At 38.9% G+C, this 141,762-nt stretch overlaps 2 protein-coding genes across 5 annotated transcripts; one reads left to right on the top strand and one right to left on the bottom strand.

Annotated features, from left to right (window-relative positions):
• Positions 1-1,648: 1,648 nt before the first annotated feature.
• On the bottom strand, positions 1,649-37,355 carry YTHDC1 (YTH N6-methyladenosine RNA binding protein C1). Of its 4 annotated transcripts, none has more exons than XM_055138185.1 (17): positions 37,181-37,355; positions 24,093-24,194; positions 23,510-23,838; positions 22,956-23,388; positions 19,438-19,527; positions 18,904-18,957; positions 18,247-18,341; positions 16,419-16,527; positions 16,215-16,332; positions 12,857-12,941; positions 11,348-11,514; positions 8,854-8,936; positions 7,675-7,711; positions 7,539-7,602; positions 7,368-7,430; positions 4,708-4,842; positions 1,649-2,654 (listed from the first exon to the last, which is right to left on the bottom strand). In XM_055138185.1, the coding sequence occupies exons 1-17, from the start codon at positions 37,206-37,208 to the stop codon at positions 2,430-2,432; spliced, it is 2,217 nt and encodes a 738-aa protein (XP_054994160.1). In that variant the 5' UTR covers positions 37,209-37,355; the 3' UTR covers positions 1,649-2,429. The 4 variants fall into 4 exon arrangements, with proteins under 4 accessions (XP_054994160.1, XP_054994161.1, XP_054994162.1 ...); XM_055138186.1 differs by having other exon boundaries at positions 7,539-7,578; XM_055138187.1 differs by lacking the exon at positions 18,904-18,957.
• A 35,188-nt stretch (positions 37,356-72,543) lies between these two features.
• Positions 72,544-127,182, top strand: LOC101548882 (transmembrane protease serine 11E). Its single transcript, XM_004620306.2, has 10 exons — positions 72,544-72,548; positions 104,270-104,394; positions 108,214-108,335; positions 111,429-111,496; positions 115,855-116,018; positions 119,986-120,024; positions 121,865-122,042; positions 123,342-123,601; positions 124,391-124,533; positions 127,021-127,182. Exons 1-10 carry the CDS (start codon positions 72,544-72,546, stop codon positions 127,180-127,182), a joined length of 1,266 nt encoding a protein of 421 aa, XP_004620363.2.
• The last annotated feature ends 14,580 nt before the right edge of the window (positions 127,183-141,762 follow it).

Genomic DNA, 141,762 nt, shown 5'->3' with positions numbered 1-141,762 from the left:
AAAGACTCAGTTCCGTGCTCAGGAGTAACCCCTGGCAGTGTATGGGAGATGAATGCCAGGGATTCAAAAAGAGGCTCAGCAAGGCAAACACCTAACTCTTGTACTTTCTGGCTCCTTTTTTTTCTATAAGAGATTAAAATAGCACTTTAGGAGCACCAAACTGCGTAACAACAAACTAAATCTAGGCTCTATCTGTATTACTTTTATAATCCTGAGTCAGTTACAAGCCTCTCTGAAATCTCCACAGATATAGAATACGTTTTAAGATAAAATAGAAAAGCACATACATATGACTTAATAAATTCTCAATAAAACTCATAATTTGATTCTAGAATTATTTCAGAAAAATGACCTCTCGGAGAGCCCAGCAAGCTAACAAGAGTATCTTGTCCGCACGGCAAAGCCAGCAAGCCACCCATGGCTTATTCGACATGCCAAAAACAGTAACAATAATGTAATGGACCTCGTTCCTCTGACCCTGAACGAGACAGGGACAAATGGAGACATTACTGGTGCCCGCTCAAGCAAATCAATGAGCAACGAACGGGATGAGTGACAGTGAGGATGATCTTAACATTACCTACTACTCATCTCTCATAATAACAGTTTTGTTGAATCTTTTGTATCATAAAGGTTCTTTAGAAACTTAAAAATACCTTGAGAACTTAATTTATAAAAATACTGATAAACAAAATATCAGTGAAATGTTTTATTACTAGTTCATTTAAATACAATGAACAAACTAGAACCCAGGATTTTTAACTTTTTCTCCCCCTCTATATCACAATGTACAGGTAGAATATAAATTCTGACGATTTAACTTTTAAAATAAATAGAAACTACTGGGGAGAAGTATAGATCACATGAGCTGGATATAGGAGGCTCAGGTCCTCTCGGCACCAAATGATGATCGAGCACGACCACGGAACAGCCCCCACAGCACCCCGGGCTCCGCTTGGGCACGACTCCAGAACAAACAAAAACCCAAGTGAGTATGTGAGAAAACATTCTAAATGCCAGTTTATGAAGGCAGTAAAGAAATAGTTTTACATAAACTTCAAGAGTTAAATTCCCTTTTCGGCCAATATGCATTAAGTACAATTGTAACCTAGTATAGTTTAATTATATATATGAAACTGTCAAACAGGAAAAATAGCAAAAAATGTAAACATTTATTTAACAAGATTAGAATTTCAAGTATAAGAAAATAAAGTGTAAAAAATATTTCATAAGCTTTTCTTGTGTGATTCATTACTGCATAACTCATTACCATTGGAAGAACTGACAATTAAATTATAGCATGTACTACTTATTATAGGATTCAAATTTAAAAGTAATTAGAACACAACTATCTATTTAGTTCATCAAAGATGAAGAGCCTGAAAGAATAATCCTATAGTACGGAAAGATCCGAAACACTATCAAGATAAAAAAATTTCAGTGCTTCAAGTAAAAAAAATTAACCCTGTAATAGATCCTCAAATATTATCGTATTCTATAATATAAAACTTTAATTAGGTCAATTAACTTCTGCTAAAATACACAGGTAAGAAAGAGGGATAAGGTTCCCATAGTCCTACATAAAAAGCATTGTTTTATGTCCACTGATAAAACAAATTTGAGGCCAGACAAGAAAAAAGTACAACAGTTAAGTGTCAATCTTTACCAATTTTATTTTATACAAAACAGTAGCAATGTAGAATATGGGAATTATCTTCGCTGCCATACACGCAAATTGTAAATATTCCAAGCCAATGTATACAGTTTGGAGGGGAAGGCTAAACAATAGTGTCAACCATGCTACTGAACATAAGAATTTTTTATTTAAAAGATTAAAAATTAGATAGCAATGTCTTCTTAATATTGCTCTCATCATTGAAGACTAAAGAGAAAGAAAATAAAAAGTGACTTTTTGAGATTAAAAAATAAGAAGGGGAGAAACAAAGAGGCTGCTAAAACACTGCCATACAAACCATCATACTTCAATATTTGCATACTTGATAGCAGCATTATTTTTACTGAACCGTGTGCAACTACATTTAGAAACACATCAAAGCAAAAATGCCATGGCAGTCATCAAGATCCAAAAAAGAAAGGAAACAAAAACTCTAGAGTGAACACACTATAAGTGGATGAACATTTATGAAGAATGAATCAATATCTACATTCTTGGACTGTTCCATTCTGCCCCAATGAAATTATCAACTCAAAATTGTCAACTGTGCAATTCTGGAGGATTTGCATTTTTCCAGTTCTTATTGTACTGCATGCTTGGAACAAAGAGGGTTATAATAAATCCTCCTAAACAATGAATTTTAAGTAGACAGCTGAAAATAAATTTACTACTTGTAAACACACACAAAAAAAAAACAACAGAAAAAAAACCCCAAGATTTTTTTTTCTTAAACAATCAGTGCTTCCAAAGCGCATTATCTTCTATATCGACCTCTCTCCCCTCGGTCTCTGTCCCGATCACATAACCGCTCTCTTTCTCTTTCTCTATCACGTCCTCTATCTCGCTCTCTGTCTCTTCTGTTATCTCTGGGGCGGTCTCGCTCTCGCTCCCGGTCTCTTTCACGGGGTCTACTTCTCCGACCACTGACAACAGCTTGTGTGCGACGAAGAAAATCATCCACCCTCATATCATAATCATGCTAGAAAAGGTGAGAAATGGGTTAGGAATGTAGAAATCTAATGAAATTTATGAGGCCCTATATTGTAATTAATGTTTCATAGATAATTTAGACAGAAATGTATAGTATCTATTAACAGGATATAACTTTTATATTCTTAAAAAAAAAGGGGAAAGATTTAACATCTTATTAATTAGACACCTACAAGAAAGACCTGAGCAAGTCTTAAAATCATTTCATGCTCTTTCATCCAATCCTTTTATCATTCAGGCCAAAGTAATCACCTAACGATAAACATTAACCATTACCTTCGGATGCTAACAATTATGCTTAACGTCATCATTCTTTCTGTAACATGTGAAAAGGACTTTTTCTGAGTCTACAAACTAAACCGAACGAATCATGCCCTCTTGGGGCAAAACCTGGAATTGCTTTATTCCAGAATTTAAGTCTTTCAAATTAAACTGTAGACCCTGTCAAAGAGTTTAGAGAAATTTTGATATATTTTTAAAATTAATTAATTCAGAGACTGGAGATACAGTTCAGCAGTTAAGGCACCTGCCCTGCACAAGGCCAACCCGGGTTTGTTCCCTGGCACCCCTAGCATCGCTAGGATTAATTCCTAAATGCAGAGCCAGGAGTAAAACCACAGCACCACCAGGTGTGGCTACCAACCCCTACCAAATTCCACCTATTTCCATGTACAAAATGCTTAGCGTAGGAAGGCTAAGAGAAAGACTGTCCAAGACAGAGGTTCTAGTTGAAGTATCGTGGGAACTTCCAAGAGTGATCCATGCCATAGCTTTATTAGTTCTCACTTGACATTGTCAAGTTTAAATATTAAAACTAATCTTGTTTAGGTTGGAGAGTAATACAGCGGGTAGAACACTTGCCTTGCGTGCGGCCAACCCAGGTTTGTTCCCTGAGCAGAGTCACCAGATGTGACCCCAGAAAACCCAAACCACAAAAACAAATCAAAAATCCCTTTAATCTTCTCTGAAAAGCCAGCTTAAACAGAATACAAGATTCAAGACTGCTGAGAATGGGCCAGAGCACAGTACAGTGGGTAGGGTATCTCCCTGCAGACAGGGGTTCAACCCTGACATCCCATGAGGTCCCTCAAGCCTCGCTAGGAATAACTGCCTAGTGCAGAGCCAAGAGGAACCCCTGAGAACCCTGGTGTGGTGATAAAACAAAACACACATAGACCCCCTCCAACCTCCCCAAAAAAGGGAAGGGGGTTAGATAGTAAGTAGAGCAGGCAAGGCACTTGCCTTACACTGTGGTCAACCTGGGTTTGATCCCTGGTATCACATACAGTTCCCTAGACCCAGCAGGAATGATTTGAGTGCAGTCAAGTGTAAGCCCTAATCACTGTCAGGAGTGGTATCCCCTTTCCCCAGGGGAAAAAAAAAAATCAGAAACACAACTGCAGAGTACCATGTCATATAATGCAGTAATAGTCACCTGCAATTATAATATAAACAGACTATATATAAACCTAAAATACTATCATGTAAAGGTGAATAAATAGGATTTGTCAAACAGACCACACTAGCCAGGAAAAGAATCTTAGAAAGACTTCCTATTTTAAAAAGATGTATCATTTACAGAGACATTCAAGGAAAGTTACTTTTCAGTATCACATCAAATTATGAGAATAATTACTGAGTAAAAATTACTCTCCTGTTGCATTTCTGGCATTTGCCAGTACTCTCCTAAAGGCAGGAGGTACAGGAATTCATACAAGTTTTAACAAAATTTGGCAGCAATACTTAAATGACTATATAAGATTGGATATGTTTTGTTAGCTGACTTTGTAAATAGAAACATCTATTTACAATAATAATTTATATTTATAAGTGAAGGCTCTGGTACCAAAAGAAAGAAACTAGCCATCCTTAGCCCTAGGATATTGCCTATTAAGAAATATACAGGAAATTACCTAAACTTAAGCAGTCTGTGTTCCATCAGTAAGAACAGAATGTAAACAATCTAAAAGATTAACACTTTCTAATAAACCTGATACAAATAAGAAGTAGCTCTCTCACACTTCTGCCTCTAATGCACTTACTACTCTTTTATCTCTGTATCTTGCTTCATGTGGCACAGGATGATGTCCTGAGTAAGGGGGATGAGCTTGAGGAGGTGGAGCATGGTGCTGATAATAAGGATGGTGTGGAGGTTGTTCCATTCCGGGATAAGGAGTCTAAGAGAAGAAAACCACTTTCGTGAGCATTTCCACACATACATGCAAAGAAACCATTCTTACAATTCCACTAGCCCAACTACCTATGCAAGCAAGTAACTTAATCTGTATAAATGACAAAATACTTTAACTCGTCTGATGGCATTAGAACTCTTCAAAATATCCTTTCCAGGGGCCAGAGAGATAGGACAGTGGACAAGGTGCTTGCCTTGAATGTGACTAACCCATGTTCAATCCCTGAAACCCTATACAATCAGGTGGCCCCACTGACACCCACGCAGTGATCTCTGAGCACAGAGCCTGAAATGACCCGGAGCACTGCCAGATAAGCCTGCTCACCACCCCCGCCCCTCAAATACCCTTCCCAGTTATTTTGGAAATACAATACTAAGTCTTTAAACATTTAAGGTTTTATAAGCTTATGCTTACATAATCGCTCAAATAGCAAAAGAAGTATCAATAGTTTCAACTATATTTACTCTGAAGAGGCACTGTCCTAAACAAATATAAATCATCTAAGTCTCATAGCAACTTTATGAGATAGGTACTATGGTTCAAAGTTACAGAAAGGAAACTGAGGCACCAACTGGTAGGCAACTTTTTTTAAGATCACACTGTTACTGTGGGGGGTTCCCTCTAATAAAACAAACATCTTTGCTCTTGAATCTGTCTCTTGAACCAGTGTGCATAACATATTTATTCTGTGAAGAAAATAACAAAGACCAAAATGTCTCCAGGAGCTGACGAACCTTAAGTGCCATTATAAAATGAGGGTAAAAATAAATAAATAAATAAATAAATAAATAGATAAATAAATAAATAAATAAAATGAGGGTAATTTTTTTGGTTGTGCTTTGGGAAAGAGCTTGGGGCTTGGGATGGAAACATCCCACATATGGTGGTGGGAAGGTTTAATAGTGGTGGGACTGGTGTTTGAATATTAAATGTAATCAAATATTGTGAACTACTTTACAAAATAAAAATATAATAAGAAAATAAAAAATAAAGAAATACAGGGCTGGAGCGATAGCCTAGCGGCTTGGGCATTTGCCTTGCATGTGGCCGGCCTGGGTTCAGTTCCTCCGTCCCTCTTGGAGAGCCCAGCAAGCTACTGAGAGCATCTAGCCTGCACGGTAGAGCCTGGCAAGCTACCCGTGGCATCTTCGATATGCCAATAAGCCCTGGGCATCGCCGGGTGTGGCCCAAAAAGCTAAATAAGGTAACATTAAAGATTCTGACTTTTAAAAGCATCAGAGTTTGGTGAAAATCTTTTAACTCTAGTACCCTAAGTGAAACAAAACAAAACAAACTCGAGTTGAAGGAGCAGGCCACATTACAGGTAACACTATATTTTGTTTGCTTTTTTTTTCTAGAAGAAAAAAAAATACCTTAAATTTATAAGATTTTTATCTCTTGCGAATTAATAGTACACCTATCTTATCTTAAAATACATTCTTAAGAAGAGCCGTTTTCTTAACGGGGAAAAGACTTCTTAGGAGGATGTGTCATAGCCGGCAGTGCTCTGGGCTTACTCCTGGCTCTGCACTCAGGATAGCTCCTGGCAGTGCTCAGGTGACCATATGGGATTCCAGAGATTGAACCCAGGCTGGCTGTGTCAAAGTAAGCACCCTATCACACCACTGTACAATCACTCTAGGCCCGGAAAGGAAATTGCTTAAAATAAGTAGGATTTGAGGAGAATTTAACTTGCCTTTATTTTATATGGAGAATTTTAGTGAGTATTATAATCTGGCACTACACTAAATAGGTTTAGTTTAAATGGACTTAAATGGATTACTTGAATCTAGCTTCTTTACAAAATTCAAAAAAGATCACACCGTTTCATTTCATTTGTTTACGGATGCAGAGTAGTACAGCTGGTAGCACACTTGCCTTGCATGCAGCCAACCCAGGTTTGTTCCCTGCACAGTCACCAGATATGACCCCAAAAAACCCAAACCACAAAAACAAACCAATATCCCTTTACTCTTTTCTAAAAAGCCAGCTTAAACAGAATACACATAAGGAACCCACATAAGAAAGTGCACAATATCCATCCTATTTTACCCACGTTTCACAAAGTACCTATTATCTCTTCAATGAGTACAGAAAGAGCAAAATACCCACTGAGTTTTATACAATAAGGAAAACAAACAAAAATGTTTCATGAGGGACAGGATGTAGTCTAACAGCAAAGTGCATACCCTGCATGCCTCAGAGCTAGGCAAGATCTCTGGCAACGCAAGGAAAAAAAAAATTAAGAAACTTGACCAAAACCACTGAGCTAAGGGGAGATAACTGAACCCAGGCAGGGCTTCTTACTAAGTACTATAACTCATAACAATTACATTAAAGTATTACTACTTTTACAACCCATGTTAATACAAATCAAATTCTTTAAGAACTCTAACTGAAAGTATGTATTTACATTTTTTCCTGGGTAGCTATAACCACATTTTAGAGAAGCAGTAAAAATATATGAACTGCAAATGAAATTAAGTAACTTACAAAAACAGAATACAAACCATTCCTTGCCAAGGTGGTGGTGGTCCCATGTTATGAAATTCCCTCACATAATCATTGTAGGACTAAAACAAAAGATGATACCGTCAATTGTAAATAAAAACCAAACCCAGCACTATAAAAATAAATCATATCCTGATTTTGCGGTACATTGTATAAGATAAAATGCTTACCCCATTTAAAAACACATCTCGGCGTACTCCTGAAAATCGTCTGTTGGGAATAAGATTTGTGAAACTAAATTCAGGTAATTCATAAACTAGTCCCAAGAATGTAAATCAAAACTAAGCAAGAGTGAACCCAACTTACCTGTCCACTTCCTGGTATCGTGGATCCTTTAAATACCCTGTTTCAAACATTAAGCATTTCAGTAAATCAAACTTATATTTTTGACAATGGCATTATAATTCAACCTTCCTTACCACTGACTTCTTCCCAAGAAATAAAGTGATGCTACTATTACTCCATTTTCAGATTTTCTTCTCAGATTACATGAGAATCTACAAAGTAACTAAAAAATTTACTGATAGCACAGAATTAGAATGCTAGAAGCTTTGAGTATGTTATCTTCTAAATCCATACCCCAATTTTCTGGCTAAGAAATTTCTTCAATCTGCACCATAAGGAAAGTATAGCCAGAGGAATTAATCTGGAGAGCACACCAATCAGATTTCCATGTAACAAGTGTTTACCTTCCATCTTAGCAAGACTTGCTAAGTTAACGACCAATCATTTTTGAATGTCAATGTAAAAGAAAAAGTTGCAAAAAGTTGTACACATAATCATGTTCAAGTTGCCTAATTTTTCAATTGTACCGCTAATTTAAATATCTATCTCAAATACTATGTTGCTTTCTATAATTCTGATAATGAATTGAAAAGCTCCTGTTAAAAGCAAACCAAAATTTCCTATTCTCTAAAAACATAAATCCAAAGTATTTTTTTAAAAAAATATGTTAGTAGTATTTCAGCTTCCAATAAATCCATAGTAGCTTTCTCAACTACTGTCTCATTACTAGTGCTAGGGACTGCAAAAAAAATCTTTTAAAATAAATTTTTGATTTATTAAGTATTTGATCTGTATGCCTATTATATATTCCTGGGGGTTATATAAAAATTTCTCAAGTGAAAAATGAGAGCGAGTAAAAGTTTAAGACATCTTCATGTCTTTGAGAAAAAGTATGATACATGCTTAATACAGTGTTTTCCCTAAAACTATTTTTAATCCTATTTGCAATTTCTGTATAATTATAAATTAGTGATTTTAAGTTATTAACAGTTTATGATAATGATTCAACCACAATAACCATCAAGGAAGGACTGTTAAGTCAAACCTATTCCTTATTTCCTAAGGCTTAATAAATAGTCACACTAAAGTTTTCTCACTCTTTAAAGGATTACAACAGAAGGAAGGGGGTCTGTGTGTGCGTGCCTGAGTACACCTTGTCTTAATTTAAGTCAAATATCTGCAGGATTATAAAATATTAACCTGGTCTCTGGTGAAACTCAGGGGCATAGTCAATCCTTGGTTTCTTTCTGCTGTTATGAATATCATAATCTTCTGGTCGACGCCTACACAAATTAGACACATTAGATATTAAACCAAAAACCACTGGGAGAGCAAATAGCAAAGCAAGAGTTTCTGACAGAAGTACACAGAATATAGCCCACTGTTTCCTTCAGCAGTATGCCCTAATTTTCAGTGAGCAGATCACCTCTACATCTTTAAATTCTAATTCAAGTTATTATAAACTTACGCTTAATGTATGCTTCTCAGAAGCAAATATTCTTAATCACTATGCTAAAATAAAACTTACACAGTAGATAGATTAAAGTAATTACATTTTAGAATTCTAAACAAAAAAATAAGTAAGCTGCGCTCAAAATAATATAAATATCCAGCCTCCGGATTAAGATACTTTCTTGTCTCCATTCAGTGTAAAAAAAAATTAATGTACAAAAGTTACCTCTAAAATCTATGTATTTAAACTTATTGGTTATCATTTTCGGATGTCTAAACAAAATTAAAAATTTCTTAAAAGATTTTTCTGCTTTGTACAATATAACATTTTGCACATAATCACAAAATCAATACTTATTAAATGACTTCACAAGGTTTTGAAAATCTCATACGTTGAAAAACTGATCTCGATAAAGTCATAACATTTAAAAATTAGGTTTTTTCCAGACATTGCCTTAAAATTGGCAGTAGGGCAGACTTTAACAGAGTTCATAAAAAAGGTAAAATTTTACTGTGCAGAGGACTGTTCTTTACTCTCTTCCAGAAATGATACTAATCAATGGTTCTTATTGCACATCACTAAATACACTTCATTTTACTTGATATTTAATGAGAAACTACACAAAATAAAAACAAAATAAAATCATGCTTTTAGATAATATACATAACCTTTTACCCTTCAAATAAAAGCTCTCATAACTTGGCATCACTATTTTTCCAGGTATTATTCCAAGTATCCACTATTTTCATTAAGCTTTGTAACACAAGTTCACTTAAGCTGCAAAGTGCAATAACCCCAAACCCCCCAACAGAATAAAAACAGTTCCATCTACAACAAGACTAAGAAAATTAAAAGCTGGTTTAAAAAATAAACATACCGCTTTCTTGTAGTTTGGGGAAGTGCATTTACGACCGGTATAAAACATGATAGTAACAGTTCATATAGTAGTCCAACTACTGACTTTAAGCTGTAAGCCACATACATACATGGAGGCCCTGGCAGGCTTGAGAGAAGGTGTAGTGGAGTAATAAGTATAGTTTGCAGTCCATTGCAAAACTGAGGTAAAAACTTCACTTGTATATACTGTATTGCACTGGAAACCTCTTAGCTTAAACTTGCAAAGACATCTTGGTGCTCAGTCCTTTTAGGCCAAAATAAAGGGGCTCTGCCAGGTTTCCTCCTACCTACTCGACAGTGTCCTTTTTAAGCTCAAAGAAATGGGGACTCTTGTTGGATTATCTGTACCTACCACAGGATGTTCCACCAAAAGGAAATTTAACCAAAGGTTTCATCCCATCAACCATACATCCAAAAGTCTTTAGCAGAATATTTTAGATTTAGCTGTATGCAAATCTATACAGGGGAAGGTGTTGGGTAGAAGGGCTTAAATCAGTCCTTTGCAAAGACTTCTCCAATTCTGTAACAAGTTAAACCCCCTTTTTTTTCTGGAAAATGCTGCTTAGTTCATAAAGTAGTGATCAATAACCATGGCGATCCTCTAAACACACTTTAAGTCCACAGGAACTGCCAGCATCTGGAAAAGCTGTAAACAGACACAGCAACAGCCATTCGTTTTTGGTTTGTTGCCGGGTCTCCCAGGGCCACTTGATCACCTCTGGAAAGAACCTATTGTTTTCAGAAGCTCAGCATGATGTGTGAATTCACTGGGTACATGTTAGAGAATATCTGGCAATGGGGTTAAAACATCACGGTGATAAAATCTGCAATAGTCCCAATAATGCTCCTCTTGAAAATGAAAATAACTTAAAATATTTTATCCTCTATATGAGGCGTCATCTTCTGAAAAAATATTAGTGATCCTTTATAAAAGTCCCATATCTGATAAGGCTTATCCAGAGACACACCTGAAAGAAAAGGCTTTTTACAAAACATTAACAATTTTTGCAAATAAAGACTTCCTCCTCTTCCTTTCTAGCCTGTTCTTAGCAACAAATGCCTACCTCATTTCAATAGTACACAATGCATTATCAGATCTAAACTGGTCATGGCTCTTTAACAAATAATTTTTTCTGCATAAGATCCCCATTTTCCTCTTGAAAAATGACTGAGACCAAGATGACCATGTGAAATCCTCAATGAAGCCACAAACTAGTCCATGCAGCTTGATTTGAGGATTTTCTCTTTCTTCTTTACCGCAGGACAAACTTTTGACGAATCACATTCCTCCATCATGTTATTCTGATACATGTGCCTATTATCAGTCCAAAGAACGTTTCTAACCTTCCCACATCCCGGACTGGTTCTCGACGGGATGGACGTCCTCTTGATCGGGGCTGAGAATGCATTCTTCTCTTGTGACGCATTTTATGAATGACCTGATACAAGTCAATACTTTCATCGGGGGGAAACAGAAGACAAAGCTGGGTTCCACATTCAAGTTCAATTTCCTAGAATAGGAAAGTAGTAATTTACGAGAGGCAAACGGGAGAAATTTTCAATAGAACTGCATTTTCCTGACGTGCCAGAACAAAAACAGACTGACTTAGAGGCTTTCTTCCCAAAGTTGATGATCACACAAGATTTCAGTAAACCTTCTTGAAAGGTTTTAGGAAAACCTTTCGAAAGTGTTTCATAATTTTAAGGGTAAAACCTAAACTGGAAAATCTCCGAAGTTAAATACACAAATGCATTTCTTTAAACTGTAACAATTGCCTTCTGCAAACAAAAGAATATTTCTTTGTGCAAAATATTAAATTGTAAAGACAAAGTCATCAAATTTTTACAATGAAGGGAAACACTGTTAATGTAAGCTAACAACCTGAAAATAATCAACTGTCAAATGTACTGAATGCACAGGTGGGATGGAGAAGAGACCACTAAGTAAGTGATGGTTGGAGGGATCACTCGGGATGGTAGATGCATCCTGAAAATAGACTATGGACTAAACATAATAGCTGCTTAGTTCCTATAGTGCAAACCATAACACCCAAAAGGAGAAAGTGGGAATGTGTCTGCCACAGAGGTAGGCGTCAGGAAGGGGTGGGGGTGGCAGGAGGGATACTGGGAACATTGATGGTGAAGAACGGGCACTGGTTGAGGGATGGGTAATCGAACATAGTTTGCTTGAAACATAATCAAAAATCTGTAAGTCTGCAACAGTATCTCAAGTTGATTCATTAAAATTAAAAAAACTTTAAAAATGAAATAAAAAGGCAAGCTAAAATAAAATAAAAAGGCAAGCTAACAAATGGCCCTTACATTTTATTTCCATTTATTTACATTTTGACCTAGAATAGTGAAAACATGAATTGCCCCTGGTTCAAAAGAACTTGTAGAAACTAAGGTGTTCAAAGATTGGAGCTTATTTTAAAGCAATGCACACTACTAATTTCACACACACTTTCCAAGAACTTGACCACCATACTTACCTTCTTTTCTTTAAGTTTCTTTTATTCAGAAAACTGCAGCAAATACATTAAATGACATTTCTAAATTTATTATAGAAAGTGTATAACCAGTTAAAAGATAGTAATACAATATGTAATAAAATGAAAATTTTGTTTTAAAGTTCACTTTCAACTGTAATAAAGTACCAAATAAAGCTTACCTATCTCTCAACACCAGTGGAGAACTCATTAATCAAAAGTACATAATCATAAACTCAACCCATAATCCCTTAACCTTTCATACGAATACTTTCAAAAGCATTGTATAAAAATTCACTCCAATAAAGGTCTCCAAAGGGATCACTTAAATATACACATTTAAAAAATAATTAAAACAGCAAACCTGTCCATCGCGGCCAATCTTTACTGGTTTGTGTTCATTCCAGGGATTGGTGAGATGAGCTGACTTGGTGAAGGGCAATTCACGCCTAATTACAAAGTAGTTTGTTACTTTCTTCCATAAAAACTATTCAATATTACAGTACCAAAAAAAAAAAAGTGTTTAGAAACCGAAAGTTAATCAGCTTAGATTTCAGCTACTTCCTTTTCAGCAACTCTGAACCCTCATCTCACGTCACTCCCTCCTACTCTGTAGCTGCTGTTCTAATAATTTGCAAGTGAAGTACATGTAAATGGTTAGTGTGGCTCTTGCTTCTGTGAACCAACAGTGCACTTTTTATTATCAATAAATAATGACTTTAATCAGGCCATTAATATCAAATGAAAAGTGCCCCCCTTTATCCACTGCTCAGGGAAGCTTTCCACACTCAAGTATCCTATTCCTTTGAATAAGAACACATTCATTCTTTACTATCCATGGAATGACTCAAGGTGACAATACATTTATAAAATCAAATTAATCTGTGCATCAATATACTCCGCACTTGGAATATCACTAACTTTAAAACCTCAACAATGAGCTGAGTCACTGAGCAAACTGGTCTCACCAAGCTTTAAAATAAAGTGCTCTATTTTGAAGGGTCTACCCGGTGGTGCTGCGGACCCAAAGGGCTCCTAGAAATACTCAGTCCAGTAATGAGGGGGTCTGACAGTTTGGTTCTGCTGCTGAATGATGCCATGCTCCTCAAGCCCAATGATGAGAGCCACACTCAGCAACAGTTTGGGAGGAGAGAATAAAAAGTGTGTGGGGGGGAGGGGAAGCCTGGGGCCTGCTCCACCCCACTAAGCTGTAAACCCAGTCCCTAGAAGCAGTAGTGCAGTTACAGACTAACACAATGCTGAATACAGTATGTTATGTAAAAAAATTGTTATCAAAAAACACTCAGAAATATCAATGAGATTTACTTTTTGTGCATAAAATGAGCAATGTCAAATTAGATGATATAAAGAACAATTTTATCTTTATGACACAAATAAAACAGCTCATGCAAAAAACAAAGATGGATAAGATTTAAAAAAATAGTAATCAGGGGCTAGAGCAGTAGCACATAGGGTAGGGCGTTTGCCTTGCACTCGGCCAACCCGGGTTCGATTCCCAGCATCCCATATGGTCCCCTGAGCACCGCCAGGAGTTAATTCCTGAGTGCATGAGCCAGGAGTAACCCCTGTGCATCGCCAGGTGTGACCCAAAAAGCAAAAAAAGAAAAGAAAAAGTAATCAGATAAAAACACCTTAATACAAATATTTGTAAAAGGATAGGTATATAAATATATAAATAGAATACAGAAATTTTGTTGTTACCCATGGGGATGGTCAAGTCACTTGGAATACAGATTCTTTGGCAGCATTGGTTCTTACTCGATTTTTTTTTTTAATTTTAAGTACTGTAGTTTAAGAAACTACAGTGAAAAACGTTAGAACCACACGCAGTAATTATTGGTTTCATACATAAAAATTCCAGCAATGGGGAGTTGGAGGGGGGCGGAGGGAAACTGGGAACACTAGTGGTGGGAAACATATACTGGTGGAGAGATGAGTATTAAGAACATTGTATGACTGATACCAGTTCATGAACAGCTTTGTAACTATGTATCTCACAGTGATTCGATTAAAAATAACACTTTTTTTTTTTTGCCTTTTGGGTCACACCTGGCGATGCAGAGGTTACTCCTGGCTCTGCACTCAGGAATTACCCCTGGCAGTGCTCAGGGGAACATATGGGATGCTAGGAATCGAACCCAGGTCGGCTGCGTGTAAGACAAATGGTTTACCCGCTAAAATTCCAGCACAACATCCTTTACCAACCAATGTCCACTTCCATCCACCTTCATCATAGTATCCTGACCCCTCCCCATGGCCCTTCTCCCTGGTAGCAAGCTTCCACTGAAAAAATGCAAACAACAGTTGTAAGTTTGTTTCCTTTTTTTTTTTTCAGTTTGTTTTCTTTGTGCATCTGTGATTGCCCTACCATTTAAATAATTTATCCAAACCAGAATTTAAAACTGCGTATGAGGAAAGAATCAAAATAGGGCTCAGAATCAGAAAAACACTGCAGCTCTAAGGTCGTCATACTATCAAACACGCATCCCAACAGTCACCTTTTAGGCAGCTGTCATCAGGTGTGATGCAAAAGCCTGCCTGCAGATGATCATCCTGACTCCAAGGACTTCAGCCCTTCTCAAGCAGAGCCATAGGCCCCAGCAGCTCACAGGACACTCCCTGGGGTCACAGGCAAAAAGCACCGAAATAGGAGTTCACAGCATGCGACCACAAGACCAGCAAGCATGACAGTGGGGTCACAGAAAGAAAACAAGGTCAAAAGGGGACCACCAGGGACAGAAAACGGTCATGCAGCACTGTGCGAGAGAGCAGGAAGTAGCTCTCTGACTCGGTGGCTTGGTAAAAGAACGGGAAATTTGCTCCCCACTGTATAACGACCAATCATGCAGTCCCTTCAGTGCAGAGCCCACGGAAGAAAAGCTGCCGGTTCCTGCAGTGCTTGGGGACTACCCTGGACATGCTGGGGGGTCTCAAGGACCACCCACAGTAGTGCTCAGAGGTCTCCAAGGCCGTACCCAGCAATGTCTGGGGGACTGTGTGATGCCAGGAGTCGAACCATCTAGCACATACCCAACTGCGGCACTAGCTGCTGGCCTCTGCTACCTAATCATGTACCCAATTTTCCTGGCCTCATCAAAGTCTAACACCCAAACCAAAGTGTAACCAAGTCCAGGGTGGCCAGAGCACAACACAGCTTGCTCTGCACACAGCTGACCTGGATTCAATAACCAGCACCACACAAGGTACCCTGAGCATAGCAGGACTGAATCAAGCACAGAGCCAGGAGTAAGCCTTGAGCACTGCCAGGTGTGGCCTCAAAACACAAAATCCACAGGTCTATCTTGTTGGCTATTCAAACTGAAATTAATTTTACAGAAATAAGAAAAGTGTGTATTAAGAAAGTTCACTTAATACTGAGTTTATAATGGGAATACGTGCTTAAAATTAATTCCATTCTTTTATAATAAAGTTCTAAATCTTAATTACTAGTTTCAAAAAGTCACAATGCCAACTAAACATAGTTTGCCAACTTCCTTAAAGCACTAATTCTTTGTAACTGGTCATTTTTAAAATGTGCGGTCGATCAAAGACTGACAATTTCCTATTTCAGTCAATAAGCATTAAAAATCACTACAAGTACATAAAACCAGATAACACTTATTCAGCTCATGGCAATAAACAAGTAAACAAGACCAAATAATGAAATAAAATAAAACCATATTCTTAAGTATAAAATTTACCTGCAAATCCAGTCAATTTTAAAGACCCCTCCTAGCATTTTAGCACTCATTCCTGCTGGAAGCACCCAGTGTATAGGGGATCCTCCATGATGTGATTCTGAAGAGAGCCTTGCAAATCCTAAATGAATCGAGTACAAAATGACATGTAGATGCTAACATAATTCAAGGTTTTATAGAGTCAAATTGTTTTATTCTTATACTCACCTTGAAATTTTCCACTCTCTCTGACAGAAAATATTAAGATAACACTCCTTGCAGATCTAAATGCAAGATTTAATTTCTTCTCATTTACAGGCAAAGTGGACCACACACCCTAGACGAACAAAAATCCCAAATCAATAGTTTTCTTTTGTTTCCAATAATATTTGAAAAACGTCAAGGCTACTGACGCTGTATCTTGTTATTTGGGGACTACATGCAGTAGTGCTCAGAGCTTATTCCTGGTGGGGCTCCGGGGGACCACATGTGGTACCAGGTCTGTGCTAGAGGTTGAACTCAGGTCAGTCATTTATATGGCAATCACCTTAGCCACCATATTACATCTCCACACCCCATACTGCATTTTAATTTTTTTTTCCTTTTTTGGGTTACACCCAGCGTTGCTCAGGGGTTACTCCTGGCTCTGCACTCAGAAATTACTCCTGGCAGTGCTCGAGGGGCCATATGGGATACTGGGAATCGAATCTGGGTCGGCCCCGTGCAAGGCAAACGCCCTACCCACTGTGCTATCATGCCAGCCCCTGCATTTTAAATTTAAAGGGAAGTGGTGGCTTTAAATCTTGTGAGCCAGAATTATATATAAAATAATTACCTATCATTATTTTAATATCACAACCATCTACTGGGAAAATGTTATTTGAGAGTGAATCAGAGTGCCACTTTTCTTCTTTCCATACCTCATCAAATAATTTAAAAATTAGTGCCTTAATCTGTACATGAATAATTTGTCAAGAGTCCAGTGTTTCTCATTTTTTTCTTAATCTGTTTCTGGACCACACCTAGCAATGCTCAGGACTCACTCCTGGCTCTCTGCTCAGGGAACACATCCGGTGGGGCTCGGGGGAAATACGGGATTCCAGGACTGAACACAGGATGGCTGTATGCAAGGCAAATGCTTTATCCACTGTACTATCGTTCCAGCCCTCATCACTAAAAAAAATGTTCATATATCAATGATTTGTCTTAAGAGGTAGAGCCTACATTTTATATAAAGCTAAAAATAATTACTGGTGTTTATAAAAGACAAAGAAATGGAACAGTGAGTTAGAAGCAGACTGGAATTAATTTCAATCTGCCCATACAAATAAGGTCCGAGGCACAGTCAGTGCTTCAGTAACTTATCTAATCCGTTTCATCTAAAGAGCAAAATAAATTTCAACTTCGTCATTTAATTTTTTCCCCCCTTCCATCTACAAGGCTTGACTGGGAATTCTTGTTTTAAGTTAGAAACATAAAATGTAAGTAAGAAATAAATCAACAAGGACAGAGGTATGGTTACTCATTTTAAGACCAGAAAGGTATTCAAAAGTCCGTATAACATTTATTTTTATATCCCCACCTTCTCAAATTAGCATTTTATGAACACATACTACATCAATGGAACATATCCTTTATATAAACTCAGGGGCAAGTCTTTAAGCTTTAACACTTCACCCTATCCTTCTAAATCTAAGTGATCTTACTTATAAAAATATAAAAATTCTACATAAGAGAATTTGAAGGTATAAAGCAGGTGTGTGTATATACATATTTATGTATTTTTAAGTGTTTAATGAAGTTTTTAAAGTGCCAGTACAGTAATCAGTTAACAAAGTATATAAAGCCCCAGAAATACCTTTTTCTAGTATAACATTATTTTCAATACTGAATTATTTTGATTTTTAAAATAATCTTACAAAAGTTGAAAGGAAAATGCATTTGCGGTAATGAGGGTTAAAGCTTTAACATTTAAAAACCAAAATTATGCTATGACACACTCAAATATACCTTCCAATTTAAGATTAGGGCAACTGTAAAAAGCTAATGCTAATACCTTAGCTTTGGCAAGAGATACATTCTCATGGTTGTTACTCTTTATGAGAAAAAATCTTGCATCCTGTAGGACGTATTTGAGTTTACTGGTTTGATCTGCAAAAGAAAAAAAAAAAAAGAAATCCAAAATGATTAAGGGCCATTATCACACAGAGGTAAAAATTGTACTAACGCAATTAATTAGCCCTCCACACCCCAGCTAAACTTTAAAATTGACAAGCACCCGTCCAACCTGAAAAACTAAGCCACAACACATAATAATAAAGCAAAGAAAAGACACAAGCATTCTGTCAGACACTAAACTTAATCTAGTGATGTTCTGATATATCAAATCTATGTAAGGGTGCAATTTAGAGTTTTTCTGAAATTACTTATTTAAAGACTGGTAACAAATCATTATGCTAATTAAAAATATACTCCTTTCAATATGTCCAAAAATGTGAAATAGTCAATGATTTGCTGTTGTTCTAAATGCTGTCTGAAGTAAACACTAAGATCGGTCTCTGTATAAAACTAGATTTGTAGCATTTTTTTCTATGTTATTTACAAAGTACATCAGAACATTACTATATTAAAAAACAATTACCAGTGGAAAGCTAATAAGGCAAAATGACTTAATGCAGCATGCAATGAAAGCAATTTCAAATTTAAATGATACCTTTTCGGACAGCACGAACGGAAGATGATAATTTCTCATGCTTCTTTTCTGAACCTGTATTTAGCCAAAGTACATTTGTTCAGATTGAGCTTTAATAGATATAAGACAAAATTTCTACAGTCTTGTCACATAAAGTTCTCATTCAAGACATATTATTCTGCTGACAAATTATTCTTCTTGCGCACCCACACACACACAAAAAAATACTTCTCAATGTGTACGAGTGTTTTGTTTTGGGTTATTTTATCATTTTTTTTAAGTAAAATGAACTGTTTGTTCTAAGTTTCCCACTTAGACAACTAGTCACTGAATCATCATCTTCCAAAAAATGAAAATCCACTTAAGCAGTAACAAAAAAGGATTAAAATAAGAAAAAGCTTAGTTTATTCTAGAATAATTACACTGAACATGCCAAAATAATCAAAACTAATAGACATCAACAAACTCACACTAAACTACAACCTCCACACACTTTCCATGTGGCATGTACATTAGAATAACTCAGATAGGAGCACAAATAAAAGATGAGACTACCTGCATAGGACTCTGATGCAGAGCTTCCACTTCTATCAAAAACAATGGGAGATATACCTCTAGCTCTCTTTCTCTCCTTCTTTTTCTCATCTGAAAAGAATTCACAAAAGACTTTTTAAAAACATCACAACATGGACACAGGTAATCAAACAATAATCAGTATGTAGTTTCACATCACTGTATCACTGTCATCCCATGCTCATCGATTTGCTCGAGCGGGCAGCAGTAACATCTCCATTGTGAGACTTGTTGCTATTGTTTTTGGCATATTAAATATGCCACGGGTAGCTTTCGAGGCTCTGCCATGCGGGCGAGATACTCTTGGAAACTTGCCAGGCTCTCCGAGAGGGGCAGAGGAATGGAACCAAGGTCAGCCACGTGCAAGGCAAACGCCCTACCCACTGTGCTATTGCTCCAGCCCACTCAACGCTATTCTGACGAGTCCCGAATTTCCTTATATAAGTTTTCCAACTCAAAAACACTACTCAAAAACTGACAATTTATTATTCCTGCCAATTTTTGTGTTTTTGGGTCATACCCAGGGATGTTCAAGGATTACTCCTGGCTCTGCACTCAGAAATTAGTTCTGGTGGTGCTTGGGGGACCATAAGGGATGATGGGGATCAAACTTGGGTCAGCTATGTGAAAGGCAAACACACCCTACCTACCCATTGTACTATCGATCTGGCCCCTTTTCCTGACAATTTAAATCAAATAAAAACTCAAGTCTGTAAGAGAAATAAATACTTGTCCTAATATGGGTGGTATGGGATAAACTTTCCAGATATGAGAAAAGGTGACAAATGCAACTATTCCTGAAATAAATTCACTAAAGTTCCTTCTTTTATGCACCAGATACCCCTGGCCTAGGTTCTTTTTCAAAACTAAGCACTCATTCTTAGAACTTTACTGTCATTTTCATCAATTCCCATTCTGATTTTTAACATTTGATGAAACCCTAAACCCAAAGTTTTTCAACCAGAAACAAATATGCTAAATTGATGAGTGCACCCCCCTTTTGGTTGGCAATACTTGGTTTTAAAGGTTCTAGAGTTTTTCCTTCAAGACCTTTCACACCTGAATTACTGCTTTCGTTTTCAAATTCAACTTAATTCCTAAAATATAAAAGACAGCCTATGTTTTTTCTAGGAAAAAAGTCTACCATAATGGTAATCTATACTGGACACAAAGGATGTCACATTACTTGTCAGATGAGTACCATTTCAAGTTTATCACATGAAAAACATTTCAAGTTTTAGTTTAGGTGGCTGCATATAAAAAACACCCCGAAAATTGAATTAGGCTTTCCTATCTATTTGTTAGGATCTTTCTTCTTTCAGTTTTTGGGTACACCTAGAGAGCTGATTCCTGGCTCTGTACTCTGAGAGATCACCCAACAGGCATAGGGTACCGTATGTGGGGCCAGGTTCAAACTGGGATGGCCACATAGAAGGCAAATACCCTACTCACTTGACTCTCTTGATGGCCCATGATAATTTTACCATAAGCTTCTCTATAGCTAGGAGTTAAGAGGAATACAGAAATAAAATGGAACACCTGTGCTTTTATAAGTATACCAGAAAGCTGAAAATTGGTACTGTATATAGTATCTCATAAAATGACTCTTGCTGGAGTTAAATTTAAAAGCTGTAAGTAAGCTTCATTAATTTTCATACAAATTGATACAATATATGCCTCTATTTTCATTTAGAGAAAAGGAATATCCGCAAAGAGGTGTCTGTACAACTTGTACAGGATTAAGAAAAAAAATATTTTTTTCTGGTTTTGGTTTTAGGGCAACACACAACAATACTCAGAGTTACTCCTGGCTCTGCACTCAAGAATCACTCCTGTCAGTGCTCAGGAATTGAACTCAAAAAGACTATACAAAGCAAAGCAAAAAGTGACTAGAATTTTTTAGTTAAGTGAGAAACATTAAATGTAAGTTAGAAAGTTATGTTAGAATCTGGCCCCAGGAAAATAATTTAAAAAAAAAGTTTCACCTTGCTGGAGTGAAATGATTGATACCTGCCTAAAGGTTATAAAATCCTTCCTCTGAAGGCAAAGGTGGTTTCAAATGAGAATAAAATCTTTTAATAAAATGACTGAGGGGGCCAGAGCATTAGTAATGTGGGGAGGGCGTTTTGCCTTGCATGTGGCCCACCCGGGTTGGACCCCAGCATGGCCCCTGAGCACCGCCAGGAGTAATTCCTGAGTATCGAGCCAGGAGTAACCCGACCAACGCAGGTGTGACCCAAAAAGGAAACTCAAAAGAAAAGATTGAGAACCTCGCCTAAATAAATATAAGCTTTTTCTCAAACATGTCTCTTCTGTTCACTTAGTGTCCCTGCCTATATAATGCCTAGCACAGGCAAGAGCTGGACCCACTGAATCAGCACTAACACTCACATGAAAGAGATTAGACAACGTCAACTTGTTCAAATTTATTTCTTTCAAAAATCCTAAAATGTCTTATCTCTTGCTCTTTAGGAGTCTACATAGCACAGATTAGAAGTCTAAGGATAATACATCTCTTGTTACTATTTAAAAATGATATTTTATATGGCAATAATTAAAAAAACTAAAGCGCTTGCATTGCATATACTACGCTCTAAATTCCATCTCTGGCACCATGAACAAGAACACCACGAGGCAGATTCCTAGTGGTTTCTTAGCATACTGCTCCATTAATGAACCATCAGGCTCACAGGCTTAAAACTGCAGCCAGGCCCCATGGCAGGAAGAAAAATAAAGAGAGGGGCCAGAGAGATTACCTAGAGGGTATGGTCCTTGCATTACATGCAACCCGGGACCAAAATAAGAAAATAAAATCCTGCCCTGACATTAAATCTAGCATAAGCATGAGAATCCCTAAGGATTTCTCAGCTTTTTCTAAAATGTGATTCTCATTGTCCTGAAATTTATAATCCCCTTTTCAAATATTACTCTGAAAAGAACTAAATTCATCAAATAAAAAATTATTAGATATTATTAGATTATTAGATGTTTAATCTCTTATTAGATAAAACATAGTCAAGCACTAAAGAATGTCACTTTTTTAAGGTGTCACTATAAGAAATTACTGAAAATACTACAGAAAAATGAAATAAAATACACTAAAACCTTGAAAATTCATGACAAAGAAACAGAATATACTGCTGTGGGGTGGTTTTTTTGTTTGTTTCTTTAATTTGACCTCTTCAGGGCCAGGGAATTCAGAGGCAGGGAGACCTGTCTTGCATGTGGCAAGACTAAAGTTGGATCCCCAACACTGAATCTCCTTCCTAGTTTATAGTCCAATCCACAGTAAAGACTTTGGGAAGTCTTTACTATAACTGTAAATCTTACTTAAATGTGTTAATATCTAAAAGCATTTAATTACTAAAAATCTTGTGAGGGTAAAATATCCCATATGAAGTTTCATTATTTCATTTAGATATATTTGAGTAAAAACAACTGGGTTAATTTGGGGATGGAGAAAAAAAAAAAAGCCAATTTTTACATATCTAAAGTGGTACCTGAGCCATCGGTGCCTGAACCTGATCTGACAGACCCATCCGTGAAGGAAACAGATTCAGAATCAGAATCACTGGCTTCACTTCGAGTATCATAATCATTTCCCTCTTCCTTCTGGTCTCTCTCATCCTGTTCATATTCTTCTTCCTCCTCCTCCTCCTCTTCTTCCTCTTCCTCCTCCTCCTCCTCTTCTTCCTCCTCCTCCTCCTCTCCATCTTCATCCACCTCTTCATCTTCCTCTGCATCTTCTTCTACCTCTTCCTCTTCCTCCACATCTTCCACTCCTTCCTCTTCATTTTCTGTGTTGTTTCCTTGCTCGTCGGAAGACCCACTGCTGCCAGTCTCATGGTCGGAACCATATTCTTCAGAGTTCACTTCTTCTTTAGAAGACTGGCTGGATCTGCTTGCACGTCTATCCACTTCCAGCCCAATTCTCTGATGTTTAAAGAAAAAGGCAATCAGCAGTCATATAACAGACAAAGTCAGAGTGAATAAATAGTTCTAAAGGCTCAAAAAGAATTGCTTTCTGCTTTTTATCTGCAATAATATCTACTACCTCAGAACCATCTGGAGTGGGGGATTTGGCCCTCCTTTCCGGATCCCTTTTCCGGAGACAAGTTTTTTCAGGTTGACTCTTGTAAGGTTCTCTGGAGGTACTGCCTGACAAACGAATCTTCCGGTCAGCTTCCAAACGCTTGTTTCTTTCAGACCGTTGATATTCCTCATTTTTATACTCTGTGGCTGACTTTCCTTTTGTACTAACCATTCTTTTGTTATTGCTAACTGATGAGCTCAGGGGCTTGGAAATCATTTGTCTTGAGTGAGCAGACGGTTTCTGTCTTTTGGTGTCAGCAGACTCCATTCGATCACTTTTTCTTTTTGATCCTTAAAAACACAATTTTAAAAAGTGAAAGTTTTCATAGTATTCCATTTATTTCATCTAAGATGAAAAACCTTCCTATATTGACTACATATAGGTGCAGCGGTTGAACATTTGATAATAGTTTTCTTTTACTGGGAACTGTAAGCTGTTAATTGGGCTGTTGCTGTTAAGTACTTTAGGAAACAAAAACTAAACACTTTTCTTAAGAAACGAAGCTTTCATTTATTTTAGCAAAAGTAATAGAAACCTTACATACCCTTTTTCTCATTCTTATCTTGTTCACTCTCTGGATTATACAGTTCATCATCCTGTTCTGGGACTTCAGTCAAAATATCATCTAGAACATTAAGTTCACCATCTGAAATCAAAACAATTTTATGAAAAAGGGAAAAACATTATTCTTGTGCATTTATTTCTGAGTACTTATTATATTCAGTTCTTATAGAACTGTAAGAATGTGACCCTTAAACTTTTACTTTGAGACCAAAAACTAATACAAAATAAAATATATGATAAAAATCATAGTTAGGAGGTGGTATGCACCCTATAACGTACTAAGGTACAATAACTGTCAGTTTTCCTGTACTTACAGAACATCCTTTGATGTCAAATTTGTGTGACTGCTTTAAAATGTGTACAATAAATTTATAAATATGCATTTACCAAGAACTGTAGTGCCAGGATAACTATAATCAGAGATAATTCTACAGTGAAAAAAACTAACAAACTCCCCCTCAACAAATCACATTAAATCAGCATGGGTTAAATCAGAATCATGAACCTCTTGGTATAATGCATGAAAAATAATTTCAAGATATTTCTATACAAAATGAGAACCTACACATTAGGAAACAGCAAACTAACCCAAATCAAGGGGCATTCAATAAAATGTCAGTATATTGTAATGCAAACAATAAAGAATTAATCTGTATGGAAAAAAACATGGTCATCAAATAGAGCATATTACCTGAGACATCGTAAAGTCTGAATAAGATCATAGAATATAAAGAGTACGATCAAATAGAGCACAATATCTGCGGCACCGTGAAGTATAAACAAGATTGCTGAATATAGTATCAATGTTAATTTCCTTGTTTTGATAGCACTACAGAATAGTCCGTGCTTATTTTTAAAAAATACTTATAGCGAACTGTACATTTAAGTACATATATGCAAGAATTAGAATGAGTTAGAAAGCTAAATGTTAATATTTGTGAAATGTAATTGACAAGCAAAAGTAAATTCTTTAACCTATTCTCAAAATTTCTTGTCTTAAACAATGTTAAAAAAAAAATCTACTGCTGTGTAACCACAATCAAAAATTTGTAGACACTAAAGGTCTAACTCATTTAGAAAATCTACTCAACGGTCGTGGGGCTGGAGTGATAGCACAGCCTTTCATGCAGCCAACCCGAGTTAGATTCCTCTGCCCCTCTCGGAGAGCCCGGCAAACTAACGAGAGTATCAAGCCCTCGCAGCAGAGCCTGGCAAGCTACCCGTGCGTATTGGATATGCCAAAAACAGTAACAATAAGTCTCTCGATGAGAGACGTTACTGGTGCCCGCTCAAACAAATCGATGAGCAACGGGGTGACAGTGACTCAACGGTCGTGAAATCTCAAAATTCAGAATAGATTTTTGTCACCCATTTCCATCCCACCTGTCCTAAAGGACAAAAAAATCTTTTTTTTAAATTTTTTTTAATTAGATAAAGTTACAGACTTACAAGTTTTCATGCTTATGTTTCAGTCGTACAATAATCGAGTGCCCATCCCTCCACCAGTGTCCATTTTCCACCACCAATGGTCCCAGCATGCCTCCCACCACCCCCACCCTGAACCCTTCACCCCACCCAGCCTCTGTGGCAGGGCATTCCCATTTGCTTGCTCTCTCTTTTTGGGTGCTGTGGTTTGCTACAGAGGTATTAAGTAGGCATCATGTTAGTCTATAGTCTATTTTCAGCTCATATCTCCCATCCCTCGTGGGTCCGCCTAACACCCTTTGCTTGGTGATCCCTTCTCTATCAGAGCTGCTTCTTCACCTAGCATGTGAGGTCAGCTTCCAAGCTGTGGAGTAATCCTCCTGGTACTTATCAAGGACAAAACAAACAAACAAAAAAATCTTAGAAAACAGATGCAAACACTAGTTTAAATTGATTTGTTTTATAATACACCAGAGCGAGTGGTAAAGTCTTTGAATACTTAAGTATGCCACAACCAAAAACATTTTTCCAGGCCCCTGTTCCACTGTACGGGTTGAGGCTTGCCTCCAGGTTACTACTGGGCCTAGCAGGTGGGCCCAGCGGCCTCCTCACTGCCATGCGCCACATTAAGCAAGGGCCCTCATCCCAGCTCCTGCCTGACCTTGTGCTTGCCGCCCTGCCACCCAGGATGGACAGAGAACACAGAGAGCACTCTCCAGTCTACTCCTGCAGAATCCTCCAGGGTGGGTGACTGCGAAGACCCACTCCCAGCTCAACAAGAACACTAGAAAACCGGTGGAGAAAACATTGTAGAAAGAAGCCCACCAAGTTCAACAAGCAAACGCAGTGTCATCAAAGACATAAACAGCACCAGTAATTTCCAGTGTCATTAGTCATACTGCGATGAGAAGGTCAATGAGTTCAAAGAACAGTAGCACAAGCAGTCAGCAAGGCACAAGGAAGCAGGAAAGTCAAAGTGAAAAAACTCTTCCAAATTTGAAGTGTGGTAAAGAGCTGGTCAAAGTCATATACAAACTGTCAAGATAAAACAATTAGATTTATGTCCCCAGTCAAAAGCAAAGTCCACTCAAAATACAAGGATTTTCATTAGAAAAAAATAAAATTAGTGTCTTGAAGATTTTTAATGCTCCCCGGATCAAAAATCTCTAGTCAGTTAAAAAAGAGATCTAACAGATGTCAACACCATCAAATACATCTGTACATTCTGAAAGGGAAAATAAGACTAACTCAAAACAAAATAAGGCAATTAAAATAGTGCTATAGAGTCTCGGGCTGAGGCCGACACTGGCTCGCGCTCCACCGAGATTTGACCCAGGTGGCCCGGCTTTTGTGCGGCCACTTTGCTGCTGATCGACCAAGATCCGGAGGCCAGCTAGACTACTTTTGGTCCCAGGACGGGCTTGCAGCCATGTCTCTAGACTGTGAACTAAGTCATAGCCCCACGCCGGCCGAGAAGGGGAAATATCCTTCTTTCTAATTTTTTTGTTTTTTCCCTTTTCGGGGAGAAGCGGCGTGGCGTCTGCCATATTATGAGGACTACTAAGCAGGTATGAACTTGGTGGCGCAGGAAGGAGGGAAAAAATAAAAACAAAAAATGTGTTATGAACTTGAAACAGCAGGACGCTTGGGCAGTCTCTGGCCAGGGCTGATTCCGGCTCGCGCTCCGCCGAGATTCAACCCGGGTGGCCACGCTTTTGTGTGGCCACTGCTTCCTTTCCAGCAGGTCCGACTCTGAGGGGGAAACCTTAAACAATAATAGTGAGTTTTTTGTGTGAATGTAATCAAAGTAAAGAGAAAGTAAAGTGAAATTTATCAGCTACACAGGCGGGGTGGGGGTCTGGGGGACTGGGGGGGAGGTTTACTGTGGTTCTTGGTAGTAGAATATGTGCACTGGTGAAGGGATAAGTGTTCGAGCATTGTGTAACTGAGACTTAAGCCTGAAAGCTTTGTAACTTTCCACATGGTGATTTAATAAAAAAATAAAATTAAAAAAAAAGATTGTTGACAACTCGTAAAAGAGCCATATTAGCCCTGCCCAAAATAAAAATAGTGCTATACATTTCCATTAAATTACAAGTTCTTAATTACAAACAAAACAGTCTATACATGCATATAAAATTGTATGCATCAAATCTAATATAGAACGAAGGCATTGTGTGAATTAATTTAAAATAATTTCAATTTCAGAGATTAGCCTTATTACGGTCTTCATATTTAAAAATGGGTATTACTGGAGCTGGAGAGTTCGTACAGAGTTTAAGAAGCCCGCCTCACAAGCAGACACCCCAGCCCAGTTCAATCCTTGGCACTCTACGGCCCCCGGAATATTACCTGGGGGAGCCAGGCATCACTGCTGGATGTGGAGGTGCCCAGAAGGCACTAGAATGGCTCAGGTAATCCCTGGCATTGCCAGCCTTTGCAGCACCTTAGGGCCTTACAAAAAACTACCACAGACCAAACTGGCTTAAAAAAAAAAAAAAAAGGGAAAAAAATCACCAGAAGAAGCTTTCTGGACCTCCAGACAACCACTTAGAAGATACCCACCCTAACCAGCAAGAAGAGAATCATTTTTAAAGCTTAAATAACATTAATTGAATTCAGATACTAGTTTTAGAAAGCAACTACGAAGCTGGAGTGACAGTACAGTGTGGGTAGGGTGTTTGCCTTGCTCGCAGCTGACCTAGATTCAATCTCCAGCATCCTATACAGCCCTAACAGGAGTACTCTGTAAATGCAGAGCCAGAAGTAAGCCCTGAGCACTGCCAGGTATGGCCCAACATCCCCACCCCTCCAAAAGGGGGCAGATATCAATTTTAAAGCATTGATAAACAATACTTTAAAAAATTACTATTGTAAATATACGCACATTAAACTGAACAATCATGTTGCAGAAGTAAATAGAAGTTCAAATGCCTAAGCTTACCAAACTCACTTGCCTGTAAACAAGACTGTAAGTCCAGAATCTAAACAAACTGTCTAAATCAAAGGCTGAATTAGATGGGGAAAGCAAAATAACAAAACTTTAAACAAAGGCATTAGGAAACAGCACAAATGCAAAACAGCATCAAAAGACAAATATTCTAGATTAGTTGCAAACTATGAAAGAAGGCTTTGTATTACCAGCATTATGACTCCTTCAATTTACTTTAGGGTTAACTATAGTAATTTAGCTTGATGATCAATGTTATATCCATACGGCAATTCATGACATTAATAAGCTAATTTATGGCTTTAATACGAAAGAAACTAGAACTACAGGGCATAAAATGTTAAGATTCCTACATGTTTTAAAAATAATAAAGAACATGACTCACAAAACAACAAAGCATGCTGACCTATGATTAACTACATTTTAAGTTACTTTACACAATCAAAACACCACTTTAATAGAAATAAGATATACAGGATCTAAGAAATTGTTGGAGTATTTGGAGGTAAGAAATCTAAGTCATCTCTTCACATCCAAGTATCCTTGAGAAAGCTCCCGTCACTCTGGGCTCCATTTTTTTTTTTTAAATCTCTGAAAAAGCACTTAAAAAGATCAATGTTGGGGCTGGAGCAATAGCACAGCGGGTAGGTCGTTTGCCTTGAACGCGGCCAACCCAGGTTCAATTCCCAGCATCCCATATGGTCTCCCGAGCACTGCCAAGAGTGATTCCTGAGTGCATGAGCCAGGAGTAACACCTGTGCATCACCAGGTGTGAACCAACCCCCCCCCCAAAAAAAAATCAATGTTCGAAGGAGGGAACAGTGAGTAGGGCCACACAATTCAAATCTCCTAACAAGTTTTTCAGCCATATGGTTTTACCCTATCACTATGGGAGTCTAACAATGTCTGCCACAAGTCTTTTAAAGACTATGTACAAATGTAATATATACACATATATGTGCAAAGTATACAAAACCTGGTCCAGAACACAAAACAAATTCCTTTCAAAAATAAAACAAATATACACAGGTTCTGATTATCTACTGTGACCTACATGTCACCCCTGAACTTTTGGCTTAAAATGAAGTGATTTATTACTTTTTCTCATATTCCTGGGACTGAATTAGAGATGTTGCTGTAGAGATGACTGCAAAGGCTGTGAAGGCAGTACAGCTGGGGCTCCTAGTGCCTTCTCTTCCTGGAATCACTTGTCACCCTGTTATCTTCAAGTTATATAAGCCTATGTGGTGGTATAAGATGCTGGAGACGTACATTCCAAGAAAGTGCAAAGCAGAAACCCAATTACCAGCGTGTTTTCTGCAGACATTCTCCAGTTTAAACAGAGCAGACGGGCTGGAGCAATAATACAGCGGGTAGGGCATTTGCCTTGCACGCAGCCAACCCAAGTTCGGTCCACAGCATCCCCAAATGGCCCCCTGCGCACTGCCAGAAGTAATTCCTGTGTGCAGAGCCAGGAGTAACCCCTGAGCACTGCCAGGTGTATCCAAAAAGCACAAAATAAAACTAAAAAAAAAAAAAAACAGCAGACAGATGCCACCTAATTCAGAACCAGTGTCTCATACTTGGTAAACTTTCAAGACTACCACTCTGATTCTGTTTAAACTTAAGGACTTTCATTATGGCTCTAAGATGTAACTGGCCCTGTCACAAGGAACGGACGGGAACACTCCCACTGGCTGTCTTCTCCTCATGTGCCATGGCAGTCGGTCTGCCAACCCTGGATGGCCCACAACTGGTATTACATCAAAATGATCCGTGACATGAAAAGGTGCCCAACCCTGGCTAAGACTGTTGTGCTAATTACATGTTTTTTATTTACGTCAAGTAAATTAGTTATATAAGCAGTTTCTTTTCATTGATCTTTGCCATTTCACAACAAAATTTTACTTCTTAATCTCCAGCAAATGACTTTCAAGTCTAAATTTCCTACCTGAGATCAATGATGTCAGAACAAACTCAGATTATCATCAAAATTAACCTTGTTCACCCCTCTGGAACTTTTTCCTCCATCAAAAGAAAAAGTTTCCAGAAGAAAGAAGCCATCAGTCTGGCCTTCTCTTTAACCCCTTCACCTAAACTACTACCACCCAACTTTTCCTCAGGTACCCTTAGATTTTTAATCAGTGTTCATTAGTTCAAAACTTTTTGTTTTATTTTTTCATCAGTTTTACATACTTATTTTGCACAAAACGGTGAAATCAGTATTTGTCTTTCAAGGAAATATTTTACTATTAGCTACCACCTAGTATGTAGTGCTAAAGACCACTTGTATTCCTTTTTGGAAAAGAAAAAAACTTTAAGAAACAAAGTGATATCCACTAATTTTCTAGGGAAAATTCTCAAATTTTCCTTTTATCATCTGGACGTTGAGCTTTTAAAATTCCTGATGCCCCTCTCATCTCTCTAATTGCATGGCTAAAGGCCAGGCCATAACCATGACAATGAACCCTATTTTTATCCATCCAGGTAATTCCACTGTGCAATCAACTGAGAAAACTTAGGATAACTTTCTTTAACCTTTCAAAATGTTTTAAAATCAAGGCTGGAGACTGTACAATGGGTAGGGTGTTTGCTTTGCACAAGACCAACCCAGGTTTGCTCTCCGCATGGTCCCCCAAACCCTGCTGGAAGTGATCCCTGGAGAGCCAGGAGTAAACCCTGAACACTATCAAGTATGAACCTAACTAAAAAAAATAATAAAGTTTTAAAAATCACTATATGCTGGAACTATTTTAATTCTAAAGATATGTACATAACCAATCACTTGACTGCAGCACCCCAACCTTAAAACCAACAGTAAAATTAACATGTTAACAAATGCAGGGTAAGCTGAATTCTATAAATATACACACACAATTCACCAGTACACACATTTAGGTTTTTGTTTGTTTGTTTCTGCTTTTTGGGTCACACCTGTCGATGTTCAAGGGTTACTCCTGGCACTGCACTCAGGAATTACTCCTGGCAGTGCTCAGGGGACCATCTGGGATGCTGGGGATCCAGCCCAGATGGACTGTGTGCAAGGCAAACACCCTCCCCGATGTGCAATCACTCTGGCCCCTCATTTAGTATTTTTAGAGGCTGAAGCACTTCACATTGTTAGTCTCTCCCTCCGCCTCTCCCCTGCCCCACACACAGGCATAGCAAGAACTACAATAAGCATTAAAACAATCATTTTAAAGCCTCAAAAACTGTTTCAAAATTAAAATGCCACAACTAAATTTTTCCACAATTTGTCTATGTAACAAATGAGCTCAAATGAAATTCAGAAGGCTTAATAAAACAGTATTCCTATATTCCTATACTGTCAAAAAACAAATTCATACTCATACAAAAATTACGAATTTAACAGCCTACAGAATGAATCAAGCTCTTATACAGTGAATTTTTTAAAGCTCTAAGATTTGGTATAAATATTTAGACCCTAGGTTTTTAAAAGAACTTTTTGATTATTTAAGAGCCCAATTCTCACCTGAAAACAACCAGCTGGAGAAGTCCTTATAGTCTTCTGTTAAGACACAGAGAAGGTAACATATATCAAGGTTTAATATGAGACAACCCCTGGGTTTATGCCTGGTAAATCAGAGTATTTATAAATATAGACCATGCTTACCCTTTAAAAAAGCAATAGTGCTTGCCAACACCTACTGCATTAAACAAAACTTTTTAATCTGCCTGACCCGAGCATACATTTAAGTTTGCAACTCCTGAGTAATATTTATGCTAAATAACAAATAGATAAAAGATTCAGTTAAGTACATAAAGATGAAAGGATACCAAACTTCAATTTTAGGAGACAGTCTTGCACAATACCAATAGTTATTAATAGTTGCTTTTGCGGCAAGCACCATTTCAGATCTTCTAAGTTTTCAAGAAATTTCCAAATTACTATTTTTAACCATCAGACTGCCTTTAAATACTGGCTCAAAAGCAAAGCAGTATCTATCCTGATTGCTCTGAGAAGTGCAATCATCTATGACTGCATGTAAGGTTAGTCTTTTTGTTGTTTTTCACTCATAACAGGTTACATGGAGTTAATTATCACCGGTGCAAGCTAGCACAATCTTCGTTATTATCACAAAATATTAGCAAACTAAGTTTTGAGCTAAAGATTTTTGAGTAAATTAAAAAGACACTACAGCTTCCAAATGTTGAAAGTTACCATTCTAGTTTGCTGTTCATGAGAAACTAACTGGGCTTCCAAAGTAGTTTAAAATTTTAGGTTAAGTACACAGCAGTACTTCTAAAATTAAGCCCAATAATTAAAGTGACTAGAATAAAATTTCACAAATCTCAATCAACTATAAATCCAAATCCTTGATCTGACTCAGGGAAGCCACAAGGAACTCCAGAACGGTCTATTTCATATTTGATCCCACAAACTATAGATAGAAAGGACTATTTCAGAATCCAGCATAAGGTTAAAACCTAGAGTATTTAAAGAAACGTAACCAGTTAAAAATACTGCACATTTGCTTTCCAATGAAATACAATAAAATTTTCTTTTAATTCACCTACTATAATTTTAGTGGGACTTAGCAATGGAACAAGATCTCCTGGAGCCACTGTTAAATTTTAAATTCATTACATATTTTTTTGTCACACAAAAATGACTCTTCTTAATGAAATGTAGTATTATCTTCCACAAACACACCACTGAATTTAAGTAGAACTTTTCTTTTTAATTTTTTGGGTCATACCCAGCGATGCACAGGGGTTACTCCTGGCTTTGCACTCAGGAATTACTCCTGGTGGTGCTCAGGGCATCATATGGGATGCTGGGAATCGAACCCAGGTCAGCACGTGCACAGCAAAGGCCCTAGCATACCCTACCCGCGGTGCTATCGCTCCAGCCCCCAAAGTGGAACATTTTTATTTTGTATCCTTCAATTATAGGTAAAACAAATCAACACTGAAAGGTCAAATGCAAACTGTGCTTTATAGTGACCCAAGAAACTCAGTATTATTCTAAAGACTTACTACACTAAGGGCTACATTACTACACTAAAGGCTACAATGTGTTTAGATCATCCAATTACAAAAGGGTTACATCCACAGAGGCTGTCAACATCCACAGAGGCTGTCAACATCTTCAAAAATACTCTTAATACACTATGTCTACTGAACATTACCCTACATTACACATCCTCAGGACACTTAAATTCCTGCACACCATCAAGTACCACTTCTTTCAGCTGAGGAAGCGCTGCTGACAGGGTGCTGCAGCTGCTGGGTACTGTCCAGGATTCCCAAGACTGACCTCAGAGGACAAAACCAGGAAATACACAAAATATAAAGTAGTTTCTCTCCCATATCCCCTTTCACACCACCACAAAGTCAAAAAAATTACTCCCAAAAGAACTATTGATGACACCTTCATAACATCATAAAACTCTCTCCCCATGGAACAACTGAAATTCCAGGCATAACTTGGAACTTCTCCAACACTTAATGGCCTGCTCTTACTGACCAGCAACGCTGACTACCAATCACAGCCACAACATGGGCTTTAAGGTTTGTCACACATTTCAATAATGTAAGCTTCTAGCTTACACAAAATGTTCGGAAGACATACTTACAATACTGTTGATCAGTATTTTAAAGATGGTCAGTATTTACACAACAGTACTGTCTACAGTTTGTATCAAGACATTTTAAGCGAGGCCGAGCTATAGCACAGCAAGTAGGACGTCTGCCTTGCATGTGGCACACCCAGGTTCAATTCCCAGCACCACATATGGTCCCCCAGGCACTGCCAGGAGTAACCCCTGTGCATCACTGGGTGTGACCCAGAAAGAATAAAGAACAACAAAAAAAGACATTTTAAGCAAATGATCTTGCTCTCAGCTGAACAGCAACAAGTTGTGAGGAAATTATCACAGTACCACCATGAATTTCACACTAGTTACTATTTAAAAACCACACTCTTTCCCTTACATTTTTCTGAACTACAAAGGTCACACTGTTAATGTTTGTGTGTGTGTCTAAGTTTTAATGAATTTTTAACTTTCTGTAATAGATTTAAGTGTATTTTACAGAATAAGTGATAAAATACTATCTACATTAAGCATTTATGTCATAACCTTTAAATATTTCTAGGCTATGCCATTCATCTGCATGCCTTTTCAAACTGTCACCCATCTCCAATCTTTTTATCAGGAAAAAAACTACTTAAAGCCTACTCGTAATAGTTCAAAGCCCTGTTGCCCAAGGATGGTTATCTATAGATGCACTTACCTGCATCAACGTATATCTACATAAAGAAACTGAGCTACTGGGTAGCAGTAACAACCGTCACTTAACAAACCAGTTATTAATGAAGTCCTTGGCTACATGACAAACTACAAATGCCCATCTTCTGCTCAGGGTACTGAGACACAACACTACAACCCGGGACCTTTAAGGACCTTGTGGAGCATGCAGGAGCACTCCTAGGACTCACGAAGTTTACAATCTGGTAATGTGGGTATTTATTATTCACATTTTTGTTTATATTAAACTGCAATACTATTCTTTGGAGAGAAAAGAACAAAATAAGAGCTAAAAAACTGGGTCCAGAGAGGCGCCGCCAGTGGCAGGGCACTTGCCTTGCAGGTAGCTAATACTGGTGCCAGCCCCAGGACCCCCTCTGGAACCCTGGACACTTCTAGCAGGAATCCCTGAGCAGAGCCAAGAGTAAGCCCCATCCTGCTGAGTGTGGTGCCCTGCCCCCCAGCCCCCCAAAAGGAAACAAGGTGTTAGTAATGTTATGGAAGTCACAGCCCTTAACATTGGCTGGTCTCACCAATTCCCTTGAATCCATCTTTTGGGTAAATAATCTGCACAGGGATTGCAGGGAGCTGGCAATGTGTGGTTATACAGGCTCCAATCCATGGTATGGTTAACAAAGCATGACAGAACTTAAGTCTATCACACAGGCAGTATAAAGCCCATAACCCAAAGACTGCATCACCAAAAAGGTTTTGAACTATTCTATGATTAAAAGCAAAGGCTGCAATTTAAAATAACTTAAAACAATTTAAAATAATTCCTTATCAATATCATACACATCATAGTTAACGAAAATATTTTCTAAAAAATGTAAACTTGCATTATTACAGTATTGGGAAATGTATTCTCTATTTCTCCTTTGCTTCTTTTCACTTTTTAATATTTACTTTTAATTTCATTTTTACAAGAAAATGTAAATTTTAAGAAAAGGTGTTGATCAGCTGTGATAGCAATGTTCATACATGTTATGTAAGACTTCTGGCTAACAGGCAGAACAGTATTATGCTTGTGGAATCTCCTGTTTGTTTTGGGAAAGGAGGTGAAAGCTCCCACCCGCTGCCCCCCCATTTACTCAAAGTTCAACGGTACTGTTTCACTCATTGTGTATTTATTTAGTTCATCTCACCCACCACATTCACCACACACTCTCAGATCAGACGATTTCACTCTAACACATTAATATGAGTTAGATTTTCACTGACCGAAGTCATCTAGTGACCAAAAGTCAGTTGTCTACACGCTCATCATACAACCCTCCATGAACATTCCTTCTGGATTTCTTAAGAAGAGAGGACATTTTAGGTTCCCTTTAAGGAAAACGAAAATGTACTGTAAATCATACACAGGACTGTCTTTAAGACAGGAACAGCACCTTAAATATATTCCCACCCACTCCACTTGCCAAGCTCGTCCCTATCCCAGAGCTAATGACTGAAACATGTTCTCCTTCCTCTAGGGAGATCAATTAACGTAAGATCACAAGCCTAATAAAACTAGACTGAAGTCCTTTGAGCAAGTACTCCAAATTAACTATCTGCGAGGCAAGTGGATCCACTAAGAGGTAAACGGGAGCAACAGTGCCACAGAGACTCCACTGTCTTTTACAAGTCTACCGTGGGAAGCTCAGGGGTGGGAACCCCCCTAAAGGGAGTATCCAGTCTACTCTGGATTACCGGGTGCTGACCCGGGTGCCCCCTTCCTAGCTACAGGTCTAGGAGCCTGGTATTTCATTTACTTGAAGTTCCATTCTGGCTACAGCCTCTCTCTCTCTCTAGTCCTCAGTCATCATCATCATCATCATCATCATCATCCCCAACTCCGTAAATTCCTCCCGCTTCTTCCTCGCTGAGCCCTCCGCGAGCCCTGCAGGGACTCTGCGGCGTGCCGGCCCCACAGTCCAACAGCCGAGCTCACGCAGCGCCCGGTGGCCCAAGTCAGTCACGGGGGGAACAAAAGGGCCGCGCTCGCCCGTTCCCCGGGCCGCCGTCTCGGACGTTTGCCCAGACGAACACACTTGTCACTTTGGCGGCCGCCACTCGCACTGCACCCGGGGAACCGGCCCCAGCGCGGAAAAGACGCATCACATCCGCAGGAGCCCCCCGGGACGCAGCCCCCGGGCCCCGCACCCCAGCACCCGCCGCCTCCCTGCGGCGTCCAGCTCGGCCAAGGCGGAAAAACGGGAGTCGTAGAAGCCGGGAAATGAGGGGGGGGCTCTAGGGGGGCACCGGAGCCCCGCCACCCCGTCGGCGGGAGCCAGCGTTAGGCGCCCCCCGGGGCCCGGAGGGACGGCGCGGGCTGCCCGGGAGCCCCGGCCGTCGGCGGGGGGCGACCCCCCCTGGGCGCCCCCCACCCCGCGCCCGCGCCGCCGCCTGCGCCCGGCGGGCACCGTCCTCCGCACTCACCTTTCTCCTCGCGGCTGTCGGTCGCCATTGCTCCCGTTTCCGCCCGCGCCGCCGCCGCCGCCGCCGCTCCGCCGAGGCTCGCGCGGGCGCGTCCGTCCGTCCGTCCGTCCGCGAGGCTGAGCGCTCCGCACTCGGGCCCGGGACCGCGCTGCGCGCCCCCCCACCTCAATTCCCCGCGTCCGCGTCTCCCCCCCTCCCCCCGTTCCCTCCCGGCGTCTCCCCTCGGCTCCCGGCGCGGCCCTTCTCTTCCCCGCCCTCCCCTCCCCCCGTTTCACTCCAGCCTCCGGCGGCCCGAGGGGTCCACCCTTCCCGCGAGGGTTTGGGCACGGGAGGGGGGCTGAGGCGGAGGAGGGAAGGGAAACAGATGGCGGCGGCGGGCGGCGCTAAAATGGAGCCTGTTTCCTGCGGGAAACAATCCCGCTCCCGAAATGCACCGCGCTGTTTACGCTCGTTCCTCCCCGCGACGTCACAGTGCGGCGGGGGCGGGGCGCCGCGTGACGTCAGCACGTCGCCCCGCGCCGGGGGGCGGGTTGGTGGGGGGGGAAGGCGAGGGGGCTCCCTGGCGGGAGCCGGCCGCAGTTACGGACGGGGCCGGGCCCGCGCCCCGCGCGCCCCACGGTGGGGGTCGCGGCCGGAAGGTTTCCCGGCGCCCGGGGCTGTTCTCAAATGCAAATCCGAAACCCCCCGAGGGCGAGTGGGGGCGGGTCGCCCCGCCGCAGAAGCCGAAGTGCATCCTTTGTTGCAGCCCGAGACGCACACCCCCCCCCACCCCGGGCTAACTCGATGTGACGCGTCTGCTTGCCGTCAGAGCCCGCAAAATTGGGGTTTAATGGGAGCAAGGGAGTTATATAATACGGAAATGTTGCTTTGGGATTCGCATCGGGATTTAAACATTCGCGGACGCCCAGGGCTGCGCAGTGGACTCCACGGATATTGAGAAAGCGAAGCCAGTGAAGTGGCCGAAAAGTAGCAAGAACTCAGCATTTGCTGCAGGGCAGGGGCCGGCGCGATGGTCCAGCGAAGGGCGTTTGTTTTGCGCGCCGCCCGCCCGGCTTTGATCCTTGGCATCCCACCTGGGCCACCCTCACCAGCATCGCCTGGAGTGATTCCTGAGTGCAGAGCCGGGAGTTACTACTGAGCACCGCCAGGTGTGACCCTGAAAGCTAAAAAAGATAGCTGCTGGGAACCTTACTTAAAGTTCATTGTTCAAAGGACTAAAATGCTTTGTTTTTGTTTTTCACTGTGCGCATAATAAAAGGGAAAGAAAATTTAAAAGCAAAATACGTGTTCAGAGAAAAGTAACCTAGAGCTTCTTGGTCCTGGATGGTCACTGTAACGAAATGAGACCAAACTGCAGGCGGTGGAAGATTTTAATACAGTGGAAAAACACAAACAGAACTTTGGAGTCATCTGGAGGAACGCGTACGGTGAAAAAGATGAGACAAAACAGTTCAGTAAAACACTATGTGTCAGATAGTTATAAATCAAGGGTAAAGATGACAGTTCCTTTAGCCTTGCACAGGGTCGACCCGGATGTGATGCTCAGCATCCCATACTGTCACCGGAGCCCCCAGGAGTAAGCCCTGAGCACAGCGGGCTGTGTCCCCCCTCCAAAAAAAAAAAAACCAAGAAAAGAAATTTTAAATATAATGTAGGAAAGATACATGTTAACAGGAAACTACTGCATAATTATCATGCCTAAGGTCATTTTATGTGCACTACGAAATAATATGATTTCATATTCTTGAGCATAGTCAGGAGGAAGTCCTGAACACAACCAGATGTGCTCCAATGCCCTGCTCCCAAAGGCACCTCACTCAGGATCTTCAGTGACATCCTTGTCAAGGTTTACTTAAGATTGGTGACTCAATTGTTACACATTGTTTAGGTATTATCTCATTACAGTTAGACACTAATCTTCCTATTCAGTCCCAAATCCTGGTTGTGTGTGTGTGTGTGTGTGTGTGTTTAAGTATACACATTCATATATTTATGTGTCTATAAATATATACGAAATGAGTTTTCTTCAAAGGGTTTGAGTTTATATTTAGAGAAATAAGACTGAAATATCATGATGAATTCTATAAAATAAGCAAGCAGAAAATGACAGGTAACTTTTTGTTTTCTTTAGATACACACCCAGTGGTGCTCAAGGGTTATTCCTGGCAGTGCTCGGGGGATTATTTGATCTGCTGGGGATTGAACCAGGGTTGATTATGAAAGGCAAGTGAAGCAGGGTCCACCTGCCTTTATGAAAGGCAAGTGCCTTAACCCCTTGAACCAGGGTCCACCTGCCTTTAGCCAGGGTCCACAAGCAAGGCAAGCTTAACCCCTATAAGATCACTTTGGCCTCAGGAGGAAGTTGTTGTGTTTTGTTTTTTTCAATCATTGGTTGAACTGTCAGTGATATATCATTAATCTTCTAAGGAAGTAACAAGTAAAAGGAGGAACAGAATCTTCCAGGCAATCTACAAAGGCTGTGAGGGAAAAAGCTCCTTGTGGTCAAGGAGCTAAGGAAAATATTAATGAGCTGGACCCCAATTAGAGGAAAAGACCATATTTTCAGGATCATGAGTCTAAGCAAGACCCAGCCAAAAACAAGAGCAGTACACAATTTGCTGAGGGGCAGAATTTCAAGTTTGAGCTCAGTGGAGGATGGGAACGGGAAACATCTGGCAGGTTTTGCACAGATGCATATCAGTAAGATAAAGAAAACAAGTCTATACAAGTCTGAAGTAATAAACACTTCTGAGGAAGAGAACAGAATCAAGAGTCTCTGAAACTTTTTTTCACAATATTCAATATTCATTTAGAACTTAGGTTGAAACTGGTGCCCGCTTACTTAAGGCTTTCATTGAACGTGCTCGGAAAAGCAGTTGCAGTGTTTGCATGCTTTTTTGATGCCTGTAACCAGGGCATGAACTTTTCATGGGGACTGAACATTCAACACTACTCTCAATGGTCTTACCCCTGACAATATTACTGATTAGAGTATATCTCTATCAAATGTATAAGCTCAGGAGGGGAGAGTAGCAGTTGGATTCTCCCTAGGAAAACTGACACAGATCAAGGAATAAAGTAAACTCAATCCAGAGTCTTAAGGAATGTGTATGTAGGGAAGACAGATGTACAATGTATTAGAGCATCTTTTAATACCAGAAAGCCATCAAGAATGCTTGAGGCCTGTAATATGACTTAGAGGAGTAGTTAGTGGCTCCCTCTGTAAAACAGACATTTGAGCACCTGTGAATATAAAAGGGCACAAACTGAAACATTAACTTTGTGTGTTTGTTTTTACACCGCATCTCCCAGTGCTCAGGGCTCTACACTTAGGGTCACTCCTAGTAGTGCTCCAGGGACATGGATTGCCAGGGAACAAACCCAGGTCAGACACATGGAAGGCAAACACCCTACCCTCTATAAATCTCTCCAACCTGAAACATTGACTATTTTTCATTATACTCAGAGTGGTTTAAAAAATTACCAGTTCCCTTTGGATGATGATAGGGAACATGTTCATTACTTTCAAAAACTGATAAGCAAATAAAAATTTCTGCTGTCTTTTCAGTTAGAGCTTTGTCAGGAATTAGCAAACAAGTAAATGATAAAGGGAAGTTTTTCTTTATCAGCATATTCCAGATAATATATGAGAAAGATAAAGTAATGATAGAACCTTAGGATCAACATTTTCACAAGTATTAATGAGATAAAAATATCAATCAGCTATTTAATGACAATTTAACAAAGTTAATCAGATGTGCCTTTTGATAGAAGTACATAATGGTATCTATGAAATATCACTATTTTTAATGTAGGGGAAAGAGAAAGTAGAGTATGATTCTGCTCCAAAAAGATTTGTCAATTTTTGAAGAGACTTGTGATTATCACAACAGAGTGAATGCAATTAGCTTAGTTGAAATTGGGCCATGCATACACATACTCTGCTCTATTCTTTTTTAAACTTGATCTCAGGGAAGCCTCTCTTCACTCCCCCTCTCATAGCAAGGAATTATCTCACCAAATGTCAGTCATGCACATACTCAGAAACCATGTTCAAAGCATTGCTTTTCCAGGACTGGCCTGCAGTTTTGTGCCTGTCTACAATTATTAAAAGGTTGAAAACAATTTGTCAACCACAGTAGACAACCAATTAGGCACCAATTCACAGACCAGTGCCCCAGTCCACAGGTAACAAGGTTGAAAACCCCTGTTCTGGCGCCCTTCCCGTCTCGTGACCCTTCTGCCTAAGCCAGTTCAGATAGCAATGCCGGAAATATCTTGGTTTCATTACATGGTTGATTTTGAACTCATCATTGCTTGGCTTTGGTCACTGCATGCATAGAAACTTTTTACTCTTGCCAGGTTTTTGCAACCCCCACATTCTGTTATGCAACCCCATATGGGTATGACTAGTTTCTAGTCTCTAGAACACAAGAATAGCGCTGTAAAGCTGTTAAACAGCAGGAACACAAATACCACTAGTAGCAAAATCCAGACAAAAGCAAACTAGAGGACAAACAGGTGTCTTCAAAAATAAATTGTAAGAAGAGAAGAAAAAGGTGATGTAATCTATATTTAAAATAAATACACTTGTGCAGGCAAAAATCAATTGCGGGGGAGAGGGGTATGATGCCACCAGCAGGTCAACCTGTACCTGTGGGGGGAATGAATCAGCAGCCTGATGGTGCCTTCAGACTTTCAGAAAACCCCCAAATTGCTGCTGTGCCTTTGGCCAGACCCCAACAACTTGAGGCTAAGTTTACCAAGAAATTAAAGGGCCAAAGTTAGGTATGTGGAAGACACACCCACAAACCACCTCCGACTCAGCTATATAAGCTCATTTATTGGCCTTATTTCAGAGACCCATAAATCTTGAAAGAAATCAAAAGACGCAGTTAGGACCTGTAGTTCAGAGGTAGGCAGGAACCCATGACTGAGAGCTCCAGGCTTGCTTGGATCATGACTGGACCTCCTCCCCTCAAGTCCCAAGTTTTCCAATAGCTTGGCAGTCACACCCAAAACTGTCCCCGGTGCCACGTATTCTTATCAATGGCCAAGACCCAGGGACTATAAATGAAAGCTCACAGAAGGCAGCACCGCAGAGGTCCTGAATCCATACCAGGCTGTCTTCACGGGGCACCTCGGAGGGGGGCGGGTTGAGTTTCCCTCCCCCCGACCCAAGCAGAACTTCAGCAGCCAAAAACCCCAGAACCTCACCAAAGAGTAGAACTGCAGGAAAACCTAGGTATGCAGGAATCCATGACTGAGACCTCGAAGCCCTCTTGGATCGGGACTGGGCCTCCTTCCCCCAGGTCCCCAGTTTTCCAGAAGCTTGGCAGTCACACCCACAAGCTGCTCTGGAGCTGTGTAATCTCATCAATGGCCAAGACCCAGGGACTATAAACGAAAGCTCCCGGAAGAGAATGACACAGAATTTCCTGGACATTATATTCTATCCATATGAAGCAATACAAAACAAATTGCCTAGTACTGCCTTTTCGGCAGGTTTTTGTGGTGGTGGGACTGGTGTCGAAATATTGAATGTAACCAAAATAGAGAGAGACTATGGGGGAAATTGTCTGCCACACAGATGGGGAGGTTTGGAACAGGATTTGGGGGGAGAATACTGGGGATTTTGGTGGTGGAAAAAGTGTGCTGGTGAAGGAATGGGGGTTTGATGATTGCATGATCGAAGCTCAAACATAAAAGCTTTATAACCGTATCTCACGGTGAATCACAAAAGGGGGGAAATAATAATAATAATAAAACAAAATTAACTTTCTGAATAATAAAGGTAATGTGGAGTTCATGCCCAATTCACTCAGCCGAATCAATGGCTGAATAAATAGCAGTACTCTTACATTATAAACAAACAAACAAAAATAATTTTGGTTATTTTTAAATAACGAAATTTTAAACCAAAAATAACATGGTCTTTAGGGGTTGCGTTGTGTTCCCCAAAATGATGTATTTGAAGACTCTGTTACCTCTGAATATAACCACATTTGGACATAGGTTTGTTCCATATGTGACTAAGTATTGTCAGAGTAGAGTAGGGTGAGCACTTAATCCAATTCAACTAGTATCCTTATGAAAGAAAGGACACAAACACAGAGGCATATAGGAAGAAAAATACTGTAAGGTGACAGCACATACAGACTGAAGTGATTCAGACAAGAACTGTCAAGTATTATCAGTAAAATCCCAGCTAGAAAATGAAAACAATTCTCTTCAAGTTACAGGAATTTGGCCCTGCTGAAACCCATTTCAAACTTAAAGCCACGAGAATTTTTGAGACAATAAATGCCTGTTGCTTTAAGTCAGCAGGTTTTGATATGTTGATACTACAAACCTAGGAAACCAATACCATGGACCATACCAGAATCTTACTTGAATACATGAATATATGGAGCAATAGCACAGCAGGTAGGGCATTTGCCTTGTATGAGGCCGGCCCGGCTTTGATTCCTCCATCCGTCTCGGAGAGCCCTGCAAGCTACAGAGAATATCCCGCCCGCATGGCAGAGCCTGGCAAGCTACCCATGTCGTATTCAATATGTCAAAAACAGTAACAACAAGTCTCACAATGGAGACATTACTGGTGCCCACTCGAGTAAATCGATGAACAACTGGATGACAGTGCTACAATGCTAAATACTTATTAGCAGACTTTGAATAATTAAATTATCTCTAAGGAACTTATTGATGCTCTTTAGTTATAATAAATTATAATATTAAAAGAATTCTTATAGTTCCATTATATTAACTAAAAATACAGATGAAATGATACAGTGTCTGGGATTTAAGCTGGTACAGCTGGAGATTGCTCCGGACCACAGATGGGGCCAACAACACTGGGGTGCCAGACGGAGAAGGTACAGCCGGCACACCTTCTCCAGATGGAGCCCCAGTGACACTGAGCTTCTACTAACATGGCTCTGGCTTGTGGGACTGGGACACCTCCAAACTGCGCGGCCGCTTATGCGGCCGCATGACCTTTCCTAATATACAAAATATATGCTCAGGAATGGCTCCACCACCCCTGAGCATCCATTATCCCAGAGGCACAAAAACCAGTCTCAGAACGCAGCAGCTGCTGACAGTTATACTCCTTTTGGTACTGGCAGCTCCTTGCATAATGTCTCCAGACTGAGAACTAAGCCTCGGCCCCATGCCTGCCCTGGAGGGGAAAGGTTTTTCTCTCTCACTTTTTCCTTGTTGTGGAGGGAAGGGCATGGCGACTGCCATATGAGGACCACTAATGAGAGATACAAGCTTGCAATGATCCAATTTCTAGAAGAAATTTCCCTGGATTTGGTTGCTAAAATACAGAAATCAAAAACCGCGTGGCCGCTATCACTGCTATCACAGCAGGTCTGTCTCTAGTGGGGAACTCCTAATAATAATAGTGAGTTTTTTGTTGAAATATTGAATGTAACCAAAGTAAAGAGAAAGTATAGTGAAATTTATCAGATACACAGGTAGGGGGGGAGGGATGGAAGGTATACTGGAGTTTTTTTGGTGGTGGAATATGTGCACTGGTGAAGGGATGGTTGTTTCAGCATTGTATAATGGAGACTTAAACCTGAAAGCATTGTAATTTTCCACATAGTGATTCAATTAAAAAAAAAAAATAAACTGGTACAGGGCAAGGGAATATGATGAGGCTTGTAGATTAAACCAGTTCATTAACTAGTTAAAATTGGGCTATGCATAGATATACTCTTCTCTTTTTAAACTTAGATCTTTTTTTTCTTAAAACCTCCCCAGAAATGCTAGTGGCCACAAGGTGTACACCCAGCAATGCTCTGGAAACCAAACCATACCAGGAATTGATCCTGGGGCCCTGTGCGTGCCAGATAAGCACTCTAGCCCTTTGCTCTCAATACACAGGTCTTTCTTGAGATAAAAAAAAAAAAAAAAAAAAAAAAAACAGGAAAAAATCCTAGAGAAACACAGAAAGAACAAGTAAAACCAGGTAAGAAAATTGAGGAAACATCAAAACTTTTTTTTTTATATTCCAGATTTAACCAATTAGAACTATAAGGTAATGGAAAGTAATCTTTCTTGAAAATAGAATTTTGTGGCTAAAAAGTTGTTACTCATTCTTGTTAAAAACATAAAGAAACGAATAGTTATTTTGTACTCATGTTTTGTCAGATAATTCATTACTAAAATTACTACCTTACCTGAACCAATCTATAGATTAAGTGTAATTTCTATCAAGATAAAATTTCATTTTCTAAGGTAAGAACAGACAATTTTAAAATTCGTTTGGAATCACAAAAACCTGGAAATAACCAAAGCAGTTCTGAGAGAAAAAGTTTTTTAAGGGAAACATTATGGTCTCTGACTTCAAAATACAAAGCATTACAGAGCGTTCATCACCAAAAAACTGTGGTGTTGAATCAAGCAAACAAAAGGCACACAAACCAATGGGAGAGAATAGAGCCCAGAAATAAATCTACATGTATGTGGCATCTAATCTGTGACAGAGAAGCTAGATCCATACAATAGAGAAAGAAAAAATCTCTTTGACAAACAGCGGTGAGAAACTGAATAGACACATGCAAAAGTAGAAAAGAAAAAATTAGATTTTTATTTAACACTACATATAAAATTAACTCAAAATGGATTAAAATTTTGGATATTAGTCCCAAAAACATACAACACATGGAAGAAAACAGAAATGAGGAACTCTAAAACTTCAACATCAGAGATGTATTTGAGGCTCAACATCATTGGCAAGAAAATTAAAATTAAGAATAAACAAACTGTGGGGCTGGAGCGATAGCACAGCGGGTAGGGCATTTGCCTTGTGCGCGGTCGACCCGGGTTCATTTCCCAGCAACCCATATGGTCCCCTGAGCACCGCCAGGAGTAATTCCTGAGTGCAAAGCCAGGAGTAACCCCTGAGCATTGCCAGGTGTGACCCAAAAAACCAAAAAAAATTAAAAAATAAAAATAAATAAACAAACTGAACTGCAAGAAATAAATAAGATTTGGGGCTGGAGCGATAGCACAGCAGGTAGGGCGTTTGACTTACTCGCGGTGGACCCTGGTTCGATTTTCCCAGCATCCCATATGGTCCCCTGAGCACCACCAGGAGTAATTCCTGAGTGCAGAGCCAGGAGTAACCCTTGAGCATCGCCAGTGTGACCCAAAAAGCAAAAAAAAACCAAACAAACAAAAAAAAAAACCCAAAACCAAAAAAGCCTCAGGGCTGAGTGTAATGGAGACGTTACTGGTGCCCACTTGAGTAAATTGATGAACAACGGATGATAGTGATTTGTACCCCAGTCTTTAAACTAGAATTAGTTATAATAGTTAAAACATGGAGCGATAGCACAGCGGTAGGGTATTTGCCTTGCACGCAGCTGACCTGTGTTCGATTCCTCCGTCCCTCTCGGAGAGCCTGGCAATCTACCGAGAGTATCCCGCCCACACAGCAGAGCCTGGCAAGCTACCCGTGGCTTATTCGATATGCCCAAAACAGTAACAATTTAAGTCTCACAATGGAGACATTACTGGTGCCGCTCGAGCAAATCAATGAGCAAGTGATGACAGTGACAATGACAGTTAAAACATTAAACTAGATAACCATCAAGAGATGACTGGATAATCTATAGCTTATATACATTCAAAAGAATACGACTATGCCATTATAAGGAATAAAATAGTGCCTTTGGGGGTGAAAATGGATGGAACTTAAGTAATTATTTTAAATAAAATACAAATTAAAGGCAAATATTGGACGGTTTTACTTATGTGAAGTATAAGTTGCTAAAGGAAATAAACTAGCAAGAGACCAAAATCTATGTGGAACTAGGTGAAACTCAAGTATGTGAAATTGGAAATCATCACTGAAAAGAAAAAGCAAGAGAGGAGGAGGAGGTAGTGAGGAATGGTGGCACAGTGATCCTGGAGCTACAGTGGAGGAAGTGATGACAATTCCTCACATAAAGGGGTGTTAAGCTAAACCTCCGAATTATAAACCTATGTGTCAATAAAAAAAATTAAAAATTTAGATGGTACAAATTTGAGTCGGGGAACATCTTACAGGACTGAAGTCCCATATCCAGTTAGGGGTAGAGAATTAAGGATTCGACCGGGCTTTAATACTGGTTGATGCCATTCAAGACGAGATAGCCACTTTTGAAGAGAGTTTTGGGAATTTCTTAATACATTAAATATACCCGAGCAATCATCTTTGAGTTTTTAACCACCCAAAATGGAGAACTTCTGTACATACAAAACATAGTACTCTGGTGGGGAAGTTTAGTAGTGGATTAAGTCTTGGCGGGCAGTGGGTAGGCAGGGCGGTGGGTGAGCGGTAGTAGAGGAAACCTCAGTGCTGTGGTATGTTTTTAACTATTAATATACAATTATTCTAAAAGTTAAGAATTAAAAATCAGGAGACATTTTACTTGGGGAAATTTTGCACTTAAATTGTGTCAGACTTTCTGAAGTGCTCCAGACAAAATTCAACAACATTTTAGAAATTTTTGCAGGCTGACTGGAGCACAGATATACAAGCACTACTTTTATGCATGTGTGACTCTACAAAGCGCTGGAGGCTGGAGGATCAAACATAAACTCTGCTTCCATAAATAAACGCTTTAATCTGAACTGACTCATTTGGCCTGAACAATCAGTTCACAAGCCACTGCAGTAGATAAGGGTGTAATAAGAATTGGGAAAGAAAGAAAAGCTATTTAAAAATCGGGAAGTTGAATTTACACTTAGTGATTGCCTTTGTTTTTCGAGGATAGCTAACCTTTATGAAAGAGAGATACAAGACAAACCAAACTGAAGCTTGAAAATATGTGAAGAATTTCTGCAGGATATCTAACCCATCTCCTCTTACCCATTTTTAAGCTTTAACTTCATCCAAAGTATCAATGGCTACACTGGCCACTCTTTGATGTCTCTTCCACAACTATTTACTAAACTTATATTGCACAGCAGGTAGATGTTAAGCTAAAATAAGTATTACTAATATAGTCCTCATTATTTGGAGTTCAAAATAACTAATAAAATTCATTTGAAAGAAAACACGACTGAAAATTATTAGTCTTAAACTAGAGATCAGGGGATTGTTTTGGACTGGGAATCTGACATTTTAATGGCATCTCAGGTGACTTAGGAAATAACACATTTGGGTTTACATTTTAAAATGATAAATCTGTCACCCTATGTGCATTGGACCAGTTGATTTGTGGGCAGTCCTATGTTTTATTTCTTTTTTTTTTTGTCTTGTTTTGTTTGTTTGTTTTTACGTTTGGGGCCACACGTGGTGATGCATAGGAGTCACTCCAGGCTCATGCACTCAGGAATTACCCCTGGCGTGCTCAAGGGACCATATGGGATGCTGGTAATCAAACCCGGGTCGGCCATGTGCAAGTCAAATGCCCTACCTGCTGTGCTATCACTCCAGCCCCCTATGTTTTATTTCTATAAGAACTCTGAAATCTAATTTAGCCTCACCATGTTAAGAGCTACTAGTCAATTTTAGATCTTTCAACTTTTGTCTTCTAATATGTGGGGGCATAAGGAAATCAGAGGCAGAACACACACCGTTAAAGTACAATGCATTGGTTTGATCCCAGAAAACATCATCTGCCTCCCCACCACCCAGTCCCCAGCACTGCCAGGTATGACCCACACAACTATAGCAACAAATTTTTAAAAAGTCAAAATACCTATTTTAGTTACTATACCTATTTAACAAGGGAAATATTTATGATATTTGGCACATGGCAGTTTAAGTGTCCCCCAAACAAACCTAATTATTATTTTTGCTGTTGTTATTATTACTTGGTGGTTTATCATTACATTAAGAAAATACATAAAAAATACATAGAAGAAAAGGGGAAATAAATCATAAGCTTTTGCCTACAATAAAGTGGTCAGCCTCTGGTGGCATGACTAGATAGAAGACTGCCTCAAAAGAAGAAGGGAGCTGACCACTTGTAGAAATAAGGCAGAGATTGTGACATTAGTTGTAATATTTGTGATTTATATTTCCACAATTTTCCTTATTAAATTCCTGAGTAGTATGTGGTACCATCCTATATAGATTGCTGTCCTATAGTTGGAAGCCTGCCTAGGTGCTGGTGAGAAGGCAGTTGGGATAGAGAAGGAATCCCTATGGCAATGATAGGTGGAAATGATGACTCTGGATAAGAACTGATGCTGAAACCAGGTCAAGGGACAAACATGACAACCTCTCAGTATCTGTATGGCAAACCATAATGCCCCAAATGCGAGAGAGAGAGAGAGAGAGAGAGAGAGAGAGAGAGAGGGTGGGGAAGAGAGAGGGGGAGAGAGACAGTGGGGAAGTGCCTGCCATAGAGAGAGGCAGGCTGTGGATGGAAATTGGGGGGAGGGAAATTGGGTTCATTGGAGATAGGAAATGTAATCTACACTGGTGAAGGGATGGGTATTGAAACATTGTATAACTGAAACCCTAGTAGGAAGAGCTTTGTAACTATGTGTCTCATGGTAATTCAATTTTAAAAGTCATATCCTATTTTAAAGAAACAAAATAATAGCTAACTTGTGGGAGAAAATAAACCCTACTCTTGACAAGCATCTAAAAATTATTAACAGGGGCCTGAACAATGGCACAGTGGGTAGGGCCTTTGCCTTGCACGTGGCTGACTTAGGTTATGTCCCCTGCATCCCGTAATGCCACCAGAAATAATTCCTAAACACCACCAGAAATAATTCCTGAGTATGCTGGGTGTGACCTGAAAATCCAAACATAAAAATTAACAGAATGTCGGAAATCTCCAGACTCTCACCGAGTGGAGGATGGGCGACACCCCCCCATCTCCCCATTTTTTCTGTAGCCTGGTGGTCACACCCAAGAACTGCTTTTGGCACCAATATAAACTCATGAACATCCATGACTTCTTCAGAGATTCAACAAATAAATCTTGGAAGAGAACCACAACCTGCAGAGATGCCTACAGATTCCAAAGTCACCATCCAGCTAAAAATTTAGCTGCAGCTGTATCACCCTATTAAAAATTTTAGAAATTCTGGCTATCTCATACACTATGCCACTGATGTACCAAGAGCAGCACACCACATTTGATGGGGTGTAAAGTAGAAGACAACCAATCTCAATAAAAAAATTGCACACAGGCTCAACCTGTAGCAACATATTAGTAATCTCTTCTACAAGGGTTTACTGGCTACGGGGTGAGATACAATAATCTTCACACACTTTCCTCTAAGGAAACTTTTTAGATTAGTTTTAGCAGATGTAGGATAACATGGGTTTGTCCTTTCCACCTTGCCACAGGAAGCTTAGGTTTATTGGGTTACTCCCATCACAGTGCTCCCACAGTGTTTATTTGTAACTTCTTTCCTTGGGCACTGTTGACTTGTAAATATTGTTTTTCTCTTCTCCTTAAGATCTTCCACAGTTAATTCAGAACAATGTCCTTTTTTGTATGGACACAAGAACACAGTTAAAGCTATGCTTTTGTAACATGGGAGTTAATTGACTCCAAATGATATTTTCCTCCTGGGACCTGTTCTCTCCACTTAAGCCTCAGTTACCCTAACTTTCTAGCACCACCGTAAAGCAGGGTCCTGATGAGGGACTGGATGGACCCAGGGCAAGCAGTGAGCTATGTGTGACCCTGGCATCAAGATGGACCTGGCCAAAGTGCCATAATGCTTAGCTATAAGTTAAGAGCTTGGTCATGGACAAATTCTGTCACGATCTGAAAAGTACTAACTAGATTCGGACCCTGCTAGGGTTAGGAATGATTAATCTGACCCGAGCACTGTAGTCTGAGTCTGTGGTAAGATGCTCCCAGGAGAGCTGCCCTACAAGCCACAATGTATCTCTTACTGTGTCCATACAAAAATAACTAATATTGACGTTAATTTAGTTGTTAATCAAGTTATTGGGCTAAGGAGAAGAGGAACAGCCCTGGATGTGTTTCTGCCCTTGAGCCTGATGGGCAGTCAGGAAGGGCTTTCTTATGTTGACTTTGCTACTGGCCTGGGAGTAGCATTGGCCCAGAGTGCTGGGAGTGGAGAGACAAGGGAGTTGTTGGGAGACAGAGCAGGGAAGAAGACGGAGCACAGAGACATGAGCAGGAGAGACAGGAGGAGACAGGAATGAGGGGCAGTGTGAGACAGAGAGTCTGGAACAGACGCGTGGGGAGAATGGAATAAACCTACTGGCATTGCCTTTGTTTCTCCTCCGTCTGCCCCATGGCAGGGTTCCCTGGCTGGGCCAGCAGCCCGAGGACCCCCCCCCCACTCCTAACTCCCCAACCAGGGCTATAACCGGGCTATAGGGCCTGAGCAGCAGTTTCCTTTCCATGACCCTGCAATGAACCAGTGATGCAGCTGTCCCAACTCTCAGGCCCCCTGGGAGACCTGGGAGACTCCCCAAGCTTCAGACGCACTATCTTACCACTCACAGGAAGAGCCTTGAGGCAGAGCTGTGCTGCCAGGACTCAGGGAGGCCTGAATGTTGCAAATACGCGCCTCTCTCTCAAAGTGCTGATGGCGATACTACCTTTTCCTGATTTAGTGAGGCCAGGTGAGTTCCTAGGAAACTCTTACAATTTCAGGTCCACAACTCCCTCATTTCCCCCCACAGGCAGGATAAAACATGAAACTGGAAAGGTGAATGCTCTGAGTTTCTTTTCAAAAACTGCTCATGGAGCGAAAATAACTTCCTTTTTGTAAGCACAGGGAAATTAGAAGAGAGGAGGGGAGAAGTGGCTGGCTTTAACTATATTAGCCAATCAGAGAAAAAGAAAGTTGTTCTAACTTTACCTTGGGAGTAAGATTATTATCTTTTTCGCCATAACAAGACAAGATCCTGTAGGAGTCGTACTTAAGCAGCGATCTTAGCGCCTGTGACCACGAAACTGTCCACTGTCATCACGCTCCATCTAGCGGCAGGACGGGCTAAGTGGAAGCAAGTCTCTAAAGAAATATTCTGACCCTTCGGAATCAGATCCGAACATTTAAAAAAGGACAATATATATATTGTTATGTCAAATAAAATTTCTCACTTTTTGTTACACTTTTATATGAATAAATGCTGTAAAATAATGTACCATAATTTGATATAGCAGATCATTTAATTTAGAATAAATACAAGGAATACTTGTGCTGAATGATAGATAATATTCATAAGCTCAGAGTTTTTCCTAAAAGTGATGTTAATATTTTATTTATTTATCTAGTGTTGGTATGTGGGCCACATGCTGTCACGTTCAGAGATAACTCCTGGCTCTGTTTAGGGCTCACTTCTAGCAGGGCTCTGGGGACCATATAGGGGTGCCTGGACTTTCAACCAGGGTCTGTCAATTGTAACGCAAGTGCCCTATTATATCTCCAACCCCTGATGGTAATATTTTAAACATTTATGGTCATAGGATCTTTTTCATCCTAAAAAAAGTTCATAATTGCATTGTAAGTATTGCAAAGAAGCTTTAGAAAACATACTGCTACCAACTTCCAGAAAATCAGCATAATAATTGGAGCACTGGGCGGATACCTGCTCATTTGATACAATTGCAATTTCATTTCATGCAATTTTTGGAAATGTGTTTTACTCCCTTCCTACCAGGCTTACTTTCCCTTTTGTTGTTGTGATCTTAGTGGGGGAGTGAGGCAGGGCATACACACGCTTGGCAGTAAGGTTTACACAGCCGAGTATTGCACAGCTCACGCATTCAGCCATGGTGCTCTCTGGGTGAGGGGAGTCGCAGGGGGGTGGTTAGTGCTTTCAGGAGATTGCACTTTTATTTGGGGTTATCACACACACCCCACTGAAGTATGGATTCTGGTGATCGCAGAGCAGAACTGCCAGCCACAAATAGCAGAGTCATCGGGACTGCCATCAAACTACAGCACTGGAGAGCAAATGGAAGCGTCCCAAGTGTTTGAAACCTCGGAGCTGGCTAGCCTCTGAGATGCAGGTTTGACTTTTTTGGGCGGGGGGGGGGGTACTGGAACGATAGCACAGTGGGTAGGGCATTTGCCTTGCACGCAGCCAACCCTGGTTCGATTCCTCTGTTCCTCTCAGAGAGCCCCCCAAGCTACTGAGAATATCCCGCCCGCATGGCAGAGCCTGGCAAGCTACCCATGGCATATTGCTTATGCCAAAAACAGTAACAAGTTTCACAATGGAGACGTTACTGGTGCCCACTCGAGCAAATCAATGAACAACTGGATGACAGTGCTACATTGATACAGTGCTACAACTCGGGTATATTTATATTCTGAGGAGATAAGGAAAGTCTCAGCTTTATTCTGTTTGCCATGAAAGCCAGGAAATATAAATAGGGGATATTATGCTAAAGTAGAGAAAATAATCAAACATAAGCTTACACAAGGTATTTTCCTGACAAGTCCCGCTATAAGTCCCGCTTTCCTAGGCTAACCAGGTTGAGCTGTTTTCTTTCATTCATTGAAATAATGGTGACTTGAAACATAGTACCTATTAAGTGAAGTTTGTTTTGGTTTTAAATCTTATTAAATTATTATTAAATTATCATTAAATCTCATTACAGACCTCATTACAGTTCCTTGCTGGAACCCAGCGAGCCCTGTACAGCTCCACTTCTGGCAGTAAAGTCTGCACACTCACCGGTGAGAAACAGACTTATGTTAGTAAGTCTGGAGCTGTACGTATTTGTTACAATGCAGGGGAGGTGTCCCCCAAAGCTTCAGAGCAAAAGGGGCCTGAGCTGCTATGGCGATTGTGTTGTAAGGGGCTTATGGATATTGATTCCAGACATCCCATATGGTCCCCCCCATCCCACCAGGAGTAATTCCTGAGAGCAGATCCAGGAAACCCCTGAGCACCGCCTGTGGCCCCCAAACACAACAAAACAAAACAAAACAAAGAAGTTCAAACTAGGGCTTCCCAAAATGTCTCGCTTTGGTATGTGGATTATTTTGAGCTAAGTGCTCTCTTGCCTACAACAGGGGAATCTCAAACTTATTCTGACTGCCTCAGTTTCAGAAGAAAAACAACTCTCAACATCTGGAATTCTGGAATTCTGCCCTTTTTCAGGGAAACTAGTAGAGGGTGCCTTTCACCATCCTTTGTACCCCATGTACTGAGGCAACTCCCTACCCCTCAACACACACACAATTATCGTTCTGGCGCCCCCTGGTGGAATAGTATGGCCCAATTGGGGAACCTGCACTAGGAGAATGAAACTTGGGGATTTACCTAGAATTGTGGTCATTGCCTAAAAAGATGTTTCTATTATATATCTTAGAAATCATACGTATGGCAAGGCAAGCATCTAATTATAGTGCATCATTTTCACTATGGGTCACCTTCTCCTTTTTATCTGAGTCCCCTCCTCCCTCTTTAAAAACTCCAGGCACTTTTACCATTTCTTCAATTAGGATAGCACTGTCGTCCTGTAGTTCATCGATTTGCTTGAGTGGGCACCAGTGACGTCTCCATTGTGAGACTTGCTGTTACTGTTTTTGGCATATCGAATATGCCACGGGTAGCTTGCCAGGCTCTGCTGTGTGGGCGGGATACTCTCAATAGCTTGCCTGTCTCTCTGAGAGGGATGGAGGAATCAAACCCGGGTCTGCCGCATGCAAGGCAAACGCCCTACCCGCTGTGCTATCGCTCCAGCCTAGTTATAGTTCCTAGTCCCTTTAAAATTAAAAAATTCAAGACTGAAATATATAGTGAAATATATTTGGGGAGGGTGGGGCTAGAGGGAAGACAGCATCCAGAGGTGCTCAGGACTTAAGGGGATGGACTCAGGGGGCTGTATGGGGTGCTGGGGATCAAAACAGGCTACAAACAAGGCAAACTCCCTCGTCACACTGTATTATTGCTATAGTAAAATAACTTATCGTATGTAAATTTAACTTTCTAGCTCACAATGATCACAGGATTAGATTTAACCTTAATAGTTTTCCTAAGAATCATCGGCTTTTCTGTGGAACATACAATGTTTTCCAGATCACGGGCCAGAGTGACAGTAACTCTGGCACTCCCTGGCACCACATATGGTGGCTATAGCAATGCCAAGGATTGCTCCTGAACACAGAGCTAGGGATAGCCTCCAGACAGTTGGGAGTGGCAAAAAATATATATATAAAAACAACCAAACCCCAAACACTAAAAAGACTATCAGTTTGTCACTGGTGTAATCCTGCAGGTATGCAAGCACTGTCAGCTAATCTCCCAAAATTAAAAAAGAAACAACAACAGGAAAAAACCCAAACAATTTTAACAAGGTTAAAGCATTACTTTTATGGGGATGGAGTGACCTTTATGGGGATGGAGCGATAGCACAGTGGATAGAGCGTTTGCCTTGCACCCAGCTGACCTAGGTTAGATTCCCAGCATCCCATATGGTCTCCTGAGCACAGTCAGAGTAATTCCTGAGTGCAGAGCCAGGAGCAACCCTGTGCATCACCAGGTGTGACTCAAAAAGCAAAAAAGAAAGAAAGAAAAAATAAAATAATAATAATAACAATAATAAAAAGCATTACTTTTACTTGAAATAGCAGTATCACTCCGAGCAGTACTTGGGGTACCATAGGCAGTACTTGCTGGGGATCAAACTGGGATCAGCAGTGATCAAAGCAAGTGCTTTAACTTCTATACTATCTTTCTGGTCCCAGTACAATTATTTTTAGGTAGTCAGGTGTATATAAATTAAATAAATGAAAGTCTGGAAAAGCATGTCTTGAATATACAAAGGTAGAAAGGACATGATAATAGATGAATGGAAAAATTAGCAAAATTTGAGTAGGAAAGATTAAAAGAGGCACTGTACAAAGTTTAAAAGGTGGGACCAGAGCCATGGTGCAGTGGGTGGGACACTTGCCTTATAAGTAGCCGACCGGTGGGTGTTCAATCCCAGCCTTGTCATATGGTCTCCTGAACCCTGACGGGAGTGATCCCTAAGCAGAGCCAAAGTCAACCCTGAGCACCACTGGGTGTGGCAAAAATCCCCCCAAAAGATAATGCTAATATGTAATGAAAAGAGAACATGATTGATTCAATATTGGGCACTTGATAGTTTAAAAATAATATAGAATCTGGAGAGGGGAACTTGAGAGAGACTATGAAATTCAGTGCTGAGGATGAAGACATTGATTTCTCAAGCTTCTCACTGAGGGAGACGGTCAGGGGACCCTTTCGAGTAAATTCCAGAGAGAGAGAAATAGTCTTACAACAATAAAGAAGTGTTTGGAGAAGCAAAAAGCCTTAAAATCCAGAAGCCTCTGGGGAGACAAGACACATTCTAAAGAGAGTAGCTGCTGGAAGCTCAGGACTAAAACCAGGTGCTGGGCTGGAGCAATAGCACAGCGGGTAGGGCGTTTGCCTTGCACCCAGGCAACTTGGGTTCAATTCCCAGGATCCCATATGGTCCCCTGAGCACTGCCAGGTATAATTCCTGAGTGTAGAGCCAGAAGTAACCCCTGAACATCGCTGGGTGTGACCCCAAAAGCAATAAAAAATTAAATTTAAAATTAAATAAATAAAATAAAACCAGGTCGGTCCGACCTGTAGAAGATCAGTGATGGCAGGGAGCGAAGCCCTTGGGAATCGCTCAGAGGGAACAAGGGAAGTTCCAAGACTAAAGTTTTCTTGAGAATTCCCTAGAAATGTCCCTTAGCCCAGCTGAGGCAGCTTGGAAAACAAACATATGGTCCATTCTCCTCGCACCCAGGGCACTCTACTCTCAGGCTGCCTGTGCCCGTCTTCAAGGTGCAACTTTCTTTTCCTGTGGTTCCTCTGTCTCTTCCTAGACAAAATCAGGATCTCTTTAGCATTATTTCCATTTGTCAATTAAGAAAAAAAATCCAAACACTTTAACTTCACTGTTATTCTTCTCTGGAAAGTCTTTACTGTGGCCCAAAGAGAAGATCCTGAATCTTGACGGAAATTGGGAAGGACTTTTCCTTTTCTTGGAAAGACCATGAGCTTGCCTTAGCCCAAGAACCCTGGATCCCTGAAAATATCTGTTAGAGAGACCAGCTTCCATATTGTGAAGGCAGTGGGTTCTCAGTGGCGGTTGCATTAGTGATCTGGTAGACCCAGTGTTCATGCTGTGTAGGAGTTTGTGTAGACTTTATCAAATCTAATTTCCTCAAATCCCTCCCACCCCCTCCAAAGGACCTAGTTCTTAGGTCCTTCCCAGACTTAGAAGAAGATAATAAACTAACTAGCAGCAGTTAAATAATCATTCTGATTTTGTATCGCCAAATATCAAAAAGTAATCTATAAAAATCTAATTAGCATATATTTGTATTACTATACACAAATGTAATATATATATTTCCCAAGACAACACAAAGTTCATATATTTATATTATTAATGCTATAAATTTCAATATACAGTAATTGGAAGAAACCAACTTCCTGTAAGTGACAGTAATTAATTGGCTCACTGGATCACTGTCATCCTGTTGCTCATCAATTTGCTTGAGCAGGCACCAGTAACATCTCTATTGTGAGACTTGTTGTTACTGTTTTTTTTTTTGGGTCACACCCAGCGATGCTCAGGGGTTACTCCTGGCTTTGCACTCAGGAACTACTCCTGGCGGTGCTTGGGGGACCATATGGGATGCCGGGGATCGAACCCGGGTTGGCCGCGTGCAAGGCAAACGCCCTACCCGCTGTGCTATCGCTCCTGCCCCCGAGACTTGTTGTTACTGTTTTTGGCATATCAAATACGCCACGGAGAGCTTGCCAGGCTCTGCCATGTGGTGGGCGGGATACTTTTGGTAGCTTGCCAGGCTCTCAGAGAGGGATGGAGGAATCGAACCTGGGTTGGCCGCATGCAAGGTAAATGCCCTACCCACTGTGCTATTGCTTCAGTAGTGTATATATATATATATATATATACATATATATGTATATGTACATATATATATGGGATATGGTGCCACCATCAGGTCAACCTGTACCTGTGGGTTGAATGCATCAGCAGCCTGATGGTGCCTTCAGTTTTCCTGATACCCCAAAATTGCCACTGTGCCCTTGGCCGGACCTCAACAAATTGGGACCAAATTTACCAAGAAATTAAATGTCCAAAAGTTAGATATGTGGGAGACACACCCACAAACCACCTCTGGCTCAGCTATATAAGCTCAACACAGGCAAGGAAAGGGTTGGAACGGGGGTGGGGGTGGCAGCAATATTGGGGATTTTGGTGGTGGAAAATATGCACTGGTGAAGGGATGGGTGTTTGATGGTTGTATGACTGAAGCTCAAACATGAAAGCTTTGCAACTGTATCTCATGATGAATCAAAAAAAGGAGAAAAATAATAACAAAGTAATAAAATAAAATTTACATTCAGAATAGAATTTAAAAAAAAAGTAATGTGGAGATCGGCCACTGTCCAGATCACAAGGCTGTTTCTTCCAAAAGGGAGAAATAACACGGGGCCCCCATAACCATGCCACCAGACTCCAAGCCAGGCTGTTTCACATGAGGCGCCCTAGAGGGGGGCGGGTGAGAGCCCTCTCTGCCCCCAGGGACCCAGCCCCAGTAGCCAAGAACCTCCACAACCCCAACCACCACCTAGCTCAAGGCCATTATCCATGCACTCAGGCTGAGCCTCACACATGAGTGAAGTCTTACAGAATCCAGGTAATGTGAAACTTTGTGACCTTGGACTCTGGGCTCAATAGGACCAGGAGCAGAGATCCTCTGCCCGATTCCCTAGTCTTCAGTGATGCAGGGGTCATGCCCATAAGCCACCTCCTGCTGGCGCCAGATAATCTCATCATCGGCCACTGTCCAGATCACACGGCTGCTTCTCCTAAAAGGGAGCATAGCATGAGGCCCCCATAACCATGCCACCAGGCTCTGCGCCAGGCTGTTTCACCTGGGCACCCCAGAGCCGGCCGGTGAGAGCCCTCCCTGCCCCAAGGGACCCAGCCCCGGCAACCATAAACACCCACAACCCAACCACCACCATGCCCAAGTCCGCTCCCCATGCACTCGGGCTGAGCCTCACATATGAGAACATTTTCCTGGACTACTCGGCTGCTTTTGCAGCCATGCGACACATCATAAAACATTCTTGGGGCTGGACTGATAGCACAGCTGGTAGGGCATTTGCCTTGCATGAGGCCTGACCCAGGTTCGATTCGAAGCATCCCATATGGTCCCTCGAGTACTGCCAGGAATAATTCCTGAGTGCATGAGCCAGGAGCAACCCCTGTGCATAGCCGGGTGTGACCCAAAAAGAAAAAAAAAAAACACTTTCTACCCATTCTCCATAATTACCACACCACATCTGAAGGGGTTCAGATGGTAGGCAACAAATCATAGAGGGAAATTTATATAGCATATACACATATTTCCACATATATATATGTATATATATATACATACCAAAGCTCACATTACCCAAACTTCAACAACATGTTATTTATATCTTATAGGATGTCTTAATGGCTCCTGCCAAAACAGAATAATCTTCATGCAGTTTCCTATGTGAACACTATTTTGTAAGCATGTTCAGCAGTTCTTCATAACAGTCAATATAAAATATACTATTTTGGTTGTGTTTTTGGACAGTGATTGGGGCTTGGGTTGGAAATATCTCAAATTTGGTGGTGGGAAGGTGGTGGGATTGGTATTTGAATATTGAAGGTAATCAAACATTGTGAACTAACTTATAAAATTTAAAAAAAATAATGTGGAGTTCATGCACAATTCAATCAGCTTAACCAATGGCTGAATAAATAGCAGTGCTCCTACGGTAAAAAAAAAATATATATATATACATATATATTTAAATAGGACCAAAGCATAGTGTCTTGAGTGGGCTGTTTCCCTTGTACTCAGCCAACCAAGTTTGTTTCCTGGAATCTCATATGGTCTGGTCTCCTGAACCCCCCAGTAGTGATTCCTGAGCACAGATCCAGGAGTAGTCCCTGAGTCAGGTGTGGCCCTCACACCCCAGATAAAAAATAATTAAGTAGAAAATTATTACCATGTTCATCAACAACCTTGCCTTTTCATTAGACACATATTCTGTGACTTGGTAAAATGTGATACTTAAATTGCATTCACAGATTAAATGTGTCAACTTTAGAATTACTTTAATTGAAGCTCTAATTTTCTATTTTTTAAATTATTAATACCTTGAGTGAGAAAATCATGGCCTCGCCAAATTATTTGCCTTAAGTTTACCCTATGCTCTATATTCTATTTCTTTCTTTTCTTTGTGCAATAACAAAGAAAAATAAGTCAATGAAATATACAGCATAGCTTGTTAAGAGAAAATGACTGAAATATTTTGTTACCTGTGGAGCATAAATATTAAGAGGGTGTTATGCATTCGTGCAGATTATTTAATTGTTTTTTGTGTGTCTTAACGTCACTTAATTGTTCCTTAATGAACGATGTAGTAAATGTTCATAGGGAAACATGCCCACTTCGCACCTCCAATATTGTCTGCTGATTGAAGTATTTAAAAAAGGATAAAGAGCCTTTTCTGTTTTTGGGACAAGAGAGTCGTGTGGTAAAGTCTGAGCTGGTTGCAGAGCACTCAGTCCATGCTGGCAGAGAGCAGCCTGGCTGACCACCATCCAGAAAGAGAGAAGAGTAAGCGGTGGTTTAACTTACTCCGTGGCTATCTGGCTTTAGCTTGGTGAGTCTCTGTCTACAGAGGTCTGACTCCCGTGGGGGTCATAGGGGGCACACCTGGTGGTTGTCAGGGCTCATTCCTGGCCCTGTGCCCAGGCGGTGAGCACTCCTGGTAGTGCAGGGCTCTGGGGACTATTTATGCTGCTGGAGAAACAAGTTAGAGTGGTTAAGTGGAAGCCGAGTAGCCGAGTGTTCACCCACTGTACTATCTCACCCAGGGGTTGGGACTTTTTTTTTTTTTTTGGCTTATAGTCAGAGGTGAGCTGTCAGGGACTGAGAGAAATTAGAACTTTTGATAAGTATATGTCCCTGGCAAGCTTACTATTTGTTAGACTGGAGAGCTCCTCTTGGGAATTTTCCCTCAGGGTCTATGACTATGACAGAGTCGGAGTGTTAGCCAACAGAAGAGTTGGAGACCTCACCAAGACAGCACCTGCCAACTACTCCAATGCCTCTTTATACCCAGAGTTTCGTGCTTCCTATTCCAGAATTGAAATAAATGATTTTAGGGTTGGGATTTTACCAAATGCCTGCATGGGAGAGCCTTGCAAGCTCTCCATGGTGTATTCATATCCCAAATACAGTAAAAGATATATATCTATATATCTATATATACATATATATACATATACACACACGGAGAGTATCCCGCTTGCATGGGCAGAGCCTGGTAAGCTACCTGTGGCGTATTTGATATGCCAAAAGCAGTAATGATAGGTCTCATTCCCCTGACCCTGAAAGAGCCTCCAACCCTTAGGAAAGATGAGTAAGGAGAGGCTACAGAAACCCAAAACTGAGAGGCCAATAAGTGTGGTCACTCGACCTCATACCTCTTCATCCTCAGCAATGGAAAACAAATTATCTAATGCTTCCTTTTCAGCAGGTCTGACTTTAGGGGAGAGACTCTCCAAACAATAATAGTGAGTTTTGTTGAAATATTGTATGCAATCAAAGTGAAAGTAAAGTGAAATTTATTAGTTACACAGGCGGGGGGGGCTTAGGGTGGGGGGGCTAGGGGCGTGGGGGGGTTTGGGGTGTGAGGGGGCGGGGTGGAGCTATACTGGGATTCTTGGTGGTGGAATATGAGCACTGGTGAAGGGATGGGTATTCGAACATTGTATAACTGAGATTTAAACCTGAAAACTTTGTAACTTTGTAACTTTCCACAATAAAAAATTTAAAAAAAAAATAAAATCTCAGGGCTGAGTGTAATAGAGACGTTACTGGTGCCCACTTGAGTAAATCGATGAACAATAGGATGACAGTGATACAGTGATACAGGGTTGGGATGCAGGTATTCAGTGAAAACTCTTCTGTTTCCCAGGACACACTTTTTCATCCTAGACATTTCTTCTGGGTTGTTGGTTTGCCCATTTGCATTGGGGTTTCTTTCTGATGGGGACTCTGCAATCTGTCTGAGTACTGTCTTTTCCCCCATTGTTCTAAAACTGTTGTTCCTCAGAAGTTCAGGTCAATCTCGGTGTAAATCCAAGTTCTGTTGTAAATTTCCTGTGAGTATGGGAGGAAAATATAAGTTTTCTTCCTACCATCTTAACTCTACCTTCAAGCCATGCTGTTAAATAGAGTAGCAATCAAGCTTTATTTTAGAAACAGCAGATCAAGAAAATTAAAAAGGAACAAGAGGCAAGAAACTCTGGGTATAAGCAGGAGTTGGAGTAGTTGGCATACTTTATGGCCATGGATATCACTGACTTAAACATGGGTCATAACTGAACTCATGCCATTTTTGATGAAGGACTTGGGTTATTGAATATGTTTAATGAGTTGGGAGGATGGATAACAGGAATAATAGGCACTGTCATAGAGCCTGCCTTAAGGCTCATAGTCTTATTTTTTTTTCCTCCTGGATATATGCAAATGCTACAGTTCAGTTTCTCTGGAAGTTATATTAGCTTGATTACTGTAAAATATGGGTAGAATCCTTTTGCCCACAATGACTTCTTAAAATCCTTCACAGTCTTCCATGAACTCCCTTTCCATTGTTTTGTGTCTGTAAGCAAGAGTCTGAGTAAGATTGTCCCAAGTCAACATTTGGAAGACAGATGCTGAAAAGAGGTACCAGACTCTTTTTCTTTCCCTTCCTTCCTTCCTTCCTTCCTTCCTTCCTTCCTTCCTTCCTTCCTTCCTTCCTTCCTTCCTTCCTTCCTTCCTTCCTTCCTTCCTTCCTTCCTTCCTTCCTTCCTTCCTTCCTTCCTTCCTTCCTTCCTTCCTCCTTCCTTCCTCCCTCCCTCCTTCTTTCTCTCTTTCTTTCTCTCTTTCTCTCTCTCTCTTTCTTTCTTTCTTTCTTTCTTTCTTTCTTTCTTTCTTTCTTTCTTTCTTTCTTTCTTTCTTTCTTTCTTTCTTTCTTTCTTTCTTTCTTTCTTTCTTTCTTTCTTTCTTTCTTTCTTTCTCTCTCTCTCTCTCTTTCTTTCTTTCTTTCTTTCCAGAATTTACCAGAACATATCTTTTTTTTTTATTTATTTTATTTTTTTGCTTTTTTTGGGGGGGAGGGTCACACCTGGCGATGCACAGGGGTTACTCCTGGCTCTGCACCCAGGAATTACCCCTGGCGGTGCTCAGGGGACCATATGGGATGCTGGGATTTGAACTCGGGTCGGCCTCGTGCAAGGCAGACGCCCTACCCGCTGTGCTATTGCTCCAGCCCCCAGAACATATCTTTGACAAGTTTCTAGGATTTCAAAATGGCAGATGTTGAAACCATCATATTAAAAATGCAGAATGTGGGGCTGGAGCAATAGCACAGCGGGGTAGGGCATTTGCCTTGCATGTGGCGGACATGGGTTCAATTCCCAACATCCCATATGATCCCCTGAGCACTGCCAGGGGTAATTCCTGAGTGCAGAGCCAGGAGTAACCCTTGTGCATCACTGGGTGTGACCAAAAAACTGAAAGAAAAAAAAAAAAGAAAGAAAATGCAGCATATAAATACATTTCTTCATGCGTGAAGCTCGTCTGAATGTGTGGAGAGGGGCCTTGAGCATGGCTGTGGCTAGGCTCCGGAGGTCTTTGGTCATCGGGAGCTCTGCTCGGGATGGGGAGGGAAGCTGGAGTCCATCCTCTCCGAGGGGCCCCGGGGAAGACAGCCAGGCATGAGGGCAAGCTCCCTGAAGAGAGCGACGCAGAGAGTCTCTTGCCCTCGCGCCTGGCTGTCTTTTCTGGGGCCTCCTTGGAGGGGATGGGCTCTAGCTTCTCCCTCTGGGAGAACCTGGCAAACTATTGGGAGTTTCCTGCCCACATGGGAGAGCCTCGCAAGGTCTGCTTGGTGTGTTAATATGCCAAAACCAGTAACAGGCTGGGTCTCATTCCCCTGACCCTGAAAGAGCCTTCAGTACGGCATCGTTGGAAGGACGAGCAGAGAGAGACTTCTAAAATCTCAGGGCTTGGACGAATGGAGACGTTACTGAGACCGTTTGAGAAATTCGGCGATCAACGGGATGATGATGATGATGTAAATATGTAATATGAAACATATAAATATGAATATGTCACTAATATTTCCTGTTCCCTGAATTTATCAGTTGGAATTTTTTTAAAGAGAATTACAAATTATGATTTCTATAAGTGTTGGGTTCCTTGGAATTCAGCAGAATATATTATAAATGTAAATAGTATCATTCGTGAAAAAACACATACACAAATGAAACATTAAAGATTAGTTTTTCAAAGCAAAATATAAAAAGAAACAAGGGGGCAAATAAGAAGTGACAAAGTTATTCCCTAGCCTAAGAATGGGATGATGTAATAATATTAGGGCGTCATGGAGTCATGTCAGTGACTTGCAAAACCTTTGTGGAAGGAGAAAATTTTAGCTAATCCCAAAGATAATTGTATTTTACTCAAAGCCTGTTTCATCCAAGCAACAGCCTCTGGCTATGGAGATAAAAAGACTCAGAATTGCTCCTGTAAGATTAGTTAAAAACTCTTGCAGAAGAGAGCAGATAGACAGACCCCAAATAGAACTGATAGGGAGTGGAAGGTCAGTACGACTTAAACCCCACACTGCCAAATGGGATTTTCTACCTAATCCAACTGCAGTTCCAGTCTTTATTGTGAATGTAAATATAATCAGCAAACTTATAATTTCCTGGTTATAATTTTGGTCTGTGGTGCCCCAGCTGTTCCCCAATGAAAGGTTATGCTGCCTGAAACAACCCATTCTCTCTAAAACCCTTGATTTTCCTGTTCTCCTAAGCCTTAAAAAGCTTACTTTTAGTAGGGCTCTTCAGGACTTCTTTCTATCTGCTACAGGGGATATGTATAACTTACATTTAAACAGAACTCTTTTTACTCTTAAACATTTAAACAGGGCGAAGGTTAGTTAGTGCATAAGATTTTGAAAATTTGTTTTTGGAAGAAGTGAATGATTTCACTTTTTGTAAAACAATTATTATTATTTTTTAGGGGTTATTCCTGACAATGCTCAGCTCAGAGTGAGTTTGGGGTTTTTTTTGTTCTTTGTTTGTTTGTTTGTTTCTTTGTTCATTTATTTTTAAGGTCTTGGCCCCTGTGGGCTTTGCTTGGCTGGTTTGTGTGTACACGGTGTATGTAAGCTGAGTTGTACATACTGAAGTCTAAGACACGGCAAGAGACAGAGGGTGAGGGCACAGGAGGGTGCTGCAGCTCGGAGCAGAGAAAGGTGACCTATTAAAAAATAGAACCACAGGGGGCTGTTGTGATAGCACAGCGGGGAGGGCGTTTGCCTTGCAGGCGGCCGACCTGGGTTCAATTCCCAACATCCCATATGGTCTCTGGAGCACGCCAGGAATGATTCCTGAGTGCAAAACCAGGAGTAACCCCTGAGCATCTCCGGGTGTGACCCAAAAAGCAAAAAAACATACAAACAAAAAAATAGAACCACATCCAGATGACAAAGGGGCGGGGGAGGGGGCGGGCAGGCAGGGCAGACACTAACCCATTCACAGTAGATAAAGGGGTGAGAGGGACAAAGGGAGGGGACCTTTCACTCCACCACTTCTGAAGTCCCTGCCCTGGGCCTGTACAAAAATAATATTACAAATAATTAACAAAATGTGTTTTTGTTCCACTCCCACCTTTGCCAGATGCCTGGGGAGGGAACAGCCTCTAGCAAAGATCTCGGCCTGACTGGAGGGCGGGGCTGGGGAGGGCAGGCAGTGCTGTGGGGTGAACCCGGTTTCCTGTACTTCAGTCCTTTGAGCTTATCTCCTGAGGCCCTTGCAGTTGAATGTTTTTGTCAATTAAGACTACTTGTGCTGTTTAAATCTTTATTCAGAGCCGGGACTAATTCACATCTTAGAAATTTTTATCTCCATGCTACTAGTTTTACTTTGTTCAATTTAATAATTGCTCCCTTTTAGATTTGAACAACTGGTGGCTCTTCATGTGAAGGGTTCCTTGACAGTGGCCAGAGAAAAAGGTGTCAAAGACGCACAACATACTTTTAAATGACAGTTTTTAACAAAAGGGGAGCAAAGGATAGAACGCTTTGTATCTTGGAGGTTTCTCTCAGGTGAGAATGAAATGTTTTGCAAATCCACTTAAAGATGATTGCTTCTTCACTGTGGAAAGGAGGGTTTTGTTTGTTTGTTTGTTTGTTTTGTGAAAATGAGAAACTGTTTAGTTTTCAGTTTCATTCCTGGGGTACTTTAAAATGCTCAGAGTTTGGGGCTGGAGCAATAGCACAGTGGGTAGGGCGTTTGCCTTGCACTTGGCAGACCCGGGTTCGAATCCCAGCATCCCATATGGTCCCCTGAGCACTGCCAGGAGTAATTCCTGAGTGTAGAGCCAGGAGTAACCCCTGTGCATCGCCGGGTGTGATCCAAAAAGCCAAAAAAAAAAAATGCTCAGGGTTTAAGGTAAAAGAGATGGTCCAGCATTTAGTGGACAGAAACAAGGGCAGGAAAACCTTAAGGAAACATCAGTCCGTCCGTGCCCCAGGGCTTCTAACTGAATCACCACCCTGCTCCTTTGCAGGAGCCGGCACCTCGGCTAGAGTCTCCTAGGCATAAGCACAAGCATTTATCTCTGACAACGTTTCATTGTCAGGGAGTTGCTAGATTGGAATCTCTGAATTAAAGTACCAAATTATATGCGTCCACCCACCCTTCCTTGTATTATAATTGCTGTCTGGAAGCTTTTTAAAAATAACTATACACATCAGTTCCCAACTGCTTCTGTGAGTGGTAAGAATGGCAGGCAGACTCTCCGTGACATGATGCAGCTGACCACAGTTGTTAATGTGCGTTGTTAAAATATTATGTCTCACGTGACTTGGGTGAAGTGGGAACCTCTCAAGAAAAGTGTTGGTCAACTGGGGAAGTCTCTGCGGTGGGATAGGTCTGACAATGTCTGCCCTGAGCACCTGGCAGCATGGACACTAAGCATCCCATCAGCCCCAGGAGGGCACAGTCAAACTGGTCCTGAAGTCCTCTTGGCCGGCACAGCATGGGAACTAGTCTCCAGCCTCCGAGTTCTCATGGCAACGTGGACTCAGTCTAGAGCTAGGGTGATCTCTTTTCAAGAAAAGGAAAGTCAAGGCTGAAGTGAGTGTCCAGTACATGCATAAAGTGCTGGCTTGCTGATCTCACACACCACAGACCTGGGCTCCATCCCTGGGACCACAGATGGGCCTCTGAGTTCTGCCAGGAGTGATCCCTGAGCACAGAACCAGGAGTAAGTCTTGAGCATCAGCAAAGTGCGGTACACCTCCCCCCTCTTCCCCCCCCTCCCCGCCCACTCCCCACCAAAAAAAGAGAAAAGTCAGTCCTGATCTCTGCCCAGGTTGTCCAGAACACTGCCTTCCCTAGCTGAAGAGAATTTCAGGAGATGACATAGCAACGTATGCAATTTCATTTAGGGCAATTCTTCTGGGGTGGAGAGTGGTCAGACTTTCACTTTGGGATGGTATTAAATATGAATATTTTCCCTAGTTGCCTTGAGGGTAACTCTTTACAGAAGTAGGAACTAATTGGGCCTTTTCCTGAGAAAAAGTGTTGAATTCCTGATTGTCCGTTCTTGATTTCTCTGTGCTGGCTATCTTTGTCCCTGCAGTCCTGGCGCCTCTGTTCCAGGGCTCCTGCCAAGCTCTAGGCCTGGAATTCTGCATCAGAGGCGTTTCATGCCTTTGAACTGTGCTCTTTACAGTACACACTAACAGGCCCCTTATCTGCCTGCAACCCTTTGAATGTTGTCATGATGGGACTAAGTAGTCAATTTAGAAACTCGGATTAAGTATGATGCTGTTGGTTTGTGCTTCAGAACAGAATTAAGAGGATTTGTGAGGGTTGTGATTTTAGGTATAAGCTTCCTGTTTGGGGGTTTTCTTTTATTATCATGCAAAAATTTAGGGGAACATTAATGAATTTTTTAATTTTATAGCAAAAATGACGAAATGTTTTGCTATATACTTAGATGTTAACTAGCTATCAAAATAATTTTCTGTACCTGTATGGTTAAATATCTCTGAGAAGGAAATAAGAAGAAACACTCGGTGTATATGCAAACTCTTTTACTATGGAAACAAACACACAATATCATAAAACTACTAGACTAGAAAAAAACATAGAATCTTAATTTTATTAATGAGTAGAATATTTGGCCTCAGAAATAAAGTGATTTGGCAGTCTAGTTGTTGTATGGGGATTAGAATTTTCCTTAAATTGTTATTAAGTCCTTTCTCTTAATTCCTAACACAAGTTAACATTATTTAAGTGATCAAATATACTGAATATATTGTTGATCAGAACTTCACATTATGAATTTTTTAGGTTTGTTTTCCTTTTGTTTTTGTTTTTGTTCTTGCCCTTTGGGTCACACCTGATGATGCACAGGGGTCACTCCTGGCTCTGCACTCAGGAATTACCCCTGGCAGTGCTCAGGGGACCATATGGGATGCTGGGAATTGAACCTGGATTGGCCGTGTGCAAGGCTAACGCCCTACCCGCTGTGCTATCACTCCAGCCCCTGGGTTTTCTTTATTTTTCATTTTAACTGTCTAATAGGTGGAGATTGAAGTGTGTGTGAGTAGTAAATTTATCTAATCTGAAACAAAGTTTACTCAGCTAGGCCCAGGTGGACAATAATTTGCTTTGTTATTCAGAAATAATTTTGCATTTATTTATTGATTTTTTTATAGAGTACTTAAGTCTTTTTACTGTGATAATGTCCAAAATTTCTTATTATTATGATTCCCAGTACTCAGGCTATAAACACAAACAGTTTTTACATCAGGGTCTTTTTATTCTAATAATTTAACTATTACTATCATTTTTTTTTTTTTTTGACTCCAGGGCTGATCTTAGGAGTTCACATATGTAAGAACATGTAACAATGAGCTACAATCCTGGCTCCACCAGTGTCTTTTTAAAAAACAAATGCTTATTTTTTAAATGATACACATTTATTATAAACACTAAAAAATAGACACTAACAGAAATAGAAGGAAAATTAATTTTGTCTGAGATTATTATATTTTTTGGAGAAAAAACCCAATTTATTTGTTCACACATAAAATTGATAAATCTCTTTGCCCCTTTATATCCAAATGTCCTGGTAGAAATTTTAAGCAAAATTACAAATCAAGAAGAACTGAAATAAAACCTAAGCTTTATGTGAAGATAACACTATTACATTATTTTGTGTGTTTCCTATTTTCTTTCTCTGTGTGTTCAATTACATTATTTATTTCATAGATTAGCATATTAGTATATTTTATATTCTTTTTGTTCTGTTTAATGCTTAATCATATCATTTTCATCATTTTTGAAATAGGCTTTTAGGTAATTATTTTTGTAGTTATACAATAGACTAACACAGTTTTCCAGTAGCTTGGCAGCCACACCCACAAACTGCTTCCTCCCCTCACCAACACATGAAATCTCATCAATGGCCAAGATCCAGAGACTGTAAAACAAAGCTCCCAGAAGGAGCAATGCAGAATCTCCCATGGGCAGAGCCTGGCAAGCTACCCATGGCTTATTCGATAATGACAAAAACAGTAACAATAATGGACCTCGTTCTCCTGACCCTGAGCTCGACAGGGACAAATGGAGATGTTACTGGTTCCTGCTCAAGCAAATCGATGAGCAATGGGATGACAGTGATACAATAGACTATAGTAGTATCTTTATTTTATTCTTCTCCAAGTGACAAAAGCTTGCATTTTTTCATTTTATTGTAAATAATGCTGTAACTGATGTCGTGAAACTGACTAGCTCCCGATTTCGTGAATGCTTGAGTACTGTATATAGAATTAGCACACCCAAACTCCTGGTGTACGAAATGTCATAGTAATTTAACAGCTTTAGTTTTGGTTTGGGGGCCACAGCTGGTGGTGCTCGAGACTTTCTTTTAGAAATATGCTCAAGAAATCACTCCTTGAGAGACTCGGGGCTCTGGAGATCAAACCCCAGAAGGCCATGTCCAAGGCAAAAGACCCTACATTCTATACTCTTATTTCCAGCACCATTTAACAGTTTTAAGTACAGATTTGTGTGTTATTGGCTGTGGTCTCTGGTTCAGTGCACAAGGTCAGTCCTGTGTTGGTTTCGTACTGGTTTTGTCTTTGAATGTCATTTTCCTCTAGGCTGTGTCTTTATAACCCTTGTCCTCTTGCCAGTCTTGTCCCTTCCCTCAATGTCCCTGGGTCCAGTGTCCTTTGATGCTCATTACTCCTCTGGTCCGCTGGTCTGTCACTAATGCCATGTGGTCTGTCTCTTTTTGTGGCTTATCTTCTCTTAGGCTTTTCTTTGTAGTCAAGTCATGTGCACATGGATAAGAAAGAACTGCTTTTCTGCCCGCTGCCTTGGCATAAGTGAGGTCAAAGAGAGGCTGCTGTCAGCCAGATGGAAGCAGGGGTCAAAGATGGAGTACAGGACCAGTGACCCTATCAAGAATTCTTTATTCTCACTCCTAGCCATGTCCATTATCTGGTTTATTCCTCATGTTATTAAGATCTAAAACAGCTGGGGCTGGAGCAATAGCACAGCGGGTAGGGCGTTTGCCTTGCATGCGGCCGACCTGGGTTTGATTTGGACCGCATGCTCAGGGGACCATATGAGATGCTGGAGCATCCCATATGGTCCCCTGAGCACTGCCAGGAGTAACTCCTGGGTGCAAAGCCAGGAGGTAACCCCTGTGTATCGCCAGGTGTGACCCAAAAAGCAAAAAAAAAAAAAAAAAAAAAATCTGAAACAGCTAAATGGGATTTAACTGGATTGCCTGATACCCCTTATTTTCCCCACTGTAACATAATAGACATCATGTCTTAAACATGGAAAGTTATAGAGATGATAAGAGTCACGAAATGGATAAGAAAATTGGAATGGAAAATATATTTTAGATTTTTAAAAATGATAATCATTCAATTCAATCGACTTGCTCTGTTTCAATTCTTGAACTCTGCTCAATATAAATGAACTATTAAAATGACGTGAATTTTATTTTTCTCAAAGGGAGTGTTGATTTATTAATTTGGAATTTGTTGATGTTAGATCTAGATATGAAAATAAACAATACAAAATGCAAACTTTTTTTTTTTTAATTTATTTATTTTTAATTAGAGAATCACCGTGAGGGTACAGTTACAGATTTATACACTTTTGTGCTTATACTTCCCTCATACAAAGTTTGGGAACTCATCCCTTCACCAGTGCCCATTCTCCACCACCCGTAAACCCAGTGTCCCTCCCACCCTCCCCAATCCCATCTCCCCCCCACCCCACCCTGCCACTGTGGCAAGGCATTCCCTTCTGTTTTCTCTCTCTAATTAGCTGTTGTGGTTTGCAATAAAGGTGTTGAGTGGCCGCTGTGCTCAGTCTCTAGCCCTCATTCAGCCCGCAACTCCCTTCCCCCACATGGCCTTCGACTACAATGTAGTTGGTGATCGCTTCTCTGAGTTGACCTTTCCCCGGAACGTGAGGCCAGCCTCGAAGCCATGGAGTCAACCTCCTGGTACTTATTTCTACAGTTCTTGGGTGTTAGTCTCCCACTCTGTTATTCTATATACCATAGATGAGTGCAATCTTTCTATGTCTGTCTCTCTCTTTCTGACTCATTTCACTCAGCATGAAACTTTTCATGCCCATCCACTTGACTACAAAATTCTTGACCTCCTTTTTTCTAACAGCTGCATAGTATTCCATTGTATAGATGTACCAAAGTTTCCTCAACCAGTAAAATGCAAACTTTTTGAATGATAAAAGTCCAGGCCCCAGTGCTTATTCCCACAGCACATGTAAAATTTCAAACATATTAGCATGGTCCTTGCTAGGGATGACATGCAAAGTATAACATTTTCCATATTTTTCACTTATGCAAAATGCATTTCTTTCTCTTTTTGGTGACGATGAAGCAGCACCAAATGCTAAATTTTCTCCAAACAAGGCTGCTTCCTCAAGGATTTGTGACAATGAGATCATATTTTTGACATGTTGCAGTTGCCGTGGCTATAGAAGTAGAGGCCTCACAGCCGATGAGCTCACTCCTGACTTTATTTACTTGGGCAAGGTGTCTGCTGCTCTCCACATGCCTCTGCTTGTGGCAATGTGCATCTGACAGCACGATGCTGTCCTTGCCTTGATCACCTCGTCTGCTGCACTGGGTCAGCTGAGGTTCTGTCACGTTCCTTGGTGTTCTGGCCTCTAAGTAAACAGGAAGCTCTTCCTGAAATGACAAGGTGGTTCAAAGAAGCCTCCAGGTGGAAAGTTTGTGGCACGGACATGACGTAAAGGAGCTATTGGAGAGACAATCCTGAAATCAAATCTAGAAGTTCAGGGACCACAAAAGTCAGGGCTCAGGTTGGTCTCTCTCAGATGTGCCGAAGTGTTGGCTATTTGAATTTAAGTTGCTGAAGAAACTGCTGAAGACGGGAAGGAGAAATATTCGATTTCTCCCTGTTCTTCTGAAAAGCAATCAGCAAGTCTGTGTGAAGGGTGTCCACAGCACACCCGGAGGAAGGAGACGGTTTTCAGCCATGGACAAGTTTCTTCAGAATTTCCTTTGTTTTTCTTTTGTAAACAAACTGCTTTCTCACTGAGTTTGTGTCTTGGCTCAGAGGACTTTTTGTGTTGTCAATTCCTCACAACTTTATTGGAATAATGTCTAAAAAAAGCATATGTGTGTGCCTTTGTTCATATAATTGACATTCGATAGTTTTTTTTCCTGTATATGTCTTAGATCAACTGAATTATTTCCCAATTAACACTGGCAGAGTAGAGAAAAATATATCTTCCCAGTAGAAGAAATAAATTTCTTTAAAGATTTTATATTATTGGAATGGAGTGAGAGGTGAGCTGCTAAGGTGCTTGCCTTACATGCTGCCAAGCCGGGTTTGATCCCTTGCACTGCGTATGGTCCCCTGAACACTGTCAGGAAGGGAATGATCCCTGAGCACAGGAGTGCCACCGCAAGCCTGCCCTCCCCATCCCCAATTTTATATTATTTAATAAAAATTCAGAAATATTGTCAGTTAAAATTTTATTTTAAATTTTAGTTTAGGTAATAGGGCTACAACAATGTTTAAGTTTACAGTATTGATATTCTAAGTTCCTGCACATCACCATGGCAGAGTCCCAGTTCTGCCACCCTTGTCCTCTGTCACCTCTGGTCTGCTCTTTCCCCTTTCCTCCCCCACATAAACATGTGCTATATAGATATAGAAGTAATGTTCAGGATGAGCAACTCAATACCAAACATGTAAAATTAAAGGCAGTCTATGAGAACCAAAATTTAGGGCTCATAATTGCTAAACTCTTTTTATTTTCTCTAAATGGTATTTATGAAAATAGGGAACTATATCTCCTTTTAAGAAGCACAAACTTAGTGGTATCACATTTTATCTTTCTCCTTTTTTTTTTTTTTGGCTTTGTGGCCACATCCAAAAGTGTGGGCCCAAGGTTCCAAAATTTTCTGTAAAATCTTCCTATTTTCTTTTTCTGATTGCCATAAAACATAAATAATCTGATTAAAACTCTCTAGGTTGTAGCCTACCTTAAGCAGGTTTATTGTTTTCGCTGAAAAATAAAGTAATGCTTAATTAAGAAGAGAATCCTGGTTATTTTATGCGCTCAAATAATTTTAGTTGAGAGTTTTTTAAATTTTTGTTTTGGTATACTTTTTCCAGGAGAGAGAATACAGAAAAGTCTAGCAGTATGATTTGAAAAATTTAAAGAAATCGAATTTCCAAGTGCTAGTTTGTGAGGAAAGAAATCCATTTGTTTGTTGACTTTTGCATTTTTATGGTATATTTAATTAATTAATTAATTTTAATTTTTCATATGGTAAGTGTTTTTATTTTTATTTATTTATTTAATTTTTTTTGTAATAGGAGCACTGCTATTTATTCAGCCATTGATTAAGCTGTGATTGAATTGGGCATGAACTCCACATTATTTTTTTTTAATTAATCTTTTAATTTTATATAGTATATTTTAATGTAAGGTTTACACATACTTTTTTTTTCAATAGCTAAGCAGTAAATACTTATTAAATTAGGAGATTTAAGCAAAGGTAAATTTTAATTAATTATGATACTAGGAGGCACAAAAATACTTCAGAAACCTTATTGATTTTTTTTCCTTTTACTGTAGTGAAATACCTGCTTAATATCAAACATTTTGTTTTTAGTCTGATTTGACATAAGAGGAAAACTGAGAAAATCCCAAAGCACAGCAATTAGTTAAATAAACAAAGAGATAAACAAAAACAACCTGAGGCTGAGGATGTGGACCAAGTGTCAGAGCCCATGTGTGGATCATGTGCAACCCCAGCACCGTATGCCACACCTCCCAGCACTGCCAGGTGTAGTCCTGGAGCCCTAACCGCGTGCCAGGCTGAGTACCACACCCCTCCCGCACACCTGAGGCACCCCGCAGGTTCTAGGGCTCAGCCACGCACTCCCTCCCTGACACTATGGACCAAACACCAAACCAAACCCAAACAAACAAACAAACAAATCCAGATTGCAGAAAATACAAAAAGGAAGGAATCTTTTCAATATATCATTGGATCAGTGTTTTCAAATTCTTATTCTCTACTGCCTTTCTTTTGTCAATGTTCCAAGTCAGCTTGACAGAATACAGAAACTATTGGTTTAGGTAAATTTATGAAAGACTTCATAGCTTCCAATCCTACCTTAGACTAACACATTTTCCTGATTAGAGGAGCACCCGAGTCCCACAGATTGATTGGCAGTGTTTTCAGGAGTAAGCAGAATTTCTCCCCTCATTATCTACTAAATATAGTCCTTCATTACACATGCAGTGAGTTTTGTAGCCAGAAAATTAAACATGAATGTGATCCAATTAATGAATACAAGTTAACCATTCTGTGGAGTTTATTGAACTCTGTTTTATGGAGAGTAACATGACTGTGTATAGATTCCTTATATTAGAGGGTCACGTTTTTGGAATACATGTATATATTCTTTGGAATATATACATAAGTGCTGCTAGCATTAATAAATGCTGAGTAAACACTCTGGAGTGATAGCACAGCGGGGTAGGGCATTTGCCTTGCATGCGACTGACCTGGGTTCGATTTCTCCACTCCTCTCGGAGATCCCGGCAAGCTACCGAGAGTATCCCGCCCGCACGGCAGAGCCTGGCAAGCTACCTGTGGCGTATTCGATATGCCAAAAACAATAGCAACAAGTCTCACAATGGAGATGTTACTCGTACCCACTCGAGCAAATCCAAATCGATGAGCAACGGGATGACAGTGATGACAGAGTAAACACCCTAGGTATTTTCTCTCTTTTCTTAAATTAGATTTTAAGTTCTTGTTGTGTTCCCAACATTTAATAATCACTTGGTTTCACTTTCTTTTTCTATTTTATTGAAAGTTCCCCCCACCCCAACTGGAGCCCTTAGTACAAGGGGAGGTGGTATAGAAATATACAAAAGATAGGGAAATATGCGGGGAGTGGAAGCATTATTGTTTCTCACATAAATTAACTGAACTAAAGTTGAGAAGTTATGATTTGATATTAAATAATGAAATTCAGGAGTATATGGCTGAATGATAGCAAAGAAAAGAAAAGACAAAACAATGAAATACAAATGATGACCATCAGGAAAGAGATTGTTAGTGCAAAGTAAATGATAAACAGTGAAGAAATCTGTTTTAGGATTGACACCTTGGATCCTGAATGTCAGTTAAAAATCTATTGACATTCATGAATATTGTTCGAGTAGGGAGTAGGACTAAAATGAAAAGGAATAGGTACAGCCTGACATATACCTGATTACTAATGCTGGGGTTTTTTTTTTAGCCAATTAATAGTTCACGTTCAATGCCCTATTTTCTGACAATGTGTTCCATAAACCGAATCTTGTCTTCATATCATCTTTACTCCTGATAATTCACTGATGCAATCAGACTGCTATTTGGGTCCCTACAAATTGTCTCCTGATAGACTGCTTTCCTGCCACATCATACCCATGGTTTGGTTTTCACCAGGGATTTGATTGGTTAATTGCCACAATTCTTTCTATACAATGTTCTACTTGCTGTCTCTTGGAAGACTCTTGTAATATGTTCATCTGCCTCTTCCTATGTTTTTAAAAAGTGATTTGTTGCTGGATCTGTAATTTGGCCTCTCATGGCAAAGTCTGGGTATCATTCATTTACTCATTTATTTGCTAATTCCTTTATGTTCTCACTATGTGTTAAGCAGTGCATAAGGTATTCCAAATAAAATTACAGAAATAATTATGGATGGAAACAGGAGCACTCATATACATGGATGGATGTATAGATTGGTAAATTACATTGGAAAGACATCTGATAGTAGTTTTTACTTTGCACATAGATGCTCTCATTATTCTGCTATTTCCTATCTCAGGTTGTACCTAGAAAACCTCCTGTGTCTCTGTAATTACTTTCCTTGTTTCTCTTTTATTTACAACATACTTTTAGATAAAACAAAATTTATAATTAGTGGACATTATTAAAAGATCATTTAAAAATTATAAATAAGTTTAAAATATTTATTTAAATAAAATGATTTTTAAAAAATGTAATCTAACAGGGGCTGGAGCAATAGCACAGCGGGTAGGGCGTTTGCCTTGCACGCGGCCGACCCGGGTTCGATTCCCAGCATCCCATATGGTCCCCTGAGCACCGCCAGGGGTAATTCCTGAGTGCAGAGCCAGGAGTAAACCCTGTGCATAGCCAGGTGTGACCCAGAAAGCAAAAAAAAAAAAAAAAAAAAAAAGTAATCTAACAAACTGAAGCCTGTATATATATTTTTTCTGGTTCTTCCTGACAGTTTTTGCAGTGTCTCTATGATACTACACAGTTGGAGTGTAGAAATTACTATACAAGGACTTCTCTATTGACCTTGCTATTTTACAACAAAACTAGTAAGACACCACGCTTCTGTAGATAATGAGGCACAGCTGCAACTCTAACAAGTTCACATAGTTCTTTCAAAACATGATACACCCACTCTAATTCCACGTTACATCTAATCCCAGGTAATTCCCCTCTTGTCAAAACTTTCAGTCTTGCACTGAACTTGCAGTTCAGTTCTCCAAATGCAACACAACATTACAAACATATATTATTAAAATTATTTAATATACAGAATATGTCTTCTTTTATGAATGTCAAAAATATTCATGTGTTGATTAAACATTTGGTGGGGGGATTGAATCATATTTGGCTGCGTTCAGTGCTTACTCCTGGCTCATGTTGGGTGAACGCGCAGAATGAAAGGCAAACATCTAAACTCCTGTAACTGTCTCTCCGGCACAGATTATCATCTTTAACAGAAGGAAGTGTAAGGTTTAAGGTGTGCTCTCCATGAGGTGTGACCCACCTCTAAATTAGTGAGATCCACATCTAAATTAGTGACACTCCATAGACTTGGAAAAAGTCATTATTTTTATTATTTTATTTACTGTTCAAAAAGAAAATGCTTGATTTGCTGCTTTTTTTTTTAAGTCAAAGCCTCGCAACAAATCTTCACAAGCAGGGTAAGAATGAGCAAAGAACAAGTGAGAAAGTGGTTGCTGCTATAGGTAAAAATGTGACTGTGAGAGGATCTCACCAGAATTCTGTGGTACAATTGTTTCCAGTGTCATCAATTTCACCACAGGTTGTATTTAGGTAATTAAGGAAAAAATATGGGCCTAACCACATATCAGATAACAGCATTCTAACACAATGATAGACACTGCCTTTCATGTGGTAGGTGTTTTGTTGCAGTTATTTTCTCTCTGCATTCTCCTATCCTGATGGCCAACAGGATGTCACTCTTGTAATTGCTGATATTTATCAGACTTCCCCTCTGCTTATAATTATCACTGACATTTCCTGCTCACCTAGGAGGGTCACTATTGTCATTCTCCATATCCTAATTTAACCACACATAGGAACTTGTAAGGCCAAGGAGTAAGACTGGAGTTACAAACTCTAAGGTCAATTGAGGTCAGGCTGGTAAAGGAAATGTATCAAGACTGAATAATAGAGCATAAAAAGACCATGGCTTGCATTTAACGTTAGAAAAGAACAGGTAATCTGAGGGTGGCAAACAGTTAATCAGCACATGCCCTGTATAAAGGGAGAGTGGTGTTTATCTTTTTCTGACTGTTCACCCTTTGTTTCCTCCATCCTGCCAGTTGGCTTCCTAGGATTTTGCTACAGTCCCACATTTCTGTGATTTCTGTGATTTTTTTTTTCACACATGGTCCCCTTGGAATATCCTGGCGACCCACAGGGGGCCATATGGTCCCCAGTTGATCAATGTTAATTTAGAGCAAACTAATTGTTGAACGGTAGGAACACTTAGTTTTTTCCAGATCTGATTGTGCAACAAAAATCTGAAATACATATTTTAAAATTAAACCAATTTTTCATTACTACTACTTACTTTTTCTTTAAAAAATGAGACACCATGGACGTAGGAAACATTTATGTAAGTTCCGTGGTTATAATCATTAATTAACAGTTGTAACTACAAGTCGCTTTTCTCTAGAATATGTTGTCCAGAAACACTTACTTTCAAGTCCTTCTATAGCAACCATCAAACTTCTGTGCATTGTGTGCCAAGTCGAGCGAAGTACATGTGATAATTATACCTTCTTATAAAGGGGAAAAACATTTTATACTAATTGGGTCTGCCTTAATCAGCTATGGAAAACAATCAGGGTGGTTTGCCTAATTTTATCTTAAATAACATTTTGTGTGAAAGAGTTATAAGTCGCTAGTAAGTTCAGTACAGTTTATATTTAGTTTTATCTTTAGGATTTGGCAAAGAAAAGCCGAAACTACACATATCACATGATTTTATCTTGTACTTGTAAGGAAGCAGATGCTTGTTTTAAAAGTTGAACTCACACCTTTTTTGTTACAAAAGAGATAGAGTGAATGGAGTTTTACGAAGTGAAATGAGAAGTAAGTAATAAATAATCTTATTCATATGTAGTTTATAAACAAAGCAAGGGAAGATGCAATGTCCATGGAAAATAAATACTTAGACTCCTACTATAGAATTGAAGTTACCATGATAGGGACGATAGGCTGCAATGGAAGAATTCAATGGACTGTGATGGAGAGATATTGACACTCTAATATTGTGAGGGAGAATAACTTTCTGTCTTCAAGACATAAACTTATATAGGCCTGTAAACCAATGTTACAACAACAACAAAAATCTTAAAAAATATATTACCTGGGCATTCACTCATGTTGTACTTCTCTTGATTCATTAATGGGGAAAATGACTTACTATTTCTTGAATTATTGTTCAATATTACATCTATCTTCCTGTGGAATTTATGCTGCTGTAAAGTGGTAGTAGAGTAAATTCACACTTGATAGTGAACTACTGTTTGATGGCCTAAACATATTTGCATACTATAATTACCCTAGTTATAAGAGAGATTCTTCTTTAACAGAACACCAATATTTTTTCCCCCACCCCCCAGAACACCAATATTTTTAATACTGGTAATTTAACTCTGTTGGTCATGATATGGCATTGATATGACTATTTATTGGGGCTATTTACAAGTGAACTATTACCCCTTTCAATTAAGATTTGCTACACATATTGGAATCTTAAATATCCTATGGGTTATGCTTAAAGAACAATATTCTCTATTTTAAGACTGTTCTTAATTTTTATGACACAATATTCTTTATTTTTTCTTTTTGGGTCACACCGAGCGATGCACAGGAGTTACTTCTGACTCTGCACTCAGGAATTACTCCTGGAGGTGTGCTCAGGGGGCCATATGGGATGCTGGAAATTGAACCCGGGGTCGGTTGCATGCAAGGCAGATGCCCTACCTGTTGTACTATCGCTCCAGACCTGACACAATATTCTTTTCTGAGGAGATGGAAACAAGTTAAAGAATAGTTATTAACAGGACATGCCAAATCCTTTAAACGCAGCCTTCTCAAACCTACACTGGCCAGAGGATTTTTTTAGGATCACGACTTTTTGACCCTTTGTGAGGAGGAATTGTTCATGATTTCCTACACGAGGAGGCAAAATTGTTTAAGTCATTAGGTTATAATAATCAGGAGATAATAATAAATGTTTCCTCAGTTAAGAATGGGAAATAATCCTTCTAAACTACTTTGGGCACCAGCAGCTCGAAGATATGTCTCTAGACTGTGAACTGTGTCACTGGCCCATGCGGTGCCAGGGGGGAAGGGTTTCTCTCTCGGCTTTTCCATCTTATGAGCACCACAAAAGGGAAGTAAAAACTTGCAGTGATGCAATTTATGGCAGAAATTTCTCTGGACTTTGTTACTAAAATACAGAAATCCAAAGTGGCTGCGCGACCTCATATCTCTTAATTGTCAGCAATGTAAAACATTATCAAATGGTTCCTTTTCATCAGGTCTGACTTTTGGGGGGGAAACTCCAAACAATAATAGTGAGTTTTTTTGTTGAAATATTGAAGGTAGGGGGCTGGAGCGATAGCACAGCGGGTAGGGTGTTTGCCTTGCACGCGGCCGACCCGAGTTCGATCCCCGGCATCCCATATGGTCCCTCAAGTACTGCCAGGAGTAATTCCTGAGTGCAAAGCCAGGAGTAACCCCTGAGCATCACTGGGTGTGACCCAAAAGAAAGAAAAAAAAAGAAATATTGAAGGTAATCAAAGTAAAGTGAAATCTATCAGCTACTGAGGTGGGGGGCGGGTAGGGCTGGGGGGGAGGTATACGGGGGCTCTTGGTGGTGGAAAATGTGCACTGGTGATGGGATGGGTGTTGAGCATTGTATAACGGAAACTTAAGACTGAAAGCTCTGTAACTTTCCACATGGTGATTCAATAAAAAATTTAAAAAACGAGTGGGAAATAAATAAAAAGGCTTTGGCAAGCTCAGTCACATGCTATTTATTTTGCATCCATAATCACTGGCAGCACCCATGGCAAGAACACTTGGAATGGAGGTGGAGGGAAGGAAAAGATTTGCTAGGCTACTAATGATCACCTCTTCAGGAGTTTCCAAGAAAACTAAGCAAGAATTCTAATATTCAGTTTGTTTACAGAGAAACTGTTAGGGAAAAAAAATATTAAGTCTATCTTGCTTTTAAAAATATTACAATATAAATAAGTGTATATATTATTTAATTTCTACAAAAATGCAATGGAAATACTACTACTTTAAAATCTTCTTTACCTTATCATATGTACTGTTCTTCTGTCAATAAGCATGCACTTTTTTAAATGTCTTTAACTTTCAGCCTGAAAAGATCAAATAAATCAATCCCCAAATACAAGGAAAAGTATAATCAACACACATTTTACCCATTACCTAGTTTCAACAATGACTAATTTGGGATTAATCTTATTTTATCCGTTGTTCCATAAGGAAAAGAAAAGTTTAGTTAAAAGGAAGTTAAGGTTAAGTTTTTTGCTTAACATTTTTTCTAACCAATTTACTTCACCTCTATGCAAACCAGTAACATTATGTTACAGTCTGGAATTGTTCTTGACTGTCTCCAACACTTCTCCAAGTATATTCAGTGTATTCCTTTAAGTTTTCCTTTTGTCAACTTCTTACTCTCCTAAGGCATCTCAAAAATGTATAGCGCATTACCCCCAATTTCAGGAGGAAAATATAGGATTCTAGGAATCTGCTATCCAAAAAAGAAATGACTCACTAAAAGCTGAGTTATTCTGAATCCCATTTCTCTTCGAACATTTGTTGAAAATCTAGTTTAATCTATGTGTATCTTATAGAAATAGAGTGTTTTAAACTACTTACCCTTAAATAAAGCTGATGCTGCAGGAAGATGGTCCATGTGCGTCTTAGGGCTTCCTGTCCTCCAAGGCACCCTGACAAATACCCCTGTGGACACAATGGTCTCAGTTTGAGAAGCGCAGCCTACACTTATTGCTCTAGGCCCTCTGACTTCTCTTGGTTTCCAGTGCCATTTGATTTAGGGACTTAGGCTTGAATGTATTTCTCTTGCTTTCCCCATCTCTGGTCTTCTTCAGCTTTGCCCTTTACCCAGGAGCTGATTTTCAGCTGTTAGTCCTACTTGTCTCTTGTTCTGATCAGACCTGGCCAGTAGTATCCTTCCAGAGGCTCTTAGACTCACAAACCTGTGCTTTTAAGATACTAGTTAATTTAATAAATCTCCAGTAAATACAAACGATGTGTCGGATACTTCTCTAAGTCTTGGGAAGACTGTGATTAAAAGGGAGTATATAAACCATGTGCTTAAGGAGCATACACAGTCATAGGGCAACGAGCGAATTTAGAGACAATTACAAAATGGGCTAATGAGTGCTATTTTAGACTAAGTGCTGTCTCCTACGGAGCACAGGGCAGACGCTCATAAGTTTCCAAGCATGTGATGCAGTATATTCAGAAGACAGACAAGGGAGAGTGGTTTAGGGTGATTTCGTATATTGAATGAAAAGTGATTCTACTTCAACCACATAGAATGGTTGCACACATTATGGGAACTGGTTTCCAGCCTTGCTTATTACATTGCTCTGTCTGGTAGCTATTAGCACAAAGAATTTGATTGCTTTGAGTGTGTGTCAAAAAAAAAGAACAACAAAATCTGCTTTACTTTTAGACTGAACTCTTTTATTTGGTTAATATCCTACAAGTGTAGTGTGTATTTTATTTATAAGTACTGGTTATATATTTGCTCATAGAAATAAGCATTTTTGTTAATATGGTGAAATTGTACTCAGTTATGAATCCTTTGCCTTTGTAAAACATCTTTTAAAGAATATCACTTGCTCCACTCTCTCTCTTCTTTTATTTCTTCTTTTTGGGTCACACCCAGTGATGCTCAGGAGTTACTCCTGGCTCTGCACTCAGGAATTACTCCTGGCGGTGCTCAGGGGACCATATGGGATGCTGGGAATCGAACCCAGGTTGGCCGTGTGCAAGGCAAACACCCTACCTGCTGTGCAATCACTCCAGCCCCTCAGGTCCCTCTTCTTTTATTTCCAGATCATTTTGAACATCTGCATTTGCCTGCTTAGTTCTTTGGTTCCCAAAGAATAGTTAGTGACATTACCCTCTTACAGAACTCTGTCTGGCTCATAAGTATATAGATCACTGTCACCCTGTTGTTCACCGATTTGCCTGAGCGGGCACCAGAAACGTCTCCATTGTGAGACTTGTTACTGTTTTTGGCATATTGAATATGTCATGGGTATCTTGCCAGGCTTTGCCGCGTGGGTGAGCTACTCTTGGTAGCTTGCCAGGCTCTCTGAGAGGGGCGGAGGAATCGAACCCGGGTCGGCTGCCAGCAAGTCAAACACCTACCCACTGTGCTATCGCTCCAGCTCATTTCAAATGTTTATGAAATGAATTAAAATTAAATTTTATTTTATACTGTTATAAAATAACTGATTATTGTTACTAATTTATTAAAAGATTATACTCTTTCAATATTTTGAAAATTTAGAGGGAAAGGGATTATGGTGGTAATGTTGGCATTTGTGCTGACATCATTTTGATTTATAGGAAGATGATCTGAGATGCATTTCCAATTGAGTAATTCAGAAATAGGCACACCCATTCATTGCTAACTCCTGCAAGGTGGAGATAGAGGGTTAGGCTGCACATACACAGCTAATCAGAGCTGAGTAATGGTGCCAAATGAGAAAACAGATGAAAGAAGACTGGCACCTGTTCTTCCAAAGTTCTTTTACTGGTGCATATCCTGAAATCTAACTATTTCAGCAAAATGCTATTTTCTGTTTAGGCATTTTTCTTTTCAAATTTTGGAATTATTTTCTTTTTCTTTTGAGGTATATCACTCATAAAATGCTGTAAGGTGACTTGATATTGAATCACAGTATCACACTGTATCACTGTCATCCCATTGCTCATCGATTTGCTCAAGCGGGCACCAGTAACATCTCCATTATGAGACTTGTTACTGTTTTTGGAATATAGAATATGCCATGGGTAGCTTGCCAGGCTCTGCCATTGCAGGCGGGATACTCTCAGTAGCTTGCTGGGCTTTCTGAGAGGGACAGAGGAATCAAACCTGGGTCGGCCTCGTGCAAGGCAAACGCCCTACCCGCTGCGTGTGTGTGAGATTTGCAATATATGAACTGACAACAGAAAAATAGCTTAGATTATTTAAATTAAAAAGTTCTTCACAGTAAAGAAAACATTAATAGAGCTGAAAGGTAATCCATGGCATGGGGGAAATAACTGCACTCATTTATCTGATAAAGAGTAATTTAAAATAGCTACAATAAAAATTTCATTTAGGAACTTTGTATAGTATGTATATATTTATTTATAATGATGTATGCCTGAAACATTCAGTGCAATGTCACAAAAATGAAAAAAACTTATAATATTACCTATTAAATATAAATTTGTTATACATATTTTAACTTCATTATGTTTAGCATATATAATAAATCTTTATTATAGAATGCATTTATAAATTATATATTCCACTGTATTATATAACTATTTATACTAGTGAACATATTAAACTTAGTACACTAACACTAGTGAATAAATAGAAACATTCACAAGTGAACAGAGAAAAGGGAAAAAGAAAACTGATAGCAGTAAAAAATGGGCTAAGGACTTGAATAGATATTTCTATGAAGAATGAATGGAAATGATGAACAAGTATATTTTAAAGAGTTGAATGTCAATAATTATCAGGACTTTACCAAAACCTGAATGAGGTTCCAGAAAAATTATTAGAGTAATTAGGTTAGCTTGTCTTGCATCCTGAGGGCCCAGGCCTGAATCCCAGGCATCACATATGGTACCATGAGCTCTGTCATTCCTGAGCACAGAACCAGGAAGAGCCTATGGGCACAGCTGGTATGGTCTCACCCATGAAAAAAATCCACAATGAGAGAGCACCTTACACCTGTAAGATGATTATTGTACAATACATGTATATACACATGCACAAACACACATATATATGGTATGAGAATACCATGTATATATATGGTATATATATAATAAATTTTCCATAGCATTTCCATAGCATATGCTATGGAAATGCTATGGAAAATTTATTGTTGATGGGATTGCAAAATGGTTTAGTTACTATTCAAAATGGCATAGTGGTTCTTAAAAACAAAAATTCAAATACCATATGATTCAGCAGTCCTGCTTCTGAGTATTTATCTAGAACATTTAAAATCAGTATTTTCTTAAAGAAATATCTGCTCTCCCATATTAATTGAAACTTTGCGTATAATCACCAAGATACGGAAATAACAATGTCTATTGAGAGGTTATCAAAGAAAAGGTAGTATATAGATGAGATGAACACATTGATTCAGTGGAAGAAATTCTGTACCAGGTGATAAAGTAAACGAAATTTTAGGCTACTATGCCAAGGGAGATGAGCCAGCATGGAAAGACAAACACTGCTTTATTACGGTTATGTGCAGTATCTAAATTAGTCAAATTTACAGAATGAAAGAGAAAGGTGATTTCTAGAAACTGAGCAGAGGGGAAATAATCATAATAATCATGAAATAGAGCTTCAGTTAAGCAAGATGAATGTCCCTGGCATCTCCTGCACATTTGTACTTATAGTCAAAAATGATCAGATATTAAAAAATCCATTAAGTGGTTAGATATCATGCTGTATTCTTACCATAATAAAATGAAACTTTATAAAAATTGTAAACATTCTTAGAATTTACTTTAATGTATATGGAATGTGGAGATAATATAGTACATACTTTACAAACTTGTTATAAAGAATAAATAAATAAAATATATGTCAAAAATTTATAAGAGGATATGGCATGTGCAAACATTCCACAAGTTATCCATTTTCACTTGAGAGGGGACCTGCAATCTAGTTACATAGTAGCTTTCTACCATGACACAAAATAATTGAACACAAAGAATTAGTCAATGAATTATTAATTCATGTAGTAAGTATTTTGGGAAGGCTGGAGAGATGGTACCGAGGTTAAAATATTTGCCGTGTATGTGACTGATCCTGCTTTGATATCCAGCATAAAATCCCAAGCACCGTCATAAGTGTCCCCTGAGTACAGAGTCAGGAGTAGCCCCTGACCACTTCCATGTGTGGTAAAAAAAAAAATCAAGAAAAAACCAGTAATTTTGAGTGCATATAAGTATAAAAAGGATCTTAGTCTTAAGTTATTTTTATTCTAATGGAAAAAATGACAAAAAACAAATATGTAAATAATTTAAGTATTAACTGTTTTGAAGAAAATTAAAGCAAACAAGAACAGAATTGAGCAATTTAGTGTGGCAAACTGGTTTTGATGGAAACCTGGCCTCTCTTCAGGAGATAATATTTGAACATAGACTTGAAATATGAAACCGAGTGCTGGGGAAATCAATGAAAATAAAATTATAGGAAGCAGAAAGAAAAAGTATAAAAGTCAGAGGTAACATTCAATTCGGAGTTGGGCCAGAGTAACCAAATACTTTTTCAAATTTATAAAAGATATTTTCAATCACTAGACATGATATAACATGCTTGTAAAAAAACTCAAAAAGCATAAATTCTTACTGTAATTAGGGAGCATAACTTAATTTATTAATGTATTCAGATTAGGGCTGTTTTTATTTATTTGTTTTGAACCATACCCAGCAATGCTCAGGGGTTACTCCTGACTCTGAACTCAGGAATCACTCCTAAGCTCAGGGGACCATATGGGATGCTGGGGATTCAACCTGAATCAGCTGCGTGCAAAGCAAACACCTTACTCCCTAGAAATTAGGACTTTGTATGTTGTACATGGGCTGGACTGATAGCACAGTGGGTAAAGTATTTGCCTTGCATGGGGCCGACCTGGGTTTGATTCCTCCATCCCTCTCGGAGAGTCCGGCAAGCTACCAAGAATATATCCCGCCCGGACGGCAGAGCCTGGCAAACTACCCATGGCGTATTTGATATGTGAAAAACAGTAACAACAAGTCTCATAATGGAGACGTTACTGGTGCCCGCTCAAGCAAATCGATGAGCAACAGGATGACAGTTATAGTGATACAGTGATGTTGTACATAATTGAAAAGAAAAGCTACGTAGCACCATTCAATGAAAAAACTTCAAAGAGATGCAAAAATTTGAGCCATTTTGGAGATGCAACAATTAACCTCTCTTTTGCCACCCTGGTAGTTTAACCCCAAATTTCACTATGACCCTAACATCTAAATTGTTTAGACATGTCATGGATGGAATAGTAGCATTTTGTCCATGACACAAAATTAGTAGTATTTAGCCAGAAAATCTAGCGTTAAACTGTATTTATTTGCTATTCTTATGGTGGTTTTTAAAACAGGTCACACAAATCCCTTCTCTCTAATATTCCTTTACACATTTTCACATATGAAATATATGTGTGTTAGGAATGGGGTTACTGTTGATTAAGAATTCACTAAAGGAGGGTTGGAGTGATAGTACAGTGGGGAGGGCATTTGCCTTGCACATGGCTGACCCGGGTTTGATCCCTGGCATCCTATATGGTCCCCTGAGCAACGCAAGGAGTAATTCCTGAGTGTAGAGCCAGGAGTAACTCCTGAGCATTGCTGGGTGTGACCCAAAAAGCCAAAGAGAGAGAGACAGAGAGAGAGAGACAGAGAGAGAGAATTCACTAAAGGAGTTGAAGTACAAGTAAACAGAGGATTCTAGGGATTAAGAATATAACTTGATGGTACAGTATATATTTTGGCTGTATAAGGCTCTGGGTTTGAATGTTGGCAATCCCCAACCAATGCCAATACAATGCAATAAGTGTTGTGATATCATGGAAGCATGTAAGAAAAACACCTAGTCTAGTTTATGAGGATTAAGGAAAGCAATTTAAAGATTATGCCTACAAAAACAGGTAGATGTTGGCATACATATGTGTGAACACACATTGTTAAGCAGATTATTTACTTTTCAAAAATAAGGATTCAGTTGGCTGGTTAGACTCATTAATATCTGTGCGTGTGCACGTGCACGTGCGCACATGAACACACACAAATTAGGGGTGAGTTTTTGTGAATTATTTGACTTTTTCTACAAGAATTATGTCACACACAACCCTAAGATACTCATTTTTTTTTCTAATTTCTACTATGTCTTTTATAGCTTAGTGTCAATTCAAGAAAATTTGTCATTTCATATAAACAGTAGAGTGAAAGCATGTAACCAATTTAAAAACTATAGATGTTTGTCTTGAAATGTTGGGTGGTTCCTTAACCACATTATTTTGATCAAGTCATTTAACTTAATTAAACCTCAGTTTCTTTACTGGAAACCATGAGGCCAAGCAAGATAATTCCTATTTTTTTTTCTGTGCTTATTATCCAACTTTTATGAATATTTTGATTTATGTTAATACTTATACAGTACTATTATCTTAAGACAATATATTTTATAGTTCTTACTCCTAGAAAGTGCTTATAAATAATTTATGTTCTTATGTTCCCTATAAAACTTGACTCAGTCTTAGGAGTCATACAAACAGTCCTAGCACACTAGTCAAGACTTGTCCAACTGGTTCTATTTAGCTCATCACTCAGTGACTTCTTTCTTCACCTCAATCCAACCCACAAAGTTTCTGATAGAGCCCGTGTGCACACACTTGACTGTGGACCTCGCTCTCTACAGGACTCTCCCTTGTAAGTCAGCAATGTATCGGTGAGTTCTCTACATTTTCTCTTAAGTTAGCTAGTCTTTAAAAGTCATGTAGGCCATGTTAAGAAATGTACAGATCTCTAATTTATTACCTGCTTGGTGTAGAAGAATATTTTTGATATTTAACATCAAACTATATGATAAAACTCAGCTATTCTAGCTATACTGATATTCCCTACCATCTTAAGTCTAAACTTAAAATGTTTCAGTTTCAGAAGAGTTTAATGAAAGGTAAGGATAGGTGATGTTTGGCAGGTGTATTTCAGTTTATGTGGGTTTTTTTTGTATTATTTTTAGACAACTAGAAAGAAAATGTTTAGTGTAAGCTTTGCTTAATTGAGAAAAACTGATTTTTTTCAAAGTCATACATGAGACAAAAAGAAAGTTAGAGTTGCACAGATCAAACTTACACTTATTTCTGTAAACAAATAGTTTAAGTTAAAAATCATAAGTATCTTATGGTGGTTGGACTGGTGTTGGAATATTGAATGTAATGAATTATTGTGAACAAATTTATAAAATAAAATAAAAGAATCATAGGCATTTTAAATAAGGAAAGCTTTAAGAAGATAATAGGATGAAATATTTCAGTTGTATTTTTACCATGTCTAATAATGTTTTTGATTTCAATTAGTTCTTCTAACAGTTAATTTGCAATTATTTTCATGTTTTCTTTCAAATTTAGAAGCTAAATAGCAATAAGATTCAGTGTGCAAATTTGTATTCTGGAACAATTTTATATTTAGATTAAAATTCTATATTATGATTAATGGAATTGAATATTATTTCATGTCTGCTTTTTGATTTTTTGGGGGGAGAGAACCCCACATGGTAGTGCTCAGGCTCTTGGCTCTACACTCAGGAATCATCCTGGCAGTGCTCTGGGGATCATTTTGGGTGCCCGGGATCCAACGTCCTAGGTCAGCAGCATGCAAGGCAAGTGCCCCGCCCACTGTACTATCTCTTAGGTCCCAAAAACTCTACACTTTTGTTATGAGACATTTAACAGTCTTCATGTCTATGGAGCACCTCAGTTTTAGCAAATACTAAAAATTTAGTCAGATTTCTAAAGACTCCCAACTTTTACAAGAATTTTTTTTACAACCCATGATGTTTTCTGCATCCTAACTTTTGAAATTTTTGAGTACTACTATAGAGGCCAGAGAAATAGTACAAGGGTTAGAGAGCACAGCCTGCATCCACTAGCCCTGGTGAGATCCAAGTGTGGTCCTGGAGCCTCCTAAGCAGTGCCCAAATGTCTGTAGTGGTCCCCGGCACCAAGGACCTGAATGGCACCACATCATCTGATTTTCACATTGAACTGCCAGTCTGGTTGGCGACAATCACTGGGAATGCCCACCCCAGTTTCCAGCCCTGAGCACTGCTCGAGAGCCCTCTGCTCTTCAAGAATGTGAAAAAAAGAAAAACTATTTCTGTAGGAAACAGTGCTTTTAGATAGATATCCAGTTTTAGCTACTAGATTCCAGACTTTTTCTACATTAGATCTAAGTAAGCCTGGAAGATTTATACAGGAAATTGTGGGTAATTGGAGAGAATTTTTATGTTTATGATCTCTAATTTGAGGGAAAAGATGTAGTTTTTTCCGTCTTGCTTCAAAATGAATGGAATGAGTTACTTCTCAAGGAAATAAATAAGTAATACTTCCTGATCTGAAAATTATGTAAATGTGTAATGTATCTATATGTGAGTGGGTCTAGATGATATTTAAAAATGTATATACTTGTCAGTGTAAGTGCGTGAACATGAATGCTTTGAAGAAAGAGGTGCAATTGAAATACTGGGATAGATGTAGATTGTTTTCATAATTGGGAAGGCACATAAGAAACAGATGCAAACTTTTATAAAATAGCATATTCCTTTCTCTTTAAAAATTTTCTTCATCTGTTCTTAGCAAGAACCATTTTTTTTTTAAAGAATTTAAGGGTAGGAAGTAATTAGGACTAGAGAAACATTTTTCTTAAATTGTCATTTCCCCTAAGCTTTTCTTCTTTGTACTTTTCTTTGAGTGATGAAAGATCAATGCTCAAGTTTTACAAACACATACACAAAAATAAAGATAAATGAAACTATCAGGGAAAAGTTTATAGGGCAGAAATTTGGAAAGATATTTATTAAATAGTTTTGTTGGTGATGGGGATACTTGCTAATTATGTTCAACAACCATTGGAAAGAATTATAAGCAAGCAGACTGGACTTATAGATATTAGTATCTACACATATTTGGATAAAGGAGATATGCAAATGAAAAATATGCAAATGAAACAAAAACGGAAATTTAAATTTCGTACTCATTAGAGTAAGAACTCTTTAAATCTGTGGCTCAGGGACTCTGTATTAGATTCAAATGAATTCTTACTGATAATAGAAAAGTACAGATTTCATCACAGAACTCATGAATCTCTGGTTGAGGACTGAGAATTATATTGTTAAAAGTTACATAAAGCAATTCCTATTCATATTAAAATTTAAGATCAACCATAGAGTGCAAAGTCATAAAAAAGAAAGGAACTTATAAAAGAAATTAAAGTGAAAATAAAATAGGCCAGATTTTAGAAGAGGTAGCTCATTGTTTTACTTAAGTTGGCATAATTGTCTCCTAATGGAAGGTGTTTTCTCCATAGTCACAGTCCCTCTGAGGGTAAAGAGTCCTCATTTATGCAACACAGGGATGATTAAGAAGGACAGGAAAGTTTCAGAAGGTTCTGGAAACTGAAGGGAGGATACTGACTGAGTGGTTTGACTTAGGGAGGTGTTCTTATTTTGACATTAAAATATGTTGGTTGACAGGGAGAGTACCAAGGAGCAAATTTAGCAATTTTGTTCCCTGAAACTAATCAATAAATAGTGAGCTGAGGGCTATTTTGCTGAGATTTATGTCCATGTTTAAGAATTTAACACTGGGCCTCACTCCTTCAGCTCAGATACCAGTCTAGGTTTATGCGACAACTTTTGCTGTTTTCTTTGCTTGTTTGTTTGTCTCTGGATCATAGCTGTGATACTATGGGATTATTCCTGGCTCTGCACTCAGGGATCACTTCTGGCTGTGCTCAGGGGTTCATAAGGGGTGCCTAGAATCAATCCTGGTTGCACTGCATGCAAGGCAAGCACTCTACTTGCTATACTATCATCCTGGCCCTGTGCGACAATTTTTAGCATGCATGAAAGAAAACTATTGGTTAAATACATTTTGCAGAGAGTACATTTTGTAAAGGCCTACTTCTAATTTCACAATAATTTGGGAAGTATCTATTATTCTTCCTTCTTTGAAAGGCAAAATAACTGCAACTCACCTTGTCTAGATTTTGCAGTTGTTGAATCTCAAATGACTGTAGCCTATTTGGCTCCAAATTCTATGCTCTCGATATTTTAACACACTGTCTTCATGTGTAATGCTAAAATAAGAGTCTTTCAAATGTTTGAATTCTAACAGAGAAATTGAAAACATGCATATATATGCGTATGTCCACACAGAAAATGTATATTTATGTATAGGCATATATTTCTATACACTATATAGACCAACAAATAATAGCTTAACATAAAACAATGCAGATGTATGCTGAAATAAAGTGCGGTAGTATAACATTTTACAGCTTTTTATTAACAGCTTTTAAAAATAATTAAAATTCACAGACTGCCTTTACTTAATTTTCTTAGTAAGCAAGATAAGAATGTGATAAGAATGTGACCTAACTTTTCCCACACTATCTGCAAAATGATCAGTGACAGAGAATATAGTACCTCAGTGATGTCATCATTGTTTTCTATTAAAGGATTACAGCCTTTGTTATGGTGTAAAAATCAAGTTCATCTTAGTGCAGCATTTCATAGATTGAATTAATCAGTTTGTATTAACCATAGCTCTCTAATTGACCTTAGCTAATCCTTAATTGCTGATTTCTTTCATCCAAAATAATGTCATTGCTTCCATATAAAGGCAATATATATGAACAGTGAAAAAAGTACTGGGCTTTACAAGTATACCTTATACCTTTGGAGCTTGGAAATAGGGGGAGTAGAGCAATCACTGAGACATTCCAGTGAAATGCTTCTCTGACTGTGTTTCTTAACTTAGTAAGGGTAAGGGTTTAGAGGATTAGCACCAAAGAATTCTTAAAACATCTTTTTGGATATATTATTATTGGTTAAAGTGAATCAAAAGTGTGAAAATGCTCTTACAGTTTTATGCATAATTTAACAGGGTTGAAATGAGTGGATGGGGGGGGGGAAGTTATTATTACTGTCCTTTAGCAAAGTAAGAACCAGCTCTGCCCAGGACTCACAACTGGCTCTGTTGCTTCCAGATCACTCCTGGTTGTGCTTAAGGGATCATAGTTGTGCTGGGGATTGAACTGGGATTGACACATGTGAAGCTAGTACCTTAACCCCTGTACTATCTCTTTAGCATCTGGAATAAAAGTTTTAAAGTGATGAGAAAGAAAAATGGGCTACAGAGACACCAATTCATGTCAGAACCTGCGGGTTTAACCTATCCTAGGAACATACATGAAACTTTGGGCAATTTCTGAAATTTTTAAAATAGTAATTTTAAGGTGATAGAATTAATATTAGGGGAGTGCAAAGTACCACAAACACTAAATTTTATCTTGAAAGCTTTTATATGAGGATATCAGGTGATTTTTTTTAAAGCAGAAATGCAGATCTAGAAGGATTTAAGACTTTGCTTATAGTTGAAATATGAGTCATTGCAGAACTAAATAATAATTTATACCATTTGTTTCATAGTATTAGATGTCAACTACATCTTAAAACATTATGCATATTTAATCTAAAATCTCTAAAACAACATGTGACTGTATTATTCTAGTCATTTAACAAATGAGGAAACTAAAGTTTCAACAGGTAACATTATTTTCCCAGGGGTAATAAGTGACAGAACAGGGAATTAACCAGATCTATGACTCTAAATCTATGATCTTAATAGTAGTGCTATTCTACTCTCACACTGTCACTCTGATATATATTTATATATATAAAATATAATATATATTATATATATACACACATGCATGCACACATCCAAATATTATTATTAAATTACCACGAGTTACAAAGAATCTCATGATTGAGTTTCAGGTGTATAATGTTCCAACACCAATTTTTTCACAAGTGTCCCCTACCCTCCACCAATGTCCCTGTTTCTCCCCCTCTAAAATCTCTCCCCCCTGCATCTGTGGTAGGTACTTTCTCCCTTCACTACTGCCTAGGTGATTCTATTGCTATAGTGCTTTGACAGTCTAATAACGTTATAATATATAACATATTATAATATATACATATGTACTAGGAAAAATTGATTGTTCAATAGAAAGTTTCTAAATAGAACTTCCAGGCCAGTACATAGGAAGTACTTCTGTCTACATTCCATTAAAGAGGGAGCACAGTCTTCAAAGATTAGGTCATTTGCCTGTGGCTATGGGAATGGATGAGTCAGTCAAAATTAGAGATAAAATTAGTCATCCTGTCATCCTACTCTACCTGGACACTCAATCCAATATTGCCAAGTAGAAAAGTTAAGTTAATACAGGTAACTACATGACCCAGGATATATTATTGTTATTGTATTTTAAGTATTTTAAAATAAATCTAGAGTTTTATATAAATAAATGCCTTTAAAATTTGTTATTGTACATTACAAATTTATCTGGTCATATTTCAAAAATTTAAAAGAGGGTAAATATGTTAGGGATATGTATAATATTCTATAGATGTAACATGTATGTGATATAAACATGATTGTCCAACATGTTTGCTTATGATACTGTATTGATACCTATCAAACAACCTTGTGAGGCAGGTAATATTACCATCACTTTATAAACAGAAAAACTAGCAACTGGGAAGACTTGCAAGTTTTGGTAACTTATTGGTAGAACTGGAGTTAGAACTTGGTTTCTGGTGTTAATACACTCCGTTGTTTCCCCAGTGCCATGATCTGGCGAACCATAAGTGTTCCTCTGAGTAAGCAAATGTAACTTTCCTTGGTTCTCAAAATGTTAGCATAGAGTTTCAATGTTCCTTTCGAGAAAGTACTAAAGGAAATAAATTATGCATTAAAATATTTCAACCAATGTTTCTATTTAAAGGATATAGTCAAACTGTAATTAAGCGCTTAAGAATTCAACAGCAATGTTGGATTTAAACTTCATAAACTGAATTCTAAATCCATAGATATTCTGTCATGAGTATTGACTTTGAATAGATTTTTAGAGCTAGATGGGTTTCAAAGATGAATATTTTCTAGCGCAGGGTGAGTGTTGAAGTCATTCATTAATGGGATTGTAAATCATGGTGCTAAAATGTGAAAAAAAATAAGGTGAAATAAAACAAAGATGAGTAGTTTTCCACATTTTCTTTAGCAGTTGAATTCCGTTTACACATAAAGTCTGGTTAAGACCACCTATTGTATTGGATAGAGTTGTTATGGCTGCAGTGGGTGCAAAATTTGGGAGTTTTACCTGTTCTATCTACTTATCCTCTCAGACACACTTGAGACAACTCAAAGAATTTTTCTTTTCTTTCTAGTTTTTCTGCCATATCAGGCAGTGTGCAAGGGTTATTTCTGGCTCTGTGATTAAAGTACTCACTGCATCATGTGATATCAGTGATAACATAAGGGTCCTCTGTACTCAAAACACATGCCCAGCTTATTAAACTATCTCTTCAGCCCAAGGACTTTTCAACCCCATTTGAAAGCTAATGTATTATTATTATTAAATAAGGGAAAAGGGTAGAATGATATCACTGTATCACTGTCATGTCAATAATAAAATTTTGTTGAGTATTTATTATACATGGTGCAAATTCCTTTATAAGTGTCACTTCATTTAACCCTTAGAAGAACTTTAGTTAAGACCCATCTTTATTTCCAATTTTTGGTGGGGAATGTTGACTTAGAGAGAATGAGTATCTTGCTTAGAGTCACTCAGCTAGTCAAATATTGGACTAAATCAAGTTTGATGCCGAAGCACAGATTTTCCTCCTTTGAGCAATAACTTACAAGTCATTTGCTTATAGTCACAGAGCAACAAGAGCATGTTACAAGATCATCAATGAAAACTTGTTGATTTACTAGTGTTATGTCACTTGTATATCAAAATCATGCTGCCAGAGACTCTTAAGTAAAAGCATTTTAGCAAACTTCCCTGATACAGAAATTATATGCTAATTAGTAAATATGCTTTTGATGCCCCCTTTCCCAAAGAATGATTTTATGAAGATGACAGCTTACCACAATTGCAATTAATAGGCTTAGAATATCCTACTGTTGTGTGTGTGTGTGTGTGTGTGTGTGTGTGTAGAGACGTTCCAAGTTATACCTGGGGTCCAGGCTCCTTCTCAAAATATTTGGTCAACCAGATTTGAGGGTTCAATTCTAGGCCCCGGGATGATGGTGTTTCTCAGGCCCCACCAGGCCAAGCAGTACCAGGTTGACACCTATGTAGACTGGGGTCTCCAGGGTGATACCTGGTAACACATATGACCCTGATGCCTGTGCTTTATCCTCACCCCCACACTTATATAGTGTCAGCCTTAGCTGTAAGTAATAGATACATTTAAGGTAACAGTCGCTTACATAAAGTGGAACTTCAATGCAAAACAAATTAGTATAAAGGCTGACAAGTAAGTGTTCACAGGGAGCTTCACATGGCTAGTATGGTTGCTTGGGATCCAACTAGCACATGTGCGTTCATGCTATGAAATCACATACCGGAATTCTAAGCTTATGATAACTTCTACGGTGTAGATCTTTCTGTCATCTAGGAGACCATATACCGACCCAAACGAATGATGTGCTGGTGTTGTTTTGGGGCCACACTCTGTGATGCTGGGAGCGGGAGGCTACTCCTGGCTCTGTGCTTGGGGAGGTGCTCACACTTGAAATCATGTGGCACTAGGCATTGAACCTGGGCCTCAAAGCATGTATTTAGACTTGAATTGTTTCTCCATCCCTCAGGAATAAGATTTTGGAATGGGCACCTATAAGTCTCTGCTATACACATATTACATCTGAATGACGAAAGTATACATCCCTGGATGAACAACAATTGAAATTGGATATATGATTTTTTTATTTAAGAGGGAGGGAATCACACCTGGCAATGTTCAGGAGTTACTCTTGGTGGTGCTCCAAGGACCCAATGGGATACTGGGGATCAAACCTGGGTCAGCCCCGTGCAAGGCTGCCTTACCAGCTGTGCTATTGCTCTGGCGCTGATGAGTATAAGGTCTGATGTTCAGACAAGTGAGATAAGTAGCAGATAAGGTTTGGCAGTCCGTAGCATGAAGATATGAATTAAAGTCATGGTCACTGTAATTTAAAACATTTGGTCTTTTAGATAAAACAATATTCTAAAAATGTGCAGAATTTATTTGCACAGAAAATTCCACCAATTTCAATATGAATCATGGTATAATTCACTGTTATTCTTACCATGACACTATATTAGAATAAATAAAATTAAAGTGAGCACATTGTAATTAACTTCAGCTTTTGTTTGTGTCTTATCCAAAAGTTAAGACTCAGTGTTTTCAAAAGTTACAAGTTAGCAAATGTGGCAAGAAATTCACTAACTAAGAAATATCACTCTTGGAAGACTAATACATAAATTAATAAAGTACATACACTTTCCTTATGTTTTTAATGTGTAATTAATAAAGGGTTTTATTACTATTTGAGAGTTTCCAAAATATCCGAAGGATTCTTGGTTTGTATAGTTTACAGTGCATGGCAGGAAATAGCATCTTGGATGACCCCACAGGGTTTTAGCATATGTTGCAACTGGCACATCTCATTTTTTTTCCTCAGTGGATAACATAAAATCCAATTTTATGGGTCTTGAAATTTAAAAAATGACTTAAAATTCAAGAAGCAAAGACACTGTATTATTTCTTTAAGTGTATGAGACTGGATTATTCCAATTCATTTTTAGTCTATGAAACCATTCCAAACTTTCTAGTATGTGGTGATCAGAAAAAAATGAAATATTAGAAAATTTCTTTTACAGTTGATATTTTCATAAGTACCAAATCTTAATTATGATAATGCTGACTATTTACAGATTATTTTGAGACATGAAACAATAGCTTTGATAGATAGCACAGATCAATGGGATCAACTGAAATCTCCATCGTTTTCTTTTTAAACCAAGGAAAACATCAGTTAAAAAGTTCCCATGTTTTTTCACAAATATGGAAAATGAGAGCATGTTCAACATCATATAAACTGGAGTCTGGGAGTTTCAATTACTTATGTGATATCAAATATAATTTTAGAATTCTCATTTGAGGCAGCTGGAAAGATAGTTCAGTGGGTACGGTGCTTGCCTTGCACATGGCTGACCTAGGTTCAATCCCCTGCACACCATAGGTCCCCTGAAGCCAATGGAGCATCTTTAAGTGCAGAGCCAGGAATTAGCCTGGAGCACAACTGGGTGTGCCTGTCACCTGCCACAAAACAAAATCAAACGAACAAAAATTTTCTTCTGAGCAACTGAGGACTTAGATGAAAGGATTTTGTCCTTAAATCAAAATACTGCGCAAAAGCCCTGCTCACTGATCTTCTAAATTCAAGCTTGAAATTGTATTCAGTACATTACAACAACTTTCACAAGAGGCACAAAGTCACAAGAAAGATCTTATTGGAAGACAAAATGCATTGTAAAAAGTTTCTGAAAATCTGTCCTATATAACAGCACTGCCGTAGTATTGTCGTCCCGTTGTTCATCGATTTGCTTGAGCGGGCACCAGTAACATCTCCATTGTAAGACTTGTTGTTACTGTTTTTGGCATATCAAATATGCCACGAGTAGCTTGTCAGGCTCTGCCATGCAGGCGGGATACCCTCGGTAGCTTGCCGGGCTCTTGGAGAGGGATGGAGGAATCGAACCCTGGTTGACCTTGTGCAAGGCAAATGCCCTACCTGCTGTGCTATCACTCCAGTCCTATATAATTTATATATAATATAAATAAATAATATAAATTATATATAAATAAATATATATAATGTCCTATATAATAGCAGCTTCAAATGTTATCTTCTGACGCATCACCCATGGCACACTCACACACTTTCTATTAATTCTTATTTTTCTTCCAAATTTCTAGGTGTTTACAGTTCTCCACAGCTAGCTGCAACGACTTTCCTCCTCTGCATTTCTGTGGGAAGCTACTGTCCTTAAGCTTCCTTACTCAGGTTTTGCTAGTTTATTATCTTGAACCATAAAGAGTTAAAGAAAAAAAAGCAAATATTTTAGTTGAATGAAAGGCTTAGTAGCTTAATTTATGAGTCTATAAATCCACATCCAGTTATTTAAAAATAGATTTAAAATTTGAATCCCATGTAACTGTGACTGCAAATTTCTAGCAGACAGGTAAAATGTCAAGCTAAGTCTCAGCGTATAGTTTCCTCTATATATAATTTGTAGCTAATAAAAACATCCAGATAACATAATGGATATTTGTTATATATATAAAATACAAGCTTTCCTTATAATTGAACCCATACCATAAAGTTCACAAAGTCTGATGATCTTTACAACTTCCCTTTGAAAGGAAAGATATTATTACTTGAGTTTTATGTCTGGATAAATATAGAAATATTTAGTTTGCATTTTGTTTGAGTAGATTTTCTTTAATTCATAATACTTATTAAGATGTTACTACTGTACAAAGTAATATGATGTTTCTTAAAACATTCAATATTATGCTTTTCATTTTGATGTTTACATAATTCATAATGCAAAAATGTCCTATAAAATAATTTAAATAATAATTAGGAAAATATTATTATTACTTTTTAAATTATCACAGAGCTTGGTATCTGAATGATTTCACTTCGGTTTCTCTCCCATCAAGTTGCTATTGTTAAATTGAAATTGACATTATTTTTCACCATTAAAGAGCATTGTAAAACTAATTTTTTGTTGCTATGTCAAGAATAATGCAAATAATGTAGTTTATTGCATAGTATTCTCTTGTAAAAATCCACTTGTTCTTTTCTTTGTTGGGTGGACCTTGCTGGCCATGCTAGTTTATACCCAACAATGCTAAGAAGGCAATGCTACTAGTAACAAGGTTTGAACTAGGGGACCTATGTATTCAGGACAGAGACTCCCAGTCCTGTTAAACTATCTTCCCAGCCGTCATATTCTTCTTTGTATGACAACATTAAAGAAGTGTATTACTGTGGAACAACTCTCAGATTGTAATCTCGTAAGTATCATAAAGAATGTATTTGAGCAGGATTAACTTGTTTTATTTTGCTTAGGTTCTTTTGTGGAGGGAACCTAAGTTCCACCTGGTAGAATTCAGGGCTTATTCCTTGCTCTGTGCTCAGGGATCAGACCCAGATGGAGATCTGGGGATGGAAGCAAGGTCGACTGCATGTAGGCAAATGAGATAGTGCAACTACCCTTGTACTATCTCTTCAGCTCAGTTTTCCTTAGTGTTGTTTATGAATTGGCTCCTAGAAAGTTAACAAATAATGTCACTGTCACTGTCACTGTAATCCCATTGCTCATTGATTTGCTCGAGTGGGCACCAGTAACTTCTCTCATTGTGAGACTTATTGTTACTGTTTTTGGCATATCGAATACGCCATGGGTAGCTTGCCAGGCTCTGCCATGTGGGCGCAATACTCTCTGTAGCTTGCCGGGCTCTCCGAGAGTGGCGGAGGAATCGAACGCAGGTCGGCTATGTGCAAGGCGAACACCCTGTCACTGTGCTATTGCTCCAGCCCAACAAATAATGCAACCTGAAAAAAGAAACTTTCTAGACAGAAATTATGATATATAATTTCAGTACTATTTCCATTTTATGCATTCACTTGTGCTAACTTTCATCTGCACATTTAATGCAATACTCTGTGTATACAAATACGTTTGAAATACAAGTGACTGTGACTGTCTGTCACTGTCATCCTGTTGCTCATTGATTTGCTCGAGCGGGCACCAGTAACGTCTCCATCGTGAGACTTGTTGTTACTGTTTTTTGGCATATAAAGTATGCCACGGGTAGCTTGCTAGGCTCTGCCTTTCGGGTGAGATACTCTCAGTAGCTCACCGTGCAATCCGAGAGGGAAATACAAGTAAAATAAAAATAATAATTACAAAAAAGTCAAAAAAATTGACTATTAAATGGAATGTTTTATTGAAATTAGCCATTAGGTAAGTAGCAATTATTATTCCGATTCAAAACAATATTTTGAGGGGGCTTGTTTAGATGCTCAGCAGGCATGACAATACTTTCAGAAATATTCTCCTAACTGGCCAGAAGTTCAGTACTGAGGCTGAGAACTTGGGGATACTGAGACCCTTCAGTGGACCAGCAAAAGTACACCTGACAATACTTGGGGGTCTCCAGAGCTAAAGCACATGATGTTTGGGAGGTCCTGTGGTGCCAGAGATGGACCTCTGGCTGGACAGGTGCACTGTCTTCTCAACCCTTAAAGAGCAATTATTTTTTTCACAATGTGTATTCTGTCCTTTTTGCGTGTGTGGTATCTCCTCAGAAGTCATTAAGGAACAGGATGAGTCAGTCTAAAGTGCAATACAATAGAGATGGGGAAGGAGCGATAGTTCCAAGTGACAACCATCTCAGTAATGTGGCCATTAAGCTTATTTTTAATAAGCGTAATCATTAAAATAATAGTTCTTACAATGATGTTCCTCTTGTGAATTCAAACAAATACTTTGTTATCTGCATAATTTATTAGGTTAGGAGGGACCCAGGATGATATCATGTTTTACATATGAAGAAAAATAGAATTTCTGGTACAAGACAATAACATAGTGACAAGACTCAGAAACATATTTTCTTTGTTGTGTATCCAGTGTTTTTGTTCTTTCTCTTCCATGCTATATCTCTTATTTCTTCTTTTTAAAAATTTTTTGGGTCACACCTGGCGATGTATAGAGATTACTCCTGGCACTGTACTCAAGAATTACTCCTGGCAGTGCTCAGGGGATCATATGGGATGCTTGGAATCGAATCCGGGTCGGCCGAGTGCAAGGCAAACGCGTGCAAGGCATACCCACTGTGCTATCGCTCCAGCCCCTCTTAACTCTTTCAAACCACAAAAACAACATCCCTAAGATAACTATGAAAGATGCGTGTCAAAAGAAAGACAAGAAGTCACATCATAATGAAGGAATTCCATGAAATAACACATATATATGTATATATAAAATTACTCTTTAATTGGAAGGCAGTCTTTTAAGCCTTCAGCTGTCTCTCACTTAATTGAGAATCCAAGAAAGCTTCTTGTTCTAAAAAATACATGATAACACAAAAATGACATGAAATAAATTGAAGTTTCTTTTGTTTCTGTTATTTCAACTCTTCTCATTAAGAATTTTGTCTACTTATTTTTACATCCACATGCATAGATAGCTTCATTATTTTAAGAAATGTAGGATGCATTTTATTCTGCAACCTTTTTTTGTAAAAGTACATAAATTTTGCATGTTAATCAATGCAATGTCATGTCATCAATTTGAAACTACACTCTCAAGTTATTGTGGACTAGGTCTAATATTTTACAATTCTGCTAGTAATCACATACTTTTAATAAATACCTGTCATGATTCCTACAATTGCAAATCATATTCTTTATCTGCAATGTTTTGACATTATTTTAGAAGCACTCCCTCCCCCACAGTTTTGCTTACGTCTGCCAGATGCATCTCCTTTCCTCAGCAACAGGTGAATAGCAAGCATTCAGACGTGAAGATTCAAGAGTCTGTTTCAAGGACTTTTGTGAATTAAAAAATCTCACAGAGGAATCTTTATATTGCAACAATTGCTGTTCTAGGAACAGGTGTATAAGGTCCTACTCAAGGGAGCACCCGAGGTGAAGAGATTGGAGAGAGGAAAAAGAAGTTTCCTTGGCTACTGCCCCCATGAGAAAAGCGTTGGAATGGGAGGAGACCTTCCCTGGAGACTTCCACTATACCTCAGGGCCTTCAGCAGGGGCAGAGATCACATAGCAATAACAGTATTGACTCGCGTAGACAACACTGTCGGCAACAGTGCATCCATAAACAGAGCAAGGCAGAGCCAGGATGAGATGATGGTGTAGCAGGGACCAAAATGAGAATCATCACTTCTTGGCCCTATGTCACCAAAAAAACCCTTTCCCTATAGTTTCTATAAGCAAAACTTAAAAAAAAACTACATATGATAAGCTTTGCAGTTTTCAAAATATTATCAAAATCATGATCTCATTCGGAGTCTCATAGGCAACCATGTACTTTGGACCAAATGGGTATCCTGTTCCTTACTGATAGTTGGAGAAAGTTTACTCAGAGTTTAAATGATATGCCAGTCACGCAGCTGGTATGGCGAGGAGTCGTCTTCTCACCATGTTATTCTGATTCAGTTTCTGTGCTCCTTCACGACGTTTCCAGTTTCCTTCCAGTTCCCATGTTCTAGCCAATACTCTGGAGATAAGAATATATGCCACTTACTTTTTTTTTTTAAGAGAATAAGAACTCATGAAGTTTAACAATATCATGCTAAAACTCTCTACCCATCTCTTGAATGACTATGTTTTTCCAAGTTTTTAAGGTTTGCTGAGCAAGGGAACTACAACTTTACAAATCAAACAAAAACAAGACTAACATATTCTACCAGTGTATGGTTTTGAAAAACAAACAAATGGGAGAAGTTGAGAGTATCTCATGCAGGAACTTTCTGTAATATTGCTGAAATTTAGAAGCAAATTTAAGCTCAATCCTCAGATTCTGTAGAGGACATCTCTGTTTATCTCTTAATGTATCGTTTCAAAGTTAGGTTTGGCAATAATCAGAAAAAACAAAAAAGAGTACAGTTAGGAAAATCTCTGAAAATGATAGAACACTTTTTTTGTCTTTTAAAGCTTCTACAGTGATCGAATGAAATAGGATCTAAGTAGTTTCGTGGCCCATATACTGCCTAAGTGAGTGCTCTGACACCCAACCAGATCAGTAGGCCGTATATGAAATTTACATTGTCTTTTCTACATACTAATCACTATTACAGACACTCTACACATAGGGATCTACTTGGTGCAGTAATCCTACTCATAGATTCTATAATTCTCATCTTTATTATATGAATGAGGAAATTGAATCTAATAGTCCAATTAATTGCTTAAGGTTAGGCAGCTAGAGACAGGATGGACTTTAGTGGCCGTGGCCTGAGTCTGATCTAAACAAAAACTGGATCCTATCTTCTAATTGATTGTCTTCAATTCCCATGAAATAGTTGCTCTCCCCTAAATACGGACTAATATCTTTGTGATGAAATTAATTTGATTCTTTTCCCAGGCCATCTGTGGTCAGGGCCAGGAAGAGATCTTGCTTGGAGCCCTGGGTTGTCGGCCTCATTACTTTCGTGTCCTTGATTGTGCTGGCAGTGTGCATTGGACTCATTGTTCATTACGTGAGATACAGTAAGTACCCGCTGCCTTGGAGTCATGTGATTTGCCCTAAATATTTCCTCACGTATGTTCCTCCTTCAATTTACTTCAGACTTGCTATTTATTACTGCAACTTATTTGCATAACTGATGCCAAGAACTCACAAGTCAAGGAGGGTTTGCTGTGCTAGAATTCTAGTTTTAGTGTTTACTAACAAGCTTATTTTTATCTTTTTGCTTTTTGGGTCAGAACCGGCGATGCACAGAGGTTACTCCTGGCTTTGCACTCAGGAATCACTCCTGGTGGTGCTCAGGGGACCATGTGGGATGCTGGGAATCGAACCTGGGTCGGCTGCGTGCAAGGCAAACGCTCTACCCGATGTACTATTGCTCCAGCCCTAGCTTTTAAAATATAAATAGAGAAAAATTGCAGGAGTCTAACGTCGTAAGTTATTTGAGATCATAGTGCCATTATCTTGAACTTAAAATTGTTCCCGTTCATCAAAATCACAACTCAAAAACACGTAAAATGTAATAAACTAATAGGGATCTTAGAGAAGTAACCTGAATTCTGTACCAGCTAGTGAATTGTAGGGGGACAATTTCACAGTGATATAATGTTAAATAAGTGCCTGTTTCTGTTATTTATAAGTCTCATGTTGTGATATATTGCAAGTGATTAAAATGGATAGGTTGTGCTGAGGTTAATTATGAAGAAGTTTGCTTGGTGGCAATTAGATATTTCATGTGCTGTATTATTAGAAAGGTCTCTAGGGGGTTCTTAGAATTGTTCTCCCAGGGCATAACAATCCTTCTGAAGTTTTCTTTTATTCATCCTCAGATTTTGATTTGTTGACTCCAGTATTACCTACTAGTTTAGTATCTCCCTTAGTGTCTAGATAATTGATCTTCCAGACCCTGCATCCACAGAAGATAATTGCTTGATTATAATTTAATTAAAAATTTGCTAAAGTTCCCTTTCTGTAAAGAGAAACACTTATCTGAATATTGGTTATTTTCTTTCATTAACTGACACAATTACAACATTAATTTCCAAAACAAACTGGGTCACTTCTGAACAGTTTAAAGAAAAATTATTTTAAAAACTTTGGGGGAAGTATAGAATTTACCCATATGCAGTTTTTAAATGTAGATTATTTCAATTTTGGTACATTATTTGAGATATTTTCATAAAAATAAAATAATTTTAAAATTCTATATTTAAATTATAAATATATTTAATAAAACTATATTATAACATTCTTCTCCATGGATGCCTACTCTATTTTACTCACTAGGCAGGATCCAGTCATATATTTAGACACCTAACTATTTAGTACTGAATAAAAAATAAGTGAGTCCCATATATACTATTTACTAGAAAGATAATTTTGCTTATCTGACTTTACAAGGAGTTCACAGTAATGCTGGGGGTCTTTTAAACTCCATAAAAAATAATGTTTTTTGCAACCTCTCTAGCTTTTGCCCAAGTGTTAGAAATCTTACGGATGTCATTCATATGTGTAAATTGAAAACCTGGCTGTATATTACAGTAATCTGTTCCTGGATCCTATTGTTTGAGTGATAAACTGACTAATAGGGAACATACAACTACCACTTCCCACACAGCACACCTGAATAAATAGTGATTATTGTGATGAGTACGTGACTACCATATATGACGAACCCTCTGTTTGAACACGTGGATATAGGATATGAACATCTAGGATCTGGCACTCCTACAATAGCCAAAAAATAACCCAGGTATGGGACAGATCGTATAGGAGACAAGGTACTTGCCCCTCACATGGCCCACCCCCATTTGAATCCTGGTACTATATATGATCACCCAAGCACTGCCAGGGACTCCTCTGAACAGGACCAGAAATTAGCCCCTGAGAGCTGTAGGGTAGGACCCAAAGCAAAACAAGACCAAATGAGGTCAAGATATAGTGAACAATTCATAGTATTTTAAAAGTTTGTTTTGGGGGAAAAGTTTTAGTATGATTTGCCCCCTTTTTTTCTCTTCCTCTATTACCATCTGCTCTCTTTATGTATGATATATGTTTATGAGAGAGATATTTAAAATATCTTAATTGAAGAACAGTAATTTATAAAGTCATTCATAGTTGAGTTTCAGGTATACAATTTACAACACTGATCTCATTTTTAGCGTCGGCATCCATCCACCAATGTTCCTAGTTTCCTTCCCACCCAGTCTGCTTTCTTGTTACAAAAAAATTTTCAAGTTTGGTTGTTGTGGTTTGGATCTCATGTTATCACACACCACACACACACACACACACACACACACACACACACACACACACACACACACACACACCAGCAGAGTCTGTCCAGAAAATGTAGAGTCACCATCTATATTTATTTAATAGATCTTCTGGAATCTGAATTTGCTTTATGTGCAGAGAAGTGGATGAAAAATTATGTGTGTTCTTCAGCAGGGGCTGGAGTGATAGCACAGTGGGTAGGGCATTCGCCTTGCATGCGCCGACCCAGGTTCGATTCCTCTGCCCCTCTCAGAGAGCCTGGCAAGCTACCAAGAGTATCTTGCGCTCACAGCAGAACCTGGCAAGCTCCCCGTGGCATATTAAATATGCCAAAAACAGTAACAACAAGTCTCACATGGAGATGTTACTGGTGCCCGCTTGAGCAAATCTATGAGCAATGGGATGACAGTGACAGTGACAGTGATTCTTCAGCAGGCCCAAAATATGGGCTGTTCAAGAATAGTAGACATAAGTACCAAGAGGAGTACTCCACAGCTTGGAAGCTGACCTCACATGCTAGGTGAAGAAGCAGCTCTCAGAGAGAAGGGATCACCAAGCAAAGGGTGCTAGGTGGGCCCACTAGGGATGGGAGATACGGGCAGAAAACAGACTATAGACTGAACATGATGCCTACTGTAGCTAACCACAACACCCAAAAAGAGAGAGCGAGCAAATGGGAATGCTTTGCCACAGAGGCAGGGTGGGGTGAAAGGGACAGGGTGGGGGTGGTGGGAGGGATCCTGGGACCATTGGTGGTGGAAAATGGGCACTGGTGGAGGGATGGGTACTCCATCATTGTATGACTGAAACATAAGCATGAAAACCTGTAAGTCTGTAACTTTATCTCATGGTGATTCACTAATAAAATTAAAGAAAAAAATATATATACTTGTTTAAACCAAGTACAGAAAGTGGAAACAGCAGCTAAGAACAGATAAGCCAATCTCTAGGGCTGATGAGAGAAAACAAAGCAACAAGGGGCCTGGTTAAATAATGTCCCCAAATGATGGTGGCAGGTGGCAACTTTAACTTGCTGAAGTCCTATATACTGAACCCCTAGACTTCTAATCCCTACATTCATTTACTTTGAAAGCCAACATGTATTTCACGATACTGGAGCTCTCATAGCCAGAGAAGACACATAATTCAATGGGCTGGGAGAACTCTATTTTTAAAATACGGAAGTAAGTTTTCTCTTGAGAAGCTTTTGCCTTCTGCCCTGTCTGAATGCTCAGATGGCGTGACTTGCTGCCTCTTGTGGTTTATTCAGGGATGTAAAACACATGAGTAAGTAACCCACAGGTTTAGCACAATGTTTGTATAATGTCTCACAGCACCAAACATTTCTTGATGGCATTTGCATTCTAAATCTCCTGATGCTGGTGCTGTGGTCTTTTACTCCCAGAGAGCCAAGGAACCTGGGGCGCACTGACAGAGAGAATGACCTGGGATAGAGATATTTTTTCCTATTTCCTCCTTCCTAGAAACGCTCTAGTAAGGAAAGGATGCCTTCACATGCCTCTGATTAAAAGTATGATAATTTTTTTCCTCTTTAATTACAGATCATAGGAAGACATACAATTACTACAGTACACTGTCATTCACAAGTGAAAAAGTATACGATGAATTTGGAAGAGAAGCTTCCAAAAGTTTCACAGAAATGAGCCAGAAAATTGAATCAATGGTAAGCATTTCCTCTCAATTTCTAGGGCATTTATTGTCACCATTTATCAAAATTTTTAGCACTTTTGCTTTTTTTACTTATTATTTTTGCCACACCTGACAGTCCTCAGGGATTACTCCTGGCTCTGTGCTCAGGGATCTCTCATGGAGGTGTTCAGAGGATATCAGGGACCCAACCCTGGTCATCTGCAGGCAAGGCAAATGCCCACGTGCTGTGCTATGGCTCCAACCCCTGCCTTGCCTTCTAAAACATCCATTCTACTCATTTGAAGACACAAATGGAAGGAAGGCATCCCTGAGAGACATAAAACAAAACTGACAAAACTCGATTTAAGCAAATAAATCTTAACTTGATCCAGGTCTGAATCAAGTTACCCCAGTCAATCTTTTATGTTCTCACACTTATCCCTCCTTGGTTTTTAATCAGCAAAGTAAAGGGATTCTCTGATATGGGAGTAACTCAAAATATTGTTTCTTAAACTTCCTATAGGGTTGGAGCAATAGCACAGCAGGTAGGGCTTTTGCCTTGCACGTGGCCAACCGGGTTTGATTTCTCCGCCCCTCTCAAAGAGCCTGGCAGGCTACTGAGAGTATCTCGCCTGCACAGCAGAGCCTGGCAAGCTACCCATGGGGTATTCAATATGGCAAAAAAAGTAACAACAAGTCTCACAATGAAGACATTACTGGTGCCCACTCGAGCAGATTGATGAGCAACGGGATGACAGTGATACAGTGAAGATTCCTACAAAAGTCCCCCTGAGCAAAACACCATCAATTTAAAACTATGATATGTCTTTGAAAACCATTTTAAAATATCAAATCCTAGATCAGTTTTTTGGTACAATATAGTACAAGAAATTTATGGATTATCTTTATCTTTAATGTTTCAAAAATCGGAAAAAATTATCAGTGCAAACATTAAGGGTTTGGGTGATGGGTTTGAATCAAAACCGGAGCATTTCAGACTTACTTTAGACTTTTGCTAGTATCCATGGAAAGAGAAACTGGGACACCTGGTTGTAGTATCTACTTGCTAGTAATGTGGCATTTATTTGACTTACTGCTTTAACATTATGCACACCATTCCTTTTGTGAAAGTTAAGGCATTAGACTAAATAATTTATAGATATCTCCAGATTATAATTTCTAGTGTAAGGACAGAATGAAAGTCTGAGAAGCTCGATACCATGTTGAAGAGTTGGTTAAACTTGGTTGTATTTGTACCTACAAATAGAAAATCAGGAAAGAAATAAATGGTCTCTTCCTTAAGGCTCAAATGTAAACATCTCTGTATAAGATAGGGGTCAGAGAGATAGTACAGTTGGAGAGGTGCTTGCCTTGCATGCAGCCAACTTCGGTTCAATCCCAGGCACCTCCTATGGCAATGTGAAACAAGGAGCCAAGAGTCAATCCTGAACACCTATGGGTATATCCCCAAAACAAGCAGACAAGATAAGGAAACTGGGGGTGGGTGAATGAAGAGATAATTCAGTGGGGAAAGTGCTTGCTCGGCATGTGACTGACTCAGGTTTGACCTCTGACTCTGCGCATGTACCCCTGGTCCCTGAGTGCAGAGTCAGGAGCAAACCCTGAGCACAGCCTGGTGGTGGCACATCTCCCCCCAGCCAAACAAAACAAAACAAAAAAGATAAAGAAAATGAAACTCAAAAAGCCATAAAAAAGCAACCGTTTTCATTGTCTGCAAGTCACTAAAATTAATTTTATGACATCCAGAATAATTTCCATGCATTTTAGAACTCTTCAAAATTGCTAAAGACTATAAAAAGAACTTGATAAATTAAACTTTTGGAGTGAGCACTGTCACTAGAGGACTCATTCATACTGTGCTGAGCTGCAGTAGCCATCCTGCGCTAAGTAGCACAAAGACTTAGGCGTTAACAAAATAATACAAGGACAATAAAAGGCTCATTGTTTCTATTAATCAATTATCAGAGTGTTGTAACTGTATTTGGTAATTATTAACATAGGAAAACAAGAGACACTTGATGAGTTTAACTTTGAAGCAATTAAATTTAACCTATAGTTAACTTAAATAGAAAAAAACTGAGCTAACTATATTATTCTATCTTATTAGAGAAATATTACAGGGCATTTTAGACTAAGTACCCGAGTTTATTTGGGGCTTCCTAAGAACACCGTAGTTGCTAAATTGGGTACAGGTTATGCAAGAATATTAAGTAACTATTTCACCAGGTTTGGGAACCATGTGACACTGTATGCATGCATTTCCATGACTCAACTGTCACTTGGCAGAGTGATCTCATTTCCTTTGTCTTCCTAAACACTTTATCTCAGAATGTGAGCATGCACTCTTACTTTCCAAAAAAAAAAAAGTACTTACTCTCCTTTTGTCTCTTCTGAGTCTAAAAGTAGAGGTCACTTCTGGTCTTGCTATTATGGTTCCCTGCACTATAGCACTGTCATCCCGTTGTTCATCTATTTGCTCTAGTGGGCACCAGTAATGTCTCCATTGTGAGACTTGTTACTGTTTTTGGCATATCAAATATACCATGGGTAGCTTGCCAGGCTCTGCCGTGACTGTGGTTCCCTAGTTCTTAAAATTCTTAAAGCAGAGTTTAATTAACAATTATTGAATAGAATATTAAAAAATATTTAAATTCCTCAAGTTCAGCACATTGTGAGATGCTGGGCTATATACATATGTATATATAATATACATAGATATATATAGTGCTGTATCACTGTCATCCAGTTGCTCATTGATTTGCTTGAGCGGGCACCAGTAACGTCTCCACTGTGAGACTTGTTACTGTGTTTGGCATAGTGAATACAACAAGGGTGGCTTGCCAGGCTCTGCCCTGTGGGCAGATACTCTCAGTAGCTTGCTGGGCTCTCTGAGAGAGATTGAAGAATCAAACCCAGGTTGGCCTTGAGCAAGGCAAACGCCCTACCTAGCCCTACCCACTGTGCTATCACTCTAGCCCATATATATATGTATGTATATATATGAATATATAAATATTTAAATTTGTGAAGTATCTTAAAGCTTTGTATAATTTACAGAATTTAAGAACACTGCTTTTACTTACGTATTTGAATATGTTTTCAACAGGTAAAAATTGCATTTTATAATTCTCAATTGAGAAGAGAATTTGTCAAATCTCACATTATTAAGTTCAGGTATGTATGTTTAAGATGCTGATTTCAACATAAAACTTGAAGCTAAAACTGTTAGCCTGTTTAGTAATAAATAAATTTTAAGTGTTAATGATAAATGATAATTAATTTAATAAATATCCATTTGGAAGATGTTATGTGTAAGCCACAATTTACATCAGAAAGCATTGTGATTTCACTTCTGAGAGGCAGAGGTACCAGTGAGGGCTGGGTTATATACATGTTTTGGGAAATAATTAGCATTAATAAGGAGCTAAGCCACATCTCTTCTTTCTATAGCAAACGTTATTTTAAATGTGTTCAATGTACATACCTACTGAAAAAAATAATCAGGGAATTTGGAGAGATGACTCCAGAATGAGAGTATGCTTTGCTTGAGGAAGCCCTATGTTCATTTTCCCAGCATGGCGTGCTTCACACATGACCGCTGGGAAAGAACTCCAGGCACTGTGGATGTGACTCCCCCGAATCAAAGCTAAACAAAACAAAACAGCCAGGGCAGGGGCTCAGTGATTGAATGCATACTTCACAACACGAGGACCCTAGGTTAGATTCCAGGTATGTGCAGTGTTCTAGGAAAGCGCTGGAGTAGATGAGGTCTTCAACTCCTGCTTCTATTCTTCATTAGTTGTTTGTTTGGGTTCTGATAGATTTTATAACCCCTATACTTTTGGATGGAAATGTCCTGCCGGTGTTTAGGAGCAGGGGCACTTATGGTGATAACCTGCAGCCTGAGCTAGATTCTGTGTTCATTCAGGCCTGCAGTATTTGGTAATTCTCTGAATAAGCCTCAGAATTGTGTGATTCTGATGTTTCTTCGAAGCTGCAGTATCGCCGAGTCCTGGGTTCTGGGGACCATCAGAGTTACACCTGGGGTGCTCTGGGGCCCAAGGGCTACATTTGTGAAGCTCCAGGGGCCATGTGTTACTGGGAGTTGGACTTGAGCTTTCACATGCAATGCATATGCTCTGACCCCTTCGGATTGTCTCCCTGGCCTCCTGACCCAAATATTTAAACTAAGGCCCAAATCTCATGATCATTAAAAGCTAGAAGTAAAATAAAAATAGTATTTAATCAAATACCATGTAAAAATTTAAAATTCTATATGTACTATGGTCTTACTATCCATTATTTGTATTTTGCAAAAAATACATCGAGTTCTATCAAAAAGTTATTTTAATGACAAGACTTCCAGAAATTACTTCTCAGTTTATTACTTATCTGACATCTCGGACATGCTACCCTGACTACTTTCTCCTGAGAATTCCTTATTTCCTGTTGTTTAAAATATTATTTTGGGCAATAACAGGAACCAGAAGGTGACTCAGTGCCTGCCTAGAAAGCTCTGGGTCCCAGTTCTAGAAACCTCAGTGCTGTCTGCTTATGTCCTTCCTCCCCACATGATCCTGAGAACTCCACTATTTCAGATCTGTGGCAAGAAGGGCTCAGGGCAAGTGTGAAGCTAAATGTTTCTTTCAGGGCACTGCTGGCTAAATTCTAGTACATGTGCACTTGCTGAGGCAGTAATAAAACCCTAGAGTCTGTGATGTTAGTCAAGGGGGAAAAAGAAGAAATATTCTTTCTTGGATCTGAACCTGCTTCTCCATCCTTAAATTGTCACTATCTCAAGGGTCCACCCAGTATTACGGCTTCATATGCTATTTAATTTCTAGTTTCCATTTTTAGACATTTGTTTTCCTAATTTGTAAACTACCTGCTCATGCGCATTTGCAGATAGAACTTTGACAAAAAATTTCAAGAATTCAAGGAAAATTCATTTGTAATAATGAATCATGCCATACTTTTCACAGCCATCTATTATATGTGAATAATTAAGGCTTGCCAACTCTATGTTCCAGATCACTCTCCAATCTATATATTTCTTCATTTCTGTAATCTTGTTGCTTACTATTCTTTCTTCTGTTAGTGTAATAGGAAGAAATAAAAATTTATTGGAGAGACAAATTCAATGTTAGGGATGTTGAACTGAAATTGTAGGGAAACAAATGAGTCTGAGAATCTAAAACATGAGTCTGGCTTGAAGGAGGAAAAGGGAACTTATCTAAGGTATAAATTTGCTCATCATTAACTCAAAGTATGGAAAATAATGGATATACGCTTAGTTTCTAAAATACAGTAATTCCAAAAAATGATGATGAGCAATAATATTTAAGGAAGTGGAATGAAAATAGTTTCTAAAGAAGAGATGAGCAAGAAAAAAGGAAAATCTCCAAAAAGGCACAGTTTATGGTAAAGAAAGAAAGTTTCAAGAAGGGAGTGGCAAACGTTGACAAACACCTCTGAGAGGCCTAAGTAATATAACTGGAAAGAATGCACTGTATTTGTCAGTGAGGAGTCATTCCTGTTTACATAGAAGAAGGAACTTTGGAATAGAAGTGAAAGAAGCAGAGAGCAAAGAAGAGAATATGAAGAAGAACATTATTCATCATTTCTAACAGATTTGCTATGATAGTATGTGAGTGGTAAATTGAATAACTGGAGAGAAGTTATTTTTCTTCCAACTAGTATACAAATGGTTAAGGGAGAGAAGAAAGAATAATGTAGGGGTTGCTAACAGTGAAAGGGTATAATATGCATGACATCCATCTCTTTAAAGTTATATACATTTCTTCAGGTTATAAGGTAATGCACCAACATATAAAATTCAAGTAAAATAGTATTAGAGAAAACAGAAATGAAAATATCTCTACAAAATTCTATAACTTATACAATGTATATGTTTAATTTGCACATCTTTCCAATAACTGCATATAGATAAAATTGATAATTTAGCTAGAAATATCACATGTCACTATAGGATGTTTTGTCGTTGATTTTGCAGTGATCTTCTGATGGTCACTTGGATTATTACATTTTATATTGAATTTTTAAAAAAATATTTTTTGTTGCGGTATCGTGATTTACAAAGTTATTCATAGCACCCAGTTTTACAGTCATTCATGATCAAATTCCAGGCATATAATTTTCCAACACTAAGCCAATCACCAGTCTTAGGGACCACTCCTGGCTGGACTCTGAAACCAAATAGAAGGCCAGGGACCAAACCTGGGTGTCTGGCTTGCAAGTCAAGCTCCCTAACCTCAGTACTGTGGTAGCAGCCAAGAACAGTGGCTACCATGGGTTAGGGCCACCATGCCAGTGGGTACAGTGCACGAATATGGCATCACATAGTCATTAATATTAGCTCATTAATTTAATATTAGCATATCAAACATTAACATTTTTGTAAGTCATAAATCAATGAAAGGCAAATTATTAATATGAACTATGTATGTATATATTTGTATGTCCAAGAGTATACTTGAGGACTAATTTTCTAAAAATAAAAATGCTATATTAGAGATGATGTATAATCAAATTTATAATAGAGAAAATTTTCCTCTAAAGTTAATGTTCTAATTTACATTTATGGGTACTGTTTATGTAAGTAGCTACTGAAATAGTATATATATGCATACATATAAACTAATGTATATATACAGTAATGTATTGATTCAAACAAGCAAACTAAAACATCTAAAATCTATTTAAATAATTTATAAATACATTACAGTATATAAAGTGTATCTAATGTATATAGTACTGTAATTTTAAGTACATTACTATATCTAAAGTATATAAATAGAGTAATGTATATATAGAATAGTAGGAGTAAGTTTTTGGGAACTGATTGTACGAATAAAAGACTAGTTGACAGAAAAGCAAAAAAGAGGAGTTACAAAGTTTCTAAGGTGATAGTTATTCAAGAACAATAAGGCAAATTAATCCTGTATCTTAAAAGTATAATCACATGAATTCAATGTAATTTTGCCAAGTTTTCTAATATTCTTAGGATTAGGAGTTTAGAAGACCTGATGATAGCTTAGAAGCAATTGGTTTATGGGCCAGAGAAATACTATAGCAGCGAATGTGCTTGACTTACACACAATAAACCTGGGTTCAATCTCTGGCACCACGTATGGTCCTTGGATCCCAGCCAGGAGTAATCCCTGAGCAAGGAACCAAGAGTGATCCTTGAGCACTGACCCAGGAGTAAACCTTGAGCCTCACTAGGTGTGGCCCCCAAATCAAAAAACAAACAGAAAAGAATTGTTATTGGAAATTAAGCTAAATCAGGGAGAATGAATTGGAAATTCTCTGTGTGAGAAACAACAGGAATATAAAAAGAACGGATCGGATCTTTAAAAATCTCATGGATTTTTTTTCTTTTAAATGTTTCAAATGTCTTTAAATGTTTCAAAGGAATAATACATTTAAAATGATGATATTATCATAAATTATATGCTGAATTATATATTTTAAGACAAAACTTTTCCTCTCCCCCACTCTTTTTGGTATAGTCAAGAGAATTATGGGGTGTTGGCTCACATGCTGCTGATTTTTAAATTTCGGTCTACTGAAGATCCTGACACCATAAATTACATGATTCAACGTGTTCTACAAAAAAAACTACAAGATGCTGTAGGACCCCCTAAATTAGATCCGGAATCAGTTGAAATTAAAAGTAAGTTTATTTCTTTCTAGTTTAATTCTGTTATGTAGAATGCTTCCATGATAAGGTTAATCTTAGGTGCTGATTTAATGCACCCCCATTTCACACCCCCCATCATGGAGTCTTGACATAGCAGAACATTTCTTTGGAGTGAAATTGGTCCTGTGACTCTTGGGAATTTCTGTCATTAGATCCTGGTTCTGAGTTCTTTTTCTATATTAGGTCATATAGTTTAGTTATAGATGCCATGAAAAAAGTGACTTTATATATTTATTATTCTTTTTTGTTTTCATTTTATGTTCTGAGCTATAATACAGTGAAAAGGCTTTGATCATCTATACATTTGCCTTCAAATACTACTGATAAACCTTGTTATAGTTTCTTTCCTTAGACCACTTACCAATGACAAAGTTATAAATTACTTAGACTTATTTTTGGTATACAACTAATATAAAAAGTGCAAGAATTTATTTTGTGTATGTGGGTTGGGTGGAGAGGACAAAGGTATCAAATAAGCAGTGAAAGCATCTAGCATCTCATTACTAGAAAGTAAAAGACATAGGCGATCCTTAGTAGAAAGAAGAGTCTGGTTAGGGGGTATTTTACAAACTGTAATACAATGCTAGTTTATGCAGACACCATGTGGGCTACAGATATGATCTTAATTTTTGCAGAAGCTATATTAAACAAACAAAATTAAACATGTAAAACCTATTTAAATAATTTATATATTCAAAGATTTATTGTTTTAATAAATAAAAATTATCATGGCATGTTTTCTTTGAGTGCACAGAGCTACCTACTAATTGCTTTATGGCACATTTCAACTTTGGCCAGTCACATTTAAAGAATGCATTAGATGAATGTGACCTGTAGATATAGTATCGAATATGGCCGCATTGGAAATAAGAGCAGGACAAATCAGGAGTAAATACAGAATACTGATATGATAGCTAATAAGCCTAATCAGAGGTCTAGTCTGATGATTAGTCCTCTTTATTACTTTGAAAGGGAGATTTTATTAGTCAGAACCAGACAATTAGTTTGTAGGACCTAGGGCAAAATGAAAATCTTGGACTCATTTTAGAAAATAATACAAAAGTGCTATTAGTGTAAATATAAAACCTTTTATTCATAGTTTTAACATGCCATAGTATTTTTACTTATTAATCATATCATTTTTAATAATGAGCCTGGCAAGCTACCAAGAGTATCTCTCCTGCATGGCAGAGCATGGCAAGCTCCCTGTCGCATATTTGATATGCCAAAAACAGTAACAACAAGTCTCAACAATGGAAACATTACTGGTACCCGCTCGAGCAAATCGATGAGCAACGGGATGATAATGACAGTGATAATAATCAAAAGTTAAAATTCAAATTGCTAACATGAGCTCTATTATACACAACCATATTATAAAATCTGTTTCAGATAAAAGATCATCTAACTTTTTTATGGATCATGAAGCTTATGTGAATATACTTTAATGCTTATTTATTAAGATATATGAGGTATATAAGGTACATAGATTTCTTTTTGCTAGATCAGGGGAAAGTCTTATGCAAGGTTTTTATTTCCCCTTTTTAGGTTTTTCTTATTTACCTTTATTATATATGCACATTTTATCAGTGATTTTTACAATCTAGCTTAAGTGGTAAAAGAACAAAATTTTTCTAAGTCATTTTTAGTAGAAGCTATTGGCTCATACAAGAAGTAACAGTATCAAGAAAGAACATGGTAGCATCCTTTGCCATTTCTGTTTATTAGAGTATTACTGCCTTATTCCTTTGTATCAAGTTCAGATTTAAGCAAAAAATGTGGTCTCCTGGGTTTGTTAGTCCTTTGCATATTTAGAAGAAAACATCATACACTTATACTCACTTTGGGTTTGCTGGAAATCGTGGGTCCATTGGAGTTTTAAGTCACAGACATCATGGATTACATATCCAGTTGCACTTCTGGGAACTGGAATGCATGGACACACGAATTTTGTGCATCTCCATTGTTGATGCCATGTTCCATTTTCCTCTCAGATTCCACTGTAAATAACACAAGCTATGAGACAAAGTTACTATGAATTTCAAAAAACAAGCATTAGACCAAGTGTAAGAGCCAGTGCTGATACAGAACGCAAACATTTGTGAAGTTCATGCTAACGTTAGCATCAATAAGTAAGGCCAGAAGTTTTTTTATGCAAGATTTAGGGTAAAGAAGAACATTTCATTGAAATAAAGAACATAAAGATCACATACTTATTTTTACAGTTTCCTCCCTCAAAAATGATAAAAAGGAGCCTTTCTAGAATACTAGTTAATATAAACTTAGTTAAAAACTAATAATATTATCATTATGAATTTGAGTTGGAGCGATAGCACAGTGGGTACGGTGTTTGCCTTGCACGTGGCTGACCTGGGTTCAATTCCTCCGTCCCTCTTGGAGAGCCTGGCAAGCTGCCGAGGGTATCTGGCCCACATGGCAGAGCCTGGCAAGCTACCCGTGATGTATTCAATATGCCAAAAACAGTAACAACAAATCTCACAATGGAGATGTTACTGGTGTCCACTTGAGCAAATCAATGAGCAATGGGATAACAGTGATACAGTGACTATGAATTTAGAATTCATATCTGTGAAGTTCAAAGAGAATGTTTTCTTTTGGTCAAATCTGAGCCAACACATTTGAAAGTTTGAAGATTTCTGTATCTATTGGTTGTTTCAGTGTTTGCAGAGGCTACAAGCTTGAGTGCTGAGAGTCACTGAGGAGCTGAGTTTAATAGTTTGAGAGTAAATGGTCGTACTGAAGCTTGAGCAGGAAGGGATGACTTTTATTTTATTTTTTACTGAATCACTGTGAGCAACACTAATAAAGCTTTCACGATTGAGTTTCAGTCATACAATGATAGAACACACATCCCTCCACTAGTGCACATATTCCACCACCAACGTCCCCAGTATCCCCCTCTTCACCTTTCCAACCCTCCCCCTGCCTCTATGGCAGACAATTTCCCCCACACTCTCTCTCCTTTTGGACACTATGGTTTGCAGTATAGATATTGAGAGGCTATCATGTTAGGTCCTTTATCTACTTTCAGCACACATCTCCCATCCTGAACCATCCGTCCAACCATCATTGACTTAGTGATCCCTTCTCTATCCCAGGGGCCTTCTCCCCCAGCTCATGACGCAGGCTTCCAACTATGGAGCAGTATTCCTGGCCCTTGTGTCTATTGTCCTTGGCCGTCAGTCTTATATTCTGTTATTTTATATTCCACAAATGAGTGTAGTCATTCTGTTTGTCCCTTTCTTGGAATGACATTTTAAGTGGGAGCAAGGATTAACTTCTGGGCATGACATTTGGACATATTGCACAAATGAAATCAAGTTTATGAATTTCCTTATCTGCAATAACTATCAATAAAATACTAAATTTGTGAATCAGTATTATTGTTTCAAATACTATTTTTTTTCCCCAAACAGGTTTTGAGCTACCTGCATCTGCATCCAATTTCTTGGTATCAGACATAGATTTCTGGGTTTTATTATTTTTTTAATTTTTAATTTTTTCTTGCTTTTTGGGTCACACCCAATGATGCTCAGGGGTCACTCCTGGCTCTGCACTCAGGAATTATCCCTGGCCATGCTCGGGGGACCATATGGGATGCTGGGAATTGAACCCGGGTTGGCCATGTGCAGGGCAAATGCCTTACCCACTGTGCTATCACTCCAGCCCCGATTTCTGGGTATTAACATTGAACTACTCAATTAGAATTTCTGAGAACAGGAATGGAAATTATAATTCCATTATGAAGATGTTCCCTCTGTGACTTTTTTCCATACTAAAGTTTAAGAAACATTGTTCAGATTTTCTTTCTTCCAGAGGCTATGAACATAGTATAATGAACTAACCATATTGCTTACTTTACAGCCTAGGAGATATGAATTTATAGTGGAATTAAGTTCATTATTTCTGTGTATTTCAGAAATCAACAAGACAGAAACAGACAACTATCTGAACCACTGTAAGTTTAAAGTATTTATTAAGATGCCTTACCTGAACATTAAATGTTGACAAATTATTTAGGCATGCTACCTGCCCCACACTCCCCAGTATAGGGCTTGATCAGTGCATAGCTCATGATGCTTTATCTTACTTCTGAGACACACTTTATTATTAAACAATAACAGAATTGGGAGACATATACTTGCTTTTATTTTTGTGTTATTCCCAGTTTTCCCTTAGGGTTTCTCCTGGCTCTATCTTCAGGGTTAGCTTCTGGTGGGACAGAGATATCTCGTCAAGCTATGCTGGGTCTGGAACACGCGTCTGTCACAAGCAAAGATGCACCCAGCTTACTGAGCGATCCCTCTGACTCTATCACTAAAGCATATATATAGTGGGAGAGAGTAGCAAAATGTTAAAGAGGGGGCAACAAGTGTTTACTTTTATTCATCTATTATTTTATTTTATTTTATTCATATATTATATTATTTTATTTTATTCATATATTATTTTATTCATATATTAATAATATCAGAAAAATTTTCTAAAGCTTAAATAAAAGTCATCCAAGTCCTGCTCTTTTTCAGCTAGAGGAGTAAACTTACTTTCCACACTAAACAAAGTTTTGATATTATTGAAAACTTCTTTGACAATAGTTACATATGTGTTTGATATAAATTGCATTAATTTGAATTTGACATAAATTTAAATAAATAAATTTATTTGATATTAATTGCAGATAAATATGGGGTTGGAGTACATATGGATGAAATTATTGAAGACCCAGATAATACCTTTACTTATACAGCTCCCCACCACGATTTGTAGCTACTACCAAATTTATTTGGCCTACTTCTCCCTTTTCAGAAAAAAAGATCACTCTGTGCATCCCTGTACTTTATCTCCTTTAAATCAATAAACAGAAAGCACCCCCCAAGTAACCAGAAACTACTATTGCCCCTGGATCATTCTAATGACTATTATCTACTTTGGGAAACACTAAAGAAAATACATTTAAAAACTACAGAATTAATATTACAATTATCCTGAAAGAGGGAAACAAATATTCAACTGTTAAAACGTCAGTTAATTAAAAATATCAATTGTACAGAACACCATATGATAATTCCATAACCTAAAGAGCAGGTATTCACACTACTAACATTTATTAGGAAATTCATATATGCTAGGACTGTGTTAGGCAGTAGGGATATAAAATACATAAATATTACCTTTGCCTAAAAACAGCTCAAAAGCTTGATTAGATTATATATGTGAGATTAATGCCTATACAATAGTAACACTAGAATTTTCAAGGCTATTTTGATCAGCATTGTGGCATTATTGGTTATTATTATTGTGTTTGGGGATGCTACAGCTATTTATTATCTATAAAACAGAATATTGTATAGTACTCAGAAATTATACCATATATTTAAATATCTTATGGCATATAAAATAATTCCCATCACTGGTCCTCCAGCAAAATTAAAAAAAACATATTTATTCATCCCAAATGCCTACAGAGTCAAAATTGCAACACCCTGGTATAAAGAATTGAAGATTATATATGTGCTTATATGTCATATCTATTTACACATACAACATATAGAGGGAGTGTTAGTATTAATTATTAAGTTTTGGAAACGTCATAATCCTATTTGTAATGTAATAACTAAATTAAACTTTACAAGATGAATAGAAGTTAAATAAGTGAAACACTCCTGTTTAAGAAAAGAGATGAAAGAAAAGAACAAATGTTTGATACTATCGGCACACAAAGTACAAAATGATGGGGCTTATTAATAAACTTGATACTTATAAATAACTATTAACGGGAATGCATCATCTTTCTACAGGCTGTGGGACAAGAAGGAGTAGAAATGCCAGGGAGAGTCTCAGGATTGTTGGCGGAACGGAGGTGGAAGAGGGGGAATGGCCTTGGCAAGTCAGCCTGCAGTGGGACGGGGTTCACCGCTGTGGAGGAACCTTGATTAACAGCACGTGGCTTGTGAGTGCTGCCCACTGCTTCCGAGAGTAAGTTCCGAACCGTAGGAACCAATGGCAAGTGAAGTTAGTCAGAGGGAGAGGGGCGGACACGGAACAATCTTTCTCAGACACAGGAAATCAAGAAACATGGGGAACAACAAATGCCCAAAGGCAATAGCTGCAAGGTGCTGGACTTCTGTCCACTGTGGGTGGGAGTAGAATGGGGTTGGGGATGGGACAGGGAAGAGAGCAAGGGTGAGGGCAAGTGTCGCTGTGGAGACGGGGTACTGCAAGGTGGTAAAGTGTTAGGCATGAAACCTATCAGTGATGGTATTGTCAACCACAGTGCCAAGAGGAGGCAGAAGGGTTGGAGGGTAACTAGGGACATGAGCAGAGGGAAGTGGACATTGGTGAAGGAATTGGCGTTGTGAGGTTATATGCCTAAATCTCGATCATGAATGATTTTGTAAGCAACAATGCCTATTTAAAAAAAAAGCTAATGGGATGGTGAATCCTAAGCAAAGGAAATATCCCAAAGTCTGTCAAAGATGAGTTTAGAAAAACTTCAAGATAGCATATATATTTATAAAAAAAAGAGTGAGAAACTCTTAATAAATCTCTAAGAAAATGGAAATGATGCCAATATTTAAGTAGATAAATGATCCATTGGTAATTTATCTTTAATAATTGGTTAAAGGAACCAGGAATTTTAAAGTTGTCCTTGAATTTTCAATTTTATGTGAAAAAGAACAATATCGCTTTGCAGCCTATCTCTGTCAGAGATGGAGGGTAGGCAGGTTATCTAGAGGCAGTAGAAAAATGTCAGAGTAAGAATAACTTAAAATGAACAAACTTGGAGGTGACAAATTATACGGCTTAATGTTGACTGTTGGTATACCACCAAATGCCCACCTGTAGAGATTGCCTGCAGCATAGAGGAAAGCAATGCTTCCTTCAATTATTGTGCAGCTTTTTTCAGTGTTCAGAGAACTATGTACACTTGTGGTTAGGCAACGTAGAATGCATCTAGCTCTCTCAGTCTGTGAAGAGCATGCACATTTCCCTTGATATCACCGAGGCACAGAAATACCAAAAGGCCCGATGGGCTGGTAGGCAGGAGCTGGCACGTAGAGCACGTGTCTCCTATGGAACGTGGGGCTGTGGCATTTCCACCTGACCTGTCCTCTGGGCCTATTCTCAGATCAGACAGTTCTCTCAGATCAGATCATAAGTTCTTTGTATTCTTACCATTAAAATGGAAGCTTTGGCATGTGTTGATATAATGATAAATTGTATCATTATTTTGTTAGCAGTAAAGGGAAGTTCTTCTCCATATTTTCTCCTTAGTTATAAGAACCCAGCCAGGTGGACGGCTTCCTTTGGAGTAAAACTAAGTCATCCAAGGATGAAGCGTGACGTCAAGAGGATAATTGTCCATGATAAATACAATTATCCATCCCATGACTACGATATCGCAGTGGTGGAACTTTCTCGCCCTGTTCCCTACACAAATGCAGTGCACAGAGTTTGTCTCCCTGATGCATCCCACGAATTCCACCCAGGTGCTGAGATGTTTGTGACAGGATTTGGAGCACTGCAAAATGATGGTGAGCATCTGAAAAGAAAATCAAAAACAGTTTGGTATTCCAGGGCATTCCAAACTCTAATTTGGTCTCCAGAAACATTATACAAAATATGCCGGTTTATTGGTCATGTGTACCAAATCATAGGAACTGTGAACTACATTATTTAAATGTATAAATTCCTTTACAGTCTGGGGGGCTGGAGCGATAGCACAGTGGGTAGGGCGTTTGCCTTGCACGCGGTCGACGCGGGTTCGATTCCCAGCATCCCATATGGTCCCCCGAGCACCGCCGGGAGTAATTCCTGAGTGTAAAGCCAGGAGTAACCCCTGTGCATCGTCGGGTGTGACCCCCCCAAAAAAATAAATTCCTTTACAGTCTGGGAATTCTTGCCTAGATAGTTTTTTATTTAAACTATTTAGGAAATATTGTAGCACTGTAGCACTATCGTAGCATTGTCGTCCCGTTGTTCATCGGTTTGCTCGAGCGGGCACCAGTCATGTCTCCATTCGAGACTTGTTGTTACTTTTTTGGCATATAGAATACACCACAGGTAGCTTGTCAGGCTCTGCTGTGTGGGCAGGATTATCTTGGTAGCTTGCCGGGCTCTCCGAGAGGGATGGAGAAATCGAACCCAGGTAGGCTGTGTGCAAGGCAAATGCCCTACCCGCTGTGCTATCGCTCCAGCAATATAGTATCTGAAAAATTGCATATTATTCTATTCTCTCTCACTATCTTGTCCAGTGGTTGGTAAATGATTTTCAACAGGTTTATAGACTATATACACACATATAAAGTTATTTTCCCCTCTAGGTAACACTCAAAATCACCTTCGGCAAGTACAGGTGCAGCTCATAGATACTAAAACCTGCAATGCAGCTCCAGTGTATAATAATGCCATAACTCCTAGAATGCTATGTGCTGGCTTCTTAGAAGGACAAAAAGATGCATGTCAGGTAAGTGGTTTAACCAATTAATATGACGCCTAATTTTTTGTTAATGGTTTATTATTGATCTACAAGAAATTGTATAGATAGTATAAAAGGCTCTCAAGTGCCATCAGTCAGTTTTTCTTTTTTTTATAGTTTTAAATTATTTGTTTGGGGGATCACACAGGCCATGCTCAGGGGTTACTTCTGGCTCTGCACTGAGGAATCACCCCTGGCGGTGCTCAGGGGACCATATGGGATGCTGGGACCAAACCGCTCTGCCTCGTGCAAGACAGATGCTCTACTCACTGTGCTATAGCTCTGGCCCCAATACTACATAATTTTATCAAAAAATATACCCCTTGTTCTATAAAGCCATTTAAAAAATTGCTTTATTTAAACACTGTGGCTTACAGTTATTCATAATACAGTTGTTTCAAATATTAAATATTCCAAGGCTAATCCCACCACCAGTTTGACCCTCCCTCCACCATTTTCCCCAGTTTCTCACCTCCCAAACCTGCCCCCTTAGCACTATAATGATATTTTGATGAAGGCATTAGATGTGAATGTGCCTTGTAAATTTGGGATATTAAAGACGAGGACTCAAATTCCCCAGCCATTTAATTCTAGATTCCACAATTTTTGCCACTTGACTGATTCCATATAATGTAATATGTGAAAATCTTTAATTGTATTTCCTATTTTCCCTGTCTCATTGGTTTTGGCTAATCTCTCTTTCTCCATTATTATTATTATTATTATTATTATTATTATTAAAATTATTTTAGGTTTCACTTATTTTTGGTTCTTTTTTGCTTTTCCTTTTTTTTTTTATTTTTGGGTCACACCCGGCAATACACAGGGGTTACTCCTGGCTCTTTACTCAGGAATTACTACTGGCAGTGCTCAGGGGACCATATGGGATGCTGGGATTCGAGCCCGGGTCGGCCACATGCAAGGCAAATGCCCTATCCTCTGTGCTATCGCTCCAGCCTCTCTTTTCCTTTTTTTCCTTCTCTTCTGTCTATACATGAGATAAGTTGTGTCTATACAATAGATAAGTTGAAAGGTTTTTTTCATATGTGAAACTACGTTCTTTTGAAAATTATGATTCTATTGCCATTTTTCTGGCTCCTCTACCTAATATAACACCAACGCAAACCATCCACCTTCCGTCTTAGACTGACATACTCCTCTATTAACCAAAGGGGTGTGAGCCAGCCAATGTTAGCAGAACTAGCAGTCTAAATATTTCTCTCTTTGGTATTTTCTGGATGTGACATTCTTTCCTGGTTGTAATAATATTAGATCTTACTGCTCTTTTTTCTCTTTAATTACTGTTCTTTCAGATGCATTTGTTCCTGTAACATAAACAGGTTTAAGCATTGCTATCTCTGGAATTTTTTCGCTCTTTATTCTACTATGCTTTCCCTTAATATGGATTCCAATGATCAGAATGATTTGCTTTTCAAATATTTTTTTGTGGTGCATTTTATTTGTAAAATTCTTGAATACAATGCTGTGTCCTTTTTATTCTTTTTACATCTCCTACAACATATGAGAGTAAACATTTATTGATTATTAGATTGTAATTAGACATTATTTCAAATTCAGTTACTAGTATTAGTTAATATTTTTACACAAACAGAAGAGAATTCATAAGGAAGTAAAATGTAGGGCGGAAAGGATTATCTTCTATATTAAATCACTGTATTTAAATTCAAATTCTGTAATTTATTAGCATATAATTTCAGAACAACTACTTAATTTCCCTGCTTTTCAGTTTTTTTGTTTTGGCTAAAATGAATAAATTGGAACTTAGATCTAGATTTGCTTCTAGTTAATAAGATAGTTTATTAATTAAGAACCTCATTGAGAGTTGAACATTTAGTGGCTAGCCTTAGAAATCTTGAACAATGATTGGTCAACCTTGATTTTTGACATATATGTATATATATAGCCCTGGATATACAAGATACAAGCAATAGGAATTTGTTGGGAGTTTAGCATATGTATTTACTTAGTTTTGCTTTGTGCCAGGCGCTAAGCTAAATAGGATGTTACAGTCATTGTCTTATAGAATCTTTAAAATGACCAATTAGGTATTATTCATAGGGTGAATAAGTCTTAGTTGGAAGGGTCAGACAAGATTTAAAACCAGATGTCTGACTTTAATAACTGTGTTCTTTATCAGTAATAGACTGTTTCACCTTTTGTGGAACTATGTAACACAAATAAAGAGGCAACCTGTAGAGGGAATAATTTTGTCAGATATCAGATAAAATGAAAACTGTTCTCCAAAGAAACAGAAGTTTTAATTTCAATGCATTGAAACTCAAGACAAAGCCATTTCTTTAAATATTGGAACTTTTCATTTATATGAATAACTGTCATAGATGGAGTGAATAACTCATGCATTTGAATATATTGGCCTTTTCATAAAAGTTATGATAGATAATTAAAAAATTCTCTGTAGTAAATTGGATGATTAATGACTCTTTTCTCCTTTAGGGTGATTCCGGAGGACCACTGGTTAGTTCAGATACTAGAGATATCTGGTACCTCGCTGGGATAGTGAGCTGGGGAGATGAATGTGGACAACCCAATAAGCCTGGTGTCTACACTAGATTGACCGCCTTTCGCGAGTGGATCACTTCCAAGACTGGTGTCTAAAGGAGAAAAGGCCCTCTAGAATGGAATGTACTTTTGTGTACTGAAAGTTATACAAAGACGGTGTCTCAGAAGAAGCCATACACGCCACCCAAGTCTGATCCACCTAGCTAAAATATTGGCTTGATCTACTTATTTCTTCCTCTGTTCCACACGTTATTTCTGCCAGATTCATCCTGTTCCACCTTGTAATAATTTATTTTAAAGAGCTTTCTATCATCAAAATTTTGCCTTGTTGACAAATTTCTCAGATATATATATGTGTGTGTGTATCTATAGACATATATAATTTAAAATGAACCCTTCTTTTATTTCTATGACTTTTCTAATCTCAGTATATTTCTAGTTATAAGGTCCAGGCCCCCCAAATAAAATAAATATAAAAACTAAAATTTTATACATATATATAGAGAAAAAGTATGTGTTATTTTTTTCTTTAGGAAATTAAGAGAATGATCATATTCACTATGGAAGACGAGGTAGGCACAGAATGTTACTTTATAATGGAGAAAGAATGGAGCTGAGTTAAGAAAACATACAAAAACATGAATAGCTTATATTTTCATATCTAGTCAAATAGCTACAAAAATAAATGAGGGGAAGGGTTTGATTTCCTGTGAACTAAAATAGTGTAAAGTGTAAATACATTTTTATTTAACATTGCACTTCTAAGGATGTCAATGGCTAACATTAATAAATAATTCCTGTGTTTTCTTGACATTATTCATTAAGATGAGGAAGATAGGGAAATGCCACTAGCTAAATTACTGCATATGATATAAGAATGACGATGATTTTAAGAACAACTAATACATCTAACGTAGTAAGATCTTTGTGTTTGAATGAGAGAACATAGAATCATTCCAAATTATTGAAAAGGATGGGTTTTTCCACAAAGTGCTTGAATATTTTTCTAGATAGTTTCCAAAGTTTCTCCCAAAGAGAAGTCCATGAGCATAAGGTCCAGAGGTTAGTTTGCTAGTTGTGCAAATGAACTGAGAGATCAGACATCTCCTTGGAGATGATTTACTTACCTTTCCCTGCTGCTGTGTTTTAAGCCCATGCTTGGAGTTTGGACTTTTAGACTTCTCCAGATTTAGGAATATCTCTGGAAGTTGTCCTGGAAGTTTCCTTCCTCCTTTATCTAGTATGGCACTGAACTGCAAACTGTCTGGAAAAAAGACTGAACATCAGTCATCTTCATAATTTTTTCTTTAATAAATTATTACCGAGATATTAGAGACAAAACGTTCAAGATTCTACACCGTTGTGAAGTTTGCTCTGTGCCACTACATCAGGCACATTAACGGTGGAGTTTTGCTGAATTAGTTACCCTTTTTCATTTTATGCAGATTATCTATCATACAAGGTCTTTATTTTAACTTGAGAATCAAAATCAGGGCTAGGAGATAGAACAACAGGAACTTTCTGGTGCATTTGGCCAGCTCCAGTTGGATCCCCAGCACCACATCCGGCCCCTAGGCCCCCAGTAGGAGTGACCCTGAGCAGAGAGCCAGGAGCAAGCAATGAGCGTCCGCCTGTGTGGTCCCCAAACCAAAGCAGAACACAAAGAAACAATAAACAAAAAGGGAAAGCCAAAATTCTTGCGGATTTTGACTTTACTGGTGCAAATAATACAGCATATATACCGGAAAGGCAAAGAGCAATGCATTTTGTTGTTGTTGAAGGAGCATTAATTTGATTTGCATGACTACATTTTAGAAGTACAAGCTCCTGTAAGTAATGAATTTAAAACAAAGACTTAAGGATATTTGAAACTAATTTTCTCTAGGTTTAGATTTTTCTCTTGTTTCAGTAGGTTCCTCAGTTTGGCCACTAGATGGCGACCGTAAACTGTAGGAAGCTATCCCAGGAAGACTAGATATTCAGTGAATAATGCAAACTCAGTAGAAATTCTGTGCAGCATTCATCTTTTCAAAATCCTTTAAAAAATCACTGTATCACTGTTTAGCTGTTATCCTGTTGTTCACCGATTTGCTCAAGCGGGCGCCAGTAACTAATATTTCCATTTGTCCTAGCCCTGAGATTTTAGCAGCCTGTCTTTACTTCCCAGCGCTGCCACATTGGATGCTCTTTCAGGGTCAGGAGAATGATACCTATCATTGTTACTGTATTTGGCATATCAATATGCCTTTTAAAAGAAATCCATATAAATTTGCATTTGAAATTAACATTTTCCAGATTTCTGGAGGTTAAAACCAAACTAAGACAAAATTTATGGCGTATGATTTGAGCTATACTTGCAGACAAACTATGAGAAAATTAAGTTATGAAACAAAATCTTAGACGATTAATTTACAATGGCATCACTTTCTTAAGAGAAATGAGCTTGTGTTTAGCTTTACAAAATATTTGAGAAATGTTGAGTCAGTGAAAATATGAAAGATAGTCAAGTTTTCCATGCACAGAGAAATTGTTAATACAGTATCATTTCTAAAAAGCAACTTCTGAAAGATACATATAAATATCCATGAGATGTCTGTTTTAACAGTTTCATGGGAGAAAGTTAACTCATAATTATGATCCTATTTATTACTTGTGCTTAGTTTCTTTTATATCTTTTATCTCTTTTCTCATTGCCCCTAGTAGAGTGCTCTGTATGTAATAATCATTCAATAAATGTTGCATAGCTTTTTTATATTATTCTGTGGTTTACTATAAAAGTTTTATTATTGTTTATATGTTGATTTTAAGATGTAATCCCAAAGATTTTATACCATGTCACTTAAGGCAGTTATTTATTTTTGCTGAGCCCAAATGTTCTAATCCATAAGAAAGGGACAAAAATATTTACCTCAAACAATTGTTGTAGAGGTTATTATAAAATACGTTTTGAAAGTGATTATCACAGTGTTTGGCACTGGGCTTGAGAAGTGGTAGCTATTAAACTGTTACCATAATAAAATTACAGCCTCATTTTAAACAAATTGTTCTTGATCCTAACAGGCTGAATAAATGATTTTTGAGTGAAGACATGATTCGGCCATCACTCTGGGCTTGTTTCTTGTCTAATTTGGTCTTGAAGAGAAAGTTTTATCTAGATAATTCTAAACTATTGTAAACTTGTATTTTTATGACTATAATTTTTCACTTTAAATTTTTAGAAATCATAAACCTGATTATAATAGAATGATTGGTCATACCAAGATCTATAGTCTTGTAAAATTAGTTTGGTTTTGTGAAGCCTTTCTTTGCTTCCTCAGTAACTACTATATCTTTTTATATAAAATTCCTTGCTATTAAAATATTTAATATTTTACATTAGCAAAGGTTCATCTATAATTATAAAATATAATATGTAACATATATTAAATGACAGCACATTATATGATAATATATTACATTATATTATAATAAACCTTTTATACATAATCTAATTTTCCCCAAAGTTTACATCCTCCTTAGATATCCTAAAGTACCTCAAGTGCTGTAGACACTGAGATAGCTCTTAATTTCATTCAGATTTATCAGGCTTAAAAGCATGCAGTTATGAGTGTGTCTAGTTCCATGTAATTTAATTCTTGTGTATATTTCATTGGCCACAAAAATAGTCACAGTCATGATTCAGAAAACTTGTTCATGAGGGTTCTTCATGTGCTTATAACTACTGTTCCCTTCCATACCCTATCCCAGTCTGTAATCCCTGGTAATCACAGATCTGTTCTCCATCTTTTTTTTTTAATTAAAAATTTTGTTTTCTGTCTTTATATTTTATTTATTTTTTTATTAATTAATTTATTTTTTAATTAGTGAATCACCGTGAGGGCACAGTTACAGATTTATACATTTTTGTGCTCATGTTTCACTCATACAATGTTCGAGAACCCATCCCTTCACCAGTGCCCATTCTTCACCACAAATAAACCCAGCATCCCTCCCACCCTCCCCAATCCCATCTCTCCCCACCCCAACCCTGCCACTGTGCAGGGTATTCCCTTTTGTTCTCTCTCTAATTTGGTGTTGTGGTTTGCAATAAAGGTGTTGAGTGGCCATTGTGTTCAGTCTCTAGTCTACATTCAGCATGCATCACCCTTCCCCTGCATGGCCTCCAACCACATTTTACTTGGTGTTCCCTTCTCTATCTGAGTCGCCCTCTCCCCAGAATGTGAGGCCAGCTTCCAAGCCATGGAGTCAACCTCCTGGTACTTATTTTTACTATTCTTGGGCGTTAGTCTCCTACTCTGTTATTCTATATTCCACAGATGAGTGCAATCTTTCTATGTCTGTTTCTCTCTTTCTGACTCATTTCACTCAACATGATACTTTCCATGTCCATCTTTTTTTTGTTTTGTTATTTCAAAGATGGAATATAAATATCACTATATAAAATATAATCATTGGAGGTTGACATGTTATAAAACATAACCATTGGAGCTTGACATGATGTGATATTTCCTATGTGAACAAGCCAAGTTGTGTGTGTCAGAACTTTATTTCTAATTGCTGCATAGTATTTCACAACTTGTTTAGCCTTTCTTGGAAGAAAGGAAGTTTGATTTGGTTTTAGATCTGGGCCATTTTGAATAAAGCTACTAACCATTTCTGTTAATATGTGTATGTTTTCATTTGAATGTGTGATTCTTTCTCTAATACACGTTTATTTTTATTTTTTATGGCTATAAATAACTTTAGTTGATGTCATGTAATAAAACATTTTCAAACTTAACATTTTTCTGAAGATAATTTATTTTTCAAGTTATTAATATAAGAATTGGCAGTCATATTAGCAATCCTGCAATTCAGGAATCTGTATAGGCCTTATCTGAGAGAGCAACGTCCGCCTCCCCCCGCAGGAAGGCCCACGACTCCCTCTGTCGGGTGAGAAGCATGCTGGTGAAAGCTGAAAGAATCCACCACCCACGCTTGAATTTCACAGTATTATGAGAGCACAGCCACATTTATTGTAGGAAAATAATATTTTCTTTCATTCTTTTCTACCAAATGAAGTGTTTCATTATTTCCCCCCTCAGAAGCATTTTTTTCTTGATTGCTCTGCTCCCTTGTTCATGTTATATGGTACCATACACACACACACACACACACACACACACACACACACATATATATATATATATATATATATATATATATATATATATATTTTGCTTTTTGGGTCACACTCAGCAATGCACAGGGGTCACTCCTGGCTCTGCACTCAGGAACCACCCCTGGCGGTTCTCAGGGGACCATATGGTGTGTAAACACACAAAAAAGAAGGGGGACAGGGGCAGCGGCGCTCTTTCTCTCCCGCTGCCCGAGTTCGGTAGTCTCCAGCCGCTTCCCCCACCCCAGGGAGGTTGATGGTGATGACGAGGCAGGAGAAGGAAGGAACGAAGGCTAGGCTGGTTGGTCTCAGTTGCAGTTTATTCCATTCCCATCTCCATTCTCCTCTGATTCTCCTCCTGCTTCTTCCTCCCCCATGCTACTTCATTCTCCTCCTCTGGATCTGGATCTGGATCTGGCTTCTCCAGATCCGACTCTGGGACTAGCCCTCAGCCCACTCTTTCAGCTTTGTTAAATCCCCAAGAATGAGGGGTTGGGGCTTACACATAGGTGTGGTCACAATCAATAGGGGTAAAGTTCTTTCCCTTAGGGGATGCTTCTTCTAAGACAGATTCTCTTTCAGTAGGACACCCACCCAAGAGCGGAATCCCATGGGTGTGTTTCTCCTCTCCTTGTCCAACTAACATATAAGTATTCATAATACTAACCATTTTGTATGGACACAGCAAGAGATGCATTAAGCTTATGGAATTGCTCTCCTGGGGTTATCTCAATCTCAGATTACAGTGCTCAGGACAGATTAGTCTTTCTTATGCCTAGCAGGGTCTTAGTTTCGACTTTGCTTTTGGATCATGACAGCATTTGTCCATGACCAAGCTCTTAACTTATGGTTAAGCTTTAGGCACTTTGGCCAGGCCCACCTCAATGCCAGGGTAGCACATAACTCACCGTTTGCCCTGGGTTCGTCCCATCCCTCGTTGGGACCCTGCCTTTGGGGTGCTAGGAACTAAGGGCAACTGAGGCTTAAGTCGAGAAAGCAGATGCTCAGGAAAATAATACTCAAAGCCAATTAAATCCCATGTTACCAAAGCATATTAACAACTGTTTTTCTTTGTCCATACAAAAAGGACATTGCTTTAAAGTAAACTATTCAAAAGCACAAGGAGAGGAGAAAGGCAATATTAACTTACAATACAAGTTCAGTGTCCTAGAAAGGTCTGACCTCACAAATTAACAGAGTCTGATTAGGGGAAAAGCTGATTAACTGGTTGGGGAAGAGAGCATAGAGAAGTGGTTACAGATAGACAAAGGAATGGGAGTGACTCGGGAGCACTTTGATGGGCGTGACCCGATATACCTAAGCTCCTTGTGGCAAGGAGAACAGGACATACCAATATTGTCTTAAAATATTTAGAGATTATTACCAGATAAGCCCAACTCTGTGGCAAGGGAGAAAGGACAAACCAATGATATCCTACATATGGGGTGCTGGGAATTGAACCCAGGTCAGCCACGTGCAAGGCTAACGCCCTACCCGGTGTGCTATTGCTCCAGCCCTGGTACCATATATTTATATATATATATATATATATGTATATTAATTGTAGCACTGTAGCACTGTCATGCAGTTGTTTATCAATTTGCTTGAGCAGGTACCAGTAATGTCTCCATTGTGAGACTTGTTGTTACTGTTTTTGGCATATCAAATATACCACGGGTAGCTTGCCAGGTTCTGCCAAGTGGGCGGGATACTCTCCGAGAGGGACAGGGGAATTGAACCCGGGTCAGCTGCGTTCAAGGCAAACGCCCTACCCGCTGTGCTATCTATCAGTAAATTACTATCAGTAAGTTATTCTCTCGTTTCTAATTTGCCATTAGTATCTACAATTTTGGGGGGAGAGAAAGGAAACAATTTTAATTGGGCAGGCACACATTTGATTTAAGATACAGAGAGCACAAAACACAAATCTCCCACGTGAAACAAAACGGTACTCACAATAGACAGCCAGACCGCCTTTCGTAGCTTGCAATTCAGTTTCATACAATGCTGCTCAATACAAATTATCATTGTAGGGTCGTCAGAGCTTGGTCTTAGAGGAAGAACTCGGGTCTCGGGCCTCTGTGCCCCCTTCAGCGTTTCTCCGCAGGGAGAGCTTGCGGCTGGTGTTTGAGTACTGGCCCTGGAGCACCGGTAGGTGGTTCTCGGTTCTCAGTTGAAAGAGGCACAGATAAAGGGGTTTTCATAAGAGATTTCATGCATCGCGGCCACAGAGACGTCCTCTGCACCCATACACTGGGCTGACGCCGCTGCAGACCGTGCCACAGATGAAGGGTCTGGCTGTGGAGAGGAGAGAGAGAACAGCGGCAGCCCACACCCCGTGAGGGCGCCAATGATGATTCCCAGGTGAGTAGCAGCTCTCTGCTCCTGCTTGAGTATGGAGATGTTCTTCCTGCCATGCCTGAGGAAAGGTTGGCACACTCCTTCACCTCCACCTGCAGCTCTCCTCGAGATTCAGAGCCAGGGAACCCATGCTTTGAGGCACTGCTGCGGGCAGCCTCGTGAATTCAGTAATACATGAAGAGCAGGAAGGACATGGGATGTAAAATACCACTGTGACAGAGATAGATAGAGAGATAGATAGATAGATAGATAGATAGATAGATAGATAGATAGATAGATATAGAGAGACAGAGAGAGACAGAGAGACAGAGAGAGAGAAAGAGAGAGACAGAGGGACAGAGAGACAGAGATAGAGACAGAGAGAGGGAGAGGAGGGAGAGAGAGAGAGAGAGAGAGAGAGAGAGAGAGAGAGAGAGAGAGAGAGAGAGAGAGAGAGAGAGAGAGAGAGAGAGAGAGAGAGGGGGCAGAGTGATGGAACCAAAGGCAGCCAGCCAGCCAGAATCATCTACACAATAGTTTCCATTCTACCTCACAGGGGTCCAGGGGTTTCTAATATGCATGTTTAGACTTTCAAGAAACTTTAGACTCTTAAGCAAATATATTACTTGTGGCACACTTACAATAAAGGTTTATCAATAAAGTGTGAAGATAGTTAAGATAAAAGCAAGCAAACAGCAATATATAAATTTGAAGAAGGCAATATTTTGGCTAGTAAATTGTTAACCAGGCTGGAGAGATAGTTCAAAGGGTTGAGCACATCCTTTGTATATGGGAAGTGGGTTTTGATCCCTAGTACTGTGAAATCCCTCAAGAATTTCTGGGAGCAACACCTAAGCGCAGAGTGAGGAATTGTCCCTGAGTTAGTCTGGGTGTGGCCTCCAAATATTAATCAAAATAATTAGAATTTCTCTCTTGTCTCCTAATTTCTATATTTCTATACTTTACCAAAATACCACAAAATATCCCTTGTTTGTTGAAAAAATATTTTCTATGATCACCTAAAGTACATAGTTCAATAAGCCTAAATACATATGGCTTATATGGTAACTATATCCTCCTGTCTATGCTTATTTTTTGATTTATACTGTGGTCACTTATGTTCTGGCACATCTTTATCAGCATCCGCACTGTAGTTATTGATTTCAGTATAGGCTTAATGTAAATTCATATTTGCTGATTGCATTTTACAATCATCATTCTATATGCTTGTCCAACACTATTATTCCAACTTTAAAGGTGAGTTCAAAGGGGCTGTGAAGTGAAAGAGGTGCTTCCCTCTCTACTCGCCTTGGTCTCCTGGGAGATTTAGGACTGCAGAGTCTCCTGTGTACCCAAGTTATTGGGCTCTGCACGGGGGTTCCACTTGTTTTGGCCCTCGTGGGAGATGCTGTGCTCCTCCAGATTTCTTGGGAAGTCGTGGAACTCTGGCCAAAACAAAGAATTGTTCTTTCCAGGGAAGGCAAATTAGTACTGAATTCTACCCAGGTTTTCCAGGAAAGTTATCTTCCCTCAGAGAAAAGAATTTCAAGAGGAGGCAAATAGTGAAGTGAGACAAGTTTATTTAAGAAATAGAGAGGGAGAGAGAAAGGGGAGGGGAGAAAGAGAGAGTGCGCGCCTGCTCAGGAGGAAATATCTGCTTCTTTGGAGTGAAAAAAATTCCTGAGTGACTTTTGGAGGAATGTTAAGTGCAGATATTTTCCAGAATAGCCTTTGTCTCAAATTCTTTACACAAATAGGAGCTAATGGGACTTTTCCTGCTGGGGTGGTGTGTGTGTGTGTGTGTGTGTGTGTGTGTGTGTGTGTGTGTGTGTGTGTGTGTGTGTATCGAGGGGGGAGGGGAGAGAGGACAAAGAACTTCTGGAGTTCATTCTTGATTTCCTATCGCAGCCCTTGTCCTTCTGTTCCTGGTGCCTCCTGGGCTGATATTCTAGAACTTCTTCAGCTAAATTATTTTCTGGGCTCCTGAGTATTTTGTCTTAAAGCCCTGCATGGCCTCACATTGGTTTAGGTTTCAGGCAGTTTTTCCAAACATACATTCCCAGGCCACCCCCTGTCTCTGCCTGCATATAGTCGTCCGTTTACTATCATATCATACTCTGTTTTACTCCTTTTCCTTTCACCTTACTTTACCTTTCTTCTTAACAATCATTCCTTTTTTAAAGATTTTATTATCAAATCACTATTCGATAATAAAATCACTATTCAAGAGAGATCTTTATGAAGCTGTTCATCTCTTTTCTTCCCTTTCATTTTTGGTTTTGGGGTCACACCTGGCAGTCCTGACTTACTCTTGGCTCTTCACTCAAGGATCACTTCTGACTCTGCTGGGACGGGGGCAAATGAGTCTGGGGGGATGAAGCCCGGGTCATCCACTTGCAAGGCAAATGCCTGACCTACCACTCTTGTCCTAAATATTAAAATTTTATTACTATTATTACTATTTTTTTGGTTTTTGGGCTATACCTGGCGATGCACAGGGGTTACTCCTGGCTCATGCACTCAGGAATTACTCCTAGCCATGCTCAGGGGACCATATGGGATGCTGGGAATCTAACCCGGGTCGGCCGCGTGCAAGGCAAACGCCGTACCCACTGTGCTATCACTCCAGCCCCAAAATTTTATTATTCTTTGAATGTTAAAATTTTTAATATTTTAGAAGATTTGCCTTTCACTCCCTTCTAGGGTAGGGTGCCTTCTACTTTGGATCCTAAATATATAAATGAATTCTTTCCTCAGTCAAGAAATTCGAAATGACCAGAACTACAAGCTGCCCCAAGGAAATTAGGAGTTGAAGTCACTGTCACACACTAGACAACCTGTCTGCTTAGGAATAGTGAAGAACATCAAGGAAGTCCCACTTACCTTTCCAGAAATATTAAGAGGTCAGAAACTGTAGTCTGAAATCTTCATTTGCAGTTCCATTGGCACGGGCCCTCCGGGAGTCGGCCCCTGAGTGAATTTATTCCTCATCCAGACCTAGCCCACCAATCTGTATTCCAACCTTCCGGAAAAGTGCTTCCCATGTTTCTTTCCCTAAAGCCTCTTCCTGTGAATTTGTGGTTAACCTGCAGTTTTGAGGACTAACCTTCCATCATCTTCTCAGGTTGCTATTATCTGAATAAAATTCTCTCTCCCTCTCTCTCTCCCCCTTTCTCTCTCTCTCTCTTTCTCTCTCTCTCATCAACCTCTGTTTCTGGAGCATGAATAATTGGCCTTCTATCTGAGAGCATATGAATTTGGGTTCTGTAACACTGTCTTACTTCAAATGTGAATTTCCTCTTTACTAAAGCTAACCTTCTCTTCAAAGCTATAAAACCTAAAGGTGTGATGTGAAGTCACTTTACTCTGGACAATCCTGAAGCTCTGAAATAATTAAAGATCTTTCTTTTATCCAAAGTCACTGTCACTGTCATCCCGTTGCTCGTCAATTTGCTCGAGCAGGCACCAGTAACATCTCCATTGTGAGACTTGTTGTTACTGTTTTTGGCATATCAAATAAGCCATGGGGAGCTTGCCAGGCTCTGCCGTGTTTATCCAAAGTGCTGAAATTATTTAAGTTGACAGTGCTCACCACATAGGAAAAAGCAATTAGAAATAGAAGTTTGACGAGGATTCAGTATTCAAAATTAATATGGAGCAATCAATTTGAATTCTATACACTTTTAGTAAGAAATGTGAAAATGAGCAACACCTTGCCAGTGGCCAACTGGGGTTAAAACCCTGACATCACATATGGTTCCCCCATTCCAGTCAGAAGAGATTCCTGAGCACAGAGCCAGGAATAAGCCCTGAACACAGCCAAGTTCAACCTTCAAACCAAACCAAACCAAGACAAAAAGGAAAAATGAAATTTGAAAGTAAAATAATAACAATGATTTCCCACAGAAGATAGGAAAGATGAAAGAATGGGAAGAGGGTATGTAAATTACCAAGTGAGTAGCAAAAAGAGAAAGAAAAAAACCTAAGTGCTATTGAATGAATAATTTTTTCCTAGGAAAATGAAAGGTAAGTTCTCTGCTAAAGATCAAGAGGAAAGTAAGAGGCTGTAGAGTCAAAGAGATAGTAAGTGGTTTGAAACAGCCAATGTGGAGAATGATTATAGCCTAATCAGAAAGGAAGCCTCAGTTTCCCCTCACCAGCTGCTGCTATTGACTACTTTTGAACTGTTCCCCATTCCCCATTTAAACATTCCTGCAAATTCCTGGGTTCTTTCTGAAAACAAAAAGTTAATAATTTTCCCAAACTGTAGATTTTCCTCCTGACTTTAGGCTCACAGGAGACTAGAAGATAAAGGTCACTACCTATGCAAAGACTCTCAATTAGTCAGTCTTTTCTGCAAACAGTATGAAAACTTGAATTCTTTGTAACAATCTTATCACTTGGTAAGAAAGAAGACCAGTTTTCCTATATAAGCTCCTACAAAAGGAGCCATACTTTACTCAGTCCTATATGAAATTCCTCCCAGACCGGGGGGTTTCATTCTTTTTTTTTCTTCTCTTTTTGGGTCACACCCGGCAATACTCAGGGGTTCCTCCTGGCTCTGCACTCAGGAATCACTCCTGGCAGTGCTCGGGGGACCGTATGGGATGCTGGGAATAGAACCTGGGTTGGCCCATACAAGGCAAACTCCCAACCCTCTATGCTATCGCTCCAGCCCCAGGGTGTTTTGTTCTTAACTTTCAATAAACCTTTCACAACTCTAAGTGATAATCATTAGTATTCAATATTTTCAAGGATGAAAAGATTGAAGAACTGTAGAGCAACAGAGACCTGCTCTTACCCCTCCATCACTAACGTGGGGAAGTACAGGTCTCGAGTACAAGTCCACACAATTACGGGGTGAATCCTCTTTCCCAGAGGATCCAAATGCATGTCTTTGTTTATATATTTTCTACCCTCCCCTCAACAAGGTGTCAAGAACATTGGTTACTTGTTCTTCCTCTTTGTATACCATTCTTTATTACATAAGCGAACCAGAAAATGAAAAGCTGTATCAAAGTGAGTCATAGCATAAAATTGATTCAATAACTTGTATGGTGCTTCCCATATTTTTGCACTTTAAAGGACTGAAAAATGCTAAACAAGAAATAGCAAGTTTTCAGGGTGTAGAAATAATTATAGAGGGGATGACTTTGAAGTAAAAATAGTATCATCAGTGTAGGTTGTTATTACAAATAAAAGTGATATATTCTCTGTCAAAGTAGAGAAAAGTGGGAGCAAGCACCTTTCTTTTTCACTCCTGTCATAATGTCCATTACGGCAGCCATTAATTGCAAGTGGCTATTGAACTCTTGAAATGTGGTTCATTTATACTGAAATGTCTCAGATGTGCTCTGCAGTTAATTTCCTGCCGTGTTGTCAGAGATCCATTTATTGATTAAGCACTTCCTTATGAGAAAAGAAGTACCTTGAAGAAAATATAATGCTTTTACAGTTTAGGCTAAAGAATCACATAGGGCACAAAAATAAATGCAAATCCCTTAAATTTTTTTTCGGGGTTCATATCCTATGGTGCTCAGGGATTACTCCTGGGTCTGTACTCAGAAGTGATCCCAGATGGTGTACATATGTGGTGCTGGGGATCAAACCCTGGTTACCTTCACTGAAGGCTTTATCTTTCTGGCTTCATAAGCACAGATTCTTCTTCCCTTAATTTTTAAATATTTCATTATTTTTTCTAAAATTATCTTTTTTTTAAGTCATACTAAATATGGGAGTACTGAACGAAAAATTGCTGTGATTTAGATAAGTATTTGGTATATAGCCTGTCATACATATGTGTGACCCTAGATCTGATCCCTGGCACAGGAGAAAGAAAGAAAGAAGGAAAGAAAGAAAGAAGGAAAGAAAGAAAGAAGGAAAGAAAGAAGGAAAGAAAAAAGGAAAGAAAGAAAAGAAAGAAGGAAAGAAAGAAGGAAAGAAAGAAGGAAAGAAAAAAGGAAAGAAAGAAAAGAAAGAAGGAAAGAAAGAGGGGAGGGAAGGAAGGAAGGAAGGGAGAAAGTTGGCTTCTCAACAGCATACAAATTTCTTTGAAACATATCTGATGCAAAAAATGGTCAGAGTTAATGCTGCTAATTGTAACTTGGGACAAGAAGAAAATATTGGTCAAAAATGAAGGACAATAGTTTATAATGACTCATTGACTGATTCTCTTAATATGAGATAGGCTGACAGGAATTGACCTTAAAGGAATCATACTGTAAAAAATTAAAATAACAAATCTCTTGCAAGTTATTTAGGAGATCTTTATTGTCTTGAAGAAAGTAATATTTTGTCACAAGAGTAGTAAAACTACTGAACATGCAAGATGGGGACACTTAAGCTGAGTTTTGTAAAGCCACAGAATGAAGATGCGAGTGAAAAGGAGACAAGAAACTACTGTTACCAGTCCCGGAGTGTGAAGGCTGACCTGCTTGGAGAGGAGGAGAGGAAAATAAGACTGAGTGAAAGCAGCTCAGATGGCAACGTGTGTCTCCCCTCCAGAGGTCTCAGCTGGAACGAGCTTTGATGGGACAAGATGGAAATCACCCCCTGAGGCCCCTCCCTCCCCGTCCCAAGGGACCCAGCCCCAGCAGCCCCAAACCTCCAGAACCCAGCCTCAGGGGCTGGAGTGATAGCACAGCGGGTAGGGTGTTTGCCTTGTATGCGGCAGACCCGGGTTGGATTCCCAGCATCCCATATGGTCCCCTGAGCACCGCCAGGACTAATTCCTGAGTGCAGGGCCAGGACTCACCCCTGTGCATCGCCAGGTGTAACCCAAAAAGCAAAAACAGAACCCAGCCGCTGTCCTGGTCATGGCCGGCCTCCACAGTCTCCTCCAGCCTCACCCATGAGCGAATCTATTCCTGGATCTCGGGGCCAAACCACACACCCGACCCACACTCCAAGATTGCCGCACCACGTTCGGTACGGTTCAAAGTAGGAGGCAACCAATCTTAGAGGGAAATATACATTTTTTTTACAGATATGAATATGTATATAAAGCACACAAGGCTCAAGCCTTAACAACATGTTGGTGATCTCTTATAGAAGGGCTTAATGGCCCCTGAGCGAAATACAACAATCTTCACGCTCTTTCCTCGAAGGAACTTTTTAGTAGCATTTTCAGCAGTTTTGCACAACAAACAATACGAAATATATTATTTTGGTTATGCTTT

This window comes from Sorex araneus, chromosome 5 (genome assembly GCF_027595985.1).
Source record: "Sorex araneus isolate mSorAra2 chromosome 5, mSorAra2.pri, whole genome shotgun sequence".
Taxonomy (NCBI): domain Eukaryota; kingdom Metazoa; phylum Chordata; class Mammalia; order Eulipotyphla; family Soricidae; genus Sorex; species Sorex araneus.
This window is presented reverse-complemented; position numbering and strand designations above follow the sequence as displayed.

What these genes read in the sequence shown, in the direction of transcription:
- YTHDC1 (XM_055138185.1), bottom strand. Translation starts at nt 37,208, where the DNA reads ATGGCGACCGACAGCCGCGAGGAGAAAG. An exon ending in CCACTCCAGATGGTTCTGAG is followed by an intron (nt 23,389 to 23,509) that starts GTAGTAGATATT and finishes TTTAAACATCAG; the next exon opens with AGAATTGGGCTGGAAGTGGA. An exon ending in AGATTGGCCGCGATGGACAG is followed by an intron (nt 11,515 to 12,856) that starts GTTTGCTGTTTT and finishes TTCCTATTCTAG; the next exon opens with GAAATTGAACTTGAATGTGG.
- LOC101548882 (XM_004620306.2), top strand. An exon ending in TGTTCATTACGTGAGATACA is followed by an intron (nt 104,395 to 108,213) that starts GTAAGTACCCGC and finishes CTTTAATTACAG; the next exon opens with ATCATAGGAAGACATACAAT. An exon ending in GCCAGAAAATTGAATCAATG is followed by an intron (nt 108,336 to 111,428) that starts GTAAGCATTTCC and finishes TGTTTTCAACAG; the next exon opens with GTAAAAATTGCATTTTATAA.